At 45.1% G+C, this 144,179-nt stretch overlaps 2 protein-coding genes across 2 annotated transcripts; both read right to left on the reverse strand.

Moving 5' to 3' along the window:
* Positions 1-21,439: 21,439 nt before the first annotated feature.
* Positions 21,440-23,417, reverse strand: smim32 (small integral membrane protein 32). Its single transcript, XM_029771255.1, has 2 exons — positions 22,432-23,417; positions 21,440-22,173 (listed from the first exon to the last, which is right to left on the reverse strand). The coding sequence occupies exon 2, from the start codon at positions 22,145-22,147 to the stop codon at positions 21,803-21,805; it is 345 nt and encodes a 114-aa protein (XP_029627115.1). The 5' UTR covers positions 22,148-22,173; positions 22,432-23,417; the 3' UTR covers positions 21,440-21,802.
* Positions 23,418-38,573: 15,156 nt separating this feature from the next.
* trpc7b (transient receptor potential cation channel, subfamily C, member 7b) lies at positions 38,574-87,674 on the reverse strand. Its single transcript, XM_029771256.1, has 11 exons — positions 86,922-87,674; positions 78,715-78,897; positions 73,862-74,026; positions 71,361-71,577; positions 66,738-66,971; positions 65,267-65,531; positions 54,798-54,993; positions 53,188-53,409; positions 47,390-47,470; positions 43,709-43,784; positions 38,574-38,716 (listed from the first exon to the last, which is right to left on the reverse strand). The coding sequence occupies exons 1-11, from the start codon at positions 87,672-87,674 to the stop codon at positions 38,574-38,576; spliced, it is 2,535 nt and encodes an 844-aa protein (XP_029627116.1).
* Between the last annotated feature and the right edge of the window lie 56,505 nt (positions 87,675-144,179).

A 144,179-nucleotide genomic window follows, 5' to 3' on the forward strand; every position in this document is an offset into this window, starting at 1 on the left:
AGACCAGACAAGACCAGACAAGACCAGACAAGACCAGACAAGACCAGACAAGACCAGACAAGACCAGACCAGACCAGACCAGACCAGACCAGACCAGACAGACAGACAGACAGACAGACAGACAGACAGACAGAAACTCAAAGAAAGGTGTGAGAAAAACAGAGACAAGCATAAAACTAACACATCACACACACTAGACCAGCAACACACACACACACACACACACACACACACACACACACTAGACCAGCAACACACACACACACACACACACACACACACTAGACCAGCAACACACACACACACACTAGACCAGCAACACACACACACACGACCAGCAACACACACACACACTAGACCAGCAACACACACACACTAGACCAGCAACACACACACACACTAGACCAGCAACACACACACACACTAGACCAGCAGCACACACACACACACACACACACACACACACACACACACACACACACACTAGACCAGCAGCACACACACACACTAGACCAGCAACACACACACACACACTAGACCAGCAACACACACACACACACACACACACACACACACACACTAGACCAGCAACACACACACACACACTAGACCAGCAACACACACACACACGACCAGCAACACACACACACACACAACCAGCAACACACACACACACACTAGACCAGCAACACACACACACACTAGACCAGCAACACACACACACACTAGACCAGCAGCACACACACACACTAGACCAGCAGCACACACACACACACACACACACACACACACACACACACACACAAGACCAGCAGCACACACACACACTAGACCAGCAGCACACACACACACTAGACCAGCAGCACACACACACTAGACCAGCAGCACACACACACACACACACACTAGACCAGCAGCACACACACACACACACACACTAGACCAGCAGCACACACACACACACTAGACCAGCAGCACACACACACACACACACACACACACACACACTAGACCAGCAGCACACACACACACACACACACACAAACACACTAGACCAGCAGCACACACACACACACACTAGACCAGCAGCACATACACACACACACAACACACACACACTAGACCAGCAGCCCACACACACACACACACTAGACCAGCCGCACACACACACACACACTAGACCAGCCGCACACACACACACACACTAGACCAGCCGCACACACACACACTAGACCAGCAACACACACACACTAGACCAGCAACACACACACACTAGACCAGCAACACACACACACTAGACCAGCAACACACACACACTAGACCAGCAACACACACACACTAGACCAGCAACACACACACACTAGACCAGCAACACACACACACACACTAGACCAGCCATGCACCAGCAGCAGCGCACACACACACACACACACACACACACACACACACACACACACACACACACACACACACACAACCAGCACACACCCACTAGACCAGCCATGTACCAGCAGCACACCCACTAGACCAGCCATGCACCAGCAGCACACCCACTAGACCAGCCATGCACCAGCAGCACACCCACTAGACCAGCCATGCACCAGCAGCACACCCACTAGACCAGCCATGCACCAGCAGCACACCCACTAGACCAGCCATGCACCAGCAGCACACCCACTAGACCAGCCATGCACCAGCAGCACACCCACTAGAACAGCCATGCACCAGCAGCACCACCAGCTGTTCCATGGGTTAGGCCTGTGATTGACAGCTCAGACATAAAAAGCTGTGACAGCCTCATCATACCCCTTGCCCCCCCCCACGCCCTCCGGTGTGTGTCTGTGTGTGTGTGTGTGTGTGTGTGTGTGTGTGTGTGTGTGTGTGTGTGTGTGTGTGTGTCCTCCCCCAAAGTCCCCATAAGGATAGTAAAATAAGGAAAATTCAAAAGGCTATTTTAAGATTAGGGATCCCCATGAGGACAACTGCTATTTTAGGTTTAGGGTTAGGGGTTAGTTTAAAGAGTCAGGTTAAGGAGTCAGGGGTTAAGGTTAGGGTTATGGTTAGGTTAAGCAAAATAGGATTTTGAAAGGGAATCACAATTTTTTGGTCCCCACAAGGACAGTAAAATGTGAGCAAAGTTCTTAATGCTATATTGGGCTCTTTATTTCACATCAAACTTCCTGGTTTACAGTGGCTGGGCCTGCTCCTTTATGCCTGACTGACCCCCGCTCTGTGTGTGTGTGTGTGTGTGTGTGTGTTCAGTGAGAGTGGTGCGTAGCCTACATGTCTGAGTGTCCAAGTGAGCCGTTTTTCCGCATGACTGCTCCATCCTTGGAGGGACGTCCCTAACGGTAAAAACACTAGCCCAGAACTACAAGAGAGGCCAACGTGACCCAGACATGTCAGTACTGCAGAATGAGGCCCTGTGTCTGCTGGCAGATGAGGGACACAGTCTTCAGGAAACCTAGAAGTATACTTAACATACAGCTAGTTATAAGCAGTGGCGTAGTTCACTCCCCTGCAGCCCCCGGTATTGAAAATGATTTTAGCCCGGTATAAACTGTATATTTCCCAAGCCTAGTAGAGAGCACTCCCCCTGAACCACGTCTGTCTGGTGGCCATCTTTGCATATTATGTGAATAGTCAACTGCCTGCTTAAAGTGGCATATGGAATACTGCTTATGTATTAACTGTGTGATTTGGATGTACTACATGAACTCAACTACCTCACCAAATATGAGCTGAGTTCTGTACATTCTCTCTCGTCTCAACCTTCTGTGTCCATCAATCCACCACACAGCCAGGGTCTCTTGATTTAACAACTGTCTATTCATGACTGGGGACTCCGTGGACCCAGTGTTGAGGTGTCTTTCTACCCACTTGGTGAGAGCCCTCTCTGGGGTAGGAGGCTGGGACGAAGGCCCCACAGCCTGGAGCGAATTATGGAGCCGAGTCCTGAGAAGCAGCATCTCCTGACACAAACACAGCGTTGATTACACACAGAGAGAGAGTCTGTGGATTAAATGTTACAACGTGACCAATCTATCACTCACTGTCAGTCACTCACAGCACCTCAGACAGAAGACTGGACACCTACACTCACACGGACAGACAATGGCCAATACATTGTCTTACACACACACCCTAATGTATTCTGTCACACACACACACACACACACACACACGGCTAGATGTAGACATGGGGAGTTTAGAACTGTGTACGAGGATAACGGGGGGGGGGGGGTTATTAGAATCCTTTCTGTAACACTGCCAAAGAATACCCAACCCCCCTACCCTCCCAAAAACACCCAACCCACCCACCCTCCCAAAACACACCCAACCCCCCCACTGACCCCCTCCCAAAAAAACACCCAACCCCGCCACTGATCCCCTGCCAAAAAACACCCAACTCCCCCACTGATCCCCTGCCAAAAAACACCCAACTCCCCCACTGATCCCCTGCCAAAAAACACCCAACTCCCCCACTGATCCCCTGCCAAAAAACACCCAACTCCCCCACTGATCCCCTGCCAAAAAACACCCAACTCCCCCACTGATCCCCTGCCAAAAAACACCCAACTCCCCCACTGATCCCCTGCCAAAAAACACCCAACTCCCCCACTGATCCCCTGCCAAAAAACACCCAACTCCCCCACTGATCCCCTGCCAAAAAACACCCAACTCCCCCACTGATCCCCTGCCAAAAACACCCAACTCCCCCACTGATCCCCTGCCAAAAAACACCCAACTCCCCCACTGATCCCCTGCCAAAAAACACCCAACTCCCCCACTGATCCCCTGCCAAAAAACACCCAACTCCCCCACTGATCCCCTGCCAAAAAACACCCAACTCCCCCACTGATCCCCTGCCAAAAAACACCCCTCCCCCACTGATCCCCTGCCAAAAAACACCCAACTCCCCCACTGATCCCCTGCCAAAAAACACCCAACTCCCCCACTGATCCCCTGCCAAAAACACCAAATCCATAAGAGGGGGACACTGACCACCTTCTACACAGGAAGAGGACGTTGACTCCCTCTCCCTGAGGGCTTATAGTTTAATGATGCAGGCAGATCGGTCAGATACTGTGTGTTTGTGAGAGAGTAGAGAGAGAGAAAATATCAACACATATTTAGTTTCAGAAGTTGTTTACCCTCTAAGTTGAACAAAAATATTACCTTGTGCCTTGTAATTCTTTACCAAAACAGACATTTCTTTGATACAAAAAAATGACAGAACGAACAAGTAATCAATCGTAGACCTACCAATTAGTTACTGACGTCACTGATATCAATTTTGTTTATGAATTAAAGTGATTCAATTTATTTTATTTTTTTAAATCTGTAACAGAATTACTGCAATTGAACTGGCTACAATGGGAAATCCTAGTAGTCACAAAACAGTTGGGTCATCTGCTAGTATTACCTTCCACTGGAATACTGTTATGTTCAGCTTATAACTGTTTCATTTGTCTTTGTTGTTGTTTGGTCAAGTGTTAAAACAGTCCGAGTTTGGACAATCCCTCCCTCGCCAGTTAATGTCACTTCTCCCAGCTCTTACTGAGAACTACCCATGAGCCCTCTCTTTCCATTTACTGTAACCAGCATCCTCACCTCAGTCCACCCTGGCCTAGACAGACTGGACCAAATCTGAATCTACACACAAATGTATGTGGACACCCCTTCAAATTTGTGGATTCGGCAATTTCAGCCACACCCGTTGCTGAAAGGTGTATAAAATCGAGCACACCGCCATGCAATCTCCATAGACAAACATTGGCAGTAGAATGGCCTTACTGAAGAGCTCAGTGACTTACGATGCCACCTTACCAACAAGTCAGTTTATCAAATTTCTGCCCTGCTAGAGTTGCCCCAATCAACTGCAAGTGCTGTTATTGTGAAGTGGAAGTGTCTAGGAGCAACAATGGCTCAGCCGTGAAGTGGTAGGCCACAAGCTCGCAGAACAGGACCACTGAGTGCTGAAGTGTGTGAAAATCGTCTGTCCTCGTTTGGAACACTCACAACCCAGTTCAAAACTGCCTCTGGAAGCAACATCAGCACAATAACTGTTCGTCGAGAGCTTCATGAAATGGGTTTCCATGGACGAGCAGCCGCACACAAGCCTAAGAACACCATGTGCAATGCCAAGCGTCAGCTGGAGTGGTGTGAAGCTCGCCTCCATTGGAAACGCGTTCTCTGGAGTGATGAATCACGCTTCACTATCTGGCGGTCTGACGGACAAATCTGGGTTTGGCCGATGCCAGGAGAACGCCGCCTACACTAATGCATAGTGCCAACTGTAAAGTTTGGTGGTGGAGGAGGAATAATGGTTTGGGGGTGTTTTTCATAGTTCTGGCTAGGCCCCTTAGTTACAGTGAAGGGAAATCTTAATGCTACAGCATACAATGACATTTTTATTTGGTGTACATATTAAAGTGAAAAAAACTAGTCAAAGCATAATTCTGTTAACATGGAATTGCCCCTATGCAGTTCCAGAACCCATAGCCTGGTTCTCAGCAGCTTGATCTGACTGTCTGAAAACCCTGCTCCACACATCCCTGTCCAGTATTGACCCTCCAGGACATGTACAACTTTCCTCCCACTAATTGGCATGGCTCCAGAGTGAGTAGGTTGACAGCTGGGTACTTGCACTCGGACTGGGAGACAAGGCTCACAGCTTATCACAGCTGTTCCAGGAGAATGGGGAGACGCCTGCAGTGAGGAAGTGTCCATTTCGATAATGCTCCAAACCCAAAGCCTGAGTCTCCGTAATGAGGAAGCTGCATAGAGCAGTTTCACCGTGTACCTGTACACCCACCCAGAGTATCAGCAGAATCTCTCACACACACACACACAGCTAATATTCATGCCCAGTGTTTGATAAGGCCCTCTCTATAGAAACAGTGTGTTCCTAGAAGCCCACATACCAAAACCAACTTTTTATCTTAGTTTTTTCTCCCATGATCCCTCTTATCTATCGATCCCTCTTGTCTCTCTCCTTGTCCTTTGCCCCTCTAAACCCATCTCTCTATTGATTGTTAGTTTCTGTACAGGGCATTCGGAAAGGATTCAGACCCCTTGCCTTTTTCCACATTTTGTCCCCCCCCATCAAAAATGCACACAATAGCCCATAATGACAAAACTAATTATTTTTTTTTTTGTAATGTTTGCAAATGCATTAAAAATACAAAACTGAAATCTCACATTTAGTATCTCCCATTCTTCTCTGCAGATCCTCTCAAGCTTTCTCAGGTTGGATGGGGAGCATCACTGCACAGCTATTAGGTCTCTCCAGAGATGTTCCATCGGGTTCAAGTCCGGGCTCTGGCGGGGCCACTCAAGGACATTCAGAGACTTGTCCCGAAGCCACTCCTGTGTTGTCTTGGCTGTGTGCTTAGGGTCGTTGGAATGTAAACCTTCACCCCAGTCTGAGGTCCTGAGCAGGTTTTCATCAAGGATCTCTGTACTTTGCTCTGTTCATCTTTCCCTCGATCCTGACTAGTCTCCCAGTCCCTGCCACTGAAAAACACCTGCCACCACCATGCTTCACTGTAATGATGGTGCCAGGTTTCCTCCAGACGTGATGCTTGGCATTCAGGCCAAAGAGTTCAATATTGGTTTCATCAGACCAGAGAATCGTGTTTCTCATGATGTGAGAGTACTTTAGAAGCCTTTTGGCAAACTCCAAGCGGGCTGTCATGTGCCTTCTACTGAGGAGTGGCTTCTGTCTGGCCACTCTACCATAAAGGCCTGGTTGGTGGAGTGCTGCAGAGATGGTTGTCCTTCTGGAAGATTATCCCATCTCCACAGAGGAACTCTGGAGCTCTATCAGAGTGACCATCGGGTTCTTGGTCACCTCCCTGATCAAGGCCCTTCTCCCCTAATTGCTCAGTTTGGCTGGGCGGCCAGCTCTAGGAAGAGTCTTGGTGGTTCCAAACTTCTTCCATTTAAGAATGATGGAGGCCAGTGTGTTCTTGGGGACCTTCAATGCTGCAGAAATGTTTTGGTACTCTTCCCCAGATCTGTGCCTTGACACAATCCTGTCTCGGAGATCTACCGACAACTCCTTCGACCTCCTGGACTGGTTTTGGAAACAGGATGCACCGGAGCTTTTTTTCTTTAACAAATTTGCAAAAGTTTGTAAAAAGAAAAAGCTGTTTTTGCTTTGTCATTATGTGGTATGTGTAGATTGATGAGCAAATGTTTTTAACTTATTATAAAATTGATTTAAGGCTGTAAGATAACAAAATGTTGAAAAACTCAAGAGGTCTGAATACTTTCTGAATGCACCGTATCTACAGTTATGGTGAAAACTCAGTACACCCCCTGAACATTTTTATTGTTTTGTACATTTGGAAAGATGTCATCTTCACTTCAACACTATTGACAAATAAAGGGGACCTAATTTAACAAATCACACTGACAGATTATACTTTGCAATAATTTATTAATCAAATGCAAATCCATAGTGCAGAAAAAACTAAGTACACCCCTAACTTCAATAGCTGGTGTTGCCCCCTTTGGCTGAAATAACTTTGTTTAGCCGTTTCTTGTAGCCCCCCGTATCCCCAACAATTTAAACCCATTTTAAAGGGATACTTCAGGATTTTGGCAATTAAGCCCCATATCTACCTCCCCAGATTCAGATCAACTCGTGGATGCCATTTTAATGTCTCTGTGTCCACTATGAAGGAAGTTAGAAATACTTTTGCGAGCCAATGCTAACTAGCATTAGTGCAATGACTGGAAGTTGATGGGTATCTGCTAGCATGCTAGAAAATATGGGGGGGGGCTGAGAATGCGAGAGTCAAACACTTTAATACTGACTCTTCCCTCAGAACACAAACAGCATAACGTCCTCATCATACACACCGTGTCTGACTGTTCATCTACCTGGCCATCCGTCTGTCCGACTGCCCGTCTGTCCGACTGCCCGTCTGTCCTCAGAAGACTCAGAAGAGAGTGAGAGGTTATGACCCCTGATTGACCTCTCTCTGTATCCCAAAGACAGAGCTCTAGCTACCTGAATTGTAACTAAGGGAGAAACGGAGCTTACTGAATCTGTTGCTTGGCTCAGGCCACTTCATGCAATGTTCCGGTTAAGTGTCATGACTAGAAGGTTCTCAGGTTCTCATAACAAATAGGTATTTTGACACCGATTATGGCCGATTACGTTGCACTCCACGAGGAGACTGCGTGGCATGCTGACTACCTGTTACGCGAGTGCAGCAAGAAGCCACGGTATGTTGCTAGCAAGCATTAAACTTATCTTATAAAAAGCAATCAATATTAACATAATCACTAGTTAACTACACATGGTTGATGATATTACTAGGTTAACTAGCTTGTTCTGCGTTGCATATAATTGATGCGGTGCCTGTTAATTTATCACTGAAATCACAGCCTACTTCACCAAACGGGTGATGATTTAACAAACGCATTCACAAAAAAAGCACTGTCGTTGCACCAATGTACCTAACCATAAACATCAATGCCTTTCTTAAAATCAATACACAAGTATATATTTTTAAACCTGCATATTTAGTTAATACTGCCTGCTAACATGAATTTCTTATAACTAGGGAAATTGTGTCACTTCTCTTGCGTTCAGTGCAAGCAGAGTCAGGGTATATGCAGCAGTTTGGGCTGCCTGGCTCGTTCCGAACTGTGTGAAGACCATTTCTTCCTAACAAAGACCGTAATTAATTTTCCAGAACACTGAAGGTTGTAAAAGCAATATTTAGACTTAGGGATGCCACCCATTAGATAAAATACGGAACGGTTCCGTATTTCACTGAAAGAATAAACGTTTTGTTTTCGAATTGATAGTTTCCAGATTAGACCATATTAATGACCTAAGGCTCGTGTTATTATAATTAAGTCTATGATTTGATAGAGCAGTCTGACTGAGCGATGGTAGGCACCAGCAGGCTCGTAAGCATTCATTCAAACAGCACTTTCCTGCATTTGCCAGCAGCTCTTCGCTGTGCTTTAAGCATTGTGCTGTTTATGACTTGAAGCCTATCAACTCCCGAGATTAGGCTCGCAATACTATAGTGCCTACAAGAACATACAATAGTCAAAGGTATATGAAATACAAATGGTATAGAGATAAATAGTGCTATAATTCCTATAGCTACAACCTAAAACTTCTTACCTGGGAATATTGAAGACTCATGTTAAAAGGAACCACCAGCTTTCATATGTTCTCATGTTCTGAGCAAGGAACTTAAACGTTAGCTTTTTTACATGGCACATATTGCACTTTTATTTTCTTCTCCAACACTTTATTTTTGCATTATTTAAACCAAATTGAACATGTTTCATTATTTATTTATTTGAGATTTTATTGATGTATTATAATAAGTTAAAATAAGTGTTCATTCAGTATTGTTGTAATTGTGATTATTACAAATATAAATATATATATAAACATTTTTTTTTTTATATATTTTTCTATTTTTAATATTTTTTCAATTAAAATATTTTGTGTTATATCGGCCGATTAATCGGTATCGGCTTTTTTGGGTCCTCCAATAATCGGTATCAGTGTTGAAAAATCATATTTGGTCAACCTCGTCATGACGCTAACTTAGATTTGCACGGCTGATTTTAGGCATAAGGATGCTAACTTCAAGTCAGTGCTAAAATAATACATTAAACGGATAATCGACCCCAGAAATAAAAAGCATGAAACTCCTGTCAATTTAATGAAAGCCTATGTTCAATAACAATTTTCCGCATGATTTAACTTAAGTGGTACGTCTGTGAAATCAGGAAATCGTATAGGAACACGTCCTAGCTACACGCGATGTTTCCTCTAATCTGCAAGCAGGTGTGAAGCTCCCTGGGACTGCCGTGCAGTAGAAATATCAGCCCACACAGACAAGCACTATGTTGAACTTCACTCAACTTTCTAGAGTTTTCCCTGTCAGTTAACACTATCAATGTTTCCCTTTACTGTGGGAACTGTGATCGAATCAATGCAATATTAACCAACGCAACATACAGAAACAAAACCAACTATACAATACATTTTGTTGTAGGCAGAACGCATGGGAGTAGGATGCTATTGCATTGACACACTACTCAGCCCGTACTCTTCACAGACCGGTGCAACATAAACCAATCAGAACTGCCGTAGGCCTATATACAAATATACCATTGCCATATAGGAGTGTGGATCTGTGCTGTTCACTTTCAACTGGACTATGTTTACAGCATGAGTGGTCGTGAGTAGATGCGCTTGTTTTGATGTGCGCACATTTTTTAAATATCCTTTGCTAGTTAGTGAGTTATTAGTCCAGTTATAGATCATTTGTAGTCAGCAATAGGAGAGTGGTTGCTTCCTACAAGAGCACAAAACGTTCAAAAACTAGCCAGGTAAAGAGCTTTTGTCTTAAAGGGGCAGTGTTGTATTTTGAGTAAGGCTTGAATAAGCTAAGTGGCCAAAAGGCATAGGGTAGCATAATTCGTTTGATTCTCTGTAATAATGGTATGTAAATAATAATGTATTTTATATAGTGGTTTCTTGCATCAAACACCACAACATTTTCAGTCACCTCCTTGTCTGAAGGACAAGCGGATAAACAGGTTATTGTCAAGCGCTGCATGTTTTTTCTAAAAGTCTCATGTAATGTAAGCCTACATTGAATACCACACATTGGCTGCTGCTGTAGGCTGAATGATATAGCAGCTATTTCCATGTTAAAATGTTAGGGGATGCATTTCCTCCATTCTGTTTGATTGTAGGCCTACATTATGATCACATAACCACAGTAGTCTACTTGACCACTGTCTAAAACTAACTTAAAGCGAGTACAGCCTCAGTGTTCACAGTAAACGCATGCTGGACGTTTGCGCTCTGCAGACCTGAACTTTGCGCAGTGCCCCAAAAAATGAGAGGGAACATTGGCTACATGGTTCTCGTCACTGGAGAGAGCACACAATCACATTTCAAAACTAATATTTCGCAATAAAGCATCCTTCACTCATGCTGCCAAACATACCCTTGTAAAACTGACCATCCTACCGATCCTCGACTTCGGCGATGTAATTCACAAAATAGCCTCCAACACCCTACTCAATAAATTGGATGCAGTCTATCACAGTGGCAACTGTTTTGTCACCAAAGCCCCATATACTACCCACCACTGCGACCTGTACGCTCTCGTTGGCTGGCCCTCGCTTCATACTCGTCGCCAAACCCACTGGCTCCAGGTCATCTACAAGACCCTGCTAGGTAAAGTCCCCCTTATCTCAGCTCGCTGGTCACCATAGCAGCACCCACCTGTAGCACGCGCTCCAGCAGGTATATCTCTCTGGTCACCCCCAAAGCCAATTCCTCCTTCGGCTACCTCTCCTTCCAGTTCTCTGCTGCCAATGACTGGAACGAACTACAAAAATCTCTGAAACTGGAAACACTTATCTCCCTCACTAGCTTTAAGCACCAGCTGTCAGAGCAGCTCACAGATTACTGCACCTGTACATAGCCCATCTATAATTTAGCCCAAACAACTACCTCTTCCCCTACTGTATATATTTATTTTGCTCCTTTGCACACTATTATTTCTACTTTGCACTTTCTTCCACTGCAAATCTCCCATTCCAGTGTTTTACTTGCTATATTGTATTTACTTTGCCACCATGGCCTTTTTTTTTTACCTTTACCTCCCTTATCTCACCTCATTTGCTCACATTGTATATAGACTTATTTTACTACTGTATTATTGACTGTGTTGTTTTACTCCATGTGTAACTCTGTGTTGTTGTATGTTGTCGAACTGCTTTGCTTTATCTTGGCCAGGTCGCAATTGTAAATGAGAACTTGTTCTCAACTTGCCTACCTGGTTAAATAAAGGTGAAATAAATAAAAAATTAAATAAATAACGCTTTTAAAACAATTACCTGCATTCCAGATCACCTAATCAGCCAATAGATGGATGTGTTCTAGACAAGTATGGCCATACCATCTGTTTATATCGTCATGACAAAGTAGATATTTCGCTTAGATGTGCCCAACCTAAATAATGTACCAAATTATTCAACTCGGTTTCTCCTTCAAGTACCATCTTGCAATGCGCCCTGTGTGTCTGTGGGAAAGGGCCGCTGTTGCCATAGCAACCGACTACTCGCTCAGAGAGACTCCTAAATTGATTGTTCAGTTTGTTTAGACAATTTTCCAGCTAGCTAGCTAGCTACTTCACATGCTGATATTGACTTTAGTATTATTGTGTGTAGCTATGTAGCTAGCTATCCAGCCCAGAGAGAGAGCATTGCATTGTGTTTTGTTTTTTTTGTCAACTTGAGCTGGCAACAGATTTCCACAATTTCTATATATTTTTTTACATGTGTTATTTAACACTGTTAATCATAGAAATGAGTGGTTTGGGGTGGATTAGACAAGAAGCCCTCGAACAAAGCCCCCTCTTAGTGGGTGTCTATGTCTGCACGTCCATAAGAGTATCTGAGTAAGCACTTAGACGCAGGTAGGTAAGTGGCTGCTGATCCTCATAGTTCAACCTCCCTGACCATCAGTACATAGCTACACACACAAACCAATCCCCACTCTAGGGCGAGACAGTGGCAACCATTTCCAATAACACCATTCAAGAATTTCACCATGACTTAAAGATACCAGTTTGGTGTCTCACTAAATTGATACTCTTGGGATAAAATCCAAAATTACAATGGGCAATTTCAAATTAATTTGACCCTAAGATATACTCATGTTAAGTCTGGGTGAGGTGAGACATCTTAGTAAGTTGTGCAGCACTCTCCTATTGAACAGCAACAAAAACAAACCAAAAAATAAATTTAAAAAAAATCAGGAAGTGTGCATTACTATGGTGATGTAACCTGCTGCAGAACCTACAGGTGGCAAAGCCACAGCAGCAAATATGCGACTCCGAAAGGAAATAAAGTCTACCAGCTGGAATGGATAAGTGCTGTCAGGGATCAGTCACACAGAGGATCTAGACGTGGTTGATTGGGCGTGCGTGTACATGACCATCTTGGCAGATCCAAGCACTATGCACTTCTGATGGCTGCACACAGCTCATACACCCTGTGCTAGCCTTCAGCCTGGGAATTACCATGTACATCACCATACTTAGGTGCCGATATGATATGCACTGTGATTCTCTCAATTCTACATGTATTGCAATTCGATACTGCGATTTCATTGTGACTTGATGTTCCACACATATTGCTCACTATATGTCTGCTGCAGAGAGATAAGAGAAGGCCATGAGAACAAAGTTTTAATCAGTCAAGGAAATAAGTGCTAAAAACATGTTGGCTCCCTATTTAAAAAGTAGATTGAGCTATAGGATGACAAATACCTGAATTTTGGTGCAAGTATAGCCGACTAGTGCTAGCTAATGCTAAGTACAGTAGCAAACAAAAAAATAAAAATCAATACTTAGTCAAATATGGATATAATTGTCCCAAAATAATATTGCGATATGCAACTATCAATTTCCCCCCCATCACTAACTAGCATGCTGGCCAGCCAGGGTTCAGTGAATAATCCCTTGAACAAACAGGCGAGTAGCTCTGAGTAGGCCAACCACGACCATGAGGATCAGAGGTCAGGTTCTCACCTGAGACATGGGTCAGACTCACTGACAGAGAAACATCATGGCAATTTAACAAGGTGCCTGGGATGACCAGTGGTTAGCTGAGGAATGCCATCCCCTGATACTAGAAGTGTGTGTGTGTGTGTGTGTCTGGGAGGCTAAACATGGCAGGTTAACAGGGCTACAGTTGAGTTACGCCATCCCCTCGTTCATCTCTCTCTGTGTAGGTGTAAGGCCCTGCATGTTTACGCCACGAAGCAGCCCAGTGCTCCTTCTCAGACACGAAGCAGCCCAGTGCTCCTTCTCAGACACGAAGCAGCCCAGTGCTCCTTCTCAGACACGAAGCAGCCCAGTGCTCCTTCTCAGACACGAAGCAGCCCAGTGCTCCTTCTCAGACACGAAGCAGCCCAGTGCTCCTTCTCAGACACGAAGCAGCCCAGTGCTCCTTCTCAGACACGACGCAGCCCAGTGCTCCTTCTCAGACACGACGCAGCCCAGTACTCCTTCTCAGACACGAAGCAGCCCAGTGCTCCTTCTCAGACACGAAGCAGCCCAGTGCTCCTTCTCAGACACGACGCAGCCCAGTGCTCCTTCTCAGACACGACGCAGCCCAGTACTCCTTCTCAGACACGAAGCAGCCCAGTACTCCTTCTCAGACACGAAGCAGCCCAGTGCTCCTTCTCAGACACGACGCAGCCCAGTGCTCCTTCTCAGTTTAAGAGTATGGTCCAAAATATCAACAGTGAGTTGAGTTGCGTAAACGTATTTACTACCCACACTGGTGCCTCTGGGCCCTGCCACAATAGATGGAGAGGAGGAGGGGTTGTGTAGTGACAGAATGGGTAATGGGGAAGAAAAATAAATTTCCTGCTTCTAATTTTTGCACAACTTCCTGCAACAATATAGACCAAAGAGTCAGAAGGCTTGTGTCTTTGTTTAGCGAATAACAAGCAGATATGTACACGCAGTTACTAACTCAAACTGGCTTCTAATGTCTTGAAACGTAGTAAAGAAACATTGAAATAGTAAAATGAGGTAATAGCTGGATTTGTACTGTAGCCTGATTGTTTTCCTAAATGAAGAGAAAAATGTAAACGAGAAAACGCCCGGGATTCTGTCCAAGAAAAAGGATGTTTGAGAAAGAAAAGCAGAAATGACTCCCATTCTTTCAATACAACTGAAGAGTTTAAAAGGTGAGCCCATGTCACAGAACAGCCCAGCAACACACACCAGATACAGTTTAACGTTCAAACATCTGCAGACCATACACAATAATCCAATATTTACATGAAACATCTCTTTGCCCTTACTAATGGGACTGTGAGCCCTGCGGCTTTGGCGAGGAAGGAACGTGCCATGAGTTCAAAGAACATGCCAAAAGCAAGCGTTTATCAGTGATAAAATGGAGAGGTGAGATGGACAGAACAAAACATATGTAATGGGTGTTCATTCACTCAACCCAACTGACTGCAACAGAGTAAGCATTCACCATCAAAGACAGGTGGAACCAACATCAGTGCAGTTAAAAGTGTGGAACATTCAGTAAACCAAGGCAGTGGGGTACATGCACACAGACAGGAAGTTGCTTAACGCCCTAAAAGGGAAGACAGGGGATTTACTAAAGTTAACTAAGTAGCACAGAATGGCGTGTTCTCTGGTCTTCGCCATCCTCACACACACACGTATAATGCAGAATGCACACCAACACACAGAGACGGTTCTTGACACAGCTCTTCAGCCAGCATGTTTGAAGATCAGAGGCTGTCTCATGTTTTATCACCTCTGTCACTTTCTCCTCAGTGAGTTGACAAGCTGTGTCCAGCCTGACTGACACTGGGACAAACACCACAGAACACTAACCCAATCCAAGGACTCAACACATTGTCCGACCATAGCGATCATCACCTAGTGGGCTACGTCAGTAGCATAGAGCAATGGATCGATGATCTCCTGATCCATGCCTAACAAAGCTCCATCCTCCACATGCTCATCAGACTCAACAACATGAGCTAAAACAGAGACCGAAGACAACAGAAAGCATGTGATGAAATTAAAGAAAACAAAAAATGAACAGTCAAAGAGAGGAAAAGGCACAAGTACGGAGAGGATGAGATTCCTGCAGTGCTCTGGCATAGCAGACTTTTATTACACAAGTCACTTATCCAGTTAGGACAGACAGAGCGCACTCGCTTTAGGCTACATACTCTGCAGCTGTATGCATATATCTGACTCAGCCTCATAGCCATGTCATCTCTAACAACACTGCTCTTTTTAATCCACTGTGGAATGTCTACTAATAATATCCATCCCCCTGCAACCCCCCAAATCTGAACCACTCAACAGGTAGAGGTCAAGGGTTATGTTACAGTGTCCTAAAACTAACTGGGTGTGTTCACCATCAGCCAATCAGTGGCCTCCGTCTGGTGGGATGAGCATCAGGTGGGGGCAGTGGTGCATGCTGGGAAGGGTTATTTCTGCTTGAGGTGTGTCCAGGTAGGGTCGATCTAATGACCTCTGTTAGAGCTGAGATGATCAACCGAAAATGACACAGACCACTTATCTTGGACATTTTGCTGACATCGTTCATCACATTGAATTACCCATTCTTGCCATGGGTACTCACTGGCTATGTTACTACATCACCTCGATGTACCACGTCAGTGTTTAACTCTACGATACAAAGTAGCATATTCTTTATGTTGATGATTTAAATCCATTTCCCATTCAAAATCGTTTCTGTCATTGTGACGTGTAGAAGAAAATGTATTCCATATCTGTAATGTACTTTAAACTATACCCTGGTTCAATCCGGAGACAGTAACCTGTTGAAAACCCAAACCGAATTATCTCCAAATCAAACATAACTTGCTACCGGGTAACAGTTTCCAAACCGCGAGTCATGCAGTTGGTTACAATGTCACTCAGTGCAACACTTCAGAGTTTCAGCAGGTGGCTAACTAACTACTTCCTCATGTGTTCACAAACCAAGGTTTGACATTAGCCTTGCAGATTTCAGAGGTGTCGGAAAACACGCTGAATAATGTTATAACTGGTCGCAAATTAAATCTAATCACAAGCAGGTCTGACAGAGTTACAAGTGATATGATGACAAGACACTTGTTCTACCAAAAAGTAGCTGTTGATGAGTCCACACTTGTCCAGCATGTTGCCATCAGAGCCCATAAGTGACATTGAACAGGAGTGCATAAACTATCTAACTCACAATCAGTTAAATATTAATACGTACAAATTTCTTTTTCCCGTCTCCATCTTCATAATTTTTCTTTTCTTTTTTGTCCTTCTTGCTTTTTGGAGCAGCAGCGGAGGCAGAATTCCCCGCATTCGGATCCATTGTGATTTAGACAATTTCCTCAAAGGGAGAACAAAAATAAACTCAAACACACCCGGTGATAACCCTATTTTTACACAAAAACAAAGTGACGCCTCGCTACCAACTTGTGAAAAGTTGTCCTTTCCGGCAGAACAAAAGGTCTGGGTAGCCCCTGATGCCCGTCTGTCCTCGCCCAACGTTACTGCTGTTGGACTAGTTACTACTAGCTAGCTGCTAGCCAACAACCCGAACCCCCCGCCTGTGATGGAAAAAGGAGGGAAATTTAAAGTACCCCCGAACAGCGGAAGGAAAACGTATAAGAGCCACTCTTGACGACTCTTTGTTGTTGCACCAAACACAACTTTACCAGTACTTTTAGTTAGTTAATGTCGCACAGTTGTCGTCCCAAAGACAGCGGTTGCCCGTAATCCTTGCAAATGTTGAGTGCTTCCCTGTCGATGTAGTGGCTAACGTTAGATATCTTAAAACTCGGTGAACATACACGGTTCTTCCTACTACCACAAGTTGTTTCTATACAACACGGTAGTCGTGTAGTTCCCCCCTATTCGTGTTCATTACTGCAACAAGTGAACTTTCTCGAGTGACAACGTTGAAACACATCCACAGTAGTAGTAGTCTTCTTCCTGTCCTGAAAACTAGAACGGGTGGGTGGGGGGAGCCATGCGCACTACTACTACCCCAGAGAGACTGGACAGATACAGTACATTAGGTTTTCCCAAACTGGGGTACGAGATATAAAAATGTGATTCACTTTTTTTTATTATTAAAAAAAATGAATAATCAAACAGAACATTTATATTTTCCAACGGAGGTTTTTTTCTCGTCTGAGTAGCTTCATTTCCCTGACAAAATGTTTTAATGAAACCATCTAGTGTTCAGCAAAATAACAGCACAATGTCAAATACAGGTAGCCTAGTCAAGTAATTAACACCCAATCACATTAACCGTTACTCTCTAGCAGGAAACCTTCACTCTTGTGCAGACATTTAGAAACGAAACGTGACAATTTGAAAATAAACCACAGGAGTTTTTTGAGCGAGAATAAAGACGACTTTCGAGTAGTAAGACGTATAAAAGCGACAGACACCATTAATAAGAAGGGGCTAGTGGAAGACTTAATTATAGTGGAGGACTTAATTATTCCTGCTGCTGCGGATATGGCTGGGACAATGCTGGGGGAAAAGGCCCCAAAAAACTATACAGACAATTTCTTCATCAAACAACATTGTTTCACAACGCATCAGTGACATGGCATGAGATGTTTTGAAACAATTACTGCTTTGCATACAAGCCATTGAATTCTATGCGTTACAGCTGGATGAGTCAACAGACGTGGCACACTGGAAACCAGGAGGATATTTTTAAAGTTCTGGACAGCTTTGTGACTTCAAATGGACTTTCGTGGTCAAGATGTGTTGATATCTGCACTGATGGCGCAAAAGCCACGACAAAGTGCAAGCAGTTGCTCCCAAAGCCACTTGGGTACACTACAGCATCCACCGAGAGGCTCTTACTGCCAAGGGAATGCCTGGCAGCTTGAAAGACGTTTTGGACACTACAGTGAAAACGGTTAACTTTATTAAAGCAAGGACTCGTGTATTTTCTGCACTATGCAATGATATGGGCAGCGACCATGTAACGCTTTTACAACATACAGAAGTGCGCTTAAAGTTTTCTTTACTGACCATAATATTCACTTGTCTGACCGTTTGCATGATGACGAGTTTATCACACACAGTCTATCTGGGTGATGTTTTTTCTCACCTGAATGATCTGAATCTAGGATTACAGGGACTCTCCGCAACTATATTCAATGTGCGGGACAAAATTGAGGCTAGGATTAAGAAGTTGGAGCTCTTTTCTGTCTGCATTAACAAGGACAACACACAGGTCTTTCCATCATTGTATGATTTTTTTGTGTGCAAATGAACTCAAGCTTATGGACAATGTCAAATGTGATATAGCGAAGCACCTGAGTGAGCTGGGTGCACAATTACACAGGTACTTTCTCGAAACGGACGAAACAAACAACTGGATTCGTTATCCCTTTCATGCCCTGCTTCCAATCCACTTACCGATGTCTGAACAAGAGAGCCTCATCGAAATTGCAACAAGCAGTTCTGTGAAAATTGAATTTAATCAGAAGCCACTGCCAGAGTTTCTTGCCCTGGCAAATCGTACCTACGTGAGAGTGGATTCTCGTCCCTCATTAGCATGAAAACCTAATACAGGCACAGACTGTGTGTGGAAAATGATTTAAGACTCTCTCCAATAAAACCCAACATTGCAGTTATGTGCATCCTTTCAAGCACACCCTTCTCATTAACCTGTGGTGAGTTATTCAACATTTTTGATGAACAAATAAGGTTTTATATGTAAGATGGTTAAATAAAGAACAAAATGATCGATTATTATTATTTGTGACCTGGTCCTATAAGAGCTCTTTGTCACTTCCCATGAGCCGGGTTGTGACAAAAACTCATTGTTATGTTTAATAAATGTATCGTATAGTGTGTGTGTGGCAGGCTTACAATTATGGCAAAAAACAACATTTCAGAGTGGCTGACCCTGGTGCTAGAGGGGGTAGGCAGCTGGGACTATAAAATGTTTGGGAATCACTGCAGTAGATGGACAGGTAGAAGGGCCCTCAAGTCATTCTTGTAAATTTGATGAATGTGAACAAAAATCACATGTGAAGTATAAGGATGCAAAACAAATGAATCAAATCATACTTAATATAAATAGAAAAGTTGAAGGCTACATTTAAATTGGTTGAAATGTAGCTTTGAATAAAGTAGCCTATAATTTCCGAATCCCCCTCCAGCTATATTTTTGGTGTCACATTTTAGTCGTTCCAGCTCAGCTCCAGATTCACTATGACAAAATCCCGTTAGAATGTGTTTGGGGTGTGGTGCATAGTCGATCATTTTAATGATCCCAACATATGGAGTTGAAAAAGGTATTTTACTCAGCCTATGTCTTAAAAACACAAACAGACACAACAATAGAACGAATCCACCTCTGCAGTTCACTGTGATATGGAAATACTATGTTTCCTCATTAGCTTAAATTTGATTTACGATTTCATAATTGTTTCAAATTTTCCTTGGAGTTCAAGGTAAGACTAATGACCGTCTTAGGCTCCCGCCTAGTGGTTAAAACACGAACAGCAGGCTCGTTTTATGTCAACGGTTGGCCTCATTCAAGTGTCAAGAAAGTTTCACCCCTGTCTAAAACAAATCAAATGATCATGATTCTGAGCACAACAAGTCTCAATGACTCAGCAGTAAACTCGACTAGAAGTATTGGAAGTGGTGGAAAAAGTACCCAACTGTTTTTTACTTGAGTAAAAGTAAAGATACCTTATTAGAAAATGACTCAAGTAAAAGTGAAAGTCACCAAGTAAAATACTACTTGAGTAGAAGTTTTAAAGTATTTGGTTTTAAAAATACTTAAGTATCAAAAGTAAATGTCATTGCAAAAATGTACTTTAGCATCAAAAGTAAAGGTATAAATAATTTCAAATTCCTTATATGGTTAAGCAAACCAGTTGGCACAATTGTTCGTGTTTTTTTATTTGCGGATAGCCAGGGGCACATTCCAACCCTCAGACATCATTCAGAAACAAAGCATTTGTGTTTAGTGAGTCCGCCAGATCAGAGGTAGTAGAGATGACCAGGGATGTTCTCTTGATAAGTGCTTGAATTGGACCATTTTCTGTCCTCCTAAGCATTCATACTTTAGGAATGTAGTGAAGTAAAAGTTGTCAAAAATATAAATACTAAAATAAAGTACAGATACCACAAAACACCACTTAAGTAGTACTTTAAAGTATTTTTACTTAAGTACTTTACACCACTGAGTATGGTGCTACGTTAGAGTATAGGCAGTATTAGCTGTGGTCTATCTTTCCACAGTATGTCTTTATCTTTCCTTCAGAATGTGCCGACTCCGTAGATCCAAATCCAGGAAGGGCAGGCCTCCAATTGATGCGTAGTCGACTGTTATTTTCACTTCAAAACTCACAGCAATTTCCATCAAATAATAATCCCACCCATGTGCTCAAATCCATGAAAATGTCTTTATCTAGGCTGGCTGAGGAATTCGTAAACCTGCCCCCCCCCCCCCCCCCAAACACACAGGCTACTCCTCTGTGGTGACAAAACTGTCTTAGCATCTAGTGGATATGGAGATATGTATCTCATTCTCCATCAAAGGTATTTTGGAACAACATATTTGAGTGGAGTCGGCGTAGACAGCGAGGCCTCTGGATAAAAGGATAGATATAAATCGCCAAATTGACTATCAGCGTAAACCATTTGTTCTGCGAGCAATTACACTAGTAAATTGTGAGTGTCGGCTTAATTCAAAAATAAATGAAAGCGCGTAATAAACAGGGATTGCATTCATGGAACCTCTTGTCTTGGATATTCATATATCAATCCGTGTCATCCCATCATCATCATCATCATCATCACCCTACGATTTTCATATACCCATATTGAACTAGATGGACAAATATAATATATTTAATCATAGTTTTACACAATACAAAGAATGAAACTTTAAGCTCAGAATTACACAATAGATCTAGATAAGAGCGCATTACAGTGCTATAATATAAAATGTTTTATATACAAAAACAAACAAAAAACATACACCATTATATAGACCTACACGTAATGACATTTAGTCCAGTTTGGAACAGGGAGCGTAATAGGTCTCTATCTCATTGTGCCAAATGAACACGTAACGGTTACGCACAGCGTCTGGACTATGCATAGTCAATATAACACATCCCTCCATGAACACATTCATAACACACGTTACCTAATCCTACAGACGTTACCAGCTGAGTTGGTATCGGGTTCTACTTGTAGGAGGTCCGGGCCTCTCTGAGAGACCGATCGTAGGGCATGGAGGCGAAGAAAGAGTTCCTCAGCTGACAGTTGATGAAGAAAACGATGAGCAGCACGAGCAGAAACAGCAACAGACAGATTATCAAGTAGGTGGCCAGGTCCGGTTTGTTCAGCTCCCCGTCCTCCCGCATCCCGCCCCTGCTGCCCGTGGGCCTGAGCAGCGCCGCCATGTTCACCGATCCGTGAGATGCGTTAACGGACACGGTCTCGTGCGTTTGGAGGGCCATCCCTAGGTCGAAGTCTAGTGCCTTGGTTGAATTCAGCAGGATTTGTCTCAACATGACCGCTCGCGTCATCGGCCGTCCACCCGGTCAACGTTCAACTGGGAAGGGAGTAAAACAGCACTTTCTAATCCCAGATCAATGTATTGATAGGCTATATAACGATCAATCATGCACATGTATTTAAACAGTTCACAAACGACCATAAGAACACAATTGGGCTACATACCCCTGTGTAAAATAATGACGCACATGGAAAGACGTGGTGTGTCAACACTGCAAAGGAACTGAGTGTCTCTATCCATAATAGCCTACCTCATACGAATCCGTTACTTACTCAAATCAAATCAAATACTTACTTTGGTGTGTTCCGCGTAGTCCCCGCAGGTGAGATGGAGATCCAGGGAAACAGAGCCCGCATTCCTCAGGCTTTGTTTACTCTGTCCACTCTCTCCCAAGGAGGACGCGCTCTGGAGAGGCGGTGTTGTTTTGGCACTAAATCCGCCGCGCTAACAGACCATATGCCGCCTGTTCTTAAGCCGCAGAACTGAATTTCGCATATCCATGTATGTCTAAGTCACTCAAAATCACCATAGGTTGTCTAGTCTCGTTACCGGTGATGTAGGCCTAAACCGCCATGCAGGTGCTTCTCCCGCCGTAGCGATGAGATTATGAGGACGGAATTCTTCTGATATCATTAACAATTTGAATCCTCTGATTTCTTCATTGAGAGTTATTACCGTAAACACCAGAGTAGCCTATCTGGACTGTAAGTGACAATGTCGCCCACTATGCAAATTGAATGGCTACTTGGTATAATTGGTAAAGTTTCTAAGGTTGGTCCAAGTGGCTCCGTAGCGCGCTGTAATGTCTTGGTTGGAACGCGGGCAGAGAAAGGGTAGGCAAGGGGCACACCGGTTCACTCCCGGTTCCTTCTCGCGCTCCACTCACGTTCTTATATCCAGGAAAGGTCGATACATCTCGGTTTTGAGTGCCTTCAACTCAAAACGATCCCCTGACGGGAATATCGACCCAGACCCGAAGAGAATGATAGGAGAGAGAAAATATATAGAAGACATAAATATTCTTCACCAGCTCCCGATAGAGCTCTTTCTCTCTCTCTCTCAATGTCGTATACAGCTTCCTCCCTGCTTCGGTTTGTGTGTTGTGGGGAGAGGATAGATAGATTACCGAGAGGGGAGAGAGGGAGCGCGCCTGATGGGCTTCCTATGCGCGCGGGGTTGGTGAGGAGATGTCATCGGACAGGGATGTGTTAAAGTCAAGCGTGTCATGTGACGCCTTGTCTCCCTCACCCTCACCTTCTCTCGTTTTTCTCCCAACAGGTCTTTCTTCATTTGAGAGAAAGTGAGTGAAACAATTGTTAGGGCAGGGCGGAATCTCTCAGGCTAATTAAAACAGAGAGAGAGAGAGAGAGAGAGAGAGAGCTGAGCTGAGCTTGGGGAGGTGGGGAGGGGGGCAATTAAAGGAACAGCCCCCAACCAGACATGCAAGGAGGCTGAAATCTGAATGCATTTATCTTAAGCCTCATGTGTAAACTTGCACATCCAACCCCTCTCCTGAAAATACATATGATGCAAGTACATTCTTCTGGTAGAGCAGGAAAGTTTGTTTTTGTCAGAGAGAGTGGATGAGTACTATGACAGTGAGACTGATGACGAAGTAAGGCCATGTCCTTGGTAGCCATATAGAGAGTGGGGCTGTGGAGATGCGAGGGTTATTCTATTCCTGGGATGGAATGGACAGTTGGAGATGGTGAGGCTTTATGGATCATAATAGATGGAGGTATGTACAGGCACCCAGATATATTAACCCACAGATCTTAAAGCTTCTTGCCAAAAGTCAGTGGGTTTATACATGGTATATGAATTCCCAAAGTGCAAATGGAATGCAGTATGTAAAAACATTTGCTACATTATCATAATAGCCTTGCGTGCCAAGCTCAGTGTCACGCAGCTGCTAAATGATACCAATATTATATTATTGTGTTTGGCTGCAGAGATCAACCATTCTCTCTGATAAGTGACAGCCTCCAGCACCAACCCTGTAAATGAATGCTTCTGTCTCTCTCTCTCTCTCTCTCTCTCTCTCTCTCTCTCTCTCTCTCTCTCTCTCTCTCTCTCCCCTCTGCTTGACTGTCACTATGGAAATCCCACTCACCTGCTGTCAGATTGAAGGATATCACAGAATAGGCATGAATACAGCACAGCCCCTGTATAGAAACCACAACGATGACATTTGTCAGAGATATTCAAGTGAAGGTGACCATTTGAATCCAGCATTATTGCAGTGGGTATTTGGGTTGGATATTATTAAAACAGCACAACCTTAAAAGGTTGGCTGGCTGGTTCATTTTCATGAGAACCTGTCGTGGTCGCAACAGAGCAACAGACTGACATGGTCCACTGAGACACACACACACACACACACACACACACACACACACACACACACACACACACACACACACACACACACACACACACACACACACACACACACACACACACACACACACACACACCTGCCAAGCGAGGAAAGATTAAAGAACATTCACCATTGCAGAACAGGAGTGTGATTTCATGTGCAATATAGAGTATGTCTTATTATTATTTTATCATTTAATATCATAACAACGTAATACATCTGAATCTATACAAGATCACAACACTTTACTCTCCATAGGGACTTCAATAGCTTCCTTTCCTTCTCTGCTGTCCCTGATACAGTCATCTTCAGCTACATGGAAGGTAGACGTGGAATGGCATCCTAGATCCGCCTCCTACTGATCAGTGAGAAGACAAAGACGTGGTAGAGTATGATGTAATAATGTAACATTGTAGTATATAAAGACCATTGCATCTTAAATGACCTCTAGACGACTATGTGAAACGTCATCACCTTGTTATGTAACCACACACTAACTTATATAAAATGTTAAAAGAGACTTCAGAACCCAGTGCTTGGCTAAATCTCCTTGTGACAGATGAACACAAGTATAGCCTCAAGCCATGTTTACATATGGAAGGGAAAACATCTCAGTAATTGTGACGGGTAAGGAGATAGTAATAGCTTTATGCCCTGGGCCTACTTTTCTCCCTACACTCCCCCCCCCCCCCTCTTCCTCCAACTCAGCACCCAATAAGAATGGCCCACTTTTCCAGTGCTCCGCTGTCCAACTCGATCTCTTTACATTCCGCTTGGTGACAATCTCACCCGTGTTTGCCAAATTCCAGTCCAGTCTCCTGACACGAGGTTAACAAGCAGCTTGCCTACAGAGCGGGGCAACCTATTCTGACAGAGAGGGTCAACCAGGAGACAAATATATATAGTACATACTGACACAGGTGTTCAAAGATGCCTTTCTCCATAGCTAATTGTGTTTGTTACCCAGTTCTGCTCATCACCATGAAAATTAAATTTGGATGATGAACACTTGTCTTCCAGCTGTACTGTAGTAGGCTTTATTAGGGACGCTCTCTCTCTCTCTCTCTCTCGCTCTCTCTCTCTCTCTCCGACACACACACATTTTATTTATCTCTGTCTTCGCCTCTCTCATTCTCTCTCTCTCTTTGTTTGTCTCTTTCTTATTAACACATACATTCAAGAATGACAGAAAGCGAGAAAGACTAACAACAATTTATGGAGCAGCAAGGGATCATGTCTTGGGTCTTTGTCTTGTAAAATAATTTACAAGGGAACAGAGAAGTTCCTTAGACATTCCTAAGAGAGAGAGAGGGAGGGAGGGAGGGAGAAAGGGAAGGAGAGAGAAAGAGAGAACACAGAAAGAGAGAGATGAAAGAAAAAGAGAGAGGGAGCGAGAGAAAGAGAAAGAGGATAGAGAAAGACTGAAGGGGATAGAGGGAGAGAGAGACAGAGAGACTGAGGGGGACAGAGGGAGAGAGAGAGAGACAGAGAGACTGAGGGGGACAGAGGGAGAGAGAGAGAGACAGAGAGACTGAGGAGGATAGAGGGAGAGAGAGAGACAGAGACTGAGGGGGACAGAGGGAGAGAGAGAGACAGAGAGACTGAGGGGGACAGAGGGAGAGAGACAGAGAGACTGAGGGGGACAGAGAGAGAGAGAGAGAGAGAGCGAGAGAGAGAGAGAGAGAGAAAAGAGACATAACCTGCCCAGCGGGTTGCCTGAGAGAGAGGCGACAGGGATTACGTACACAGCACACACAAGCACCCACCCCTCCCCCCGCCGGGCGCCGCTCACTGGGGCGCTGGGCCCGTGCCATGCAGTGTTTTGGAGGAAGGGAGACTTTGTGGCTCTTTGTGATATCTTCCCTTATATGCCTCATCCAATGTTTTCACAAGTTTTACTTGCCTCACATACTGTAACATACTCCCACACAAACAGGATTTAGTGTTTTAGAGTTAGCTACACTTCTCCTAAATGTAAACTGTGTGATCTCAACCTAAATATCAAAATGTTTTTAATTCAAAATAAATCTAAAATAAATAAGGTCACTGGAGCCAGAGGATATGTCTGAAAGATTTGTCTGTGTTTGTGTCTGTTTCTGTATGGTTCTATAATAGGATGGGTATTACATCATGGGAGGGCGCAATGCAGGATTTCTCCCAGATTCACTTCAGCCATGTAATATAGGTGAGAGGAAGGTGTTTTCATAGCCCCATTCCTCTCCCACTGGCCAGGGACAGGAGAAATAGGCCAGGGACAGGAGAAATAGGCCAGGGACAGGGCAGACAGGCCATGGACAGGGCAGACAGGCTAGGGACAGGAGAAATAGGCCAGGGACAGGGCAGACAGGCCATGGACAGGGCAGACAGGCTAGGGACAGGGCAGACAGGCCATGGACAGGGCAGACAGGCTAGGGACAGGGCAGACAGGCCATGGACAGGGCAGACAGGCCATGGACAGGGCAGACAGGCTAGGGACAGGAGAAATAGGCCAGGGACAGGGCAGACAGGCCATGGACAGGGCAGACAGGCTAGGGACAGGGCAGACAGGCCATGGACAGGGCAGACAGGCCAGGGACAGGGCAGACAGGCCATGGACAGGGCAGAGAGGCTAGTAACAGAGCAGACAGGCTAGGAACAGAGCAGACAGGCTAGGAACAGAGCAGACAGGCTAGTAACAGAGCAGACAGGCTAGGAACAGAGCAGACAGGCTAGGAACAGAGCAGACAGGCTAGTAACAGAGCAGACAGGCTAGGAACAGAGCAGACAGGCTAGGAACAGAGCAGACAGGCTAGGAACAGAGCAGACAGGCTAGGAACAGAGCAGACAGGCTGGGGACAGAGCAGACAGGCTGGGGACAGAGCAGACAGGCTAGTGACAGAGCAGACAGGCTAGGAACAGAGCAGACAGGCTGGGGACAGAGCAGACAGGCTAGGAACAGAGCAGACAGGCTAGGAACAGAGCAGACAGGCTAGGAACAGAACAGCCAGGCTAGGAACAGAGCAGACAGGCTAGGAACAGAGCAGACATCCTAGGAACAGAACAGCCAGGCTAGGAACAGAGCAGACAGGCTAGGAACAGAGCAGACAGGCTAGGAACAGAGCAGACAGGCTAGGGACAGAGCAGACAGGCTAGGGACAGAGCAGACAGGCTAGGAACAGAGCAGACAGGCTAGGAACAGAGCAGACAGGCTAGGAACAGAGCAGACAGGCTAGGAACAGAGCAGACAGGCTAGGGACAGAGCAGACAGGCTAGGGACAGAGCAGACAGGCTAGGGACAGAGCAGATAGGCTAGTAACAGAGCAGACAGGCTAGGAACAGAGCAGACAGGCTAGGAACAGAGCAGACAGGCTAGGGACAGAGCAGACAGGCTAGGAACAGAGCAGACAGGCTAGGGACAGAGCAGACAGGCTAGGAACAGAGCAGAGAGGCTAGGGACAGAGCAGACAGGCTAGGGACAGAGCAGACAGGCTAGGAATAGAGCAGACAGGCAAGGAACAGAGAAAACAGGCTAGGGACAGAGTAGACAGGCTAGGAACAGAGCAGACAGGCTAGGAACAGAGCAGACAGGCTAGGAACAGAGCAGACAGGCTAGGGACAGAGCAGACAGGCTAGGAACAGAGCAGAGAGGCTAGGAACAGAGCAGACAGGCTAGGGACAGAGCAGACAGGCTAGGAACAGAGCAGACAGGCTAGGAACAGAGCAGACAGGCAAGGAACAGAGAAAACAGGCTGGGGACAGAGCAGACAGGCTAGGAACAGAGCAGACAGGCTAGGAACAGAGCAGACAGGCTAGGAACAGAACAGCCAGGCTAGGAACAGAGCAGACAGGCTAGGAACAGAGCAGACAGGCTAGGGACAGAGCAGACAGGCTAGGAACAGAGCAGACAGGCTAGGAACAGAGCAGACAGGCTAGGAACAGAGCAGACAGGCTAGGGACAGAGCAGACAGGCTAGGAACAGAGCAGACAGGCTAGGAACAGAGCAGACAGGCTAGGAACAGAACAGCCAGGCTAGGAACAGAGCAGACAGGCTAGGAACAGAGCAGACAGGCTAGGGACAGAGCAGACAGGCTAGGAACAGAGCAGACAGGCTAGGAACAGAACAGACAGGCTAGGAACAGAGCAGACAGGCTAGGGACAGAGCAGACAGGCTAGGGACAGAGCAGACAGGCTAGGAACAGAGCAGACAGGCTAGGAACAGAGCAGAGAGGCTAGGGACAGAGCAGACAGGCTAGGGACAGAGCAGACAGGCTAGGAACAGAGCAGAGAGGCTAGGAATAGAGCAGACAGGTTAGGAACAGAGCAGACAGGTTAGGAACAGAGCAGACAGGCTAGGGACAGAGCAGACAGGCTAGGAACAGAGCAGACAGGCTAGGAACAGAGCAGACAGGCTAGGAACAGAGCAGACAGGTTAGGAACAGAGCAGACAGGCTAGGAACAGAGCAGACAGGCTAGGAACAGAGCAGACAGGCTAGGGACAGAGCAGACAGGCTAGGAACAGAGTAGACAGGCTAGGAACAGAGCAGACAGGCTAGGAACAGAGCAGACAGGCTAGGGACAGAGCAGACAGGCTAGGAACAGAGCAGACAGGCTAGGAACAGAGCAGACAGGCTAGGGACAGAGCAGAGAGGCTAGGAACAGAGCAGAGAGGCTAGGGACAGAGCAGACAGGCTAGGAATAGAGCAGACAGGCTAGGAACAGAGCAGACAGGTTAGGAACAGAGCAGACAGGTTAGGAACAGAACAAACAGGCTAGGAACAGAGCAGACAGGCTAGGAACAGAGCAGACAGGTTAGGAACAGAGCAGACAGGTTAGGAACAGAACAAACAGGCTAGGAACAGAGCAGACAGGCTAGGAACAGAGCAGACAGGCTAGGAACAGAGCAGACAGGCTGGGGACAGAACAGACAGACTAGAGACAGAACCGACAGGCTAGGAACAGAGCAGACAGGCTAGGAACAGAGCAGACAGGCTAGGGACAGAGCAGACAGACTAGGAACAGAGCAGACAGGCTAGGAACAGAGCAGACATCCTAGGAACAGAGCAGACAGGCTAGGAACAGAACAGACATCCTAGGAACAGAACAGCCAGGCTAGGAACAGAACAACCAGGCTAGGAACAGAGCAGACAGGCTAGGAACAGAGCAGACAGGCTAGGAACAGAGCAGACAGGCTAGGAACAGAGCAGACAGGCTAGGAACAGAGCAGACAGGCTAGGAACAGAGCAGACAGGCTAGGAACAGAGCAGACAGGCTAGGAACAGAGCAGACAGGCTAGGAACAGAGCAGACAGGCTAGGAACAGAGCAGACAGGCTAGGAACAGCAGACAGCAGACAGGCTAGGAACAGAGCAGACAGGCTAGGAACAGAGCAGACAGGCTAGGAACAGAGCAGACAGGCTAGGAACAGAGCAGACAGGCTAGGAACAGAGCAGACAGGCTAGGAACAGAGCAGACAGGCTAGGAACAGAGCAGACAGGCTAGGAACAGAGCAGACAGGCTAGGAACAGAGCAGACAGGCTAGGAACAGAGCAGACAGGCTAGGAACAGAGCAGACAGGCTAGGAACAGAGCGACAGGCTAGGACAGAGCAGACAGGCTAGTAACAGAGCAGACAGGCTAGGAACAGAGCAGACAGGCTAGGAACAGAGCAGACAGGCTAGGAACAGAGCAGACAGGCTAGGAACAGAGCAGACAGGCTAGGAACAGAGCAGACAGGCTAGGAACAGAGCAGACAGGCTAGGAACAGAGCAGACAGGCTAGGAACAGAGCAGACAGGCTAGGAACAGAGCAGACAGGCTAGGAACAGAGCAGACAGGCTAGGAACAGAGCAGACAGGCTAGGAACAGAGCAGACAGGCTAGGACAGAGCAGACAGGCTAGGAAACAGAGCAGACAGGCTAGGAACAGAGCAGACAGGCTAGGAACAGAGCAGACAGGCTAGGAACAGAGCAGACAGGCTAGGAACAGAGCAGACAGGCTAGGAACAGAGCAGACAGGCTAGGAACAGAGCAGACAGGCTAGGAACAGAGCAGACAGGCTAGGAACAGAGCAGACAGGCTAGGAACAGAGCAGACAGGCTAGGAACAGAGCAGACAGGCTAGGAACAGAGCAGACAGGCTAGGAACAGAGCAGACAGGCTAGGAACAGAGCAGACAGGCTAGGAACAGAGCAGACAGGCTAGGGAACAGAGCAGACAGGCTAGGAACAGAGCAGACAGGCTAGGAACAGAGCAGACAGGCTAGGAACAGAGCAGACAGGCTAGGAACAGAGCAGACAGGCTAGGAACAGCGCAGACAGGCTAGGACAGAGCAGGAACAGAGCAGACAGGCTAGGAACAGAGCAGACAGGCTAGGGAACAGAGCAGACAGGCTAGGAACAGAGCAGACAGGCTAGGAACAGAGCAGACAGGCTAGGAACAGAGCAGACAGGCTAGGAACAGAGCAGACAGGCTAGGGACAGAGCAGACAGGCTAGGGACAGAGCAGACAGGCTAGGGACAGAGCAGATAGGCTAGTAACAGAGCAGACAGGCTAGGAACAGAGCAGACAGGCTAGGAACAGAGCAGACAGGCTAGGGACAGAGCAGACAGGCTAGGAACAGAGCAGACAGGCTAGGAACAGAGCAGACAGGCTAGGAACAGAGCAGACAGGCTAGGAACAGAGCAGACAGGCTAGGAACAGAGCAGACAGGCTAGGAACAGAACAGACAGGCTAGGAACAGAGCAGACAGGCTAGGAACAGAGCAGACAGGCTAGGAACAGAGCAGACAGGCTAGGAACAGAGCAGACAGGCTAGGGACAGAGCAGACAGGCTAGTAACAGAGCAGACAGGCTAGGAACAGAGCAGACAGGCTAGGAACAGAGCAGACAGGCTAGGAACAGAGCAGACAGGCTAGGAACAGAACAGACAGGCTAGGAACAGAACAGACAGGCTAGGGACAGAGCAGACAGGCTAGGAACAGAGCAGACAGGCTAGGAACAGAGCAGACAGGCTAGGAACAGAACAGACAGGCTAGGAACAGAGCAGACAGGCTAGGAACAGAGCAGACAGGCTAGGAACAGAGCAGACAGGCTAGGAACAGAGCAGACAGGCTAGTAACAGAGCAGACAGGCTAGTAACAGAGCAGACAGGCTAGGGACAGAACAGACAGACCAGGGACAGAGCAGACAGGCTAGGGACAGAACAGACAGACCAGGGACAGAGCTGCCTGTCTGGGGGACTCAATGTGTGCATGATCAGGTGTCTCTCTGTGTTGTGTACACAAAGCCCTCAGTCCCTCCAACCCTAATGCAGATAACAGCCATCAGCACTGAGTGTCCCTGTTACCAGTCTAGAGCACACAGACCAGACCCAAAACGAAGAACAGCCGGATACAGACACAGACAGAACAGCTGCTCTGATAACAGGGACACACATTTAGCCCTGATAAAATGCTGACTCACAGATTACCCTATTCAGTTCAGTTATCAAGGTAACACAAGAAAGCCTTCGTCATTTCTTTCATTTGAATTGATTAGCACACTGAACATTGTTTAATTGATTGCTTAAGTCCATTGAAAGATGGATGCTCTTGTTGTCTTGCTCTGTCCGGAATATCCGGAAACTGATTTTGATTGACTAGTCTGATAGCAGGGAGAACATAGACCTGTAGCCTTCAACCACGTTACAATGCCTCATTTTCTTCTCTGATGATTCTCGCTTGACTGCAGCCAAGTTACATACAAACAACGGTTTCAGTATGCAAATGACTCCTCCTCTCCATGTTTATCTTTAACCTCCTTTCTTCCTTCCACCTCCTCTTTAACCTGGCTGGAACTTACTCTGGATATTTGGATATTCCCTCAATGTACATCACCGGCCTTGGCTGGCTGGGGCTCTGTACAGTTAGTCACTTGATTATCCTCCCAGAAACATGAGATACTGTGGGATGTTTGTCTGTGGTAGAGCCAGATCCATTCACTTCCACAGCAATCTACTAACACATCTCAAAATGAACACACTCTGTGACTTCACTAACTTGAAACAACTAGACCTTTCTGTTTCTTTGAAATACTTTTAAAATAATTTATTTATTTATTTTATTGCCAATTATGAATTGATTGATTTTTTTCCCACAGTGCTCGTATGGTAATCCCATCCACTCCAGACTATTTGGTTCTAAAAGTTGATTTATTCTTGAACGCATAGGAATGTTTCTGTTCCACAGCATTTAACCACATTGGTTCATATATACAGTATACAGCATGTCATAAGCAGAGTGGATTGTACACTGGATTCACCCAGATGTCTTTTTATTTTTGGTTCCTTCATGCCATAAGAGATGGAAGCCATCTCCCATAAGAGCTGATCTCGGATCAGCTCTCCTTGCCCTAACCTTTTCAATTAACTTGCTAACATCAACACTAGCCAGGGACACGTTTGTTTACAGCGTGAAATCATCACAACAAGGATCCACTTGCTTGTAAGATGTTTTGCTCAGCTGCCATTTTGGCTTCCTAAAACTGCTGCGTAATATCAGAAGCCGGTGTCAGGGACGGAGATGGGGGATGGGGGGAGGTTTAGGTGATCGCTCCAGTGAGCCGTGAGAGGCGCCCCGGACCAGAGCTACCTCGTTAGCATGCACCTCACCACACCGCAAGGCCGGTCTTTAATGAACACAGCCAAACCAGTAGCAGATGAAAAACAGAGCTGAGTGTCTGCTCTGTCCCTGTTGTTGATTACAGGGTGGTTTAGGCTGGATCACTGGTTGGTTAAGAAGAGAAGAGATAAGCACACAGCTAATTACATGCTGCTGAACTGCTTCCAGGGTCGCCACACACACACATTTATGCACGCACGCACACACACCAGACAGAGACAATGAAACAAAGACCTGAGAGAAGAGGAGGGAAAGAGAAGGAGGGAGGTAGAGAGGAGGAGGGAGGGATATAATTAGAGAGGAAGAGGGAGGGAGAGAGGAGGAGGGAGGGATATAAGTAGAGAGGAGGAGGGAGGGAGAGAGGAGGAGGGAGGGATATAAGTAGAGAGGAGGAGGGAGGGAGAGAGGAGGAGGGAGGGATATAAGTAGAGAGGAGGAGGGAGGGAGAGAGGAGGTGGGAGGGATAGATGAGGATGAGGGAGAGATAGAGGAAGGAGAGAAGGAGGGAGGGGAGAGAGGAGAGAGAGGATGAGGGAGAGAGGGCGGGATCGAGATTGGAGAGTGAGGTAGAGGGAGAGAGAGAGAGAAAGCAGGAAGAAGAGAGGAGGAGGGATGGAGAGAGGAGAGAGAGAGAAGGGAGGGAGAGAGACGAGAGAGAGGTGGAGGGAAGGAGAGAGGATAGAGAGGAGGAGGGAGGGATAGGGAGGGAGGGAGAGAGGAGAGAGAGGAGGAGGGAGGGAGAGAGGAGAGAGAGAGGAGGAGGGAGGGAGAGAGGAGAGAGGGAGAGAGGAGAGAGAGAGAGAAGGAGCAAGGGAGAGAGGAGGAGAGAGGGAGAGAGAGGAGGAAGGAGGGAGATAGGAGAGAGATGAAGATGAGGGAGAGAGGAGGGAGGGAGAGAGGAGTGAGAGGTGGAAGGAGAGAGGGAGGGAAAGAGGGAAGGAGAGAGGAGGAGGGTGGGAGAGAGAAGAGAGAGAGTAGAGGGAGAGAGGAGGTGGGAGGGAGAGAGAGAGAAGAGTGAGAGATGGAGGGAGAGAGAGATGGAAAGAGGGAGAGAGAAAGGAGGGAGGGAGTGAGGAGATAAAGAGAGGTGGAGAGAGGAAAGAGAGAGGAGGAGGGAGAGAGGAAAGAGAGGAGGAGGGAGGGGTAGGGAGGGAGAGAGTAGAGTGAGAGATGGAGGGAGGGAGAGAGGGAAAGAGAGAGGGAGAGAGGAGAGAGAGGAGGGAGAGAGGGAGGGAGAGAGGAGAGAGAGAGGAGGGAGGGAGAGAGAGGAGGAAGGAGGGAGATAGGAGAGAGATGAAGATGGAGGGAGAGAGGAGGGAGGGAGAGATGAGGAGGGAGGGAGAAAGGAGTGAGAGATGGAAGGAGAGAGCGAGGGAAAGAGGGAAGGAGAGAGGAGGAGGGAGGAGGGAGGAGGTGGGAGGGAGGAAAGAGAGGAGGAGGGAGCAAGAGTGAGGGAGAGAGGTGAGAGAGAGGAGGAGGGAGGGAGGGAGGGAGGGAGGGATGGATGGATGGAAAGAGAGAAGAGGGAGGGAGAGAGGAGATAGAGGTGGAGAGAGGAAAGAGAGAGGAGGAGGGAGAGAGAGGAGGAAGGAGGGAGATAGGAGAGAGATGAAGATGGAGGGAGAGAGGAGGGAGGGAGAGATGAGGAGGGAGGGAGAAAGGAGTGAGAGATGGAAGGAGAGAGAGAGGGAAAGAGGGAAGGAGAGAGGAGGAGGGAGGGAGAGAGAAGAGAGAGAAGAGAGAAGGGAGGAGGGAGGGAGGAGGTGGGAGGGAGGAAAGAGAGGAGGAGGGAGCAAGAGTGAGGGAGAGAGGTGAGGGAGGGAGGGAGGGAGGGAGGGAGGGATGGATGGATGGAAAGAGAGAAGAGGGAGGGAGAGAGGAGATAGAGGTGGAGAGAGGAAAGAGAGAGGAGGAGGGAGAAAGGAAAGAAAGGAGGGAGCGAGAGCGCGGGAGGGAGGGAGGGAGGGATAGAAGAAAAGGGTGGGAGGGAGAGAGAGAAGGGAGGCAGAGAGGGAGGGAGACAGGAGAAAGAGATGGATGGAGGGAGGGAGGGATGGAGGAGGAGGAAGGAAGGAAGGAAGGACGGACAGAAGGAAGGAAGGAAGGAAGGGGGGAGGGAGGGAGGGAGGGAGAGAGAGGAGGGAGGGAGGAGAGAGAGGAGGGAGGGAGGAGAGAGAGAGAGGAAAAGAGAACACTAATGAGGTTGGAAACCATGGGCCAGCATCCCTGTGGAACGCTTTCCACACCTTGTAGAGTCCATCCCCCGATGAATTGAGGCTGTTCTGAGGGCAAAAGGGTGCAAATCAATATTAGGAAGGTGTTCTTAATGTATTGTCAGTGTATAGGTGATCACTCTTATTGGTCCCCCCCATTCCTACTGGACGACACTCTATCAACAAAGACTTCTCTAGAAATTGGATATTGGCAATTTATAAGTTGGTCACAATAGAGGGTAATAACCTTAGAATGTCGATACTTTATTAAATGTGAAAATAGGCAGGCTACATTTTCTGAAACTACAACAGAATTGTATTTCCTAGTTCTTCAATCCCAAGTGGTGTGTTTTCTCATCCACACATCATTTGTGTGAGATGTACGTGAAGTGAGTGTTCTTGATAGCAGTCAAGGGGTGACGTGTGTGTGTGTGTGTGTGTGTCTGTTGAGTTGTCTAAATCCCTAGATGGTTTGCAGAAGCAGTGTTACAGGGGTATAATCTCTCCTCCAAATCCAATGAGTCCCGTCTTCTGTGCCAGGGGGTGTTGTTGCTCTGTGAAAAGAGATAGAGGGGGAAGGAGGAGAGTTAGAGAGGAATCACATCCTTCCCTTGGGCCTCTGGGATTTTCCAAACTACACCAAAGAGAGGGTGGCAGGTTTACTGTCTCACACACACACACACACACACACACACACACACACACACACACACAACACAAGGTATAATTGGGTAAGACCCCAGTGGCTCAGACAGATATCAGAGGGAAGTTGAATAAGAGAACTGAAGATATAAAATAAATGTTATTTATTTGTGCTGGGAAGACACAGCTCTCCCAGACCACCTTAGTTGCAATGGAGAATGAACTGGTCAGCTTTGGCCAAGAGATATGTGTGTGTGTGTGTGTGTGTGTGTGTGTGTGTGTGTGTGTGTGTGTGTGTGTGTGTGTGTGTGTGTGTGTGTGTGTGTGTGTGTGTGCATGTGCATGTGTGTTTGTGTAGCTGTGTGTCTTCCTGTCTAGTAAAATACCATACAAGGCCAGGTATATGTTAACGTTTTATGGATTAACTTTAAAGGCTGACTTTTACAGGAGTTCATGACCCCAGCCCTGTTTAACTCCAGACTATTCAGACATCATTACAGATTGAAAGAATACAGAGTGAAGATGGGACATCCTGGGTAAACACGTGGATCCATAACATTGTGAATACAGAGTGAAGATGGGACATCCTCGGTAAACACGTGGATCCATAACATTGTGAATACAGAGTGAAGATGGGACATCCTCGGTAAACACGTGGATCCATAACATTGTGACACACTGTTCCCACAAGGTCATGTGGGGAGTCTTTGTGAGTTCTCACGCAAATAAACAATTACACACACACACTGAACAAAAAGGTCTTTATGCACAGATAGTTGTTGTGGGATGTTTGATTTGCATATGTAGAGTTGCTAGATGACATGTTTAATTGAGTGGAATGGACCAATTATTAATAGATTTTAATTGAGTGTGTGTGTGTGTGTGTGTGTGTGTGCATTTGTGTACTGTGTTGTGGTTGTGTGTGTCATCAGTAGATGACTGTATACAGTGTGTGTGTAGGTTTACACAATATCTATCGGGCCACATTTGCCCAGGTTGGGTGTGTGTGCCCACAGTCTGTTTTCACAATGCACGAACAGACTGTTTGCGCAGTGTGTGTGCGTATCTGTGTTTGGTTGTGTGTGTGCGCGCATTTGTGTGTGTGTGGCGGTGCCCTTGCCAGTGCGTACAGACATAATGACGTGGTCGCCAGAGGTTCGGTCTTGCTTGCCTCCGTGTAATTGAGCTGACAACAGAACAATCATCACATTTCTCAGCTCAATAAAATCACAGGTTGTCCAGACTGATTAATAAACAGAATTAAATCAGACAAAACAATATCCAGTTTATTCCTTTTAATATACAATATTTTTTTCCCTTTTTTCCGCTACTAGTGAAAAATACAATATATTGAGTCTCTATTCTGTTTGGTTTCTATAAGTGAAAATGTTGTGTTTTTATTAACAAACAATTACAATTTTCGTTGAACTCTTCAAAGTGACTCACACACATAGTTAGATAGTCTCTCTGTCTCTCTCTCTCTCTCGCTTACGCACGCACGCACGCACGCACGCACGCACGCACGCACGCACGCACACACACACACACACAGACACACACACACACACAGACACACACACAGACACACAGAGTTTAAAGTTCCAAATGTTATTTCATTAACCATTTACAGTGTGCAGTCTACACTGTCCGATCAGGTGTGTGAATTTATTCTGAGCATGGTAGGGTAGATAGACTGAGTACAGACAGTGTACTGAAGCCAACATGCCCTCAACAGCTGGAGTTCAGAACCAATATATTCTAGGTGCCCATGAGAGAACCAATCAAAGTCCTGCAGGTAAGCAGATGATGGTCTGAGCGTGTTCAGACCATCAGCATTTTATTAGGAGTTATACAGTAATTGGCTTACCCAGTGTGTGTGTGTGTGTGTGTGTGTGTGTGTGTGTGTGTGTGTGTGTGTGTGTGTGTGTGTGTGTGTGTGTGTGTGTGTGTGTGTGTGTGTGTGTGTGTTTGAGCTCCTCCAGTGTTTGTGAACCTATGGACATTGGACAATGTGTTAATTAGATTGCCAACTCTATAAAAATGTTCATTATATTTATCTTCCTGAAACAGTGGACTGCTATATGGCACAATACCTCAGGTACAGACACCCTAACAATACCTCTGGTAGAAATACCATCACAGTGATTTTTCAACTTATGTTCTCTCCCTCTCTCCCGCTCACTCTCTCTGTCCCCATGGTAGGGTGAGCTGATGTATTTTGCCAATGTGTTTTGGAGGGGTGACCTCTCTCTTTGCTGCGTCAGAATTCTACTCTTAACCATCCCCTATGTACCCCTCATACTGCTCAGAGCCTCCTTCCTCTCTTTCAGTCCTCTCTCCCGCCTCTCTCACTCTCTATTCCATCCCACCTCTCTCCCCCTTCATCTCTTCTTCATCTCTTCTTCTCACCTCCCTCTGTCCCACTTTCTCTCTTTGTCTCTTTCTCTGTCCACCAGCTCTCCCCCTCTTCTCTCCTCTCTATCCCTTTCTTCCCACTTCTCTCCCTCTGTCTATTTTCAGGTCTCCCCCTTCCCTCTCTCCCCCTCCCCCTCTCCCCGTTCCCCTTCTCTCTTAGGGTATTTTGGTGGTGTTCTTGACAAACTTGTCACTGAGTTGTGTGATGAGGTCAGCCAGTTCTCCAGTGGCCTGAGACTTTTCCTCCAGGAGCTCATAGCGCAGGCTGGAGATGTCCTGCTTGATCTCCTTCAGCTCACCTATAAGACACAAACACACACAGCCAGACAGTCACACACACACCAAAACATATGAATGAAATACATAAAACAAACGCAAAGAAACACACACATCAGTCTGGAGATGTCCAGTATTACCTCATTACAAATCTTCACTTAAAAAAACGAATTGTAATATTTTGCTAATAATAGTCTTCTGTTAGCCCACACTGATAATTTAAGCTACTGTAGGATACAATACACACTGACAACATTAACCCAGTCACACTCACAACATTAACCCAGTCACACTCACACTGACCACATTAACCCAGTCACACTCACACTGACCACATTAACCCAGTCACACTCACACTGACCACATTAACCCAGTCACACTCACACTGACCACATTAACCCAGTCACACTCACACTGACAACATTAACCCAGTCACACTCACAATGACCACATTAACCCAGTCACACTCACAACATTAACCCAGTCACACTCACACTGACAACATTAACCCAGTCACACTCACAACATTAACCCAGTCACACTCACACTGACAACATTAACCCAGTCACACTCACAACATTAACCCAGTCACACTCACACTGACCACATTAACCCAGTCACACTCACACTGACCTCATTAACCCAGTCACACTCACACTGACAGCATTAACCCACTCACACTGACCACATTAACCCAGTCACACTCACACTGACAACATTAACCCAGTCACACTCACACTGACCACATTAACCCAGTCACACTCACACTGACCACATTAACCCAGTCACACTCACACTGACCACATCAACCCAGTCACACTCACACTGACAACATTAACCCAGTCACACTCACAACATTAACCCAGTCACACTCACACTGACAACATTAACCCAGTCACACTCACAACATTAACCCAGTCACACTCACACTGACAACATTAACCCAGTCACACTCACAACATTAACCCAGTCACACTCACACTGACCACATTAACCCAGTCACACTCACACTGACCTCATTAACCCAGTCACACTCACACTGACAGCATTAACCCACTCACACTGACCACATTAACCCAGTCACACTCACACTGACAACATTAACCCAGTCACACTCACACTGACCACATTAACCCAGTCACACTCACACTGACCACATTAACCCAGTCACACTCACACTGACAACATTAACCCAGTCACACTCACACTGACCACATCAACCCAGTCACACTCACACTGTCAACATTAACCCAGTCACACTCACAACATTAACCCAGTCACACTCACACTGACAACATTAACCCAGTCACACTCACAACATTAACCCAGTCACACTCACACTGACAACATTAACCCAGTCACACTCACAACATTAACCCAGTCACACTCACACTGACCACATTAACCCAGTCACACTCACACTGACCTCATTAACCCAGTCACACTCACACTGACAGCATTAACCCACTCACACTGACCACATTAACCCAGTCACACTCACACTGACAACATTAACCCAGTCACACTCACACTGACAACATTAACCCAGTCACACTCACACTGACCACATCAACCCAGTCACACTCACACTGACCACATTAACCCAGTCACACTCACACTGACCACATTAACCCAGTCACACTCACACTGACAACATTAACCCAGTCACACTCACAATGACCACATCAACCCAGTCACACTCACACTGACAACATTAACCCAGTCACACTCACAACATTAACCCAGTCACACTCACACTGACAACATTAACCCAGTCACACTCACAACATTAACCCAGTCACACTCACACTGACCACATTAACCCAGTCACACTCACACTGACCTCATTAACCCAGTCACACTCACACTGACAGCATTAACCCACTCACACTGACCACATTAACCCAGTCACACTCACACTGACAACATTAACCCAGTCACACTCACACTGACAACATTAACCCAGTCACACTCACACTGACAACATTAACCCAGTCACACTCACACTGACCACATCAACCCAGTCACACTCACACTGACCACATTAACCCAGTCACACTCACACTGACAACATTAACCCAGTCACACTCACACTGACCACATTAACCCAGTCACACTCACACTGACAGCATTAACCCAGTCACACTCACACTGACAGCATTAACCCAGTCACACTCACACTCACAACATTAACCCAGTCACACTCACACTGACAACATTAACCCAGTCACACTCACACTGACAACATTAACCCAGTCACACTCACACTGACCACATCAACCCAGTCACACTCACACTGACAGCATTAACCCAGTCACACTCACACTGACCACATTAACCCAGTCACACTCACACTGACCACATTAACCCAGTCACACTCACAACATTAACCCAGTCACACTCACAACATTAACCCAGTCACACTCACACTGACCACATTAACCCAGTCACACTCACACTGACAACATTAACCCAGTCACACTCACACTGACAACATTAACCCAGTCACACTCACAACATTAACCCAGTCACACTCACACTGACCACATTAACCCAGTCACACTCACAATGACAACACAAACCCAGTCACACTCACAATGACAACACAAACCCAGTCACACTCACACTGACAGCATTAACCCAATCACACTCACACTGACAACATTAACCCAGTCACACTCACACTGACAGCATTAACCCAGTCACACTCACAACATTAACCCAGTCACACTCACACTGACAACATTAACCCAGTCACACTCACACTGACAGCATTAACCCAGTCACACTCACACTGACAGCATTAACCCAGTCACACTCACACTGACAGCATTAACCCAATCACACTCACACTGACCACATTAACCCAGTCACACTCACACTGACCACATCAACCCAGTCACACTCACACTGACAACATTAACCCAGTCACACTCACACTGGCCATATTAACCCAGTCACACTCACACTGACAGCATTAACCCAGTCACACTCACAGCATTAACCCAGTCACACTCACAACATTAACCCAGTCACACTCACAGCATTAACCCAGTCACACTGACAGCATTAACCCAGTCACACTCACAGCATTAACCCAGTCACACTCACAACATTAACCCAGTCACACTCACACTGACCACATCAACCCAGTCACACTCACACTGACCACATTAACCCAGTCACACTCACACTGACAACATTAACCCAGTCACACTCACACTGACAACATTAACCCACTCACACTGACAACATTAACCCAGTCACACTCACACTGACAACATTAACCCACTCACACTGACCACATTAACCCAGTCACACTCACATTGACCACATTAACCCAGTCACACTCACAACATTAACCCAGTCACACTCACACTGACAGCATTAACCCAGTCACACTCACACTGACATTAACCCAGTCACACTCACACTGACAACATTAACCCACTCACACTGACCACATTAACCCAGTCACACTCACATTGACCACATTAACCCAGTCACACTCACACTGACCACATTAACCCAGTCACACTCACAACATTAACCCAGTCACACTCACAGCATTAACCCAGTCACACTCACACTGACCTCATTAACCCAGTCACACTCACACTGACCACATTAACCCAGTCACACTCACACTGACCACATTAACCCAGTCACACTCACAACATTAACCCAGTCACACTCACAGCATTAACCCAGTCACACTCACACTGACCTCATTAACCCAGTCACACTCACACTGACCACATTAACCCAGTCACACTCACACTGACCACATTAACCCAGTCACACTCACAACATTAACCCAGTCACACTGACAACATTAACCCAGTCACACTCACACTGACAACATCAACCCAGTCACACTCACACTGACAACATTAACCCAGTCACACTCACACTGACAACATTAACCCAGTCACACTGACAACATTAACCCAGTCACACTCACACTGACAACATCAACCCAGTCACACTCACACTGACAACATTAACCCAGTCACACTCACACTGACCACATCAACCCAGTCACACTCACACTGACAACATTAACCCAGTCACACTCACACTGACAACATTAACCCAGTCACACTCACACTGACAACATTAACCCAGTCACACTCACAACATTAACCCAGTCACACTCACACTGACAACATTAACCCAGTCACACTCACACTGACAACATTAACCCAGTCACACTCACACTGACAACATTAACCCAGTCACACTCACACTGACCACATTAACCCAATCACACTCACAATGACAACACAAACCCAGTCACACTCACACTGACAACACAAACCCAGTCACACTCACAATGACAACACAAACCCAGTCACACTCACACTGACAACATTAACCCAGTCACACTCACACTGACCACATTAACCCAGTCACACTCACACTGACAACATTAACCCAGTCACACTCACAATGACAACACAAACCCAGTCACACTCACACTGACAACATTAACCCAGTCACACTCACACTGACCACATTAACCCAGTCACACTCACACTGACAACATTAACCCAGTCACACTCACAATGACAACACAAACCCAGTCACACTCACAATGACAACACAAACCCAGTCACACTCACACTGACCACACAAACCCAGTCACACTCACACTGACAACATTAACCCAGTCACACTCACAATGACAACACAAACCCAGTCACACTCACACTGACAACATTAACCCAGTCACACTCACACTGACAACATTAACCCAGTCACACTCACAATGACAACACAAACCCAGTCACACTCACACTGACAACATTAAACCCAGTCACACTCACACTGACCACACAAACCCAGTCACACTCACACTGACCACATCAACCCAGTCACACTCACACTGACAACATTAACCCAATCACACTCACAATGACAACACACACCCAGTTACAATCACAACAGCAACCCAGTCAGGAAGAATCTGGTGAGGTACATAAAGTCGACGTTAAAGGAGATTAGATCCTTACCTTCATTGACGTCATCATTCTCTCTGTCAATCTGAGCCTTCAGAACATACCGCTTAATGAGACGCTTCATGATCTTCTGCAGGAGGAGAGAGTGGAGAGAGGGATGAGGGGAGAGGAGGATGGGAGGAGAGTGCAGAGAGGTGAGAAAATATGAAAGGGAGAGTAGAGGTGGACAGGAGAGAGTTGGAGTTATGAAAGCTGAAAATATTATACTAGGTTATTAAACTAAACTAAAACTAATCATGACAAAACTATTTAGAGAACTGAAATAAAATAATTAACAAACCCATAAGAAAAACTAAAACTTTACTGAAACTATTATCTCTAACCCCAAAACGAATAAAACCCATCATGAATTATGTGAATGTTTATTTTTTTTACTTTGGGCAGTACTCTAATGGGGTTTAAGATATTGAATGTGGTGGGTAAATGTGGACATGTTTCAAAAATGCCTTGCTTGTTCATCACTATTTAACCTTTATTTAACTAGGCAAGTCAGTTAATAAGAACTAATTTTTATTTACAATGACAGCCTACCGGGAACAGTGCCCCTTGTTCAGGGGCAAAACAACAGATTATTACCTTGTCAACTCGGGGATTCGATCCAGCAACATTTCGGTTACTGGCCCAACGCTCTAACCACTAGGCTACCTGCTGCCCTGAACTTGCACTAGCTATCATTAGCTAACAGGGGAAAAAACTGCTAGGTGGCTAACTAATGCTAAAAAGTATTAGATTGGTGTAAACATGGGCGAGAGAGAGTTACCTTCCAACATATTTTTTGCACGTCTCTGCACTATTCCTTTAAATCCAAGTCACATCGAGATTGATTTCATAATTTAAACATAACCTAACCTTAGCCCCTGAGAACCCATACAGCCATAGGGTTCTCATTTGAACAATTGACCCCAGTGGGGCAACTGTACCAACACTTTATCTACACGTTGATAATTACTACAGGCAATACATACGCTTTTGGAAACCTCAGAAATTCTACTTTCATATGTACCTTGAACACTCGGTTTAATTATCAACCAAAAATAACTTTACGAATACAAAAGATACACTTATTATGCGTGTTTACCTCAACGATTCCCACTGAGGTTTTGCAAGGCACTTCCTGAGCTAATGGAAACTCGGGTGGGAACAAAAAAAAAACATCAGCTCGAAGCTGTGTTAAATTAAACATGAACTGTTTTACCACAGATTTCCACAGAGGTTGTCTTTTGTAAAGTTATTTTGTGATGATAATTAAGTTGAGTGTTCAAGGTTTCCAAAACCATATTGCAATAACGGGTCAATTGTTTCTAGACAGATCAATTGTTTTCTTGACCAAATTACCAGCCAATCAAAAGGGACGTGGAATGACTCCAACGTAGCATTGGTGTCATGAGAAGGCCTAACCTAACCTATGACCTGACCTATCACCTTATGTATTACTGCTCCCAGTTGGAAGAAGTGACCTAAAAAAACGCTCACCACACAATTTGCTCCTAGCCTCTCACACTTTCTGTCGCTAACACTAAAATTGAAATTAAATAATATAAAAATGAAATAGAAACATTTGTATACAACTATAACTAAATACAACTAATATAAAAACACAAAACTATAATAACATTGAAGCAGTGTTGGAAAAAGTACCCAATTGTCATACTTGAGTAAAGGTAAAGATACCTTTATAGAAAATAACTGCCTAGTTAAATAAAGGTTAAATAAAAATGTAAAATTAAAACGGAAAAGTGAAAGTCATCCAGTAAAATACTACTTCAGTAAAAGTATAAAAGTATTTGGTTTCAAATATACTGAAGTATCAAAAGTAAAAGTAAAAGTAGAAATAATTTCACATTCCTTATATTAACCAAACAAGGCAGCACAATTTAATTTGTAATTTTTTTATTTACGGATAGCGAGGGGCACACTCCAAGTATTTGTGTTTAGTGATTCCGCCAGGTCAGAGGCTGTAAGGATAACCAGGGATGTTCTCTTGATAAGTGTGTGAATTTGAAAATTTTCCTGTTCTGCTAAGCATTTGAAATGTTTAACACTTTTGGGTGTAAAATGTATGGAGTAAACATCATTTTCTTTAGGAATGTAGTGAAGTCAAAAGTAAAAGTTGTAGAAAAATATAAATAGTAAAGTAAAGTACAGATACCCCTCAAAAACTACTTACAGTTGAAGTCGGAAGTCCCACGGGGGGCCAGTACATTTTTTTAAATGCATGAAATGAAAATGAAATGTATGTATTCACTACTGTAAGTCGCTCTAAGTCACTGTATCACAATTCCAAAGGGTCAGAAGTTTACATACACTACGTTGACTGTGCCTTTAAACAGCTTTGAAAATTCCAGAAAATGATTTCATGGCTTTAGAAGTTTCTGATAGGCTAATTGACAATTTGAGACAATTGGAGGTGTACCCGTGGATGTATTTCAAGGCCTACCTTCAAACTCAGTGCCTCTTTGCTTGACATCATGGGAAAATCAAAAGAAATCAGAAATCAAATGCCTGAAGGTACCACGTTCATCTGTACAAACAATAGTACACAAGTATAAACACCATGGGACCACACAGCCATCATACCGCTCAGGAAGGAGACGCATTCTGTCTCCTAGAGATGAAAGTACTTTGGTGCGAAAAGTGCAAATCAATCCCAGAACAACAGCAAAGGACCTTGTGAAGATGCTGGAGGAGACAGGTACAATATCCACAGTAAAACAAGTCCTATATCGACATAACCTGAAAGGCCGCTCAGCAAGGAAGAAGTCATTGATCCAAAACCGCCATAAAAAGCCAGACTACGATTTTCAACTGCACATGGCGACAAAGTTCGTACTTCTTGGAGAAATGTCCTCTGGTCTGATGGAAGAAAAATAGAACTGTTTGGCCATAATGACCATCGTTATGTTTGGAGGAAAAAGGGGGAGGCTTGCAAGCCGAAGAACACCATCCCAACCGTGAAGCACGGGGGTGGCAGCATCATGTTGTGGGGGTGCTTTGCTGCAGGAGGGACTGGTGCACAAGTGCCATATATAAAAATAAAGCTTAACTTCTTGTTAATCCAACCGCTGTGTCAGATTTCAAAAAGGCTTTACGGCGAAAGCACACCATGTGATTATCTGAGGACAGCGCCCCGCATACAAAAGCATGAAAAACATTTTTCAACCAGGCAGGTGCGCCACGAAAGTCAGAAATAGACATATAATAAATGCCTTACCTTTGAAGATCTTCTTCTGTTGGCACTCCAAAAGGCCCCAGCTACATCACAAATGTTCCTTTTTTTCGATAAAGTCCTTCTTTATAACCCCAAAAACTCAGTTTAGCTTGTGCACTTCATTCAATAATCCAGTGGTTTCCCTCCTTCAAAATGCATACAAAATGAATCCAAAACGTTACCAATAAATAAATGACCTGCTTCCACACACACCATTTCTCGGTACAGCGTTAAACCGATATGCAGTCGGTCTCAACATCTATCTGACTCGATAATTGTCTATTTCTCCCTAGCTCTATCATTCTCTTTCTTTCTGTGCCCCCATTCCCCTCTGACTTTTTCTCACCTATTACCCTCCTACACCCCTCTTTCTTTCTTTCTTTCTTTCTTTCTTTCTTTCTTTCTTTCTTTCTTTCTTTCTTTCTTTCTTTCTTTCTTTCTTTCTTTCTTTCTTTCTTTCTTCTTACCTGGTATCTGGTAGGGTGTTTGATAGGTTTTCTGAGAGTGGACTCCTCTCGTAGTCGACCATGTGCCATGTAGCGTTCACCCTGCAAAAAGACAACATGAGTTATACATATATAAACAGAGGAAACCCTGTGCACAGCAGTGCATCTAGATCAGGGATCTCCAACCCTGTTCCTACACAGCTACCATCCTGTAGGTTCACTCCAACCCTAATCTAGAAAACCTGATTGTAATAAATAGCTTGTTTATAAGCTGAATCAGGTTACTTACAAATGGGGTTGGAGTGAAAACCTACAGGAGGGTAGCTCACCAGGAACAGGGTTGGAGTGAAAACCTACAGCGGGGTAACTCTAAATCCAGGTGATGGTATTGGCAGGAACAACAAGTATTCCGGAATTCAGTATGCAGGAACAAACAGTATTCAATATTCAGTATGTAGGAACAACTAGTATTCTGAAATTCAGTATGCAGTAACAAACAGTATTCAATATTCAGTATGTAGGAACAACTAGTATTCAATATTCAGCATGCAGGAACAACTAGTATTCAGTATGCAGGAACAACTAGTATTCAATATTCATTATGCAGAAACAACTAGTAGTCAATATTCAGTATGCAGGAAAAACTAGTATTCAGTAATCAGATTGCAGAAACAACTAGTATTCAATATTCAGTATGCAGGAACAACTAGTATTCAATATTCAGTATGCAGGAACAACTAGTATTCAATATTCAGTAGGCAGGAATGACAAGTATTCAATATGCAGGAACAACTAGTAGTCAATATTCAGTATACAGGAAAAACTAGTATTCAGTAATCAGATTGCAGGAACAACTAGTATTCAATATTCAGTATGCAGGAACAACTAGTATTCAGTATGCAGGAACAACTAGTATTCAATATTCAGTATGCAGGAACAACTAGTATTCAATATTCAGTATGCAGAAACAACTAGTAGTCAATATTCAGTATGCAGGAAAAACTAGTATTCAGTAATCAGATTGCAGGAACAACTAGTATTCAATATTCAGTATGCAGGAACAACTAGTATTCAATATTCAGTATGCAGGAACAACTAGTATTCAATATTCAGTATGCAGGAACAACTAGTATTCAATATTCAGTAGGCAGGAATGACAAGTATTCAGTATTCAGTATGTAGGAACAACTACAGAAGACAGGCGATCAACCTTGACTTTAGTTGTATTTATTCATATTTTTCATGAGGAGATGTTAGCCACAACAACACAACATAAGCTATACTGTATATGAGGAGAAGTCAGCCACAACAACATGAGCTATATTTAAGGACAAGTTAGCCACAACAACATGAGCTATACATGAGGAGGAGTTATCCACAACAACACAGCATAAGCTGTAAATGAGGAGAAGTTATCCACAACAACACAACATGAGCTAACCGGTGTCTGTATATAGCCTCGCTAATTTTATAGCCTCACTACAGTATATAGCCTCGCTACTGTTCTTTTTCACTGTCTTTTTACTGTTGTTTTATTTGTTTACTTACCTATTGTTCACCTAATACCTTTTTTGCACCATTGGTTAGAGCCTGTAAATAAGCATTTCACTGCAAGGTCTGCACCCGTTGTATTTGGCGCACGTGACAAAACAAACTTTGATTTGATTTGATATGCGGAGAAGTTAGCCAAAAGAAAACAACAGGAGCAATATATGAGGAGAAGTTAGCCACAACAACACAGCATGAGCTATATATGAGGAGAAGTTAGCCACAACAACACAATATGAGCTATATACGAGGAGAAGTTAGCCACAACAACACAACATGAGCTATATATGAGGAGAAGTTAGCCACAACAACACAATATGAGCTATATATGAGGAGAAGTTAGCCACAACATAAGCTGTAAATGAGGAGAAGCTATCCATAACAACACAACATAAGCTGTAAATGAGGAGAAGTTAGCAACAACAACACAACATGAACTATATATGAGGACAAGTTAGCAACAACAACACAACATGAACTATGTATGAGAAGTTAGCAACAACAACACAACATGAACTATATATGAGGAGAAGTTAGCCACAACAACACAACATGAGCTATATACGAGGAGAAGTTAGCCATTACAACACAACATGATATATATGAGGAGAAATTAGCCACAACAACACAACATGAGCTATATATGAGGAGGAGTTATCCACAACAAAACAACATGAGCTATATATGAAGAGAAGTTAGCCACAACAACACAACATGAGCTATATATGAGGAGAAGTTAGCCACAACAACACAACATGAGCTATATATGAGGAGAAGTTAGCCACAACAACACAACATGAGCTATATATGAGGAGAAGTTAGCCACAACAACACAACATGAGCTATAAATGAGGAGGAGTTAGCCACAACACAACATTATATATATATGAGGAGAAGTTAGACACAACAACACAACATGAGCTATATAAACTCCCCTTTTTCAGGACCCTGTCTCTCAAAGATATTTCGTAAAAATCCAAATAACCTCACAGATCTTCATGGTAAAGGGTTTAAACACTGTTTCCCATGCTTGTTCAATGAACCATAAACAATTAATGGACATGCACCTTTGGAACAGTCGTTAAGACACTAACAGCTTACAGACGGTAGACAATTAAGGTCACAGTTATGAAAACTTATGACACTAAAGAGGCCTTTCTACTGACTGAAAAACATCAAAAGAAAGATGCCCAGGGTCTCTGCTCATCTGCGTGAACGTGCCTAAGGCATGCTGCAAGGAGGCATGAGGACTGCAGATGTGGCCAGGGCAATACATTGCAATGTCCGTACTGTGAGACGCCTAAGACAGCGCTACAGGGAGACAGGACGGACAACTGATCGTTCTCGTAGTGGCAGACCACGTGTCACAACACCTGCACAGGATCGGTACATCCGAACATCACACCTGCAGGACAGGTACAGGATGGCAACAACAACTGCCTGAGTTACACCAGGAACGCACAATCCCTCCATCAGTGCTCAGACTGTCCGCAATAGGCTGAGAGAGGCTGAACTGAGGGCTGGTAGGCCTGTTGTAAGGCAGGTCCTCACCACACATCACCGGCAACAACGTCACCTATGGGCACAAACCCACCGTCGCTGGACCAGACAGGACTGGCAAAAAGTGCTCTTCACTGATGAGTTGCGGTTTTGTCTACCCAGGGGTGATGGTCGGATTTGCGTTTATCGTCGAAGGAATGAGCGTTACACCGAGGCCTGTACTCTGGAGCGGGATCGATTTGGAGGTGGAGGGTCCATCATGGTCTGGGGCGGTGTGTCACAGCATCATCGGACTGAGCTTGTTGTCAATGCCGGCAATCTCAACTCTGTGTGTTACAGGGAAGACATCCTTCTCCCTCATGTGGTACCCTTCCTGCAGGCTCATCCTGACATGACCCTTCAGCATGACCCTCTAGCATGACAACAAGCCATACTACTCGTTCTGTGCGTGATTTCCTGCAAGACAGGAATGTCAGTATTCTTCCATGGCCAGCGAAGAGTGCGGATCTCAATCCCATTGAGCACGTCTGGGACCTGTTAGATCGGAGGGTGAGGGCTAGGGCCATTCCCCCCAGAAATGTCCGGGAACTTGCAGGACCCTTGGTAGAAGAGTGGGGTAACATCTCACAGCGAGATCTGGCAAATGTGGTGCAGTCCATGAGAAGGAGATGCACTGCAGTACTTAATGCAGCTGGTGGCCACACCAGATACTGACTGTTACTTTTGATTTTGACCCCCCTTTGTTCAGGGACACATTATTCCATTTCTGTTAGTCACATGTCTGTGGAACTTGTTCAGTTTATGTCTCAGTTGTTGAATCTTATGTTCATACAAATATTTCCACATGTTAAGTTTGCTGAAAATAAACACAGTTGACAGTGAGAGGACGTTTATTTTTTTGCTGAGTTCATGAGTAGATGTCAGCCACAGCAACACAAGCTATAGATGAGGAGGAGTTAGCCACAACAACACAACATGTGCTGTATATGAGGAGAAGTCAGCCACAACAACACAACACGAGAAGCTAGAGAGGAGGTTAGAGAGCATGAAAGCCAGATGAGTCAGATATAGATATGTAAACCATAGAAAATAACAATCAAGGCTGATCTAGCCGGTACCCCCACGGTCTGCGTTACCCTCAGTGAGGGCATGAATGCCGACCCCACTTCTAGTGTGAATTTCCCTCCATCTTTGTCTCCCTCTCCTTTCAATTTCTGTCAAATTAGATGGAAATTCTCCCCAAAATATTTGACATGTTAAATGTATTTATATGTTATATTTAATTCTGTGGTGCAAACTTGATTCCTGTGATCTTGGAATAATGTGTATCGGGTTAGGGGAGGGTTTGGCCGAGGGTCTTTACAAGTAGGCCGTCATTGTAAATAAGAATTTGCTTTTAACTGACTTGCCTGGTTAAATAAAGGTAAAAAAAAACAAAACAAGTACTCTCTGCTGTTCTAACTAACACTGACCTGCTTTTATTGTCCTCTTTTAGCTTTATTTAGTGTCCTTATTTTCATTTTGGCAGGAGATGCACTCAGACAGACAGACAGACAGACAGACAGACAGACAGACAGACAGACAGACAGACAGACAGACAGACAGACAGACAGACAGACAGACAGACAGACAGACAGACAGACAGACAGACAGACAGACAGACAGACAGACAGACAGACAGACAGACAGACAGACAGACAGACAGACAGACAGACAGACAGACAGACAGACAGACAGACAGACAGACCGACCGACCGACCGACCGACCGACCGACCGACCGACAGACCGACCGACAGACCGACCGACCACTGGGGCTTGTAAGGCTGCCAAGCTTGGTATTGTCAGTGGCATGGCAAGACAAGACATGGCACCAAACTGCAATGGCTCCTGAAACCCCAGACAGACACACACACTAACTCATGCACGCACGCAATCCCACAGACACACACGACTGCACGCACGCACGTACAGACACACACACACTCTCACTTGACATTTTTCTAATTTTCCAGAGGTGTAGTGTGAGTCTATGTATCGATTGCTCACGTCCTGCTCAGTTCTGTTCCATAGTCAAGCCATTAGGTCTCTGCGTACCCATAGAGGCAGATCTATGATACATCCTGAAGCATTTGAAAAACAGGTAACTGTAAAGGAAACACCAACATAAAGTGTCTTAATAGGGCGTTAGGCCACCATGAGCCACCAGAACAGCTTCAATGCACCCTGGGATAGATTCTACAAGTGTCTGGAACTCTATTGGAGGGAAGCGACACCATTTTTGCATGAGAAATTCCATCATTTGTTGTTTTGTTGATGGTGGTGGAAAACGCTGTTTCAGGCGTCGCTCCAGAATCTCCCATAAGTGTTCAATTGGATTGAGACCTGGTGACAGAGACACACACACATAAAAACACACGCACAAACACACACATAAAAACACATGCACAAACACACACATAAAAACACACACACAAACACACACACCCTTTAAACCCCCTATGCTCTTTGAGACCCGTCTTTCAAAGTCATTGAGATCTCTTCTTCTAGCCTCCCACCCTGGACGTTCAGCTGTCTTGGCAAGACAGATTTACCGAGGATCAAATTCTCACCTGGTATTCCAATAAGCTAAACAAACAAAACACATTTTTTATATGTCTTATCATCTTATTATGAAAATCGCTTCGTATCAGATCAAACACCTACTAGCATCTACAATATCTATTGACACAATTAGGGTTTGACTTTTGACCTTTGTCCTCTTCCCTCTGGCCTTGAATCGTGAGTTGAGCATGCCCATCTCCAGCTCGTTGTCGTGGCGAAGGTCCTTGGCCTTACAGAGGTGAACAAGGCCGGCCTTGGTGCGGAGGACCAGGTAGTACCAGGACTTGGGAGACGGCACCATGTTGAAGGGAGCGGGCAGAGTACGACCCTCGTCAAAGTAGGACATCCACAGCTTGGCACGGGCAAACTTCCACTCTACATCTGCATCTGTCTGGAGGGGACAAACACGCGTGTAGAAACGGACACAAACAAACAAATGGATGGACAAATGTAAAAAAATGCATATTGGTTGTATCATTGCACAGGCACATGTGAGTAACAATATTTCACATTAAGTATATTGTACATTGCTTTGGCTAAACATGTATTAATAAATTAAAAGGACCCTACTAGGATTATACATCAACATGCAAAATGTAATAATTCCTGATGAATGGGTTATTATTAGGACTGACTTCTATATGAATGGGTTATTAATAGGACTAACCTCAATATGAATGGGTTATTAATAGGACTTACCTCTATATGAATGGGTTATTAATAGGACTAACCTCAATATGAATGGGTTATTAATAAGACTGACCTCAACATGAATGGGTTATTAATAGGACTGACCTCTATATGAATGGGTCATTAATAGGACTGACCTCTATATGAATGGGTTATTAATAGGACTGACCTCTATATGAATGGGTTATTAATAGGACTGACCTCTATATGAATGGGTTATTAATACGACTGACCTCTATATGAATGGGTTATTAATAGGACTGACCTCTATATGAATGGGTTATTAATAGGACTGACCTCTATATGAATGGGTTATTAATAGGACTGGCCTCTAATTCAATGGATTATTAATAGGACTGACCTCTATATGAATGAGTTACTAATAGGACTGACCTCTATATGAATGAGTTATTAATAGGACTGACCTCTATATGAATGGGTTATTAATAGGACTGACCTCTATATGAATGTGTTATTAATAGGACTGACCTCTATATGAATGGGTTATTAATAGGACTGAACTCTATATGAATGAGTCATTAATAGGACTGACCTCTGTAGGAATTACTTATTAATAGGACTGACCTCTGTAGGAATGAGTTATTAATAGGACTGACGTCTAAATGAATGGGTTATTAATAGGACGGACCTCTATATGAATGAGTTATTAATAAGACGGACCTCTATTAATAAGACTGACCTCTATATGAATGGGTTATTAATAGGACTGGCCTCTATTTCAATGGATTATTAATAGGACTGACCTCTATATGAATGAGTTATGAATAGGACTGACCTCTGTATGAATGGGTTATTTATAGGACTGACCTCTATATGAATGGGTGATTAATAGGATGGACCTCTATTTGAATGGGTGATTAATAGGACGGACCTCTATATGAATGAGTTATTAATAAGACTGTCCTCTATATGAATGAATTATTAATAGGACTGACCTCTATTTGAAAGAGTTATTAATAAGATTGTCCTCTATATGAATGGGTTATTAATAGGATAGGACTGATCTCTATATGAATGGGTTATTAAAAGGACCGACCTCTATATGAATGAGTTATTAATAGGACTGACCTCTATCTCCTGGTAGGAGCTGTTGATCATAGCGATGAGCATGTTGAGTAGAACCACCACCATGGTGACATTATAGACCCCGTACAGCACATAACCAATGTTCTCTATGAACTTATGGTCATACTTCAGGACCACAGAGATCACCTCCGACAGACCGAAGATGGACCAGAACAGGGTCTTAAAGCTCTCCTCCACCCTGGGGAAGGAAGCGCACAGACAGACAGACAGACAGACAGACAGACAGACAGACAGACAGACAGACAGACAGACAGACAGACAGACAGACAGACAGACAGACAGACAGACAGACAGACAGACAGACAGACAGACAGACAGACACTCCAGGTGAGTCTTTAAACCACAGTATGGTATAATTTATAGAGTTTATGAGCTGGCACTGATGAAATAGCTGATGAGTCATGTCCAGTTCCAACACATCATCCCCCCACCAGGACATTATTCCCCCCACCAGGACATGATCCCCCCACCAGGACATTATTCCCCCACCAGGACATTATTCCCCCACCAGGACATTATTCCCCCGACCAGGACATTATCCCCCCGACCAGGACATTATCCCCCCGACCAGGACATTATCCCCCCACCAGGACATTTTTCCCCCCCCACCAGGACATGATCCCCCCCACCAGGACATTATCCCACCCACAGGACATGATCCCCCCACCAGGACATTATTCCCCCCACAGGACATGATCCCCCCACCAGGACATTATTCCCCCGACCAGGACATTATCCCCCGACCAGGACATTATCCCCCCACCACCAGGACATTATCCCCCCACCAGAACATTATCCCCCCAGGACATGATCCCCCCCACCAGGACATTATCCCCCCCACAGGACATGATCCCCCCACAGGACATGATCCCCCCCACCAGGACATTATCCCCCCACCAGGACATTTTCCCCCCCGACCAGGACATTATCCCCCACCAGGACATTACCCCCTCCATCAGGACATGATCCCCCCACCAGGACATTATCCCCCCACCAGGACATTATCCCCCACCAGGACATTATTCCCCCCACAGGACATGATCCCCCCACCAGGACATTATTCCCCCGACCAGGACATTATCCCCCGACCAGGACATTATCCCCCCACCACCAGGACATTATCCCCCCACCAGAACATTATCCCCCCCAGGACATGATCCCCCCCACCAGGACATTATCCCCCCCACAGGACATGATCCCCCCACAGGACATGATCCCCCCCACCAGGACATTATCCCCCCACCAGGACATTTTCCCCCCCGACCAGGACATTATCCCCCACCAGGACATTACCCCCCCCATCAGGACATGATCCCCCCACCAGGACATTATCCCCCCACCAGGACATTATCCCCCACCAGGACAGCTCAATGAAGGCCAATTCTACTGTCACATTTTGGAACAGATCACTAAGAGGATTTTGCTGCAATGTATAAGCTCAGAATTGAAGCTGAGTCCAGTCCAGCCCAGTCCAGTATAATCCAGTCCTGCTTTTAGCCACAGTGCTTTAGCTAACTTTCTGGCTGAGGGGCTTTTGAATAAGCAAAACAAACACTGAGCCTAAAGAACACAGACATTTGGCCTCAGTTCTGTAAATACATATTCAATCAGTGGCAGAGCTGGAGGAAGGGGGGAAGGGAGGAGAAAGGATGACAGAAAGCCTGTGTGTGTCCTTTCCACTTCCAGAGCTGAGAGCACACACAAAACCACACACCCTCGGCAGTGAAGTTTAATGGTATCTCCTCAGAGTGAACTTCTCATCTTTCCGAGAAGACAGGAAAACACTTCTTAACTTCAAAGACCTCTCTCTCTCTCTCTCTCGCTCTTGCTGTTTGTGTGTTCTCTAGTCCCATGATATGCAATAACTCTGTAGTTATAAAACTAAACGTCAAGCCAAACATCTCTCATCAGATAGCAATATGTCCCGTATCATCTCAGTATACTGCAGGACCCAGTACGTACAGGACATTATCTCTCTAGAAGGACAGTGTTCTCATGTGGAACAGAATTCATATCACCGTATGACAGTCCATGCATTGATCCCTGTCCTCTGACCCAGGGGTCACATGACTGTCATGCCCTGACCTGAGAGAGAGGGTTTGTTTCTCTATGTGGTTAGGTCAGGGTGTGGGGTGGGCATTCTATGTTTTTGTTTCTATGTTTTGGCCGAGTATGGTTTCCAATCAGATGCAGGTGTCTATCATTGTCTCTGATTGGAAGCCATACTTAGGCAGCCTTTTCCCACCTGTGTTTGTGGGATCATGATTTTGTACTGCTGGTATTTAGCCTGCAAGACGTGACGGTCATTTGTATTTGTTTATTATTTTGTTTAAGTGTTCCGATTTAAAATAAAGATGAACACTCACCACGCTGCACCTTGGTCTAATCCTTTGGACGATCGTTACAATGACAAACGTCCTTACGAAGGCGTGATACTCAACCCATCACTAATGTCCTTGTCAATACACACAACACTATGTAAAATGGACTGACATATTATTAGGCAGGGAAATGGATAGAAATGGACTGACATATTATTAGGCAGGGAAATGGATAGAAATGGACTGACATATTATTAGGCGGGGAAATGGATAGAAATGGACTGACATATTATTAGGCAGGGAAATGGATAGAAATGGACTGACATATTATTTGGCAGGGAAATGGATAGAATGGATTGACATATTATTTGGCAGGGAAATGGATAGAAATGGACTGACATATTATTTGGCAGGGAAAGGGATAGAAATGGACTGACATATTATTAGGCAGGGAAATGGATAGAAATGGACTGACATATTATTAGGCAGGGAAATGGATAGAAATGGACTGACATATTATTAGGCAGGGAAATGGATAGAAATGGACTGACATATTATTAGGCAGGGAATGGATAGAAATGGACTGACATATTATTAGGCAGGGAAATGGATAGAAATGGACTGACATATTATTAGGCAGGGAAATGGATAGAAATGGACTGACATATTATTAGGCGGGGAAATGGATAGAAATGGACTGACATATTATTAGGCAGGGAAATGGATAGAAATGGACTGACATATTATTTGGCAGGGAAATGGATAGAAATGGATTGACATATTATTTGGCAGGGAAATGGATAGAAATGGACTGACATATTATTTGGCAGGGAAAGGGATAGAAATGGACTGACATATTATTAGGCAGGGAAATGGATAGAAATGGACTGACATATTATTTGGCAGGGAAATGGATAGAAATGGACTGACATATTATTAGGCAGGGAAATGGATAGAAATGGACTGACATATTATTAGGCAGGGAAATGGATAGAAATGGACTGACATATTATTAGGCAGGGAAATGGATAGAAATGGACTGACATATTATTAGGCAGGGAAATGGATAGAAATGGACTGACATATTATTAGGCAGGGAAATGGATAGAAATGGACTGACATATTATTTGGCAGGGAAAGGGATAGAAATGGACTGACATATTATTTGGCAGGGAAATATATAGAAATGGATTGACATATTATTTGGCAGGGAAATGGATAGAAATGGACTGATATATTATTTGGCAGGGAAATGGATAGAAATGGATTGACATATTATTTGGCAGGGAAATGGATAGAAATGGACTGACATATTATTTGGCAGGGAAATGGATAGAAATGGATTGACATATTATTTGGCAGGGAAATGGATAGAAATGGACTGATATATTATTTGGCAGGGAAATGGATAGAAATGGATTGACATATTATTTGGCAGGGAAATGGATAGAAATGGACTGACATATTATTTGGCAGGGAAATGGATAGAAATGGATTGACATATTATTTGGCAGGGAAAGGGATAGAAATGGATTGACATATTATTTGGCAGGGAAAGGGATAGAAATGGACTGACATTATTTGGCAGGGAAATATATAGAAATGGACTGACATATTACTTGGCAGGGAAATATATAGAAATTGACTGAAATATTATTAGGCAGGGAAATGGATAGAAATGGATTGACAATAGAAGTTTATGACACATACACTGACATCCCAACTCGTCTGCAGATATATACAGTAATCGTCTCTCTTGATGATTTCACAGTCTAACCTCTCCTCACCCACTGTGAACAATTCGGTCAGTCTCCGCCTCCCGCTACGCTTCCTATTCACACAGAGAGCAGTTCAGTAGATGTGGGCACCGGGTGGGCATCCATCATTAAACACTTCTGTCTAGTTCCCTATCGGCTGGTCACAGCAGGTGCCTTCAGAGACACAGCAGTCCTTAACCCTCAGGAGAACACCTCACTGACAGAAGGGAGGAGAGAGGGAGGGAGGAATACAAGACACCAATAACTGGCTTGTAGTGTCTTCTCTCCCTGTTCTCCAACCACCCTAGGACAGGCTATCAGGCTGCGAGCGGTCACACACATACACACACACATACACACACTGGTGTGGTGACTCACCTCTACCGTGTGTGCAGTCTAAACCCTGCTCCTCTGCTCCATCAGGAGACTCACCTGAACACACAGTAGGTCTCTGTTTCTCTTTATCTACCTTTCTTTTCCATCTTTACTTTTCTCTTTCTCGTTACCTTTCTTCCGTGCCACGCTCTCTCTCTTTCCCTCTCCTCCCCCCTCTCTCCCCAACCCCCTCTCTTCCCCTCTCTCTCCCAACCCCCCCTCTCTCTTCCCCTCTCTCTCCCACCCCCCTTTCTTCCCCTCTCTCTCCCACCCCCTCTCTTCCCCTCTCTCCCAACCCCCTCTCTTCCCCTCTCTCTCCCAACCCCCTCTCTCTTCCCCTCTCTCTCCCACCCCCCCTTTCTTCCCCCTCTCTCTCCCACCCCCTCTCTTCCCCTCTCTCTCCCACCCCCCCTTCTCTCTCTCCCACCCCCTCTCTTCCCCTCTCTCTCCCACCCCCCTTCTCTCTCTCCAACCCCCTCTCTTCCCCTCTCTCTCCTACCCCCTCTCTTCCCCTCTCTCTCCCACCCCCCCTTTCTTCCCCTCTCTCTCCCACCCCCCTCTCTTCCCCTCTCTCCCAACCCCCTCTCTTCCCCTCTCTCTCCCAACCCCCTCTCTCTTCCCCTCTCTCTCCCACCCCCCTTTCTTCCCCTCTCTCTCCCACCCCCTCTCTTCCCCTCTCTCTCCCACCCCCCTTCTCTCTCTCCCACCCCCTCTCTTCCCCTCTCTCTCCCACCCCCCTTCTCTCTCTCCCAACCCCCTCTCTTCCCCTCTCTCTCCTACCCCCTCTCTTCCCCTCTCTCTCCCACCCCCTTTCTCTTTCTCCCAACCCCCCTCTCTCCCAACCCCCCTCTCTCCCAACCCCCTTTCTCTTTCTCCCAACCCCCTATCTCAACCCCCTATCTCTTCCCCTCTCTCTCCCAACCCCCTATCTCTTCCCCTCTTTCTCCCACCCCCTTTCTCTCTCTCCCAACCCCCCTCTCTCCCAACCCCCCTCTCTCCCAACCCCCTTCTCTCCCAACCCCCTATCTCTTCCCCTCTCTCCCACCCCCCTTTCTCTTTCTCCCAACCCCCTATCTCAACCCCCTATCTCTTCCCCTCTCTCCCTCAACCCCCCCCTCTCTTCCCCTCTCTCTCCCAACCCCCTATCTCTTCCCCTCTTTCTCCCAACCCCTTTCTCTCTCTCCCAACCCCTTCTCTCCCAACCCCCTATCTCTTCCCCTCTCTCTCCTACCCCCTTTCTCTTTCTCCCAACCCCCTATCTCTTCCCCTCTCTCCCTCAACCCCCCTATCTCTTCCCCTCTCTCCCAACCCCCTATCTCTTCCCCTCTTTCTCCCACCCCCTTCTCTCTCTCCCAACCCCCCATCTCTTCCCCTCTCTCTCCCACCCCCCCTTTCTCTCTCTCCCCAACTTACCCCTCTCTCCCATCCCCCTCCCTCTCCCCCAAACCCCCTCTCTCCCAACCCCCCCCTCTCTCTCCCAACCCCCCCCTCTCTCCCCAACCCCCCTCTCTCTCTCCCCCCCTCTCTCTCTTCCCCCCCCTCCCCCCCTCTCTCACCCCTGCCCCTGTGTTTCTCAACATCACATTGAAATTATGATGTGTTTGACTGGCATGAATGATCATGACACGTCCCCAATCACATATCCATAGGAGTTAATGACCACTCTCCTTCACTCTGATCCCTCTCGCTCAACCTCTATATCACTCTCAAACTCTCCCTGCCATCTCTCAATCTCTATATCACTCTCAAACTCTCCCTGCCATCTCTCAATCTGTATATCACTCTCAAACTCTCCCTGCCATCTCTCAATCTCTATATCACTCTCAAACTCTCCCTGCCATCTCTCAACCTCTATATCACTCTCAAACTCTCCCTGCCATCTCTCAACCTCTATATCACTCTCAAACTCTCCCTGCCATCTCTCAACCTCTATATCACTCTCAAACTCTCCCTGCCATCTCTCAACCTCTATATCACTCTCAAACTCTCCCTGCCATCTCTCAACCTCTATATCACTCTCAAACTCTCCCTGCCATCTCTCAACCTCTATATCACTCTCAAACTCTCCCTGCCATCTCTCAACCTCTATATCACGCTCAAACTCTCCCTGCCATCTCTCAACCTCTATATCACTCTCAAACTCTCCCTGCCATCTCTCAATCTGTATATCACTCTCAAACTCTCCCTGCCATCTCTCAATCTCTATATCACTCTCAAACTCTCCCTGCCATCTCTCAACCTCTATATCACTCTCAAACTCTCCCTGCCATCTCTCAATCTCTATATCACTCTCAAACTCTCCCTGCCATCTCTCAACCTCTATATCCCTCTCAAACTCTCCCTGCCATCTCTCAACCTCTATATCACTCTCAAACTCTCCCTGCCATCTCTCAACCTCTATATCACTCTCAAACTCTCCCTGCCATCTCTCAACCTCTATATCACTCTCAAACTCTCCCTGCCATCTCTCAACCTCTATATCACTCTCAAACTCTCCCTGCCATCTCTCAACCTCTATATCACTCTCAAACTCTCCCTGCCATCTCTCAACCTCTATATCACTCTCAAACTCTCCCTGCCATCTCTCAACCTCTATATCACTCTCAAACTCTCCCTGACATCTCTCAACCTCTATATCACTCTCAAACTCTCCCTGCCATCTCTCAACCTCTATATCACGCTCAAACTCTCCCTGCCATCTCTCAACCTCTATATCACTCTCAAACTCTCCCTGCCATCTCTCAACCTCTATATCACTCTCAAACTCTCCCTGCCATCTCTCAACCTCTATATCACTCTCAAACTCTCCCTGCCATCTCTCAACCTCTATATCACTCTCAAACTCTCCCTGACATCTCTCAATCTCTATATCACTCTCAAACTCTCCCTGCCATCTCTCAACCTCTATATCACTCTCAAACTCTCCCTGCCATCTCTCAACCTCTATATCACTCTCAAACTCTCCCTGCCATCTCTCAACCTCTATATCACTCTCAAACTCTCCCTGACATCTCTCAACCTCTATATCACTCTCAAACTCTCCCTGCCATCTCTTAACATCTCAGTCCCTCTCTCCTTTTTTTCCTTCTCTCTCTCATTTTATGTGCAAATAGCCTTAGCTTGACGTATTTCTTTTATTTTTTAGATTTGTCTGTATTGTTGTAACTTGTTAGATATTACTGCACTGTTGGAGCTAGGAACACAAGCATTTCGCTACACCCACAATAACATCTGCTAAATATGTGTATGTGACCAATATAATGTGATCTGATTTGATTTTATTTCTGGCCTGCACTAAACTGGATTCCATACCACCAGCCCTATTTACGGCTCCCTCTAACTCCCTCTCTCTATATCATTCTCATCTCTTTATCTCGCCACACTGCCTCTCTCACTCCATCACAAAACATGATAATATCTCACTGTTTCTTGGTTTTGCCCTCTCATTCATATTTTTCTCCATGTCTGTGCACAGATGCGTATCTTAATTTGATCATCCTGTTCTTGCATGACATGCAAACTTGTAGTGTATTCAAGGTTTAAAAAAGCTTCTAAAGTTTGTAATTTTCACTTAAAAAATGTATTTGTCCCACAGATGTTGATTAATTCTAATCAACAAATTATTCACATTTCTTATTGCTGCAGGATTATTTTCCTGCTTCGAGAAACTCAGTCAAGTTAGGATACAGCATCTGTATGTCTCTCTCTTTCTTCCTCTCCCTCTTTAATTTCCTCTCTCTCACCTCTCCTCCAGTGTCGGTGGCTCTGGCCAGTTTCCCTCATTGAGCCAGCCAAAAATCCACCTCTGCTGCTCTTCTTCTCCCTCTAGTCTTTCTATCCCTACTCTCCACTCCATACTCATTCCTACTTTCCTCCTCTAGCCTTCATCGGTCTGTGGAGCATTTGGCATGCATGGCTGACTAGAACACAGAGACAGGCCTACTGCTTCTCCAGAGGTGCCTAGTGAACAATTCTGATAACCTACCGTGTGTGTTTGCGAGAGTGAGACTGAAAAAGTGTGTGTGCTTGTGTGAGTGAATCAGTGAGTCAGTTTGCTTCTGAAGGCAAGACATAATAGCCATAAGGGCCTTTTGATTAAACTTTCTCCAGCTGCACCTTAGCAGTCTGAACCCTCAAGCCATCCTCCAGACACCCTCATTCACCCTCTCCCTGGCACCCACTCAGCGTGCCTCCATCTGAGGTATCATTATCACTGACACCTGCCTCCATCACCACCAGAGACATCAGCCCAGCCCTCTCTACCATCCTCCATCAAAACCTGCCCTGTCAACTATACTTAATCACACAGAGCAATAACAGACACACGCACGTATGCACACACACACACACACACACACACACACACACACACACACACACACACACACACACACACACACACACACACACACACACACACACACACACACACACATACATTAGTCATACAGCAACATAGAAAGGAGTGATGGAATGTATGTTGACACCTTCAAATATAGACAAACTCAACAGTTACTGTGATTTTCTGATGCAAGCCGAGTCAGAACTGCAGTCATACTGACCCCTTGTGGCATGAGTAACAACTTTTCAATGGAAGAGTTGACTCATAACAGCTCACACTAGCAATTCAAAACTGACATCAGAAACAAGTCCCAACTATGTTTCAAGGCAAAGTCTTTCTTATTGCAGACTGATCTAACTCGTGTTCAGGTAGAAACACATCAACAACACTTAGACGATACTAATCGGGCCTTAGAGTCCAAAATACAGCCCTGACGCTGCGTATCCGCTGCGTATCCGCTGCGAGGGAGTAGAAGTGATGAGTCGGCCTTAGAAAATTATACCAGTACCACCTCAGCAGACTGGCAGTTCTTTGTGATCAGCCAAGCAGAACCCATCCTACATGCCACGGTTCTCTAACTCACAACTTAAAACAGACTGACCGACCGACAGACTGACAGACTGACTGACTGACTGACAGGCAGGCTGGACTCAAAACCCATTAGCAAAGTGACTAAAAGATGATTGCGTGGAAACTTTCAGTCTGAGTCATATGACACAGGAGAGGAGATAGGAGAGGAGGAGAGTTAATACAGAGATAGGAGAGGAGGAGAGGAGAGGAGATAGGAGAGGAGATAGGAGAGGAGATAGGAGAGGAGAGGAGATAGGAGAGGAGATAGGAGAGGAGAGGAGGAGAGGAGAGGAGATAGGAGAGGAGATAGGAGGAGAGGAGAGGAGATAGGAGAGGAGATAGGAGAGGAGGAGAGGAGAGGAGGGAAGAAGACTGACAGTGTCTGAATGCGTGTGCCTTCTCTCTCTAAGATAAACCATGACAAATGGTTCCTAAATGAGCCTGCCTCAGGATAAAGGTTATTGATATCCCAAAGCAACGTTGCTAAAAACAACAGACGGATATTGAATGAGTCCCAATTTTGCCTGTCATCCCTGATGTGAAAGGACCGGCAAGATTCCAGAAAACATCATGGCGGATGTCTACTAATAAACTGGTCAGAGATGTGGCCAGACGCGTCTTACACCTGTCGTTTCAGAAGAGAGCTTTGATAAAAACTCAGCCTTACTTTCTTTCTATCTCTCTACACAGTATGTGAGTGTGAAGTGGAGAAGCTAGGCTTGTACTTCTCCCAGGTAGTGGGAGTAGAGGTTGAAGATGCGCGTGTGTGTGTGTGTGTGTGTGTGGTCCCACTCACGTGGTGAAGGCAGGGTTGTACTTCTCCCAGGTAGTGGGAGTAGAGGTTGAAGATGCGCGTGTGTGTGTGTGTGTGTGTGTGTGTGTGTGTGTGTGGTCCCACTCACGTGGTGAAGGCAGGGTTGTACTTGGCTCCCAGGTAGTGGGAGTAGAGGTTGAAGATGCGCGTGTGTGTGTGTGTGTGTGTGGTCCCACTCACGTGGTGAAGGCAGGGTTGTACTTGGCTCCCAGGTAGTGGGAGTAGAGGTTGAAGATGCGTGTGTGTGTGTGTGTGTGTGTGGTCCCACTCACGTGGTGAAGGCAGGGTTGTACTTGGCTCCCAGGTAGTGGGAGTAAAGGTTGAACATGCCGATCATGAAGGCCACGAACACCATGATGAAGATGACCATGAACTTGAAGATGTCCTTCACCGTCCGGCCCAGGGAGATCTGGAGCGGGCCGAAGCTCTCGTTGGCCGGCAGGATGTAGGCGATGCGGGAGAAACTCAACACCACAGCGATGGCATACAGACCCTCTGAGATGATCTGGGGGTCCGACGGACGCCACTTATTCCTGGCTGAAAGAGGGAGGGGAGGGGAAGGAAGAGAGGAGCCTGATCACTAGAAACAGACTGATTTTGGACGTGCGAACTCGTGATCCTCGGAGCTGAAGAGTGCTGCTCAGACCACGGCGCTACGGCAGTTCACAGAGCTCTGGCACACGGAGAGAATACTGAGAATACTGATGATACCTGATGGTGATAGCGAGTCATTTTTATGACTTTGTTTTAAGCCATCCCCAAACCATAGCCCTAACCGTAATCCCTCGGAAGTAATCCTTAAACTGTTCAACTTTGAGCTGTTTCTGTTTTAACCCTGTTACCATGCAGAATTAACCCTGTAAACACGTGGAATTAATGCGTCAAACATAAACCTTTATTCATAATACATCACGTCAAAGCAAAACTATGAGATGTTGTTGGGAGAGTGAGAGTTGAAAGTGAATGTAATTTCAAGGTAGGTGAAAGGAGAAGGGGTAAGGGAGAGAGAAACATGGATGGAGATGCAGGGATTAGAGGGACAGGGAGAGAGAGATATACATTAGAGAGAGAGAAAGGGGAGGGAGAGAGAAAATGAGAGTGAGAGAAGAGAGAGAGCAAAATAGAGAAACAGAGAGATGAACAGGAGGGAGGAAACATGAGAGAGAGGGATGGGGAAGAAGTAGAGAGAAAGTGAGAGGGGGTGACAGAAGATAGAAACACAGGGTAGAAGAGAAAAGGACAAATGAAAGGACATGAATGAAGCACCGCTGAGCTACATCCTCCCATTAGGAGTTGTTTGAAGATATGGGAGAGTGAAGTCTTAAGGGAATATTGGACAACTTACAGCGCCGGTTCAATACGAACACTTTGTTTACTCATAATCATTTTGTTTTTATTCTTTGAAAAAGACTTCCTAATTTCAAAACCACCAGGAGAGATAAACACATACGCACACAGACAGCTACCAGAGATCGGGGCGTGTGACTGAGTGCGTCATTGTCTGTTGGCTGTTTCAAAGTGTTTGTGTGTAAACAGTGGGGAGGCTGGCATATGCGTGTGTATGCAGACTGCGTAGCAGCTTACCTTAAACAGTCGTTGTCATAACAACCCCACACCACAAGATGACGGCAATGATTAGGGGGCTTGAGCAGCGTACTGTAATGGGTACTAGTCCACAGTGGCTAATGTAGACACTCGTAGAAGGGTAGAAAATGAGAATGCCAACTGTATATTTCCACGCACCATAGGTGTAGTAGGCAACCTCAGTAGGTAGAGACGCGTTGCGGATGTCTTCGTTGGTCACAAACTGGTCTACGTACAGCTGGGCCTTGGAGGCCTTGAGGAAGGCCATGAGCCGAGCGGTGAACGATGCTACGAAGATAGACAACATGCCAAAGTCTAACACGTTCCATAGGTGATTCACATACTCTCTAGGACCGTCCACCCAGATCTCCTTGACCTCCGACCAGATCATACCTGAGAGACAGAGAGAAAGACAGACAGAGAGATCAAACTTTATTTGTCACATGCGCCGAATACAACAAGTGTAGACCTTACCGTGAAATGCTTACTTACTTAGAGAGAGAAACCGATAAGAAACTTGGTATAGATGAGACGGACCCACTGGTTACCCTCTAGGTTACAGAGAGCTGGTAGTCCCACCCACCAAACTACCAGGTGTGAAACAGGGAAGAGACTCAGGAGGTATGCTAATTTGGTATAGAGCAGACCTAACTCACTCTATTAAATTAGTCAAAACAGGAACATTTTACATGCGTCTAGAAATTAATAAGGACATGTTCTTAACAGAGAAAAATGTCCCCATGTCTGCTACCTTTATCCCCCCAATAGAATCCCCATACTTTAACGATGACAGCTTCTCCATCCTAGAGGGGGAGATCAACCATTTCCAGGCCCACTAGTCTGTGGTGACCTAAATGCCAGAACTGGACAAGAACCCGACACCCTCAGCACACAGGGGGACAAACATCTACCTGGAGGTGACAGCATTCCCTCCCCCATATGCCCCCCTAGACACAACAGCGACAACATAACCAACAAAAACGGGTCACAACTCCTGCAGCTCTGTCGAACGCTGGGTATGTACATAGTCAATGGTAGGCTTCGAGGAGACTCCTATGGCAGTAGTACTGTAGACTACTTTATCACTGACCTCAACCCAGAGACTCTTAGAGCGTTCACAGTCAGCCCACTGACACCCCAATCAGATCACAGCAAAACCACAGTCTACTTGAACAGAGCAATACTCAATCATGAGTCACAAAAGGAACTAAATAATATTAAGAAATGCTATAGATGGAAGGAAAGTAGTGTAGAAATCAACCAAAAAACAATTAGGCAACAACACATTCAAGTGAAGGTGTAAACTTGGCAGTAGAAAACCTAAACAGTATATTTGACCTCTCAGCTTCCCTATCAAATCTAAAAATGTCAAGGAGACAACCTATGAAAATTAACTACAATGACAAATGGTTTGATGAAGAATGCAAAAACCTAAGAAAGAAATTGAAAAACCTATCCAACCAAAGACATAGAGACCCAGAAAACCTGAGCCTACACCTTCACTATGGTGAGTAAGTCGCTCTGGATAAGAGCGTCTGCTAAATGACTTAAATGTAAATGTAAATGTGAATCACTAAAACAATACAGACATACACTACGGAAAAAAGAAGGTACAGCACGTCAGAAATCAGCTCATATAATTGAAGAATCCATAGAATCTAACCACTTCTGGTAAAATTGGAAAACTCGAAACAAACAAAAAGAAGAGTTATATATACAAAACAGAGATGTGTGGATAAACCACTTCTCCAATCTTTTTGGCTCTATTACAAAGAACAAACAGCAAAAACACATACATGATCACACACAAATCTTAGAATCAACACAAGTGTGCAATTACAATCGGCCAAAAACACACATTCTTTCCACAGGGCCGTGGGCTGAGACAGGGATGCATCTTAAGCCCCACAGTCTTCAACATCTATATCAACAAATTGACGAGGGCACTAGAACAGTCTGCAGCACCCAGCCTCACCCTACTAGAATCTGAAGTCAAATGTCTACTGTTGATGATCTGGTGCTTCTGTCAGCAACCAAGGAGGGCCTACAGCAGCACCTAGATCTTCTGCACAGATTCTGTCAGACCTGAGCCCTGACAGTAAATCTCAGTAAGACCAAAATAATGGTGTTCCAAAAAAGGTCTAGTTGCCAGGACCACAAATACAAATTCCATCTAGACACCATTGCCCTGGAGCACACAAAAAACTATACATACCTTGGCCTAAACATCAGCTTTATTTTCTTTCGTCTGTTTACCTAATTGCAGATTCCCGGTCGGAATATTATCGCTTTTTTACGAGAAAAATGGCATAAAAATTGATTTTAAACAGCGGTTGACATGCTTCGAAGTACGGTAATGAAATATTTAGAAATATTTTGTCACGAAATGTGCCGTGCGCGTGACCCTTATTTACCATTCGGATAGTGTCTTGAACGCACGAACAAAACGCCGCTGTTGGAACATAACTATGGATTATTTGGGACCAAACCAACATTTGTTATTGAAGTAGAAGTCCTGGGAGTGCATTCTGACGAAGAACACCAAAGGTAATCAAACTTTTCTAATAGTAAATCGGAGTTTGGTGAAGGCTAAACTTGCTGGGTGTCTAAATAGCTAGCCCTGTGATGCCGGGCTATCTACTTAGAATATTGCAAAATGTACTTTCACCGAAAATATATTTTAAAATCGGACATATCGAGTGCATAGAGGAGTTCTGTATCTACAATTCTTAAAATAATTGTTATGCTTTTTGTGAACGTTTATCGTGAGTAATGTAGTAAATTGTTAGTAAATTCGCCGGAAGTTTGCGGGGGGTATGCTAGTTCTGAACGTCACATGCTAATGTAAAAAGCAGTTTTTTGATATAAATATGAACTTGATTGAACAAAACATGCATGTATTGTATAACATAATGTCCTAGGGTTGTCATCTGATGAAGATCATCAAAGGTTAGTGCTGCATTTAGCTGTCTTCTGGGTTTTTGTGACATTATATGCTAGCTTGAAAAATGGGTGTCTGATTATTTCTGGCTGGGTACTCTGCTGACATAATCTAATGTTTTGCTTTCGTTGTTAAAGCCTTTTTGAAATCGGACAGTGTGGTTAGATTAACGAGAGTCTTGTCTTTAAAATGCTGTAAAATAGTCATATGTTTGAGAAATTGAAGTAATAGCATTTCTAAGGTATTTGAATATCGCGCCACAGGATTCAACTGGCTGTTACGTAGGTGGGACGATTTGGTGCCACCTACCCTAGAGAGGATAACAAAGCCATCACCTACAGAGAAATGAACCTGGAGAAGAGTCCCCTAAGCAAGCTGGTCCTGGGCCTCTGTTTACAAACACAAACAGACCCCACAAAGCCCCAGGACAGCAGCACAATAAGACCCAACCAAATCATGAGAAAACAAAAAAAAGAATTACTTGACACATTGGAATGAATTTACAAAAAAACAGAGCAAACTAGAATGCTATTTGGTCCTAAACAGAGAGTACACAGTGGCAGAATACCTGACCACTGTGACTGACCCAAAATTAAGGAAATCATTGAATATGTACAGACTCAGTGAGCATAGCCTTGCTATTGAGAAAGGCCACCGAAGGCAGACCTGGCTCTCAAGAGAAGTATAAGGGCACAAGGTGAAACCCAGATGCAGACACGGGAGGCAGATGGTTTGAGTCTTTGATATTTATTAATAATCCAAAAGGGGTAGGCAAGAGAATGGTCGTGGACAGGCAAAAGGTTAAAACCAGTTCAGAGTCCAGGAGGTACAGTGTGGCAGGCAGGCTCGAGGTCAGAGCAGGCAGGATGGTCAGGCAGGCGGGTACAGAGTCCAGAAAGGAGGCAAGGGTCAAAACCGGGAGGACTAGCATGAGAGAATAGAAAAGGCAGGAGCACGGGAAAAACCACACTGATTGACTTGGAACATACAAGACAAACTGGCACAGACAGACAGAAAACCCAGATTTAAATACCCAGGGGATATTGGAGAAGATGGGTGACACCTGGAGGGGGTGGGGACAAGCACAAGGACAGGTGAAACAGAACAGGGTGTGACAAGAAGACAGGCTATGTGCACACTGCCCACAAAATGAGGTGGAAACTGAGCTGCACTTCCTAACCTCCTGCCAAATGTATGACCATATTAGAGACACATATTTCCCTCAGATTACACAAACCCACAAATAATTTGAAAACAGTTTCCATTTTGATAAACTCCCATATCTACTGGGTGAAATACCGCAGTGTGCCATCACAGCATCAAGATTTGTGACCTCTTGCCACAAGAAAAGGGCAACCAGTGAAGAACCTATATTTATGTTTATTTATTTTCCCTTTTGTACATTAACTTTTTGCAAATCATTACAACACTGTATATAGACATAATATGACATTTGAAATGGCTTTATTCTTTTGGAACTTTGTGAGTGTAACATTTACTGTTTCACTTTTTTTTCATTTCGCATTTGTGTATTATCTATTTCACTTGCTTTGGCAATGTAAACACATGTTTTCCATGCCAATAAAAGCCATTAAATTGAAATGGAATAAATATACATTTAATTGAGAGAGAGCGAGGGGGGGAGAGAGAAAGAAAAGACGGAGAAAACAGCTGAGTGTTTTGTAATGATTGATCTTATGTTTGTGGGTACCTGTCTCTCTCTCTCTCTCTTTCTCTTTCATTTCCTATTTCTTTCTCTCCATCCTTTCCTTCTTTCTTTCTCTCTCTTAATCCATCCCCTCCCCTCTTACCTCTATCCCCTCTCCCTCTCCCCTACTCACCCAGCACCCACTTCATGATCAGCATTTCAGTCCAGGAGAACTGAGTGGTCTTGACCCGGAACACCTGACGAGGGTGGTCAGTGATGGTCTCGTTGGGCAGGTTCTTGACCCCCTCAAAGCGGTCTGAGGCGTTGATGACCAGCAGGCCCAGGAAGACGGTGAATGACACAGCGTGGGCCACAAACTTCATGAAAGGACTTCTCAGGATCTGACCCAACTAAAACAAACAGGGTCAAAAAATACAACAGTTGTATTAGCCTTTCTTTACACTTAGCTCATAGCTGCTTTATCTAGGAAAATGTCTGCTTACTATGACTGTGAAGTGGATGTCTTGCCTAGCTATCTTAAGATGAATGCACTAGTCCCTCTGGATAAAAGTGTTTACTAAATGATTCAAATGTAATTATAAGCACTGAATGCTGATTAGCTGACAGCCGTGGTATATCAGAACATATACCACAGGTATGACAAAACATGTATTTTTATTGCTGTCATTATGTTTGTAACAAGTTTAAACAGCAATAAGGCACCTCAGGGGATTGTGGTATATGGCCAATATACCACGGCTAAGGTCTGTATCCAGGCACTCCGCGTTCCGTCGTGCTAAGAACATCCCTTAGCCGTGGTATTGGCCATATACCACAAACCACCGAGGTGCCTTATTGCTTAAATGTAATAGTACCATGTTAAACGTGTACATGATATTGCAAAGAAACAGTATCACTGTCCGGAGGTGTCATAATAAACTGACTTAGTGGAACTAGTGTGGACTATGGTCTGAAACCTGAGGCTGAAAAACAAGACATATTCAGTTAAGTCAGACTTAGGGATCAGCTAAGTCAGACTTTGAGTCAGACTCAATACTCCTGTCAATTGAATAGAACATTTCTCCATTGGAGTGTAGCTAACAGACCTTCTATTTTATTGACCCTCCAGTGGCCCATGTCCAGACATGAAAATGTGAAGAGAAAACACTAAATAAGACAGTGTGTGTGAAATATGAATCTGGTTGTGTGTTCTACTATTCAGTAATAGAGAATCAGACAGGTACAGAGTGGTACACCAACACAAACACAACTATGCTTCAGAGGGATGCAGATCGACACACTGAACATTCAAAACTATGCACTCAAAATCACATGTATTTGTAAATATTAACACTCACTCACATAAGTACAACCATACACATATTGGCCAGCTTGTTCATTTAACACACAGCCATTGTGCTGTGTGCGTGTCCCACATCACCAACAGATACATCAAGGGTGTTGGTCACCACATTTACATCAGTCATTTAGCAGACACTCTTATCCAGAGCGACTTACAGACACAATTAGATGTAAGTGTCTTGCTCAAGGGCACATCGGCAGATTTTGGGGATTCGAACAAGCGACCCTTTGGTAACTGACCCAACGCTCTAAATGCTAGACTACCTGCCGCCACAAACACTGCCATCTTAACCTAATCAATCAGGTGTGTGTCTTTCCCATCTGTTTACTCTGGACAGGAACTAGCTACGTCCCAAACTGCACCATATTCCTATAATGTAATGGACTACTTTTGACCAGGGAACACATGTCTCTGGTCAAACATAGTGCACTATATAGGGAAAAAATATAGGGTTCCATTTGGATTCTCAGCAGAATGAGGTGGGGAGAGATCCTGCTGTACTTCTCAGTGTGGAGGGGTCTTGGCTGCCTGTGTCTCTCTCAGTAGGTGTTAGCAGCAGTAAAAGGGGTGACTGGACCCTGATATGGTCCTATTAGATGTAATGATTACAGACATCATCAGCAGAGACCATCTCTGATCACCCCCTCAATCCATACTCCCTCCATCCATCTTTCTCTCTCTCTCTGTCTGTCTTTCTATCGGACTCCATCAGTCTCCCTGTACATCTCTCCCTCCTTTTCCCTTAGTCTCTGTCCATTTCCTCTCCTCTCTCTCGCTCACTCTTATGCATCCTTCTCCACTCTCCTGTCACCAATCCTCTCCCTACCCACTTAATTCCCCTTCTCTCGTCCTCTTGGCTTGTTCTCTTTATCTCTCTCTTCTCTTTCTATGTCCTTTCCTTTCTCTTTCTGTCTCTTCAGAGGCTGTGCCAGTGTCAGAGAGGATGCTGGGAGGGACCTGCCAGTGGAGGTTAAGGTTAGTGTGATACTTACAGTGTCTTCCTCCTGCTATAGGAGGATTAGCCTCTCTGTTTGTCTTCGATTGGTTAGAAATCATCTTACTGACAACAGCCCCTAGAACCCCCACAAGGGTATTACTGCTCCGACACTCTAGATCTCAAACACACACACACACACACACACACACACACACACACACACACACACACACACACACACACACACACACACACACACACACACACACACACACACACACACACTCAACCACTCACACATGACAACCCCCCCCTCCCTTGTCTGTGTGTGTACTTGAGCACGCAGGTGTGTGTGAGTGTGTATACTGTAGGTGTGTCTGCCTACATTCGTTACCTTGCTGCAGGGCATGATCCAGTAGGCGAGAGCCAGGAAGGGCAGACCCAAGCTGACCCCCAGAACGGTCCAACACTTGACCCCGATGGACTGCTGCCTCAGACCTGACAGGTTCTCATACCAGATAGTCAGCAGCTGCTGCTGGCAGTTAGGATGGGCCACAAACTACAGACAGAGAGAGAGAGAGAGATGGAAACACATTAAATATAATTTAAAAACAGAGAGAGAGAGAAAGAGAGAAAGAGAAAGCAAGAGAGAAAGAGAAAGCAAGAGAGAAAGAGAGAGAGAGAGCGAGATGAAAACACACTGTCCCACACTTACATAAAGATGGCTACTGTATATTAACAAAGCACAAAGTTCTGCTCCTGCTGACAGGAAGTGTGAACAGTTCTTACTCCTGCTGACAGGAAGTGTGGGCCATGAACTGTATAAAATAATTAAAACTACCGTCATATAGCTACAGCAGAAGCCATGGATTACAGGCAACATCCGCACTGAGCTAAAGGCTAGAGCTGCCTCTTTCAAGGAGCGGGAATCTAACATGGAAGCTAATAAGAAATCTCGCCCTCCGACAAACCATCAAACAGGAAAAGTGTCAATACAGGACTAAGATCGAATCGTACTACACCGGCTCTGAAGCTCGTCGGATGTGACAGGGCTTGCAAACCATTACAGATTACAAAGGGAAGCACAGACGAGAGCTGCCCAGTGACACGAGCCTACCAGACGAGCTAAACTACTTATATTCTTGCCTCGAGGCAAATAACACTGAAACACGCATGAGAGCACCAGCTGTTCCGGGAAGACTGTGTGATCACGCTCTCCACAGCCAATGTGAGAAGACCTTTAAACAGGTCAACATTCACAAGGCCGCAGGGCCAGACGGATTAACAGGACGTGCACTGCGAGTATGCGCTGACCAACTGGCATTTTCAACCTTCACTGACATTTTCAACCTCTCCCTGTCCGAGTCTGTAATACCAACATGTTTTAAGCAGACCACCATAGTCCCTGTGCCCAAGAACACTAAGGTAACCTGCCTAAATGACTAGCAACCCGTACCACTCAACATCTGTAGCCATGAAGTGCTTTGAAAAGCTGGTCATAGCTCACATCAACACCATTATCCCAGAAACCCTAGACCCACTCCAATTTGCATACCGCCATAACAGATCCACAGATGATGAATCTCTATTGCACTCCACACTGCCCTTTCCCACCTGGACAAAAAGGAACAGTTATGTGAGAACGCTATTCATTGACTACAGCTCAGCATTCAACACCATAGTGCCCTCAAAGCTCATCAATAAGTTAAGGACCCTGGGACTAAACTCCCTCTGCAACTGGATCCTGGACTTCCTGATGGGCCGCCCCCAGGTGGTAAGGTTAGAAACAACACATCCGCCATGCTGATCCTCAACACAGGGGCTCCTCAGGGGTGCGTGCTCAGTCCCTTCTGTACTCCTTGTTCACTCATGACGATACGGCCAGGCACACCATCATTAAGTTTGCCGATGACCAACAACGACGAGACAGCCTATAGGGAGGATGTCAGAGACCTGGCCGTGTGGTGCCAGGACAACAACCTATCCCTCAACGTAACTAAGATTAAGGAGATGCTTGTGGACTACAGGAAAAAGAGGGCCGAGCACGCCCCCATTCTCATCGACGGGGCTCTAGTGGAGCAGGTTGAGAGCTTCAAGTTCCTTGGTGTCCACATCACCAACAACTAACATGGTCCAAGCACACCAAGACAGTCGGGAAGAGGGCACAACAAAACCTATTCCCCCTCAGGAGACTGAAAAGATTTGGCATGGGTCCTCAGATCCTCAAAAGGTTCTACAGCTGCACCATCGAGAGCATCCTGACTGGTTGCATCACTGCCTGGTATGGCAACTGCTCGGCCTCCAACCGCAAGGCACTACAGAGGTTAGTGCGTACAGCCCAGTACATCACTTGGGCCAAGTTTCCTGCCATCCAGGACCTCTATATCAGGCAGTGTCAGAGGAAGGCCTTAAAAATTGTCAAAGACTCCAGCCACCCTAGTCATAGACTGTTCTCTCTGCTACCGCACGGCAAGCGGTACCGTAGCGCCAAGTCTAGGTCCAAGAGGCTTCTAAACAGCTTCTACCCCCAAGCCATAAGAATCCTGAACATCTAGTCAAATGGCCACCCAGACTATTTGCATTGCCCCCCCCCTTTTACACAGCTGCTACTCTCTGTTGTTATCATCTATACATAGTCACTTTAACAACTCTACCTACATGTACATATTACCTCAACTAACCGGTGCCCCCGCACATTGACTCTGTACCGGTACCCCCTTGTATATAGTCTCACTATTGTTATTTTACTGCTGCTCTTTAACTACTTGTTACTTTTATTTCTTAGTCTTATTGGTATATTTTGTAAACTCCATTGTTGGTTAGGGACTTGTAAGTAAGCATTCCACTGTTGTATTCGGCGCATGTGGCTAATACAATTAGATTTGATTTGAGCAATAAAATAAGCCAAGTATAAAGGTTCAGTCAGTTCCCTGCAGTGCATTCAAGTTGGATACAAATCACAAATATTTGCTGGCAAATTCCAACTTTTAAAATAATTTAAACTCTTCAAAAAGCGCACCACAGGAAAAGTTTGCACTTTAAATGAATCTGTTCTTCCTGTCAGCTATTCTCCGTCTGTAATGACTAATAATAATTCATCATTTAGTGGGTGCTTATATTTGTCCTGTTTAACACATACACAATTGTGCATAATATAATAATATTTGTGATTTGGAAATGTGTTTTTTTGCATATCCCAACGCTCCCTGAGACACCCTCTAAGTTCGTGTGTGTATACATGTGTGTGTGTGTGTATATCTGTGTCCCTCAGTTTACACACTAGTATCCGGGGCCAGTCTGGCAGGTTGATTAACACACTGCTGTGGTCACGCTCCCCATACACTACACTTTACTGTGTCCCTGGATGCTTACAGACAGGCTGGAGTCTACATTATTATGGCTTAGATGATATGAGACCTGATGGTACTAATGTCTCATGATGTTTCAATACAGGATCATCAACCATAAGGTCAGATAAACATGTATACGTTTATTGTTGAACTGTGTGTGTATGAGTGTGTGTGTGTTTGTGTGTGTCAGTCTCTGTGAGTCCCGGGTAATGTAGGGAGAGGTGATGTGGTTTGACATTTAGCTGAAACACTTCTGGTATGAGAGGGATCAGCACTCTGAGACAGGCTCGATAGTCTGATATTTACAAACGCTACCAGGACTTGGGACACACACACACACACGCACACACACGCACACACACGCACACACACGCACACACACGCACACACACACACACACACACGCATGCACACACATGCATGCACACACACACAGAAATGTGTGTGCTGCATCACTACTGCAATACTACATCACCGATCCAATGCTCTCCCTGAATTTTCTAGACTGAACCTAAATCCACATTTTCACATACACCAGTAAACAATAAGGTCAAACAGACAAATGCGGTCAAATGCTTCATGTAAAATCAATGCTATCTAGTGGTGTAAAGTACTTAAGTAAAACTATTTTAAAGTACTACTTAAGTAGTTTTTTGGGTTATCTGTACTTTACTATTTAAATTTTTGACAACTTTTACTTTTACTTCACTACATTCCAAAAGAAAATGATGTACATTTCCCCTGACACCCAAAAGTGTCACACCCTGATCTGTTTCACCTGTCTTTGTGCTTGTCTCCACCCCCCTCCAGGTGTTGCCCATCTTCCCTATTATCCCCAGTGTATTTAGCCCTGTGTTCTCTGTTTGTCTGTTGCCAGTTTGTTTTGTTCGTCAAGCCTACCAGCGGTTTTCCCCTTGCTCCTGTCTTGTTCTTGTTCTAGTTCCTGTTTTCTAGTTTTCCTGGTTTTGACCATTCTGCCTGCCCTGACCCTGCCTGCCGTTCTGTACCTTGTCACATCACACTGGATTATTGACCTCTGCTGCCCCGACCCTGAGCCTGCCTGCCGTTCTGTACCTTGTCACACCACCCTGGATTATTGACCTCTGCCTGCCCCGACCCTGAGCCTGCCTGCCGTTCTGTACCTTGTCACATCACACTGGATTATTGACCTCTGCCTGTCCTGACCCTGAGCCTGCCTGCCGTTCTGTACCTTGTCACATCACACTGGATTATTGACCTCTGCCTGCCCCGACCCTGAGCCTGCCTGCCGTTCTGTACCTTGTCACACCACCCTGGATTATTGACCTCTGCCTGCCCTGACCCCGAGACTGCCTGCCGTTCTGTACTCTGTATGGACTCTGATCTGGATTACTGACCTCTGCCTGCCCTTGAACTGTCATTTTGCCTGCCATTTTGCTTGCCTGTTCTAGTAATACACTTTCGTTACTTCGACACTGTCTGCATCTGGGTCTTCTCCTGAAAAGTGATACAAAAGTACTCGTTACATTTTGAATGCTTAGCAGGACAGGAAAATGGTCCAATTCAAGCATTTATCAAAAGAACATCCCTGGTCATCCCTACTACCTCTGATTTGATGGACTCACTAACATGTGCTTCGCTTGTAAATTATATCTGAGTGTTGGAGTGTGGACGTGGCCATCTGGTTTGCTTAATGTAAGGAATTTGAAATGATTTATACTTGTACTTTTACTTTTGATACTTAAGTATATTTTTAGATATCTGTACTTTTACTCAAGTATGAAAATTGGGTACTTTTTCCACCACTGATGCTATCAGATAAATACTGCCATGTAAACTAAAACAAAATGTAACGTTAGTCATTTACAACAGTGTCAAGCAACGCGATCAGGTTGCAGTCCTGGTTAGGGTTTGTCACCTTTTTGACCTCATATTTAATGGCCAGTTTGACGCGTTCGAGGCAGGGCCGGTTGTTTTCGCTGGGCGGGGCATTGTCCACGTCACCGTTCAAGATGGCCTCCACCTCCTCTGTGTCTCTGCACTGGTCCAACACCCCCACGACAAAGTCCTTACACTGCATGGACAACTTCCTGTAGTCATTCTATGGAGAGAGAGAAAGGGAGTGAGGGGGAGGTTGAATGGTGGGAGGATAGAGATTGAGGCCGAGAAAGGGACACATGAAAATAGCAAGGATGGAAAGAGAGGAGAGAAAAGGGGAGAGAGAAGGAAAGACATATTAAAGAGCAACGGAAGTATATGAACAACTTCTCTGATAGAAAACAGTCTATGTGGAATCAATATTAAGCCATAAGTCTCTTGGGGGGGGGGGGTTCTGCTAAGTTATATGGAATTGTTTTAAGAAGGTCAAACTAATGATCATTTAGCTATTTGATTTGAAGTGTTAAAAAAAATAGAGAAAAAATATTTGATTAAACATTTTTCGCCTTGCTATTAGCCCATACAAACACATTGACTAACAGATTTACTACATGGAACAACAGATAGTCCCCCAAAAATCCAAAGGAAGTTTGTTTTGAAGTGTCTGTCCTTTATCTGTGTTATTTTTTTGGACATGTATTTAACCCCTTATTTTTGGAACTAACCAGTGTCCATATATACTCCAGTTATTTGTTCAACTGGTACCGGGGGACCATCAGATCAGTCTTCTGAGGCCTGTGGGCGTCCTAGAGTAAAACCGACGTGTACGTGTTCGTGAGTGTCTCACCTTTACACAGATGGGTCATAGTAGTGTGTAGCCCAAACTGTTCAGACGCTACAGACAGAAGTTGGCAGATCAGCTGTACCAACTTCAGACGAGTCCCAAGATGCTTCAGGGGTCATAGAGAACAAACACCATAGTGTTAGTGAGAGTCTCATCTTTCCATAGAGAGGTCATAATAGTTTGTAGGCCAAACCGTTCGGACGCTACGGTAGAGTAGACCACTCTGGCTCGGTCACCTTTCACCGCAGATGGTGTTACATACGGATGTTGGCGATACAATGCAAAACAACAGATATCTCTAGTTTCAACTGACAGATTTTTATAGGTCATTTTTATTATGTTTATTAGATTTCCGCGGGGTGCGGACATCGACCTTAGAGTTAATAGGATAATTTTGGTCATAAAGTCAGACTTCTCCAAAACTGAGATCTGCAAGATCATTTGGAAAAGCTTGTATGCCACATAATGAAAGATACTGAGTTTTCCTTGGCTTGGGTTAATTTCAATCCTTCCCACAGCTGGCAGCACCCAAGTAAACATTAATTTGGAGTGCAGCTGCACATGACCCAATCATATTACCCACGGTCAATTTGGTTTGACATCTGATATCCATATGTGGGGATAGTAAGGGACCATCAGTAAATGACACAATGTACATGCAACAATATTTTAAAATGTCAATAGCTTCAAATTGAAATTTAAATTACTTAAAAACCTCTAACCAACTATAAATTGTAAAAATGTATCTACAATTATTGAAAGCATTTAATAAGATAACTAAAAGATGTGCAACATGAAAATATTGTTCCATTTACACTGTGCAATTTATTGATGATCCCTGACTAGCCCCATAGATACTCTATCCAAAGTATTACCAACTTTGCCACGGTCACTCGTGGCTGGCTGAAACTAATTGGGGAAAAAAGTTGACTAGCTTCCTAGCTAGCCTAGGCTACTTCCAGAAACTAGACCTGGTTAGACTGTTTCTAAATGGGGGAGTGACTATTTGGGTTTCCGTTTTGGCATAGTGAAAGTACAAACACTTTCTATATTACAACACACACACACAAGAGACACGCACGTCAAAGCACACCTCCAAGACTCAAATATTTTTCTCAGTCGCATTTCCTAATGAGGAAAATTGAAACCCAGGCTAAATCAGGAAGTTCAGCCCCCCCTTAAAGGAGCAGAAGATAAGGAGAAGCGAGAAATGAGTGGCAGAATGTTCCTGTAGAGGGAGTGAAGAGAGAGATGAGTGGTAGAATGTTCCTGTAGAGGGAGAGATGAGAGAGATGAGTGGTAGAATGTTCCTGTAGAGGGAGAGATGAGAGAGATGAGTGGTAGAATGTTCCTGTAGAGGGAGAGAAGAGAGAGATGAGTGGTAGAATGTTCCTGTAGAGGGAGAGAAGAGAGAGATGAGTGGTAGAATGTTCCTGTGGAGAGATGAGTGGTAGAATGTTCCTGTAGAGAGATGAGTGGTAGAATGTTCCTGTAGAGGGAGAGAAGAGAGAGATGAGTGGTAGAATGTTCCTGTAGAGGGAGAGAAGAGAGAGATGAGTGGTAGAATGTTCCTGTAGAGAGATGAGTGGTAGAATGTTCCTGTGCAGCTAGTGTTTGTATAATGACTTGATTAGCCGTTCGAAAACCAGGTGCAGCTCTGGAGCCAATTTCACAGCTTTCAGCTCTGACACCACACTCCCCCTCTCCTTCTCTCCCATCCCTTCATATTTTGCCATCTCTCTTTTACACACACATTTTATTCGTTTTCCAAACACTCCCTCTCCCTCTCTAAAACCTACATTTCTCTTCATGTATCTCTTCCTATCTCATTCTTATATTTCTCTGCCTCGTTCATCCATTCACCCATTGCTCCTTCTTTCATCCTTCCATACTCCCGCCTCCTTATGTGCTCCCTTGAACCCCACAGAGCTCTGCAGGCCAGTGCTTGAGGTCCCTCAGATATGCTAACACACACATAAACACTCATAAACAAACAACCACACACACACAAATTCAAGCTTGACACATGCACTCACTCTTATCAAATAGGTTAGTATTGTGGAGTAACTACTATGTTGGTGATCCATCCTCAGTGTTCTCCTATCACAGCCGTTAAACACTGTAGGTGTTTTAAAGTGACCATTGGCGTCATGGTGAAATCCCTGAGCAGTTTCCTTCCTCTCTGGCAACTGAGTTACGAAGGATGCCTGTATCTTTGTAGTGACTGGGTGTATTGTATTGATGTAATTAATAACTTCACCATGCTCAAAAGGATATTCAACATCTGTATTTTTACTTTTACCCTTCTACCAATAGGTGCCCTTCTTTGTGAGGCATTGGAAAACCTCCCTGGTCTTTGTGGTTGAATCTGTGTCTAAAATTCACTGCTCAACTGAGGGACCTTACAGATCATTGTATGTGGGGGGTACATAGATGAGGTAGTCATTAAAAAATCATGTTATACACTATTACTGCTCACAGAGTGAGTCCATGTGTCACGTTCTGACCAGTAAAGGGGTTATTTGTTATTGTAGTGTGGTCAGGATGTGGCAGGGGGGTATTTGTTTTATGTGGTTCGGGGTGTGTGTTTATGTAGAGGGGTGTTTGGTTAGTGTTTTCCGGGGTTTTTGGGCTATGTTCTATGTTAGTATATTTCTATGTTCTAGTCTAGTCTTTGTAGTTCTATGTTTAGTTTATTGATTTGGCCTTCAATTGGAGGCAGCTGCTCCACGTTGTCTCTGATTGAAGGTCCTATATAGAGGGGTGTGTTTTGTTTGGGGTTTGTGGGAAGTTGTGATTGCATATCTGTGTTTAGCCTGTAATCATGTTCGTTCATATGTTTTCGTTTTCTTAAGTGTTGAAAATAAATATATAATGAGCGCTCAACCCGCTGCGCTTTGGTCCACTTACTACGACGACCGTTACACCATGCAACTCATTATGTGACTTGTTAAGCACATTTTTACTCCTGAGCGTATTTAGGCTTGTCATTACAAAGGGGTTGAATACTTCTTAACCCAATACATTTTCAGCTTCTCATTTTGTATTAATTTGCAAACTTTTCGAAAAACATAACTCCATTTTGACATTATGGGGTATTGTGTGTAGGCCAGTGACAAATCATTTCAGTTTAATCCATTTTAAATTCAAACTGTAACACAACAAAATGTGGAAAAAGTGAAGGGGTGTTAATATTTTCTGAAAGTATGTATCTATGAACTCTGTGCTGCACACCACATCAAGCCATCTATGAACTGTACTTTAAATAACTGCACTATACTGCATTGGCACTCTGTCCATCGCTCTGCATTTAGATATATATACACTGATACTGTTCATTTGTACATTCACTTTCTATCAACTGTATAATCCACTGTATATCAACTGTATAATCCCCTGTATATCAACTGTATTGTCAACTGTATGTCAACTGTATAATTCACTGTATTTCAATTGTATAATCCACGTCATATCAACTGTATTATCCACTGTATATTTGTATATCACTCTACCTAATTGCATATAATGTATGCATAGCCGCGGGAAGTACTTTGGGGGTGGGGGTGCAGCACCCTCAGCACCCTTACATCCCTACCGATATGAATGTATGTACATTTTTTGTAAACTCCTCTGTCTGTATTGTGTCTCTAAATGGTGTCTATCACTAGCAGCACCATATCACCAAGTAAAACTCTCAGTATGTTGTCTGTCACTAGCAGCACCATATCACCAAGTAAAACTCTCAGTATGTTGTCTGTCACTAGCAGCACCATATCACCAAGTAAAACTCTCAGTATGTTGTCTGTCACTAGCAGCACCATATCACCAAGTAAAACTCTCAGTATGTGGAAATATAATTGTTGAATAAAGGTGATTCGGATTCTAATGAAGGGGAGGAGCCAGGTTAAAGAGGATTTTTAAGCCTTGAAACAATTGAAACATTGATCATGTCTGTGTGAATAAAGGTGATTCTGATTCATTGACACTGAGTGTGTGTATGCATGTGTGTGTGTCTGTCTGTCCTGTCCAGGGGCACTACAGGAGAGCGATGGACCTGTCTAGCCGGTCAGGAAACAGACAGCGCCAAACTAATGTAAGATGAATGTGGGATTTGTTACAAATTAACTGCATCAAATTCACAGCATCAAAATGAACACACATCTAACATTATGACCCTAGTCTTATCTCTACCATAGACACAATGTCTGCTACAATCCCTATCCCGAACATTAGGACCACATTGTGTGTTGTCCCTATCACTTTAACCCACTTGGACAATACATGACACCGTGTCAACATCACCCGGGAAAACAGGGCTGATACTGCACATAACCACACAAACATTACAGAGGGCATCACTGGTGGCAACAACAGCAATGATAAAGCCCACTGGGACCTGTTAGATTAGTCATGTCCTTCCTTTCGTTGAGATAGAGGGTAGAGAGAGTTAGAGAAAGTTAGATTTAGATGGAGGATGAGAGGGAAGTTAGAGTGAGAGAGAAAGAGAGGGAGAGAGGAGGAGGAGGAGAGAGAGACGGGTTATAATGAATGTGTAATGAGAGCGATGGAGGGTAATAGAACTAAGTCCCCCAGGAGACTATTTCTCATTTACAGTTCTGGGAAGCAGACAGACAGACAGACAGACAGACAGCTCCAGTCACGACAAATGCCGACCCAAGCACCTGTCAGCGCTGCACCCTTCTCCTCACTTTACCTCCCCCCCCAATGCCAAAATGTTCCCCTCTGCCTCCTCTCCCTCCCATAGCTTCCGGGCTTAAATCTTGTTCCTGTCCTTGTGGCTGTATATCCCACACTGCAGCATGAAACTCAAGAACCAATTGTGTGCTGTTAACACGGTAACGTGTGTACAGTATGAGTGTATACAGTGCATTTGGAAAGTATTCAGACCCCTTGACTTTATCCACATTTTGTTATGTGACAGCCTTATTCTAAAATGGAGTAAAAATAACATTTCTTCATCGATCTACACATAATACCCCATAATGACAAAGTAAAAACAGGTCTTTAGAAAAAAAATTATGATGAAATATTACATTTGCATAAGTATTCAGACCCTTTGGCAGCGAATACAGCCTCGAGTCTTCTTGGGTATGACACTACGAGCTTAGTACACCTGTATTTGGGGAGTTTCTCCCATTCTTCTATGCAGATCCTCTCAAGCTCTGTCAGGTTGGATGGGGAGCGTTGCTGCACAGCTATTTTCAGGTCTCTCCAGAGATGTTAGATTGGGTTCAAGTCCGGGATCTGGCTGGGTCATTCAAGAACATTCAGAGTCCCAAAGCCACTCCTGCATTGTCTTGGCTGTGTGCTTAGGGTCGTTGTCCTGTTGGAAGGTGAACCTTCACCCCAGTCTAAGGCCAAGAGCGCTCTGGAGCAGGTTTTCATCAAGGATCTCTCTATACTTTGCTCCGTTCATCTTTCTCTTGATCCTGACTAGTCTCCCAGTCCCTGCCGCTGAAAAACATCCCCACAGGATGATGCTGCCACCACCATGCTTCACCGTAGGGATGGTGCCTGGTTTCCTCCAGACGTGACGCTTGGTATTGAGGCCAAAGAATTCCATCTTGGTTTCACCAGACCAGAGAATCTTGTTTCTCATAGTCTGAGAGTCCTTTAGGTGCCTTTTAGCAAACTCAAAGCAAGCTGTCATGTGCCTTTTACTGAGGAGTGGCTTCCGTCTTGCCACTCTACCATAGAGGCCTGGTTGGTGGAGTGCTGCAGAGATGGTTGTCCTTCTGGATGGTTCTCCCATCTCCACAGAGGAACTCTGGAGCTCTGTCAGAGCGACCATCGGGTTCTTGGTCACCCCCCTGAACAAGGTCCTTCTCCGTGGATTGCTCAGTTTGGCCGGGCGGCCAGCTCTAGGAAGAGTCTTGGTGGTTCTAAACTTCTTCCATTTAAGAATGATGGAGGTCACTGTGTTCTTGGGAACCTTCAATGCTGCAGAAATGTTTGGGTACCCTTCCCCAGATCTGTACCTCGACACAATCATGTCTCAGAGCTCCACAGACAATTCCTTTAACCTCATGGCTTGGTTTTTGCTCTGACATGCACTGTCAACTGTGGGACCTTATATAAACAGGTGTGTGCCTTTCCAAATCATGTCCAATCAATTTAATTTACCCCTGGGGGACTCCAATCAAGCTGTAGAAACATCTCAAGGATGATCAATGGAAACAGGATGCACCTGAGCTAAATTTTGAGTTTCACAGCAAAGGGTCTGAATACTTAAGTAAAGAAGATATTTCATTTTTTATTTTTTATAATTTTGCAAACATTTCTAAAAACCTGTTTTCTCTTTGTCATTGTGGGGTATTGTGTGTAGATTGATGGGGATTCTTTTTTTATTTAATCCATTTTAGAATAAGGCTATAACGTAACAAAATGTGGGAAAGTCAAGCGGCCTGAATACTTTCTGAATGGTTGCATGTATGTGTAGAAGTAGTGAGTCAGAAAAGCAAACCAGCCTCAGTCCTGAGCCAAAGCTGCTAAGAATCCTAGCAGAGAATATCAATCATTACAGCAGAAAATCCCACTGGCAATATATGGATTTCTCTCTCACACACACACACACACACACACACACACACGCTAACCGGGCTATCTGCATTGTGTCCCATCACCCGCCAACCCCCTCTTTTATGCTACTCTGTTCATCATATATGCATAGTCACTTTAACCATATCTACATGTACATACTACCTCAATCAGCCTGACTAACCGGTGTCTGTATGTAGCCTCGCTACTTTTATAACCTCGTTACTGTATATAGCCTCTCTTTTAACTGTTATTTTATTTATTTACTTACCTATTGTTCACCTAATACCTTTTTTGCACTATTGGTTAGAGCCTGTAAGTAAGCATTTCACTGTAAGGTCTACACCTGTTGTATTCGGCGCACGTGACAAATACACTTTGATTTGATGTGTTCTGATCTCTCTCCTGAAACTCGGTCTCTATTGTGTGTGTTTTCTGTTCAGTGTGTGTGTGTGTGTGTGTGTGTGTGTGTGTGTGTGTGTGTGTGTGTGTGTGTGTGTGTGTGTGTGTGTGTGTGTGTGTGTTTCCGTGTGTGTGTTGTCTTTGTTTTGTGTTCCATTATCTCTCACCTTAAACTCAGTCTCTATGTTAGCCAGTCTGGCCTGTTAAACTCACCTTAAACTCAGTCTCTATGGTAGCCAGTCTGGCCTGTTAAACTCACCTTAAACTCAGTCTCTATGTTAGCCAGTCTGGCCTGTTAAACTCACCTTAAATTCAGTCTCTATGTTAGCCAGTCTGGCCTGTTAAACTCACCTTAAATTCAGTCTCTATGTTAGCCAGTCTGGCCTGTTAAACTCACCTTAAATTCAGTCTCTATGTTAGCCAGTCTGGCCTGTTAAACTCACCTTAAATTCAGTCTCTATGTTAGCCAGTCTGGCCAGTTCGTTGCTGAGCTCCAGCGAGGTGAATACAGGGTCCTCACTAGACAGGGACAGATAGGCAGCACTGGCCAGCCCTTTATAAGCGTTCATCCTGGAGCGCGAGTGGCTGAACGAGTCCCTCCTCTGCTTCTCTGTACACTCATTGCACTTACAGAAGTAGTCATGAGGCCTCTCAATGCGGGCCCCCTTGGTGAGCAGGATATGTACAATTTCATACTCCTGACAGTGTGCTGCTAGGATGATAGGGGTGACGTCGTGAGAAAACCGAGTCCCGTCTTCGTCGTAAGCGTAAAAATCATCATCCCGTAGCTCCTGTTCGAGGGGACTCTGGGTGAGCCGCAGCCCTTGGCTAAACGCCGGGTTCCCCAATATGGCTTCCACGATACGCACATACCCTTTAGATATAGCCAATAGGAGCCCGTCACCCACTCTGGCTAGCCCCTCCTTCTTTAACAGCAGCTCAGTCACTTCCAAGTGTTCATTTCCCACCGCCAGCTGCAATGCATTCTGGCCCATGTAGTCCACACAGTTGAAGTTAAGGGTCTTGGACTCCTCTAGCATCTTGCGGACCACTGGGATGTTGCCGTACTCGGCAGCGTCAAGGAAACCCTCTTCCTCGGGCGTCAGGGCCGAGCCACGCTCGTTAAACATGTAGGCGGGTCCTCGCACGGCTTGGCGACGCCCCTTCTCCCGCACTGTGGTGTGTCTCCGATGCATGGCTTCCACTCTAGAGAAGGGGGAGGAGGGAGGGAGGGCGAGAGAGAGAGAGAGAGAGAGAGAGAGAGAGAGAGATAGAAAAGGTTAAGCAAGGGGTATCCCTTTCCTGCAGTCAATGACCAAAAGCCTCATGGGTGGAATGTTATTCAGATTTTTCACAATTTCATCATTATTAAAGTAGAGAGAGAGAGAGAGAGAGAGAGAGAGAGAGAGAGAGAGAGAGAGAGAGAGAGAGAAAGAGAGAGAGAGAGAGAGAGACTGCTGTCACCCACAGCACATGGCCGACAAGCACAAGCACAAAGCAAAATGCATTGCAATCTGGCCCTAAATCGACAGTACACCGTAGCTAACTATTTGGCCATGGTTACTGATTAAAACCTTAGAAAAACCTTGACTAAGTACAGGCTCAGTGAGCACAGCCTTGCTATAAAATATTATTTGTCACATGCGCTGTAATGCTTACTTACAAGCCATTAACCAACAATACAGTTTAAGAAAATATTTACTAAATTAACTAAAGTGAAAAAAATACAAAAAAAATAAAAAAGTAACACAAGAAAATAACAATAATGAGAATATATACAGGGGGTACCGGTACCGAGTCAATGTGCGAGGGTACAGGTTAGTTGAGGCCATTTATAAAGTGACTAGGCATAGATAATAAACAACGACTAGCAGCAGTGTAAAAACAAAGGGGGGGTTGGGGGTAGAAGCTGTTAAGGAGCCTATTGGTCCTAGACGTGGCGCTCCGGTACTGCTTGCTGTGCGGTAGAAGAGAGAACTATGACTTATAGGTCTTGGATGTCAGGAAGCTTGGCCCCAGTGATGTACTGGCCCATACACACTACTCTCTGTACCGCCTTACGGTCAGATGCTGAGCAGTTCCCATACCAGGCGGTGATGCAACCGGTCAGGATGCTCTCGATGGTGCAGCTGTTGAGCTTTTTGAGGATCTGGGGCCCATGCCAAATCTTTTCAGTCTCCAGAGGGGGAAATCATGTTGTCATGACCTCTTCACAACTGTCTTGGTGTGTTTGGACCATGATAGTTTGTTGGTGATGTGGACACCAAGGAACTTGAAACTCTCGACCCGCTCCACTTCAGCCCCGTCGATGTTAGTGGGTCCTGTTTGGCCCTCCTTTTCCTATAGTCCACGATCATCTCCCTTGTCTTGCTCACATTGAGGGAGAGGTTGTTGTCCTGGCACCACACTGCCAGGTCTCTGACCTCCTCCCTATAGGCTGTCTCATCGTTGTTGGTGATCAAGCCTACCACTGTTGTGTCGTCAGCAAATGTAATGATGGTGTTGGAGTCGTGCTTGGCCATGCAGTCATGGGTGAACAGGGAGTACAGGAGGGGACTAAGTGTGCACCCCTGAGGGGCCCCAGTGTTGAGGACAGTGTGGCAGATGTGTTGTTGCCTAAGTTGCAGAGGGATGTGTTTAGTCCCAGGGTCCTTAGCTTAGTCATGAGCTTTGTTGGCACTGTGGTGTTGAACACTGACTTTTAGTCAATTAACAGAATTCTCACTTAGGTGTTCCTTTTGTCCAGGTGGGAAAGGGCAGTGTGGAGTTTAATTGAGATTGCGACATCTGTAGATCTGTTGGGGCGGTATGCGAATTGGAGTGGGTCTAGGGGTTCCTGCATGAGAAGGGTAGACACAGGGAAACCATTGCACCACTGCAGAACTAGACATTTCCTGACAAATTGAAAAAAATATAAACAATTAGAGAGTGTAATTTCCCCAAATTTGAAACCCTTATTCAAGGTTTTAAAGACCTCTCTGATGAGGATAGGCTACCAGTCCTGTTGGGGGAGGATGCAGAGAGCTGTGGGTTGGCAGACACCTACATTACAGCCTTCCATAAGATGAGTGACAGTGTCTGACAGACCAACCAACCTGCACATGTCCTCTATGCCATTGTTATTGTTATTGTTATTGTTCAATGTATGGTTATTTTGACTCTTGATTATTGTTGTTACTATTGTCCCGTTGAAAATATTGATGATTATTTTTTAAATTATGTTCTAATTGTAAATGAAAGTAAAACGATGCATACTGCTGCTCATGCTCCCAGGTGGGGGTCGTATATCCCTCCCCTGGGATATGGATGCCTGATGAAGACCTGAGGGTTGAAACGTTGTAAATAAATATCACCTGGGAGCATCAGCAGCAGTATGCAGCGTTTTCCTTTCTGTTTTCCATGAGTTTGTCTACAACTCCAGCACTTGAGGAAGTACCTGGATGTACGTATGTTCTTCAGCTTTTATAATTGTAAATCAATCACTTCATCTCCAAGGTACGCTTTGGCAATATGTACCTTGCTACGTCATGCCAATAAAGCAATTTGAATTTAATTGAGAGAGAGAGAGAGAGAGAGAGAAAGAGAGAGAGAGAGAGAGAGAGAGAGAGAGAGTTGTCCTACTAGGAAAATACATCAGAATGCTGAGTGCTGAGTAGAACTCCTTAGACCGTAAGAAAGCGCGCGTGTGTGTGTGTCTGTGCTCGTGTGATTGCATGAGTGAGTGTGAAGAGAGTCAAATTCCCCATCTAAAAGCCAACAGGATCTTACAGCTGCACATCAGCCTCTGCCTCTCTGAGCTTCAGTGACCAGAGCTCGGTGAGGACCAGTGGTCACCACATCAATCAACCACCCATCTCAGGTGGCAGGGGTTAAAGATCAGCACTTCTGATTGGTTGAATAGGCAATAGAATCCCAAAGACTACCTACATGAATTACAAATACTATTAGCAAATACTATGTCTGCCACAAATACTACGTAGGCCACTCTGGTAGGCCTACATAATGATCAAATAGCCACAGTAGCCCACTTGGCCACTGTTAAAACTGTTAAAACTGTAACTTATAAATCAAATCAAATTTCTATTTGTCACATGCGCCGAATACAACAAGTGTAGACCTTACAGTGAAATGCTTACTTTCAAGCCCTTAACCAGTTTTAAGAAAAAAAAAGAAAAAAAAGAAATAAAAGTAACTAATAATTAAAGAGCAGCAGTAAATAACAATGTGGAGGCTGTATACAGGGGGTATCAGTACAGAGTCAATGTGGAGGCTGTATACAGGGGGTATCAGTACAGAGTCAATGTGGAGGCTATATACAGGGGGTAACAGTACAGAGTCAATGTGGAACCTATATACAGGGGGTATCAGTACAGAGTCAATGTGGAGGCTATATACAGGGGGTAACAGTACAGAGTCAATGTGGAGGCTATATACAGGGGGTATCAGTACAGAGTCAATGTGGAGGCTATATACAGGGGGTATCAGTACAGAGTCAATGTGGAGGCTATATACAGGGGGTAACAGTACAGAGTCAATGTGGAGGCTATATACAGGGGGTATCAGTACAGAGTCAATGTGGAGGCTATATACAGGGGGTATCAGTACAGAGTCAATGTGGAGGCTATATACAGGGGGTAACAGTACAGAGTCAATGTGGAACCTATATACAGGGGGTACCGGTACAGAGTCAATGTGGAGGCTGTATACAGGGGGTAACAGTACAGAGTCAATGTGGAGGCTATATACAGGGGGTATCAGTACAGAGTCAATGTGGAGGCTATATACAGGGGGTATCAGTACAGAGTCAATGTGGAGGCTGTATACAGGGGGTAACAGTACAGAGTCAATGTGGAGGCTATATACAGGGGGTACCAGTACAGAGTCAATGTGGAGGCTATATACAGGGGGTATCACTACAGAGTCAATGTGGAGGCTATATACAGGGGGTATCAGTACAGAGTCAATGTGGAGGCTATATACAGGGGGTATCAGTACAGAGTCAATGTGGAGGCTGTATACAGGGGGTAACAGTACAGAGTCAATGTGGAGGCTATATACAGGGGGTAACAGTACAGAGTCAATGTGGAGGCTATATACAGGGGGTATCAGTACAGAGTCAATGTGGAGGCTATATACAGGGGGTATCAGTACAGAGTCAATGTGGAGGCTATATACAGGGGGTAACAGTACAGAGTCAATGTGGAGGCTATATACAGGGGGTATCAGTACAGAGTCAATGTGGAGGCTATATACAGGGGGTACCGGTACAGAGTCAATGTGGAGGCTATATACAGGGGGTAACAGTACAGAGTCAATGTGGAGGCTATATACAGAGGGTACCGGTACAGAGTCAATGTGGAGGCTATATACAGGGGGTACCGGTACAGAGTCAATGTGGAGGCTATATACAGAGGGTACCGGTACAGAGTCAATGTGGAGGCTGTATACAGGAGTACCGGTACAGAGTCAATGTGGAGGCTATATACAGGGGTCCTGGTACAGAGTCAATGTGGAGGCTATATACAGGGAGTACCGGTACAGAGTCAATGTGGAGGCTATATACAGGGGGTAACAGTACAGAGTCAATGTGGAGGCTATATACAGAGGGTACCGGTACATAGTCAATGTGGAGGCTATATACAGGGGGTACCGGTACAGAGTCAATGTGGAGGCTATATACAGAGGGTACCGGTACAGAGTCAATGTGGAGGCTGTATACAGGAGTACCGGTACAGAGTCAATGTGGAGGCTATATACAGGGGTACCGGTACAGAGTCAATGTGGAGGCTATATACAGGGGTACCGGTACAGAGTCAATGTGGAGTGTGTTCATCGTAAACACGTGCTCAGTGTTCATCGTAAACACGTGCTGGTAGTTGCATAGAATTTTCAAAAAGTTCAAGTTTGCGCTCAGCAGACCTGAAATTTGCTCAGTGCCCAAAAACATTTGAGGGAACATTGGCCAGCATTCCTGTGGAACACTTTCGACAGCTTGTAGAATCCATTCCCTGATGAATTGAGGCAGTACTGAGGTCAAACGAGGGTGTAACTCAATATTAGGAAAGTGTTCTTAACATTTTGTACAATCGGTGTATATTTCTCTCAAATATTTCTCTGCTTCGATTTCTCTACTGTCTCCATCTGCTCTCATTCCATGTCTGATTCCAATGTGAAATATAATTATCTTCCATCATTATAGACATCAGACCAATAGAATTGCAATCAGAGGGAAAGTGGGCAAGAGAGAATGAGAGAGAGAGAGAGAGAGGGAGAGTGTGCGAGAGAGAGAGAGAGAGGAGAGAGAATGAGAGAGAGAGCGAGGGAGAGAGAGAGAGAGTGAGGGAGAGTGTGCGAGAGAGAGAGAGAGAGAGAGAGAGAGAGAGAGAGAGTGAGGGAGAGAGAGAGAGTGAGGGAGAGTGTGCGAGAGAGAGAGAGAGAGAGAGAGAGAGAGAGTGAGGGAGAGTGTGCGAGAGAGGAGAGAGAATGAGAGAGAGAGCGAGGGAGAGAGAGAGAGAGTGAGGGAGAGTGTGCGAGAGAGAGAGAGAGAGAGAGAGAGTGAGGGAGAGTGTGCGAGAGAGGAGAGAGAATGAGAGAGAGAGCGAGGGAGAGAGAGAGAGAGTGAGGGAGAGTGTGCGAGAGAGAGAGAGAGAGAGAGTGAGGGAGAGTGTGCGAGAGAGAGAGAGAGAGAGAGAGAGAGAGAGAGAGTGAGGGAGAGAGAGAGAGTGAGGGATAGTGTGCGAGAGAGAGAGAGAGAGAGAGAGAGAGAGTGAGGGAGAGAGAGAGAGTGAGGGGAGAGTGTGCGAGAGAGAGAGAGAGAGAGAGAGAGAGAGTGAGGGAGAGTGTGCGAGAGAGGAGAGAGAATGAGAGAGAGAGCGAGGGAGAGAGAGAGAGAGTGAGGGAGAGTGTGCGAGAGAGAGAGAGAGAGAGAGAGTGTGAGTGAGTGAGTGAGTGAGTGTGTGAGTGAGTGAGTGAGTGAGTGAGTGAGTGAGTGAGTGAGTGAGTGAGTGAGTGAGTGAGGGAGAGGGAGAGAATGAGAGAGAGCGAGGGAGAGAGGGAAAACAGAGGGAAAAAGAGAGAGAAGGTGCAGAAATCGGTGAATGAGAAAGCTGTGAAGACAGGTTGGTGGGAGAAGTTTAGGTTTGTATTCCTGGTCCTCTCTCTGTTGCTTCTCTCAGTCTATGATGGCTCTCACACACATACACACACACACGCACACATACACATACATACACACACACAGCTTTGCATCAGTGAGCTCTCTTCATGTTGTCAGTCCCACATCGTTTGATGCCACTGGGCTGTGAGCAGGCTGACAGAGCAGTAAACACTATGTAGTGGCTGTTATCTACGCTGGCTCAGAGGAATAGAGAAACCATCCATTAACCATTAACTCCACAACCAGTAGCCCCACTGAGACTTTGTAGTCACGCACGCACGCATGCACACACACACAGGTCAGGTCATAGGTTATGTTGAAATTATAAAGTCAATCTCAATGTGACTTGGAATTTAAAGGAACAGCGACGAGACTAGTGCAAAACATATGGTGAAGGAAACTCTGTCTTCTCCATGTTTCCACCAACGCGATGCTTTTTAACTATAGTAGTACATGAAAGAAGAATAAAGTTAGCTGCCTAGACAATTGTTTCCCTGTTAGAGAGTGATAGCTAGTGATGGTGATGAACAAGGTGTTTATGAAACATCACCATCTCCTGGCTCATTTTACCCACCACATTCACTAGCTTAAAATAAAGTATAATTTGAAAACCCAATTCTTCTATTGCCCAAAGTTTAAATATATATTTTTTTAAATAACATAATTCATGTTGGTTTTTAATTTATTTTAGTTAGTTTTGGAGTTGAAGATAATAGTTTCTGTATAGTTTTAGTTGTTCAAAAGGGTTTGCTAATTATTTTGTTTCAGTTTAGTAAATAGATTTTTCATAATTAGTTTCAGTTTTTGTTTCAGTTTTAGTTTACTATAATAACATGCACACACACAAACTCACACACAACAAAATGTTCAGTTTAAGATCAAAGACCAGTAGCTACATTAAAGAGAGAATAAGAACTAGCAATGTTCTGTCTCAGCCTGGGCTTTGGTCAGACCTAACTGAGAGCATGCATGCTTCCTCTATTCAAAGACATTGCTTTCAAGGTTAATGATACGGTATCAAAGAGCAGACATGGTCCTGAGAGATCAAACACACTGCAGGCCTACATTGGGAATATCCCCTACTACATTTCCAATAGGCCATCTTGTCAAACTGGCTCATTTGCATACGGGCTCATTTAAATTTTGGACTCAGCACAGCCATCGGCCCTGATTCGGTTCCTCTCGCGGCCAGCCGTTAACATATCGGTCTCTGGTATCAATCAAGTCTCTCTCAACTCAAGGACAGACAGGTACCACGAACACGCTGTTATGGTAGAATCCGTTACTCTCCCCGTGGTGTCAAGGGCCCGAGTTAAGGCTTACATGGTTCGCTGGGGTAGCACTTAACTTGGATAGTCCATTTGTAGATTCTCTACAGACTATGAGTAACATTTCAACTAACTATCAAATAACCCTTACCCTAGCCTAAACCTTAACCCTTATTCTAAACCGAACCTTAGCCCTAACCGTAACCTTAGCAAGCAGTTGCTTATCAACAGATAGTTTGTTGATAGTATAACCATCTGTAGAGCATCTACAGACGGACTATCCAGACTATCCACATAAAGTGTTACCCCTGGATCTGACTGTGGGGTTAGATTTATTTAGATATTGATTTAATTTTAGGGGATGGAATCACCCTACTCAGTCTTCAAAAAGGGGACATAGTCCTACTCAACTATTTTAACTGACAATACAACATTACATTGTATGAAATAATAACAACAAGTAATAGTGACAGAAATAGTGACAGAAAAAATCTGTTAAAAATATTGAGTTCCTGGTGCCAGGGAACTACAGTAGAAGGCTGTCACTGAACAACACACCAACAAGGAACTACAGTAGAACACTGTCACTGGACAACACACCAACAAGGAACTACAGTAGAACACTGTCACTGGACAACACACCAACAAGGAACTACAGTAGAACACTGTCACTGAACAACACACCAACAAGGAACTACAGTAGAATGCTGTCACTGAACAACACACCAACAAGGAACTACAGTAGAACGCTGTCACTGGACAACACACCAACAAGGAACTACAGTAGAAGGCTGTCACTGGACAACACACCAACAAGGAACTACAGTAGAACACTGTCACTGAACAACACACCAACAAGGAACTACAGTAGAACACTGTCACTGAACAACACACCAACAAGGAACTACAGTAGAAGGCTGTCACTGGACAACACACCAACAAGGAACTACAGTAGAACACTGTCACTGAACAACACACCAACAAGGAACTACAGTAGAACACTGTCACTGGACAACACACCAACAAGGAACTACAGTAGAATGCTGTCACTGGACAACACACCAACAAGGAACTACAGTAGAACACTGTCACTGGACAACACACCAACAAGGAACTACAGTAGAACACTGTCACTGGACAACACACCAACAAGGAACTACAGTAGAACACTGTCACTGGACAACACACCAACAAGGAACTACAGTAGAACACTGTCACTGGACAACACACCAACCACCGCTGTGTGCTCTCTGTAGCCTATGTTGAGGTCCAGGGTGAAAACACTAAAGCCCCATACATGACCAATGGGAGGAGTATATCTGGGTAGAATATGTCTGCACAATCCCAATATTTAAACAATCAAAAAATGTGGCATTACTGTATTCCCTCATCGTGAATAACATTTTGAGTATCCTATACATACACTACCCCACATGATTCAGTTTACTGAATCCTTCTGTAACAACGAATTGTGTTTCCACAAATTTGAATATGGTATAAACTTGTCTCAATGAATAAAAGGGTGGACTCACGGTGGCTGGGTCTCGCTGCTGTCTCGCGGCGGCTCTAGTAGCTTATCTGGATCTGTGCAGTGGTTCGCGTAATCATCTTGGTCCTGTCCGCGGGGGAGTCGCTGTCCGCGGTCCTGAAACGAGGGGACAGCGGCGGCTGCTAGGCGTGAATTCTGACTTTGGCAGAACTGAGCGCGTGTCTTCGTCAGGCGCTGGGTGAACTTTGGCGGGGTGAAGCGCGGGGAGTACCCAGGTTTGCAGCCCTCCTGAGGAGCCGGGGCTGGGTCTCGAAGCACCGGGGGACTGGAGAAGAGGTCCGGCGGCCGTGGAGGAGAGGGGGTTCCGGGGAGACCAGGTGGAGAGGGACAGGGAGAGCACTGGAGCTGCGCTAGCTCGGTGCTGTCGTTTTCCTCTCCTTTGACAGACATCGGGAGAAATCGTGATCAGCATAGGTTAGAGTTGTTATTTAAATATAGCGACAAAATATTACATCTGAGATGCAGAACATATATATATATATATATGTATATATATATGCACGTCAGGCTCAACAAGTTGAAGGCACAAGTTTATATTTTTCTCCAGCACGGGTTGGGACCGATGGCACCACTGTTTCGCGCAGCAACTCTCACGCACACACAACAGGGAAGTCTACCCTAATTAACACAGACACACACCACACACACACAGACACACACACAGACACACAAACACACTGCACACGCAACTATCATATTTAAAATGCTAAAGTGGGAGAGAAAAAATTAGGCCCTCAGATGGTTGAAGTCCTGAGTGCTTAGGCTGAAATAATACAACTGATATAGGCTGAAATAATACAACTGATATAGGCTGAAATAATACAACTGATATAGGCTGAAATAATACAACTGATATAGGCTGAAATAATACAACTGATATAGGCTGAAATAATACAACTGATATAGGCTGAAATAATACAACTGATATAGGCTGAAATAATACAACTGATATAGGCTGAAATAATACAACTGATATAGGCTGAAATAATACAACTGATATAGGCTGAAATAATACAACTGATATAGGCTGAAATAATACAACTGATATAGGCTGAAATAATACAACTGATATTGGCTGAAATAATACAACTGATATTGGCTGAAATAATACAACTGATATAGGCTGAAATAATACAACTCTTATAGGCTGAAATAATACAACTGATATAGGCATACAACTAGGAATACTTCATTGTAGATTAATTAGAGCGTAGTGCAGCATGAGGTCCTTATAGGAGTTTTAAAGGTGATGCTTGCAGAATGCAATTCTAATTGGTCAACTGGCTGGCTTTAGGTTTCTTAAATATAGGCCAAGCAAAGCCCTAACTGACATGGTTAAATCCTTGGTGGTTTACAAATAAGAGCTTGTTCAGTTGAGAGCTACAGGCCTAACGGATTGGCGACACCCAACTGCCGGCCTAATAAAGAATGAAACGCTCGCCTTGTCTTTCATCGTCTGCTTGCTATGGAAAGAGATTCCCTTCTTTCAATTTGGGACGCCCATGTGAACGGGGTCGGGGTCACCCCTTTTGTGAAGACCTACTTGAAATGTATTTTGGTGGGAGGGTTTCTGTCACGTGTTTTAATTATTATCATTGAATAAACGCACCTGCTGTTGTGCCGTGTATCTACCAGTAGACTTTACTCAGCTGTGCTAGAAGTATCCAGAGCTCCATAACAGAAAGTCAATCACCCGCTATAGGTTCCACTTGAAATAGTGACATGTCCCCAATATGCCCCATAACCTAACTACACAATAAATTAAGTTGTAGCCTACACTTAGGCTTTATTATGGTTTTCCAGTTTAGGCTACTATGGGTAACTTAAACCTGTTAAACTCTGACGCCCTCTGGTGGCATTTTCTAAACAATGCATAATATTGTATACTACCCACATAAAGTACATTTCGGTTTCAAAACTATAAGTCCTACAAACACATGCATAGTGCTATTAGAAAGGTAAGAACTGTGGAATTCTGATAAAGGTGGCAGAAACAATGTGACTACTACTGAACCCCAGATGCATCAGACCAAACAAAAGAAAACAACATGTACATATTTTTTTTCTTCAGGGGTGGGGCTCCCCCAATTGTCCCCATGTTGGGGAGTAATAGGTTTGAAAGTCTAGGTTTTGAGATAAAATAATTACTGTTCCAAAAGGAATTTACCTAATGGTGATGCTCTAAACATGTGTACATTCCTTTTGGAACATGGCCATTTTCCTCCTTAAATTAATGATATATGTGTGAGGAGAAAGCTGACATCTCTACCTATCCATCACTGAAAATATATCCTCTGTCGGATTCCCATCCACTAGATAGCAGTATGAGATCACATGACGTCTCTTGGCCACTTAAAACCCTGTCACGTCCTGACCCTTGTAAGATGTAATTTTCTATAGTAGAGTTGGTTAGGGTGTGACAGGGGGTGTTTTTGGGTGGTTTTCTATGTTATCTATTTCTATGTTGTTATTCTAGGTTTCTATTTCTATGTTGGGGTTTTTGGGATCTCCAATTAGAGGCAGCCGGTCCTCGTTGTCTCTAATTGGAGATCATATTTAAGTTGTTTTTTTTCCCACTTGTGTTTGTGGGTTGTTATCTTTTGAGTAGTGTTTATTTCTCTCTGCGTCACGGTTTGTTGTTTTTGTTATTCAAGTTATTTGTGTATTGCAACGTTTCACGCAATAAATAAATATGTGGAACTACAACCATGCTGCACTTTGGTCCGATCCTTTAGACAACCGTGACAAACCCGTTGAGTCTGGCTTCAGTAGTGAGTCACTGTGCCTGTCACGTCCTGACCATAGTAAGTGGTTATTTTCTATGGTAGAGTAGGTCAGGGCGTGACAGGGGGTGTTTGTCAATGTTTTGTATTTCTATGTTCAGTTTCTAGTTTTGTATTTCTATGTTGGTTTTGTTTGGTATGATCTCCAATTAGAGGCAGCTGGTCGTCGTTGTCTCTAATTGGAGGTCATATTTAAGTTGATGTTTGTCCCACCTGTTTTTGTGGGTGATTATTTGTGAGTAGTGTTTGTTTCTCCTCTGTGTCACGGTTTGTTATTTTGTAGATTTCAGTTATTTGATGTATTGCATAGTTTTCACGGATTAAATACATATGTGGAACGAAACACACGCTGCACTTTGGTCCAATCCTTTCGACAGCCGTGACAGTGTCAAAATGTCTGAATGGATTTTCAAGCGTCGCATCTAAAAATGACCTTCATAATCAGGTCTTTCAAGTTATGGAGTTTATTTAAAAAAAATAAGACACATACAGGTGAAGAAGCTTCAAACTTCTTTATCAATTAACCTTTCCTATTGTAAACAATGAGCTAGCTAAACGGAGCATGTGGAGGATGCATACAACGTAATGTGGATGAGAAGGAAATTAATTGATTTACAATGACCATGACCATACCCTTTCCATGCATACTAAATGTTTGCTCTTTTGGTGATTTGACCTACATCGCAAAATTAAGGCAGTTCATACAATTTTAAAAACATAACAATACATTCACAGATTTCACAACACACTGTGTGCCCTCAGGCCCCTACTCCACCACTACCACATATCTACAGTACTAAATCCATGTGTACGTGTGTATAGTGCGCATGTTATCGTGTGTATGTATATGCATGTGTCTGTGCCTATGCCTGTGTTGCTTCACAGTTCCTGCTGTTCCATAAGGTGTATTTTTATCTGTTTTTTAAATCTAATTTTTCTGCTTGCATCAGTTACTTGATGTGGAATAGAATTTCATGTAGTCATGGCTTTTTATATTACTGTGCGCCTCCCATAGTCTGTTCTGGACTTGGGGACTGTGAAGAGAGCTTTTGTGTCATGTCTTGTGGGGTATGCATGATTGTCCGAGCTGTGCGCCAGCATTTCAAACAGACAGCTCGGTGCATTCAACATGTCAATACCTCTCATAAAAACAAGTAGTGATGAAGTCAATCTCTCCTCCACTTTGAGCCAGGAGAGATTGACATGCATATTATTAATATTAGCTCTCTGTGTACATCCAAGGCCCAGCCGTGCTGCCCTGTTCTGACCCAAATGCAATTTTCCTAAGTCCTTTTTGTGTCACCTGACCACACGACTGAACAGTATTCCAGGTCTGACAAAACCATGGCCTGTAGGACCTGCCTTGTTGATAGTGCTGTTAAGAAGGTAGAGCAGCCCTTTATTATGGACAGACTTCTCCCCATCTTAGCTACTGTTGTATCAATATGTTTTGACCATGACAGTTTACAATCCAGGGTTACTCCATGCAGTGTAGTCACTTCAATTTGCTCAATTTCCACATGATCTATTACAAAATTTAGTTGAGGTTGAGGGTTTAGTGAATGATTTGTCCCAAATACAATGCTTTTAGTTTTAGAAATGTTTAGGACTAACTTATTCCTTGCCACCCACTCTGAAACTAACTGCAACTCTTTGTTAAGTGTTGCAGTCATTTCAGTCACTGTAGTAGCTGACATGTATAGAGTTCAGTCATTTGCATACACAGACACTCTGGCTTTACTCAAAGCCAGTGGCATGTCATTAGTAAAGATTGAAAAAAGTAATGGGCCAAGACAGCTGCCCTGGGGAATTCCTGATTCTACCTGGATTATGTTGGAAAGGCTTCCATTAAAGAACACCCTCTGTGTTCTGTTAGACAAGTAACTCTTTATCCACAATATAGCAGGGGGTGTAAAGCCATAACACATATATTTTTCCAGCAGCAGACTTTGATCAATAATGTCAAAGCTGCACTGAAGTCTAACAAAACAGCCCCCACAATCTTTTTATCATCAATTTCTCTAAGCCAATCATCAGTCATTTGTGTAAGTGCTGTGCTTGTTGAATGTCCTTCCCTATAAGCATGCTGAAAGTTTGTTGTCAATTTGTTTACTGTAAAATAGCATTGTATTTGGTCAAATACAATTTTTTCCAAAGGTTTACTAAGGGTTGGTAACACGCTGATTGGTTGGCTATTTTAGCCAGTAAAGTGGGCTTCACTATTCTTGGGTAGCGGAATGACTTGCTTCCCTTCAAGCCTGGGGGCACACACATTCTAGTAGACTTAAATTGAAAATATGGCAAATGGGAGTGGCAATATCATCCGCTGTTATCCTCAGTAATTTTCCATCCAAGTTGTCAGACACCGGTGGCTTGTCATTGTTGATAGACACCAATCATTTTTTCACCTCTTCCAGATTCACTTTACGGAATGCAGAAGTACAAGGCTTGTCGTTCATTATTTGGTCAGATACACTTGGATGTGTAGTGTCAGCGTTTGCTGCTGGCATGGTGTCACGCTGGCATAAATGATTCAGTGGACAGGTGCAGGAAAGCATAATAGGGTTTTTTATTAAGACCATATTACAGTGTGCTGTGTAAACTCAACGACACCGGCCTCGAGGACGATCACAGTAACGCAGTGCGGGTCGATCAGGACCCGATGCAGCTGCCGAAGTTTCGTCGCCGTAGCGGTGGACCAGTAGCGGTGGCGTCGGACAGACCGGTTGTGGCGGCGTCGGACGGGCCAGTTGTAGCTGCTGAAGTGGCGTCGTCAGACGGACCCGTTGTGGCGACGTTGGACGACCCAGTTGCAGCTGCCGAAGTTGCGGCGGCACCGGATGGACCAGTTGCAGCGTCGTCGGATGGGCCATTCCCGCTGTCTCCCTTAATGGTCCATTATTCTAAAACGTTGGCATAAATGATTCGCGAGACAGGGGCAGGAATGCATAATGTTTTTTTTATTAAGCCCAAATTATGGCTTGCCGTGTAAAGGCACGGGGACGAAGACCAAACAAACACGTAACAAAACACAGGGTAGAAACCCAAAACAAAAGAGACAGGAGTACCTAGAATAAAACACGCGCACAATGATTAATACACAGGACGAGACCCATAATCATCTGCACAATCCACAATGGTACGAAAGCCAAAACACACAACACAGGTACTCACACGCACCAACGGACATTGGAACAATAATGGACCACCCAATGGGGAAACAAAGTGCACATTTATACAAATACAATCATTGGGAATAGGGGACAGGTGTGTGTGATGAAGTTCCGGATGGATCCGTGATACATGGCATGCCTAAGTTTGCTAATCTTGCCAATTAAAAATTAATTAGAGTAGTTGGCAATATCAGTTGGTTTTGTGATGAATGAGCCATCTGATTCAATGAATGATGGAGCTGTTTGCCTTTTTCCCCAAAAATGTCATTTAAGGTGCTCCAAAGCTTTTTACTGTCATTCTTTATGTCATTTATCTTTGTTTCATAGTGTAGTTTCTTCTTCTTTTTATTCAGTTTAGTCACATGATTTCTCAATTTGTAATACGTTTGCCAATCAGTTGTGCAGCCAGACTTATTTGCCATTCCTTTTGCCTCATCCCTCTCAACCATACAATTTTTAAAATTCCTTTTCAATCCATTGGGATTTAACAGTTCAATCATGTTCTTAATGGGTGCATGCTTATTAATAATTGGAATAAGCAATGTCATAAATGTGTCAAGTGCAGTTTCTGTTTGCTCCTCTTTATACACCATGAACCAACAAATATTCTTTACATCAACAACATAGGAATCACTACTGTCACAACATGGCCCTTTTGGGTGTATATTGTGGCTCCCCCTCTCACTCTTTCTCCCACATCAGGTTTTACAAATGTCATAAATTCCTGGTAGAAATTCTCAGTATGGAGGGAGAGAGCCTAAGGAGAATGAAGTCATTCTCCTTGCCAAAACTCCTAATCCCCAAAATGGGAGAATTAAACAATATTTCTATTTATGAGAATGTGGGAATGGTCCGTGGACACTTAAGGGACAGTCATGTCGAGTATGTTTCATTTGGTGATTTCATGAAGGACAGGAAACACACAATATGTCTTTGGTCATGTACACTTCTCAATTATAGGGTTTACATCTAAATGTTGTGAAACGTATATGATTACATATGAAACTATTTGTGAAAAGATTAAATGTGATGTTAGCCTTCTAAATGAGAGTATGGGTTTTCATATAAAGTTGAACTAGTCAGTGGCCACGCCCCCGTGAGTACAGACATGACACGGCGTCATGGAACGCCCCATTTTCTACTAAGTATAAAACCCACTTCCGACAAACGTTACATTAGATCAGAAAACATGAAGCGGTAGCTAGATGTTGAAATGATTAGCAACTGTGCCAAAGAGACCCACGGTAAGCCGGACGTCTCAAATGGTTAAGAACTACAACTGTACCAAAGGACAAGACCAGAGAACGTGGAGATCATTCCCACATTGAAATGGCAACAAAATCTACAAACTGAAGAACAATTATTCATACCACAGCTGTTTAAATACTTTAGCCTGGTAAACGCTTCCGATCCTAAGAGCATTTCCGAATGGTACTCTGAAGTATCCATTCTAACAATCTATTACTTTTATCTCTGGTGGACAAACATTTACATTTTACATTTACGTCATTTAGTAGACGCTCTTATCCAGAGCGACTTACAAATTGGTGCATTCACCTTATGATATCCAGTGGAACAACCACTTTACAATAGTACATCTATATATTTTTTGGGGGGGAGGGTAGGGGGGGTTAGAAGGATTACTTAATCCTATCCCAGGTATTCCTTAAAGAGGTGGGGTTTCAGGAGTCTCCGGAAGGTGGTGATTGACTCCGCTGTCCTGGTGTCGTGAGAGAGCTTGTTCCACCATTGGGGTGCCAGAGCAGCGAACAGTTTTGACTGGGCTGAGCGGGAACTGTGCTTCCGCAGAGGTAGGGAGGCAAGCAGGCCAGAGGTGGATGAATGCAGTGCCCTTCTTTGGGTGTAGGGACTGATCAGAGCCTGAAGGTACGGAGGTGCCGTTCCCCTCACAGCTCCGTAGGCAAGCACCATGGTCTTGTAACAGATGCGAGCTTCAACTGGAAGCCAGTGGAGTGTGCGGAGGAGCGGGGTGATGTGAGTGAACTTGGGAAGGTTGAACACCAGACGGGCTGCGGCGTTCTGGATGAGTTGTAGGGGTTTGATGGCACAGGAGGGAGCCCCGCCAACAGCGAGTTGCAGTAATCCAGACGGGAGATGACAAGTGCCTGGATTAGGACCTGCGCCGCTTCCTGTGTGAGGCAGGGTCGTACTCTAAGAATGTTGTAGAGCATGAACCTACAGGATCGGGTCACCGCCTTGATGTTAGTGGAGAATGACAGGGTGTTGTCCAGGGTCAAATCAAGGCTCTTAGCACTCTGGGAGGAGGACACAATGAAGTTGTCAACCGTGATGGCGAGATCATGGAACGGGCAGTCCTTCCCCGGGAGGAAGAGCAGCTCCGTCTTGCCGAGGTTCAGCTTGAGGTGGTGATCCATCCTCCACACTGATATGTCTGCCAGACATGCAGAGATGCGATTCGCCACCTGGTTATCAGAAGGGGGAAAGGAGAAGATTAATTGTGTGTCGTCTGCGTAGCAATGATAGGAGAGACCATGTGAGGATATGACAGAGCCAAGTGACTTGGTGTATAGCGAGAATAGGAGAGGGCCTAGAACTGAGCCCTGGGGGACACCAGTGGTGAGAGCACGTGGTGCGGAGACGGATTCTCGCCATGCCACCTGGTAGGAGCGACCTTTTAGGTAGGATGCAATCCAAGAGTGAGCCACGCCGGAGATGCCCAACTCGGAGAGGGTGGAGAGGAGGATCTGATGTTTCACAGTATCAAAGGCAGCAGATAGGTCTAGAAGGATGAGAGCAGAGGAGAGAGAGTTGGCTTTAGCAATGCGGAGAGCCTCCGTGACACAGAGAAGAGCAGTCTCAGTTGAATGACCAGTCTTGAAACCTGACTGATTTGGATCAAGAAGGTCATTCTGAGAGAGATAGCAAGAGAGCTGGCCAAGGACTGCACGCTCAAGAGTTTTGGAGAGGAAAGAAAGAAGGGATACTGGTCTGTAGTTGTTGACATCGGAGGAATCGAGTGTAGGTTTTTTGAGAAGGGGTGCAACTCTCGCTCTCTTGAAGACGGAAGGGACGTAGCCAGCGGTCAAGGATGAGTTGAGCGAGGTGAGGTAAGGGAGAAGGTCTCCAGAAATGGTCTGGAGAAGAGAGGAGGGGATAGGGTCAAGCGGGCAGGTTGTTGGGCGGCCGGCCGTCACAAGTCGCAAGATTTCATCTGGAGAGAGAGGGGAGAAAGAGGTCAAAGCATAGGGTAGGGCAATGTGAGCAGGACCAGCGGTGTCGTTTGACTTAACAAACGAGGATCGGATGTCGTCAACCTTCTTTTCAAAATGGTTGACAAAGTCGTCCGCAGAGAGGGAGGAGGGGGTTGGGGGAGGAGGATTCAGGAGGGAGGAGAAGGTGGCAAAGAGCTTCCTAGGGTTAGAGGCAGATGCTTGGAATTTACAGTGGTAGAAAGTGGCTTTAGCAGCAGAAACAGCGGAAGAAAATGTGGAGAGGAGGGAGTGAAAAGATGCCTGGTCCGCACGGAGGCTAGTTTTCCTCCATTTCCACTCGGCTGCCCGTAGCCCTGTTCTGTGAGCTCGCAATGAGTCGTCAAGCCACGGAGCAGGAGGGGAGGACCGAGCCGGCCGGGAGGATAGGGGACATAGAGAGTCAAAGGATGCAGAAAGGGAGGAGAGGAGGGTTGAGGAGGCAGAATCAGGAGATTGGTTGGAGAAGGGATGAGCAGAGGGAAGCGATGATAGGATGGAAGAGCAGAGAGTAGCAGGATAGAGATAGCGAAGCTTGCGACGGCGCAATACCATCTGAGTAGGGGCAGAGTGAGTAGTGTTGGAGGAGAGCGAGAGGGAAAAGGATACAAGGTAGTGGTCGGAGACTTGGAGGGGAGTTGCAGTGAGATTGGTAGAAGAACAGCATCTAGTAAAGATGAGGTCAAGCGTATTGCCTGCCTTGTGAGTAGGGGGGGACGGTGAGAGGGTGAGGCCAAAAGAGGCGAAGAGTGGAAAGAAGGAGGCAGAGAGAAATGAGTCAAAGGTAGACGTAGGGAGGTTAAAGTCACCCAGAATTGTGAGGGGTGAGCCATCCTCAGGAAAGGAACTTATCAAGGCGTCAAGCTCATTGATGAACTCTCCAAGGGAACCTGGAGGGCGATAAATGATAAGGATGTTAAGCTTGAATGTGTTAGTGATTGTGACAGCATGGAATTCAAAGGAGGAGATAGACAGATGGGTCAGGGGAGAAAGAGAGAATGTCCACTTGGGAGAGATGAGGATTCCAGTCCCGCCACTCCGCTGACCAGATGCTCTCGGGGTATGCGAGAACACGTGGTCAGACGAGGAGAGAGCAGTAGGAGTAGCAGTGTTTTCTGTGGTAATCCATGTTTCCGTCAGCGCCAAGAAGTCGAGGGACTGGAGGGTAGCATAGGCTGAGATGAACTCTGCCTTGTTGGCCGCAGACCGGCAGTTCCAGAGGCTGCCGGAGACCTGGAACCCCACGTGGGTCGTGCGCGCTGAGACCACCAGGTTAGAGTGGCAGCGGCCATGCGGTGTGAAGCGTTTGTGTGGCCTGTGCAGAGAGGAGAGAACAGGGATAGACAAACACATAGTTGACAGGCTACAGGAGAGGCTACGCTAATGCAAAGGAGATTGGAATGAAAATTAACTAAACTGGGGAAGTGAGAGAGCAGTGCCTCCCTCACTAACCATTTGCTGAAACACTTAAATTTCACTATTCCAACTTCCACTTAGAAATTATAATTGATGTAAACTACAGTGGTTCAATGTTTCCAGGAATAGGCTCAAACTTAGTTTATTCAGCTAGATAACTTGGTACAGTATTCTTCCGTGAAACCCACCCAGTGCACCATGTCCTATGACGCCGTAGCTAACTAGCATGCTAGCATCCAATAACACACGGTTAGCACCAATACTTGGTTACAACAAACTACCAATGGATCATTTGTGTCCGTGTCTAGTTCCTTTCATAACGCAGAAGTAATTAAACGTTGGCTAGCTAACACAAAGTCAGTCCTGCTAGCTATACAAGTGGACTACACAACTCGAAAGCTTACGTTGCAAAAATCTTATTGACTAAAAATAATACAGTACTGCTAGCTGGTAGCTGGTAGAGTTGGCTAGCTGGCAGTGCCTGCGTTTACCTTTATCATTGATACAAAGACAACTATGTAGCTAGCTAACGTTACACTAATCAAATCGTTCCGTTGTAATGTATTCAGTTTCTACAGTACCGCTAGTTGGTAAAGTTGGCTAGCTAGCAGTGGCTGTGGTGTTGTGATGTTGACGCCGTTTGGAAAACGGCGCGAACGAACGAATACAGCTGGCTAGCTGGCTAGCTAACCTTGTTAATTTCTCAAAGTTAGTTTCTCAAAGCTACACTTACACCTTTAGCTACACCTTTATCCTTGATGCAAAGACAACTATGTAGCTAACTAGCTAACATTACACTAATAAAATCGTTCCGTTGTAATGTAAGGAATGTAAGGAAATGTAATATTACCCGCGGGGCGAAGAACAGCACAACTACTCACTCCAGCATCCAGTGGTCAAAGAGGCTCTCTGCCGACTGACTATCCAGCAGACGGATCGGCAATCGCAGAGAGGGACAACAAAGGCAGACACTCGTAAATATGTAAATGTATATTTATTTTCGAATGAGCGGTTGTTCATGTTCAAAGTATTAGCAATTTCAATGAGTGTAGTAATCCTCAATGAGTTTCCCGCTCTGGAGCAGTCCCTACCCCCTTTCCTTTGTCTACCAAGCCATCATATCGGTTTCATCCACTAGGGACTTTTTCTTTGTATCTTGTAGTAACCAATTGTATGAACTATTTCCGTGTGTGTTTATGTAATTATGTGATTGATTAAGTTAGTTAGTAAATAAATAATTAAGCCAATTTGTATATCGCTGATTCATGATTCTATGCTAGGGTTCGTGCAGATATCCAAGGGTTTGCGATGTTCAGTAATTAGACTGATAAAGTAAAATTCATTAATAAGTGACTGTTTTGATAAGATATGAAAATATCTGAAGAGTTATATTCGGGAAATTGAAACTCTATAAACAACATGTTCTCGTGGTGCTCCGAATTCCTAGTTAATTAAAATTACAAGATTAGTTTAATTGCATAATTAAATTACACAGAGAATTGATTTGATAATATACAGTCTTCACATTTAATGATGGTCAACGACACAACACTATAAAACTTCTTGTATGACCTCTCATACAAAATATTAGGCCCAGCCTTTGGAACTTTGGTTTTCCTAGATATGGCTATTAAATTGGGATCACTACATCCGATGGATTTGGATACTGCTTTTAAACAAATCTCTGCAGCATTAGTAAAGATATTATCAATACATGTTGATGATTTCATTCGTGTACTGTTTGTAACTACCCTGGTAGGTTGATTGATAACCTGAACCAAGTTGCAGGCACTGGTTACAGTTTGAAGCTTTCCCTTGAGTGGGCAGCCTGATCAAATCAAATCAAATTTATTTATATAGCCCTTCGTACATCAGCTGAAATCTCAAAGTGCTGTACAGAAACCCAGCCTAAAACCCCAAACAGCAAGCAATGCATGTGAAAGAAGCACGGTGGCTAGGAAAAACTCCCTAGAAAGGCCAAAAACCTAGGAAGAAACCTAGAGAGGAACCAGGCTATGAGGGGTGGCCAGTCCTCTTCTGGCTGTGCCGGGTGGATATTATAACAGAACATGGTCAAGATGTTAAAATGTTCATAAATGACCAGCATGGTCAAATAATAATAATCATAGTAGTTGTCGAGGGTGCAACAAGCACGTCCGGTGAACAGGTCAGGGTTCCATAGCCACAGGCAGAACAGTTGAAACTGGAGCAGCAGCATGGCCAGGTGGACTGGGGACAGCAAGGAGTCATCATGCCAGGTAGTCCTGAGGCATGGTCCTAGGGCTCAGGTCCTCCGAGAGAAAGAAAGAAAGAGAGAAAGAGAGAATTAGAGAGAGCATATATAAATTCACACAGGACACCGGATAAGACAAGAGAAATACTCCAGATGTAACAGACTGACCCTAGCCCCCCGACACATAAACTACTGCAGCATAAATACTGGAGGCTGAGACAGGAGGGATCAGAAGACACTGTGGCCCCATCCGATGATACCCCCGGACAGGGCCAAACAGGCAGGATATAACCCCACCCACTTTGCCAAAGCACAGCCCCCACACCACTAGAGGGATGTCTACAACCACCAACTTACCGTCCTAAGACAAGGCCGAGTATAGCCCACAAAGATCTCCGCCATGGCACAACCCAAGGGGGGGCGCCAACCCAGACAGGAAGACCACGTCAGTAACTCAACCCACTCAAGTGACGCACCCCTCCCATGGACGGCATGGAAGAACACCAGTAAGCCAGTGACTCAGCCCCTGTAATAGGGTTAGAGGCAGAAAATCCCAGTGGAAAGAGGGGAACCGGCAAGGCAGAGACAGCAAGGGCGGTTCGTTGCTCCAGCCTTTCCGTTCACCTTCACACTCCTGGGCCAGACTATACTTAATCATAGGACCTACTGAAGAGATAAGTCTTCAGTAAAGACTTAAAGGTTGATGAAAGCCAGTCAATATTTAAATAACACAGAACGTAAACCTCTCTATTGACATCACATACATTATAAAGCATTTCACACATGCTATCTAGATACTGACTGTTTGTAACGGCTGTCGTCTGAAGAAGTGGACCAAGGTGCAGTGGAGTTAGTGTTCATTATTAGACTTTAATATAAACAACGTGAACACTATACAAAACAAGAAAAGAGCAAACCGACAGCAAACAGTCCTGTCTGGTACAAAACACTGACAGAAACAATTACCCACAAACCCAAAGGAAAAACATGCTCCTTATGTGTGACTCCCAATCAGCGGCAACGAGCTTCAGCTGTGCCTGATTGGGAGCCACACACACGGCCCAAAACAAAGAAATACCAAAACCTAGAAAAAGGAACATAGAACGCCCACCCAATGTAACACCCTGGCCTAACCAAAATAAAGAACAAAAACCCCTCTCTATGGCCAGGGCGTTACAGTACCCCCCCCCAAAGGTGCGGACTCCGGCCGCAAAACCTGACTCTGAAGGGGAGGGTCCGGGTGGGCCTTCTTACGGCGGCGGCTCAGGTGCGGGACGTGGCCTCTGCTCCACCCTTGACGTCGCCCTCTTCGGTGGCGCACCTGGCCGCGCCGAAGGTCTGGTGGGCGACACTGACTGCGCCCGGCTGGCGGGCGACACTGACTGCGCCCGGCTGGCGGCCGGCGATGGTTGCGCCCGGCTGGCGGGCGGCGATGGTTGCGCCCGGCTGGCGGGCGGCGATGGTTGCGCCTGGCTGGCGGGCGGCCCTTGTTGCGCCCGGCTGGCGGGCGACCCTGGCTGCGCCCGGCTGGCGGGCGGCGATGGTTGCGCCTGGCTGGCGGGCGACCCTGGCTGCTCTGACGGCACTGACCCAGGATTCACCAGGCTGGGGAGACATGACAGAGGCCTGGCCCTAGGCGTAGGCACAGGACTCACCGGGCTGGCGGGCGTCCCTGGCCACTCTGGCAGTTCGGGGCAGTCTGGCCACTCCGGCAGTTCGGGGCAGTCTGGCCACTCCGGCAGTTCGGGGCAGTCTGGCCACTCCGGCAGTTCGGGGCAGTCTGGCCACTCCGGCAGTTCGGGGCAGTCTGGCCACTCCGGCAGTTCGGGGCCGTCTGGCCACTCCGGCAGTTCAGCGCCGTCTGGCCACTCCGGCAGTTCAGCGCCGTCTGGCCACTCCGGCAGTTCAGCGCCGTCTGGCCACTCCGGCAGTTCAGCGCCGTCTGGCCACTCCGGCAGTTCAGCGCCGTCTGGCCACTCCGGCAGTTCAGCGCCGTCTGGCCACTCCGGCAGTTCAGCGCCGTCTGGCCACTCCGGCAGTTCAGCGCCGTCTGGCCACTCCGGCAGTTCAGCGCAGTCTGGCCACTCCGGCAGTTCAGCGCAGTCTGACCTCTCTGGCGACTGTTGACTGGCGGGCAGCTCTGACGACTGTTGACTGGCGGGCAGCTCTGACGACTGTTGACTGGCGGGCAGCTCTGACGACTGTTGACTGGCGGGCAGCTCTGACGACTGTTGACTGGTGGGCAGCTCTGACGACTGTTGACTGGCGGGCAGCTCTGACGACTGTTGACTGGCGGGCAGCTCTGACGACTGCTGACTGGCAGGGCTGGGGACACGCACCTTGGGCTTGTTGCGGGGAGCAGGGACGGGCCGGACAGGACTGTGGACACGCACCTTGGGCCTGGTGCGGGGAGCAGGGACGGACCGGACAGGACTGGGGACATGCACTGTGGACTTGGTGCGGGGAGCAGGGACGGGCCAGACAGGACTGTGAACACGCACTGGTGAACTGAAGCGTGGAGCCGGTTTTGCCACTCGTCCTGGCTGGATGCCCTTCCTAGCACGGCATGTGCTGGGCATGTCCACCGGACGCACCGGGCTGTGCGGACGCACTGGCGACACAGCGCGCAACTCCGCATACCAAGGCTCCTCCAGATCATCCCTCTGCAGGTCCTCAATCAACTGCCTCATCATCTTCCTCTCTTCCTCCGCCGTCATCCCCCACGAGAGCAGTGGTCTGGGCTCCTCCTCTGCCCTTCCGGACCACCCCATTAGCCCCCCCCCAAAATTTTCTTGGGGGTGTCTTCCGGGCTTCCTCGACCGACGCCAGCGACCCCGTCTGCTGGCCGGCGTCTCCTCCATTGACCGGACCTCCCTCTTCCGCTGCTTGGTCCCTTGGTGGTGGGTAATTCTGTAACGGCTGTCGTCTGAAGAAGTGGACCAAGGTGCAGCGGAGTTAGTGTTCATTATTAGACTTTAATATAAACAACGTGAACACTATACAAAACAAGAAAAGAGCAAACCGACAGCAAACAGTCCTGTCTGGTACAAAACACTGACAGAAACAATTACCCACAAACCCAAAGGAAAAACATGCTCCTTATGTGTGACTCCCAATCAGCGGCAACGAGCTTCAGCTGTGCCTGATTGGGAGCCACACACACGGCCCAAAACAAAGAAATACCAAAACCTAGAAAAAGGAACATAGAACGCCCACCCAATGTAACACCCTGGCCTAACCAAAATAAAGAACAAAAACCCCTCTCTATGGCCAGGGCGTTACACTGTTAGCACTTGGTGGTCTACAGCAGATTCCCACCAGAATGGGCTTTAGGTGAGGCAGATGAACCTGTAGCCATATTACATTTGACATGAGATCCTCTCTAATCTTTACAGGAATGTGGATCTGAATATATACAGCAACACCTCCTCCATTGGCATTTTTATATCTTCTGTAAATGTTATAACCTTGTATCTGCGTCACAATGGTAGGGATTAACTGAGCTGGGCTTGGGACATTGATAAGTCATTGTCTCAACGCAGCCTTATAATGCTGTGAAAGGATCCAGGAACCCAAATGATTTGGGTGGATCCCGTCCTCCTTTTAAAATGTGTTTTGTTTTCAAAAGGTATAGAAATTGTCAACAAAAGTTAGACCCATTGAGCTGCAATAATCCCGTAGCTAGTTGTGAAGAGAAAGAATCCTGCTAAAGCGTTCAATGCCACCATTCAGAGAGGGAACAGGGCCAGATATGATGGGACTTTTGTTAGTGTTCTAGCAGAGAGTCAATCAGCTCTTTAAATCCAGTTTCAACTGTTCAGAGCTGCCCTCCATAATGTCATTAAAACCCACACGGACTACGATAGAATCGATTTCCATGTCCTGACAAAGTGCATTCGGGAGAAGCTTAGTAATGTAATTTACTCTTGCTCCTGGATAGGACATTGTTTTTGCACCAGGAACGGTCACATTTCTTACCATGGAGCTGCCCAAAATCACGGCTGGCGAGAAGGATGAGGAAACCCGCCCACTCCCACACTTCACAGGATTCAGGCCTCCTACAGATGGAAAAGCCCCACTCAATCCAGAGCAGGGACAGAAGGTTGCCAACGTTGACTTCGAAATCGCAGTAGTAGGCACTGCAGCCGTAGACACAGACACCCCCAGCGACAAAGGTGCAGGAAGATCAGGGTCCAGGATGCGAAACTATTCGCTGTTTGTATCCCCTCCAGGCCTCTCATTGGGAGTGTAGACTGCTTTGCGTGAGGTTGCTGTCTTTGGCTTCCACGGTTTGTGACATGCGACCATCGTTGATTACCTTTTTCCTCATGCTGTGCTCCTTCAACTCCGCTATCAGATGGGAGATCTCCGGGCAAAACCGGCCAGTCGGATGAGGCGGAGATGCATCCAACAAGTGCGAATGCCGTCCAGCCACCGGTGTAGAAAATGTAAACATTCCATTCTGCGTTTTCCCCAGTTTCTTATGTAGGTTGGCAACCTGAATGATCAAGGAAGCCACCTCAAGCCTATAATCCTCAGCAAGATTCTAGTGACATTGCCAGCAGTAAGATTTGAGTTCCATTTCCAAAAAGATAAGACATTAAGCTTTCAAATGATATCTAACTTTCTATATCTGATGAATAATTTTTTGGGGTACCCCCCCAAACTCACCGGGCATCACAACAGGATAATTATTGTGATGTGGGAGTGGACAGTCAGTGTGTGTGTGTGTGCAAGTCTGTGTGTATGTGTGTATGCAAGGGTTTGTGCATGTGTGGGTGGTCTGGGGCAGGATATCTGGCATGGCTGGTACGTTCTGGGAATAGCTGCAGGAGGTGTCCTGACCCTAATTAGATATACAGACCAATTAGTCACGTTTACCAAGGTCTCCCTGATCCTGGCCGACACCACAAACACACAGACACTAACTCTGATACACAGCAAAAGACTACACTACACACACTACCTCTGATCCACAGCAGAACACCGCATAGACACCACAGACAGACACACACCTCTCTCTCTCTCTCTGATCCACGGCAGAACACCGCATAGACACCACAGACAGACACACACCTCTCTCTCTCTCTCTCTGATCCACGGCAGAACACCGCATAGACACCACAGACAGACGCACACCTCTCTCTCTCTCTGATCCACGGCAGAACACCGCATAGACACCACAGACAGACACACACCCCTCTCTCTCTCTCTGATCCACAGCAGAACACAACAAAAACACATCACACACTCATCCCCCTAGCGTGCTGCAGAACAACACAACACACTGAGAGAAAGAGAGAGGCAGAGATACAGAGAGACAGAGACAGAGAGAGAGACAGCTGGAGAGAGTAAACAGGCCTGAACTCTCCTGTCACTGAGAGTAAACAGGCCTGAACTCTCCTGTCACTGAGAGTAAACAGGCCTGAACTCTCCTGTGACTGAGAGTAAACAGGCCTGAACTCTCCTGTCACTGAGAGAAAACAGGCCTGAACTCTCCTGTGACTGAAAGTAAACAGGCCTGAACTCTCCTGTGACTGAGAGTAATCAGGCCTGAACTCTCCTGTCACTGAGAGTAAACAGGCCTGAACTCTCCTGTGACTGAGAGTAAACAGGCCTGAACTCTCCTGTCACTGAGAGTAAACAGGCCTGAACTCTCCTGTTGCTGAGAGTAAACAGGCCTGAACTCTCCTGTCACTGAGAGTAAACAGGCCTGAACTCTCCTGTCACTGAGAGTAAACAGGCCTGAACTCTCCTGTCACTGAGAGTAAACAGGCCTGGACTCTCCTGTCACTGAGAGTAAACAGGCCTGAACTCTCCTGTCACTGAGAGTAAACAGGCCTGAACTCTCCTGTCACTGAGATTAAACAGGCCTGAACTCTCCTGTCACTGAGAGTAAACAGGCCTGAACTCTCCTGTCACTGAGAGTAAACAGGCCTGAACTCTCCTGTCACTGAGAGTAAACAGGCCTGAACTCTCCTGTCACTGAGAGTAAACAGGCCTGAACTCTCCTGTCACTGAGAGTAAACAGGCCTGAACTGTCCTGTCACTGAGAGTAAACAGGCCTGAACTCTTCTGTCACTGAGAGTAAACAGGCCTGGACTCTCCTGTCACTGAGAGTAAACAGGCCTGAACTCTCCTGTGACTGAGAGTAAACAGGCCTGAACTCTCCTGTCACTGAGAGTAAACAGGCCTGAACTCTCCTGTCGCTGAGAGTAAACAGGCCTGAACTCTCCTGTCACTGAGAGTAAACAGGCCTGAACTCTCCTGTCACTGAGAGTAAACAGGCCTGAACTCTCCTGTCACTGAGAGTAAACAGGCCTGGACTCTCCTGTCACTGAGAGTAAACAGGCCTGAAACTCTTCCTGTCACTGAGAGTAAACAGGCCTGAACTCTCCTGTCACTGAGATTAAACAGGCCTGAACTCTCCTGTCACTGAGAGTAAACAGGCTGAACTCTCCTGTCACTGAGAGTGAAACAGGCCTGAACTCTCCTGTCACTGAGAGTAAACAGGCCTGAACTCTCCTGTCACTGAGAGTAAACAGGCCTGAACTCTCCTGTCACTGAGAGTAAACAGGCCTGAACTGTCCTGTCACTGAGAGTAAACAGGCCTGAACTCTCCTGTCACTGAGAGTAAACAGGCCTGGACTCTCCTGTCACTGAGAGTAAACAGGCCTGAACTCTCCTGTGACTGAGAGAAAACCTCATACCATCATGTTCCACACGGCAGCCCTCACACACGTTCTCTAATCTACTGCAGAGCACAACAGAACACACACACACACACAAATGCAAACTTTCATGCCTGCACACACACACACCTCAACTATCAGACAGAATTTCTGACCAACACATAAAACACACCAGGTGAAAATGCCCTCTCTTTGCTCTACCTCCAGTTCCTCCTCCCTTTGCTTTATTCATGTATTCATCCTCCCTTCTTCCTCACTTCAAAGCCCAGGTACATACTACAATCAGTATTCCATATACCAACTCAGAGACATACAGAGAAACTTCAGGGCTTATGACAGACTGGTCTTACGTCCAAGCCAAGTTCTAAAGGGACTGTTTCTTTACACAGTTCCCATTTTCACGGACTCTCAGCTCAAACCCTGTGCACACCTGTATGGACCAGTATTGGTCATGAACCAGTATTGGTTACTGACTTCTGTCAGCTGTAACAGCTCCACTAAACTCCTTTGAGTCGAAGCGCTAGAGTCAATCCGATCGCCCTTTTTTAGTCTATGCACCGTTTAAAAGGTCAACCGCGCTACCACATTGATCATAAACACCTCTGAGCGTTAGTCCGTTTTCAGATCCACCCAGACAGTCAGAGGAATGCATTACGCTGTTCTTTATGCAAAACACACTATCCCTCACTCAGAATAAAAACACACTGTCAAAACATGACTGCCATATTTAACCTTGGATAGAGTGGAGATAATTATGTCCTCAAGGAAATGTATCAAGCCTGCCCTTTCTTAAAGCCTCATGCACATTTTTTAAATGTAACCTTTATTTAACTTGGCAAGTCAGTGAAAAACGAATTCTTAATTACAATGACGACCTACACCGGCCAAACCCAGATGACACTAGGCCAATTGTGCTCCACCCTGTGGGACTCCCAATCACGGCCAGTTGTGATACAGCCTGGAATCAAACCAGGGTGTCTATAGTGATGCCTTAAGCCCCGCGATGCAGTGCCTTAAACCGCTGCGCCATCCGGGAGTCTACACATAATCCAGAGATGCAAGAATACAAAGCATGTTGCATTGGTATACAGTACATAGTAAATATCTTTCATCCTCTTTTTGTGTTAAGCCTATCTCAAACCTTAACACTTACCTTAACCATTTAGAGTTAATGCCTAACCTTAATCATTTGGAGTTAATGCCTAAACTTAACCCTAACCTTTAGATATCGGTGTTAATGCCTAAAACATTTAAACATGTTGAAATTTGACATTTGCAACAATTTCGACGTTTGAGAAATATGGATGAACATCTAATTCTGACGTGAGACTGTGAGAGCTAGTTGTTTGAAGTAGTCAACAGGGTGGGACTTCCTATGGGTTAAGGAAGGATCACATAACTCCATCCAGGTCATGAGGAGGGATCAGCCAATGAATTATACTCATGAGAAAACATTCCGTAACTGCAGGTAGCACCAAATCGCCAACTCTGGGTTTATAACTGTTCAAAAACACATACTCCGGGGGGTAGTGTGCACCCTTTCAGTTTGTGTGCCAATTTATAGAAGTAGTAGAAGAAGAAAATGGACTACTTCAAAATGGAGTAGGCCTCAATGCTCTCACAAACGCCATAATGTGACAGATACAATGGAGCTCTATGGTTAATAATTCCTTGCCTCCCTTACCTACTTATGATTACAGAACCCTTCTGTCTCTGGGTCTGTAATGGACTTTAATATGCAGAGTAATGATGACGCACAGATATTGCAGTAATAACTATCAAAACAATAAAGGAGAGCTGCACACTCTAGGAGCTCAGATACATTTTTTCTTATAATTTTTACAAAATATATTTTCCTTTATTATTTCCCCTAACCCTACCACCTCCCCCATAATTGGAGTAAACTAATGGACAACAATACTTAGGCTTCTACTTCCAGCTTATACATACTACAAACATTTTACAGACACAGTGTATTAGTTTGGTTTAAGTCAGTTTATCAGAGGCCAAGGGAAGCCAGGCTTCCCCAAATATTTGACCAATAAAAAAATGACACAAAAATTATAATTTATCTTTCGTCTTTGTGTTTTCATAATTTTCCATCAATTCGCAAGTGTCTGAAACTCACTGGAGAAATCATCTGAGCGAGGGAAATAGCGCCCCTCTGACTCAGTATGTGTAGTCCATGTATCTGATGCTGTCTGGACCAAAAGACTATGTGACATGTTGCCACTGTAGCATTTGATTGATTGATGCCTGCAAGCATTTGGCCTCCCTTGATAAAAAATATGATAAGAATTAGCCAATCAGCATTGAACTGTGGGTTGTCCTGGTGCAGCAAAACGCCCCCCAAGGGAGGCCAGTTTGGATTTGGCTTCACACCAATCAAATAATTCCTAAGCAAAACATAATTTTCTGAAAAACGTCTGGTTCTGTTTTGCTTGTGTTGATGTCCTGCAGTAGCTAGCTTGCTAAATCGGCTCTTTCCTAAGCCATGGATGGAAACAGGGATTTGGACTTGTGGTTTTCTCTGTACAGGCCAATGATTATGAAGGCAATTCTGATCTTACCATAAATATGTTTTGCCACTGGCCTGAGATGACTGAAGTTGAATATGTAGCTTAGATGGAGCCTTGTAGGCTCACATTAACTAGCTAGCTAACTTACCAGGTTCACTGTTGCCCATGCGAGGAAGTTAGGCTAGCAAGCATTTTAGCCAGGTAGCCTGGTGTACAGTATGACAGAACATTTGCCAACATGAAAGAGAGGAGGATGGCATTGGCATTAAACTAGTCTACAAGTAGGGTGAGTAAATAAATGTGTTTTACTTGCGCACACACACACACACACACGCACACACACACACTAAATTGTTTGTTTATAGTGTATTAAACTTTACAGTATATATAGCCTTATTGATTTGACGATGTTAAAATGTTTAAGTTAAATGGTGCTGGGATAGCAGAGGCAGTGCCCCTGTTGTCTTTGTGCTGACTTGCTGTAACTCTGTGGTTCTAAATGAGTGTTTAGTAAACTGTTGAAAACATGAAATTGCTTGACCAGGCTGCAGGTCATGGTAATATTTGCTTTGTGGACTTTACTGGACAGACATTGCTCTCCGGTTTTGTGATGAAACAAACGTATGTGTAGTTGAATTTCAACGGCCACTGTGTGACTGTTGTCTTTTTGTTGTCACAGCCTTTTTGTATGTCACGGTGAAGTATGAACAAATGGTTAAAGAGCAAACAACACAATTATCACAACATACTGTAGGTTGTAATATGGCTTTTTTACTGGCTTGGCTTCCTCAGTGATTTTACCCAGGCGCCGCTACTGTGATTTATTATACCTTATTTGTTTTTATGTCACTTCTTCCAACTGGGGCAATAATACATAAGATGATGGGTCAGGTCATAGGTTATGTTGAAATTATAAAGTCAATCTCAATGTGACTTGGAATTTAAAGGAACAGCGACGAGACTAGTGCAAAACATATGGTGAAGGAAACTCTGTCTTCTCCATGTTTCCACCAACGCGATGCTTTTTAACTATAGTAGTACATGAAAGAAGAATAAAGTTAGCTGCCTAGACAATTGTTTCCCTGTTAGAGAGTGATAGCTAGTGATGGTGATGAACAAGGTGTTTATGAAACATCACCATCTCCTGGCTCATTTTACCCACCACATTCACTAGCTTGAAAAAACCCCAAAAGATTGTGCACGTCATGCCTGAAATGCCATGCCACTCACACACATCCCATTATGAATAGGTCCCCATTGGGTGTCTTCCCACCTGCCTGTCAACCATGAATACAGGCTCAAATGGTTTCTGTAATGGCATTTAAATCCCACAGGGTCTGCCAAACACACACACACACACACACACACACACACACACACACACACACTCAAACACATACAAACATGGACAGGAACTGCTCACACACCCCAGCCCCCTTATCTCTCTACATTGTCATTCTCCTTGGGAGTATTCCTCTCTTCTCAGATTTCTCAAGTGGACATCAATGTTCTGTCTCCTCCCCCCTCTCTCCCCCATAACACTACTCTGTCTCCCTCCCCCTCTCTCCCCCATAACACAACTCTGTCTCCCTCCCGCTCTCTCCCCCTCTCTCCCTCTCTCCCCCTCAATCCCCAATAACACTACTCTGTCTCCCTCCCCCTCCCTCCCCCTCTCTCCCCCTCAATCCCCAATAACACTAATATGTCTCCCTCCCCCTCTCTCCCCCATAACACTACTCTGTCTCCCTCCCCCTCTCTCCCCCTCTCTCCCCCTCAATCCCCAATAACACTACTCTGTCTCCCTCCCCCTCTCTCCCCATAACACTACTCTGTCTCCCTCCCCCTCTCTCCCCCTCTCTCCCCCTCAATCCCCAATAACACTACTCTGTCTCCCTCCCCCTCCCTCCCCCTCTCTCCCCCTCAATCCCAATAACACTAATATGTCTCCCTCCCCCTCTCTCCCCCATAACACTACTCTGTCTCCCTCCCCCTCTCTCCCCCTCTCTCCCCCTCAATCCCCAATAACACTAAAATGTCTCCCTCCCCCCTTTCTTCCCCATAACACTACTCTGTCTCCCTCCCCCTCTCTCCCCCTCAATCCCCAAAAACACTAAAATGTCTCCCTCCCCCTCTCTCCCCATAACACTAATCTGTCTCCCTCCCGCTCTCTCCCCCTCTCTCCCCCTCAATCCCCAATAACACTACTCTGTCTCCCTCCCCCTCTCTCCCCCTCTCTCCCCCTCAATCCCCAATAACACTAAAATGTCTCCCTCCCCCCTTTCTTCCCCATAACACTACTCTGTCTCCATCCCCCTCTCTCCCCCTCAATCCCCAAAAACACTAAAATGTCTCCCTCCCCCTCTCTCCCCATAACACTAATCTGTCTCCCTCCCGCTCTCTCCCCCCTCTCTCCCCCTCAATCCCCAATAACACTAAAATGTCTCCCTCCCCCCTTTCTTCCCCATAACACTACTCTGTCTCCATCCCCCTCTCTCCCCCTCAATCCCCAAAACACTAAAATGTCTCCCTCCCCCTCTCTCCCCATAACACTAATCTGTCTCCCTCCCGCTCTCTCCCCCTCTCTCCCCCTCAATCCCCAATAACACTAAAATGTCTCCCTACCCCCTTTCTTCCCCATAACACAACTCTGTCTCCCTCCCCCTCTCTCCCCCTCTCTCCCCTCAATCCCCAATAACACTACTCTGTCTCCCCCTCAATCCCCAATAACACTACTCTGTCTCCCTCCCCCTTTCTCCCCCATAACACTTCTCCCTTTCCCCCCACCTCTCCACCCTAACATTGCTGTCTTTCTCCCCCTCTCTCTCTCCAGTAACACTACTGATTCCCCCCTCTCTCCCCATAACACTACTATGTCTCCCTCCCCCTCCCTCCCCCTCTCTCCCACAAAACACCTCTCTTTCTCCCTCCCCCTCTCTCCCCCATAACACTACTCTATCTCCCTCCCCCTCTCTCCCCTATATCTCTACTGTCTCCCTCTCCCCCTCTCCCTATAACAATACACTGTCTCCCTCCCCCTCTCTCCCCCATAACACTACTCTATCTCCCTCCCCCTCTCTCCCCTATATCTCTACTGTCTCCCTCTCCCCCTCTCCCTATAACAATACACTGTCTCCCTCCCCCTCTCTCTCCCATAACACTACTCTATCTCCCTCCCCCTCTCTCCCCATAACGCTACTCTATCTCCCTCCCCCTCTCTCCCCAAAACACTACTCTCTCCCTCCCCCTCTCTCCCCCAAAACACTACTCTCTCTCCCTCCCCCTCTCTCCCCAAAACACTACTCTCTCCCTCCCCCCTCTGCACCCTAACATTGCTGTCTCTCTCCCCCTCTCTCTCCAGTAACACTACTGTCTCCCTCCCCCCTCTCTCCCCATAACACTACTCTGTTTCCCTCCCCCTCTCTCCCCATAACACTACTCTGTCTCCATCCCCTCTCTCCCCATAACACTACTCTGTTTCCCTCCCCCTCTCTCCCCATAACACTACTCTGTCTCCCCCCCTCTCTCCCCATAACACTACTGTCTCCCTGCCCCTCTCTCCCCATAACACTACTCTGTCTCCCCCCCTCTCTCCCCACAACACTACTGTCACCCTCCCCCTCTCTCCCCATAACACTACTCTGTTTCCCTCCCCCTCTCTCCCCACAACACTATTCTGTTTCCCTCCCCCTTCTCTCCCCATAACACTACTGTCTCCCTCCCCTCTCTCCCCATAACACTACTGTGTCACCCTCCCCTCTCTCCCCATAACACTACTCTGTCTCCCCCCTCTCTCCCCACAACACTACTGTCTCCCTCCCCTCTCTCCCCATAACACATTGCGTTTCCCTCCCCCCTCTCTCCCCATAACACTACTCTGTCACCCTCCCCCTCTCTCCCCATAACACTACTCTGTTTCCCTCCCCCTCTCTCCCCATAACACTACTGTCACCCTCCCCTCTCTCCCCATAACACTACTGTCACCCTCCCCTCTCTCCCCATAACACTACTCTGTTTCCCTCCCCCTCTCTCCCCATAACACTACTGTCACTCTCCCCTCTCTCCCCATAACACTACTGTCACCCTCCCCCTCTCTCCCCATAACACTACTCTGTTTCCCTCCCCCTCTTTCCCCATAACACTACTGTCACCCTCCCCTCTCTCCCCATAACACTACTGTCACCCTCCCCTCTCTCCCCATAACACTACTGTCACCCTCCCCTCTCTCCCCATAACACTACTCTGTTTCCCTCCCCCTCTCTCCCCATAACACTACTGTCACTCTCCCCTCTCTCCCCATAACACTACTGTCACCCTCCCCTCTCTCCCCATAACACTACTCTGTTTCCCTCCCCCTCTCTCCCCATAACACTACTGTCACCCTCCCCCTCTCTCCCCATAACACTATTCTGTCTCCCTCCCCCTCTCTCCCCATAACACTACTCTGTTTCCCTCCCCCTCTCTCCCCATAACACTACTGTCACCCTCCCCCTCTCTCCCCATAACACTACTCTGTCACCCTCCCCCTCTCTCCCCATAACACTACTCTGTTTCCCTCCCCCTCTCTCCCCATAACACTACTGACTCCCTCCCCTCTCTCCCCATAACACTACTGTCACCCCCCCTCTCTCCCCATAACACTACTGGCACCCTCCCCTCTCTCTCCATAACACTACTGTCTCTCTCCCCCTCTCTCACCATAACACTACTCTATCTCCCTCCCCCTCTCTCCCCAAAACACTACTCTCCCTCCCTCCCCTCCCTCCCCCTCTCTCCCCTATAACACTACTGTCTCCCTCCCCCTCTCTCCCCATAACACTACTCTGTTTCCCTCCCCCTTCTCTCCCCATAACACTACTGTCACCCTCCCCCTTTCTCCCCATAACACTACTCTGTTTCCCTCCCCCTCTCTCCCCATAACACTACTCTGTTTCCCTCCCCCTTCTCTCCCCATAACCCTACTGCTCCACCCCTCTCAATCTTTTGGGAGAAACCTTTGATTAGTGTTTATCTTGTCAAGACTCATCCTCCAGTGACCATCATTTCCATTTCACACCGTTTTGTTCTAACAAATCATCTTCATTTACATATAACACACTTCCATTCTGTTAGGAGTTCTAAGAAAATGTCTATAATTACTGTTAAGGCTCCGTGGATTGATGAGGAATTGAAAAACTGTATAGTTGAAAGAGATGGGGCAAAAGGAGTGGCTAATAAGTCTGGCTGTACATCTGACTTGCTTACTTACTGTAAATTGAGAAATTATGTGACTAAACTCAACAAAAGAACAATACACTTTATTATGTATCCATGATCAACGATATAAAGAATGATGGAAAAAACTTGAGTACTTTAAAATAAATTAGGGGTTAGAAAGACAAATTCAATTCCATCTTTCATCGAATCAGATGGCTTATTCATCACAAAACCATTTGATGTTGCCAATTATTTTAATGATTATTTAATTGTCAAAGAGGGCAAACTTAGGCAGGAAATGTCCATGAGAAACAGTGAGCAATTATATTCATGCATAAACAAACAAATAATGAAAGAAAAGCAGTGCAAGTATGAATTTTTTAAATTAGTGTGGGAGAGTTGGAAAAATTATTGTTAACGATCAATAATGACAAACCTCCTGGCATTGACAACTTAGATGGAAAGCTAATGAGGATGGTAGCTGACTCTATAGCCACTCCTATCTGTCATATCTTTAATCTGAGCCTAGAGGAAAGTCTTTGTCCTCAGGCCTGGAGGGAAGCCAAAATAATTCCGCTACCCAAAAGTGGTAAAGCGGACTTTACTGGTTCTAACAGCAGACCTATAAACTTGCTGCCAGCTCTTAGCAAACTGTTGGAATGTGTTTGACCAAATACAATGCTATTTCTCTGTAAACAAATTCACAACAGACCTTCAACATGCTTATAGAGAAGAGCACTCAACATGTACTGCGCTGACACAAATGACTGATGATTGGTTGAAAGAAATTGATAATAAGAAGATTGTGGGAGCTGTACTGTTAGATTTCAGTGCAGCCTTTGATATAATTGATCATAACCTGTTGTTGAAAAAAACTTAAGTGCTATGGCTTTCAACCTCTGGCATATCGTGGATTCAGAGCTATCTATCTAATAGAACTCAAAGGGTTTTCTTTTATGAAAGCGTCTCTAATGTCAAACATGTAAAGTGTGGTGTACCACAAGGCAGCTCTCTAGGCCCTCTACTCTTTTCTATTTTTACCAATGACCTGCCACTGGCATTAAACAAAGCATGTGTGTCCATGTATGCTGATGATTCAACCATATACGCATTAGTAACCACAGCTAATCACTGAAACCCTTAACAAAGAGTTGCAGACTGTTTTGGAATGGGTGGCCAGTAATAAACTGGTCCTGAACATCTCTAAAACAAAGAGCATTGTATTTGGTACAATTCATTCCGTAAGTGCTAGACCTCAGCAGAATCTGGTAATGAATGGTGTGGCTGTTGCACAAGTTGAGGAGACTAAATTACTTGGCATTACCTTAGATTGTGAACTGTCATGGTCAAAACATATAGATTCTATGGTTGTAAAGATGGGGAGAGGTCTATCTGTAATAAAGAGATGCTCTGCTTTTTTGACTCCACACTCCAAAAAGAAAGTTCTGCAGGCTCTAGTTTTGTCTAGTCTTGATTATTGTCCAGTCGTGTGGTCCAGCACTGCAAGGAAAGACCTAGTTAAGCTGCAGCTGGCCCAGAACAGAGCAGCACATCTTGCTCTTCATTGTACTCAGAGGGCTGATATACATACTATGGCTAAGAGTTGAGGAGAGTCTGACTGCATCACTTCCTCTTTTTATAAGAAACATTAATGTGCTGAAAATCCCAAATTGTTTACATAGTCAACTTACACACAGCTCTGACACACACACTTATCCCACCAGACATGCCACCAGGGTTTTTTTCATAGTCCCCAAATGCAGAACAAATTCAAGAAAACGTACAGTATTATATAGAGCCCTTATTGCATGGAACTTCCTTCCATCTCATATTGCTCAAATAAACAGCAAACCTGGTTTCAAAAAACAGGTACAGCAACACCTCGTGGCACAACGCCTCTCCCCTATTTGACCCAGATAGTTTGTGTGTATACATTGATATGTAGGCTACGTGTGCCTTTTTAAAAATGTATGTAGTTCTGTCCTTGAGCAGTTCTTGTCTATTGATGTTCTGTATTATGTCATTCTGTATTATGTTTCATGTTTTGTGTGGAACCCCAGGAAGAGTAGCTGCTGAATGGGGATCCTAATAAAATACCAACAGGCATCAACACACACACACACACACACACACACACACACACACACACACACACACACACACACACACACACACACACACACACACACACACACACACACACACACACACACACACACACACACACTTTAAATACTTTATTTGAATACACCAATCAAATTGACAAAAAAAGGAACCAAACATTTCAAAGGTCCCTGTGGCACTCAAGGGTACAGGAAGCACCTCCTTCTCCAAACAGCTAGGCTGCCCACGACAGCTGAAACAGACCAGTACCTACCCAATTGCCTTGCCCTAGTTTTTGTCAGGCCCTCAATCTGGAAGCCACTCACAGCACGCCTGTGTACATGGCCGAGACTACCAAATATCAGCACCACCAGCTAGCACCCGAGGCTGTCCAAGCATGCTACGAGGGGCTGGTATTTAAGCAGCTCCTCTGCAAAGACCTGCTCCATGTAGCCGTCAAATGAGCAGCCCACTTCCACAATGAGCACCTCCCCCTGGCCTCCCCCCACAACAATAATATCTGGTACATCATCTACCTGCCCTCCAGGACACCTACACCACCCGATGTCACAGGAAGGCCAAAAACATGATCAAGGACAACAACCACCCGAGCCACTGCCTGTTCACCCCGCTAACATCCAGAAGGCGAGGTCAGTACTGGTGCATCAAAGCTGGGACCGAGAGACTGAAAAACAGCTTCTATCTCAAGGCCATCAGACTGTTAAAAAGTCACCACTAGCACAGAGAGGCCGCTGCCATACAGACTTGAAATCATTGGCCACTCTAACAAATGGATCACTAGTCACTTTATTAATGCCACTTTAATAATTATGTTTACATATCTTGCATTACTCATCCCAGATGTATGTACTGTATTTTATGTCATCTACTGCATCTCGCTTATGTAGTAGATAGACGGTCATGGCCCATCCATATATTTATATGTACATATTCTTATTCCATCCCTTTACTTAGATTTGTGTTTATTAGGTAGTTGTTGTGGAATTGTTAGATTACATGTTAGATGTTGCTGCACTGTCGGATCTAGAAGCACAAGCATTTTGCTACATTCTCAATAACAACTGCTAACCATGTGTATGTGACCAATACGATTTGATTTGACATACAACATAGCATGGGCCCTGACAGCACATCTCAGTAAGACAAAAATGTGGGTGTTCCAAAAAAGGTCCAGTTGCCAGGATCACAAATACAAATTCCATCTAGACACCGTTGCCCTGGAGCACACAAAAAACAACATGTACGTTGGCCTAAACATCAGAGCCACAGGTAACTTCCACAAAGCTGTGAATGAGCTGAGAGACAAGGCAAGAAGGGCCTTCTATGCCATGAAAAGGAACATAAAATTCATCATACCAATTAGGATCTGGCAAAAAATACTTGAATCAGTTATAGAACCCATTGCCCTTTATGGTTGTGAGGTGTGGGGTCCGCTCACCAACCAAGAATTCACTAAATGGGACAAACATCAAATTGAGACTCTGCACGCAGAATTCTGCAACAATATTCTCTGTGTACAACCTAAAACACCAAATAACGCACGCAGAGCATCATTATTTGTATTTATTTTATTTAACCTTTATTTAACTATGCAAGTCAGTTAAGAACATATTCTTATTTACAATGATGGCCTGCACTGGCCAAACCTTAAACAGGACGACGCTTGGCCAATTGTGCGCCGCCCTATGGGACTCCCGATCACAGACTGTTGTGATACAGCCCGGGATCGAACCAGGGTCTGTAGTAATGCCTCTAGCACTGTGATGCAGTGCCATAGACCACTGTGCCACTTGGGAGTTAGGCCCATACCCCCTAATTATCAAAATCCAGAAAAGAGCCCTTAAATTCTACAACCACCTAAAAGGAAGTGATTCCCAAACCTTCCATAACAAAGCCATCACCTACAGAGAGATGAACCTGGAAAATAGTCCCCTGAGAAAGCTGTTCCTGGGGCTCTGTTCATAAACACAAAGACCCACAGAGCCCCAGGACAACAACACAATTAGACCCAAACAAATCATGAGAAAACCAAAAGATAATTACATTAAAATAATTAACAAAAAACAGAGCAAACTAGAATGCTATTTCACCCTTAACAGAGAGTACATAGTGGCAGAATACAGTGGCTTGCGAAAGGATTCACCCCGCTTGGCATTTTTCATGTTTTCTTCCCATGCTTGTTCAACGAACCATAAAAAGGTATTAAACATGCACCTGTGGAACAGTCGTTAAGACACTAACAGCCTACAGATGGTAGGCAATTAAGGTCACAGTTATGAAAACACCAAAAGAAAGATGCCCAGGGTCCCTGCTCATCTGCGTGAACGTGCCTTAGGCATGCTGCAAGGAGGCATGAGGACTGCAGATGTGGCCAGGGCAATAAATTGCAATGTCCGTTATATGAGACGCTTAAGACAGTGCTACAGGGAGACAGGACGGACAGCTGATCGTCCTGGCAGTGGCAGATCACGTGTAACAACACCTGCACAGCATCGGTACATCTGAACATACAAATATTTCCACATGTTAAGTTTGCTGAAAAAAAGCACAGTTGACAGTGAGAGGACGTTTATTTTTTTGCTGAGTTTATATGTATATATCACAACAAACTTATTGGCTCAAATGCATTAAGAAGGAAAGAAATTCCACAAATAATGTTTTAACAAGGCACACCTGTTAATTGAAATGCATTCCAGGTGACTACCTCATGAAGCTGGTTGAGAGAATGCCAAGAGTGTGTAAAGCTGTCATCAAGGCAAAGGGTGGCTACTTTGACGAATCTTAAAATCTAAAATATATTTAGATTTGTTTGACACTTTTTTGGTTAGAACATAATTCCATATGTGTTATATCGTAGTTTTGATGTCTTCACTATTATTCAACAATGTAGAAAATAGTAAAAATAAAGAAAAACCCTTGAACGAGTAGATGGTACTGTATCTGTATAGTGTATTTTTACCTGGAGTTATTCCTTATTCTAGGCTGCTACTTCCAACACTTTCACTCTCACTCAGTTTAGCCAAGGCCATAGACAGACATGTGTCCCCATGTGAATCCTTAAAGAGATGGGTGGGGCTAAGGCTTAAGAGGGTGTGAATGTTCCTGAATGGACGTAAACAAAGAACAGCTCTCTAGCAAGTGTGAAAAGTTTGAAAGGCTTTTTCTCAAAACTGGGTGTACAAGATTATCAACTTTTATAGCAGCATAGCTTGACCATAGTGTTCTCCAACTAGTGTATGATATACCATTGTGAAGCTCTGAGTCTGTACTTTTATAAAATGTAAAAAATTCTCCATCGTCTGCTCTTCCTTTCCTCTCTCTGTCTATCACTATTGTTCTCCCAGCGCCCCTAAATCTGAGGCCGTGTCCCAAATCTGTCTTGCCTACTACCTACTCAAACTGCATACTGTGTACTACTCTTACTACATACTATTTAGAATGTGATGTTTAGTAAAAAAAAAACGAATGAATTTAGCAACAAATATCATCTAATGCGCAATGGCGCTGCTTCCCACCATTCGTTCATTTTGGTACAGCGCGCCATTGTCAAACACACACGGGTCTCGTAAGACGATTCTCTTCCTCAGTAGCGTGCAGCGATTTCAACTGGAATGAGCTAGAATGAGTATGACATCCTGGCATTTAAAGCATACACTTTTCTTTTTAAATTTCACGTACTATAAAAAACCTTGCTTCTTTTTTTGTATACCAAAAATGCCTAACATATAGAACGCAGGTACGGGTACTCAGACACAGCTTCTACCTTTTCTCTTCTCCACTCCTTTCTTCCCCAAATTGAAAGTACACATAAAAAAGTGGAACAGAAAGATTCAAAAGTGAAATAAAATAAGGCCCAGCAAGCTCTGAAAGGTGTAGATTACAGAGGGAAAAAAGGACAAGATTGGTAACTATTGTCCTCAACACCTGCAGCTTAAATCTGATTTTATTCAAGCAGAGTGTAGTGAAACAGTTCTTTCTGGAGTGAGGGAGGAGGAGAGATGCAATCCCAAATTGAATAACATGTCATTCACTTTCCCCTTTTTAGATTTTCATCCAACAATAACATTTTATTTGGGTAGCTGGGGAAGGGAGAACTGTGCTGACTATCAGATGGAAAAGATTGTTTGCCAATGAATAACAAAAACCTGTCTTATCATCTTCTCTGGTACAAACTTTAAAAAGTATCTTTCTCCCAAGATGGTTGTTTTTCGGTTTTGAGAGCAGTGTGTGCTGTTGGAGAGCTGTTAAATGGTATTGTGAAGTATTCTAACCCAGAAAAACATTGACATATTAATGTATTCTCAGAGAAAGAGACATACATACATACATACATACATACATACATACATACATACATACATACATACATACATACATACATACATACATACATACATACATACATACATACATACATACATACATACATACATACATACATACATAAAGAAAATGAAACATAACTCCATTTGCCTGCAACTGAACACATAGGAACTCATCAATGAGCAGAAAGCAGTGGAGAACCGGAGGGGAAAAAAGAGAAAATCAGCTAAAACAGTTGAAGCTATATTCCAAATCGGTTCTGTTCATAGAACTATGGTTCTGCCAGGCCAAATGGATTTCCAATCTAACATTATAGAGGGAGAGGCTTATCTCTCTCTGTCCAGCATCCACTGGCCAGGCAGCCTGAGACAGAGAGTACACGCACGTGCGCACGCACGCACACACACACACACACACACACACCACAGCCCCTTATCACTAGCTCTCAGTAACATCTCCCCTGTGAGAGGAGGAGAGAGGGACAAAAGAGAGAGAGAGAGAGACTACAGCACCCGGCCTCACCCTACTAGAATCTGAAGTCAAGTGTCTACTGTTTGCTGATGATCTGGTGCTTCTGTCACCAACCAAGGAGGGCCTACAGCAGCACCTAGATCTTCTGAACAGATTCTGTCAGACCTGGGCCTTGACAGTAAATCTCAGGAATACAAAAATAATGGTGTTCCAAAAAAGGTCTAGTTGCCAGGACCACGAATACAAATTCCATCTAGACACCGTTGCCCTAGAGCACACAAACTATACATACCTCGGCCTAAACATCAGGACCACAGGTAACTTCCACAGAGCTGTGAATGAGCTGAGAGACAAGGCAAGAAGGGCCTTCTATGCCATCAAAAGGAACAGAATTCCACATACCAATTAGGATCTGGCTAAAAATACTGGAATCAGTTATAGAACCCATTGCCCTTTATGGTTGTGAGGTCTGAGGTCTGCTCACCAACCAAGAATTCACAAAATGGGACAAACACCGAATTGAGACTCTGCATGCAGAATTCTACAAAAATATCTTCTGTGTACAAAGTAAAACACCAAATAATGCATGCAGAGCAGAATTAGGCCAATAGCCTGCTAATTATCAAAATCCAGAAAAAAGCTGTTAAATTCTACAAACCCCTAAAAGGAAGTGATTCCCAAACCTTTCATAACAAAGCCATCACCTACAGAGAGATGAACCTGGAGATAAGTCCCCTAAGCAAGCTAGTCGTGGGGCTCTGTTCACAAACACAAACAGACCCCACAAAGCCCCAGGACAACAACACAATTAGACCCAACCAAATCATGAGAAAACAAAAAGATAATTACTTGACATATTAAAATAATTAGCAAAAAACAGAGCATACTAGAATGCTATTTGGACATAAACAGAGAGTGCACAGTGGCAGAATACATGGCCACTGTGACTGACCTAAACTTAAGAAAAGCTTTGACTATAGACTCAGTGAGCATAGCCTTGCTATTGAGAAAGGCCGCCGTAGGCAGACCTGACTCTCAAGAGAAGACAGGATATGTGCACACTGCCCACAAAATGAGGTGGAAACTGAGCTGCACTTCCTAACCTCCTGCCCAATGTATGACCATATTAGAGACACATATTTCCCTCAGATTACACAGACCCAGAAAGAATTGGAAATCAAATTCAATTTTGAAAAACTCATATCTACTGGGTGAAATATCACAGCTGGAGGATTTGTGACCTGTTGCCACAAGAAAAGGGCAACCAGTGAAGAACAAACATTGTAAATACAACCTATATTTATGTTTATTTATTTTCCATTTTGTACTTTAACTATTTGCACATAATATGACATTTGTAATGTCTTTATTCTTTTGGAACTTTTGTGAGTGTAATGTTTACTGTTAATTTTTTTATTGTTTATTTCACTTTTGTTTATTATCTAGTTCACTTGCTTTGGCAATGTTAACATATGTTTCCCATGCCAATAAAGCCCTTAAATTGAAATTAAATTGAAATTGAGAGGGAGGGGGGACAGGGAAAGAAGGGAGGGATAGATCAATGAAGTCGCTCTTGCTGCTGGTGATTCTCTGATTCACCTCTACGCAGACGACACCATTCTCCATACATCTGGCCCTTCTTTGGACACTGTGTTAACAAACCTCCAGACGAGCTTCAATGCCATACAACACTCCTTCCGTGGCCTTCAATTGCTCTTAAATACAAGTAAAACTAAATGCATGCTCTTCAACCGATTGCTGCCCGATCGCTGCCCGCGTCTAGCATCACTACTCTGGACGGTTCTGACTTAGAATATGTGGACAACTACAAATACCTAGGTGTCTGGTTAGACTGTAAACTCTCCTTCCAGACTCACATTAAGCATCTCCAATCCAAAATTAAATCTAGAATCGGCTTCCTATTTCGCAACAAAGCATCCTTCACTCATGCTGCCAAACATACCCTCCTAAAGCTGACTATCCTACCGATCCTTGACTTCGGCGATGTAATTTATGAAACAGCCTCCAGCACTCTACTCAGCAAATTGGATGTAGTCTATCACAGTGCCATCCGTTTTGTCACCAAAGCCCCATATACTACCCACCACTGCGACCTGTATGCTCTCGTTGGCTGGCCCTCGCTTCATATTCATCGCCAAACCCATTGGTTCCAGGTCATCTATAAGTCTTTGCAAGGTAAAGCCCCGCCATGTCTCAGCTCACTGGTCACCATAGCAGCACCCACCCATAGCACGTGCTCCAGCAGGCTTATTTCACTGGTCATCCCCAAAGCCAACTCCTCCTTTGGCCGCCTTTCCTTCCAGTTCTCTGCTGCCAATGACTGGAATGAATTGCAAAAATCACTGAAGCTCGAGATTTATATCTCCCTCACTAACTTTAAGCATCAGCTGTCAGAGCAGCTTGCCGATCATTGCACCTATACATAGCCCATCTGTAAATAGCCCATCCAACTACCTCATCAGCATATTGTTATTTATTTTTTTGCTCCTTTGCACCCCAGTATCTCTACTTGCACATTCATCTTCTGCACATCTATCACTCCAGTGTTTAATTGCTAAATTATAATTATTTCGCCACTATGGCCTATTTATTGCCTTATCTCCCTAATGTTACTACATCTGCACACACTGTATATAGACTTTTCTATTGTGTTATTGACTACGTTTGTTTATCCCATGTGTAACTCTGTGTTGTTGTTTGTGTCGCACTGCTTTGCTTTATCTTGGCCAGGTCGCAGTTGTAAATGAGAACTTGTTCTCAACTGGCCTACCTGGTTAAATAAAGGTGAAATAAAAACATGTAAAAATAGGGGGAGCCACAGTTGAACAGAGAGAGAGGGGGGAGGGATGGAAAGAGAAAGTGAGAAAGGGTAGTGTTTAAGGCACAGGCAGAAGGAGAGGGAGAGAGAGAGAAAGGGAGAGGGAGAGAAAGAGTGAAAGGGCAATACTGAGAGAGAGAGAGAGAAGGTGAGACAGATAGAAGGGAGAGAGGGAGAGAGGAGAGACAGATTGAAGTGAGAGAGAGAGGGAGGGAAAGAGGGAGAGGCAGGGGGAGAGGCAGGGGGAGGGGGAGAGGGAGAGGGGGAGGGAGAGGGGGGAGGCAGAGGGAGAGAGAGAAAGACAGGGAGGGGGTAGGGGGATGGGAGGCAGAGAGAGTGGCACAGGGAGAGAGAGGGAGAGAGAGAGGGAGAAAGCGGGAGAGACAGAGGGAGAGGTAGAGGGAGAGACAGAGAGAGAGAGAGGGAGCGACAGAGAGAGAGATGAGAGGGAGAGAGAGAGAGGTACAGAGAGAGAGAGGGAGAAAAAAAGTTCTCGTCTGTCACTCAGATTCCTTCAAAGAAACCTAAAAACAGCCTGTCTCAGTGAATCGTCAAGGCGATTGACAAATTCAACAGGCAGACATACCCTCCGGCAGTCAGCCCATCCATCCAGACAGGAGACAACCAGTGGCCTGTATTCTTGGATGCCAAGGGAAACCAGGCTTCCCCAAAACATTTACCAATGAAAAAAGAAACAAACATATAATATAATTTATATTTTGTCTCTCTGTGTTTTATAATTTTCCTTCAATTCGCAAGAGGCTGAATGTATCTCACCAGAGAAAGCATCCGAGCGAGCGAAACAGCACCCCTCTGTCTCGGTATGTGTAGGCCATATATCTGATGCTGTCTGTTGCAAACGAGTATGACATTTTTGCCACCCTTAGCATTGAATGCAAGGGAAGTCAGCGAGCATTTGACCTCTCTTGATTAAAAAAAGTACTAAATAATAGCCAATCAGTTTTGAGCTAAACTGAGCGAGCTAAACTGTGAATGGTCCTGGCCTCTTTCCTAAATTAGCAATAGATGGAGATAGGGATTTGGACTTGTGTTTTTACTTAATCCTCTGTAATGGCCAATGATTATAACGGCAATTCTGATCCAACCATTAATTCATACATTGTTGTTTCCCTGGCCTGAGAGGATGGAAGATCATTATGTAGCTAGATATAGAAGGCTAATGTAAACTAGCTAACTTTGCTCATGCAAAGGAAGTTAGGCTAGCGAGCAAGCATTTTAGCAGCCTACAGTATGTCAACAAAAATAAAAGTGTGCACTGTATGACAGTCATAGACGTGAGGGTGAGTCAACATGTTTTTTCTACTTGCATGAACACACGTACACACACACACAGAAATCAGAACCCCCCCACACACACAGAGAAATCAGAACCCCCCCACACACACAGAAATCAGACCCCCCCCACACACACAGAAATCAGAACCCCCCCCACACACACAGAAATCAGACCCCCCCCACACACACAGAAATCAGACCCCCCCACACACACAGAGAAATCAGAACCCCCCCACACACACAGAAATCAGACCCCCCCCCCACACACACAGAAATCAGAACCCCCCCACACACACAGAAATCAGACCCCCCCACACACACAGAGAAATCAGAACCCCCCCACACACACAGAAATCAGACCCCCCCCACACACACAGAAATCAGAACCCCCCCACACACAGAGAAATCAGAACCCCCCCACACACACACAAATCAGAACCCCCCCCACACACAGAGAAATCAGAACCCCCCCACACACACACAGAAATCAGAACCCCCCCACACACACACACAGAGAAATCAGAACCCCCCCCCACACACACAGAGAAATCAGAACCCCCCCCACACACAGAGAAATCAGAACCCCCCCCACACACAGAAATCAGAACCCCCTCACACACACAGAGAAATCAGAACCCCCCCCACACACACAGAGAAACCCCACACACACACAGAACCCCCACACACACACACAGAAATCAGAACCCCCGCACACACACAGAGAAATCAGAACCCCCCCCACACACACACACAAATCAGACCCCCCCCACACACAGAGAAATCAGAACCCCCCCCACACACACACATAAATCAGACCCCCCCACACACACAGAGAAATCAGAACCCCCCCCCACACACACACAGAAATCAGAACCTCCCCCACACACAGAGAAATCAGAACCCCCCCCACGCACACAGAAATCAGAACCCCCTCACACACACAGAGAAATCAGAACCATGTACAGCCACATCATATTTAGTTTACGTTGATTGGACTAAATAGTTTTTGGTATCTTTTAGTTGTCACTGTATTAGACTAAGCAGAGGTGAGGCTGGAATAGTGGAGGCAGCTCCTGTTTTCTTCCTGACTTGCAGTAATTCTCCATGGTTCTAAATCAATAGTTATTTAGTGGTCGGAAAATGTTGGAAACATTTTCATTTTATTTAACGAGGCAAGTCATTACTTGCATGACCATGCTGTAGATCATGTAACGGTCTGCAACATGATTTTGTGGACTTCACCGGACAGATGTTGCTCTCTGGTTTTGTGATGAAACAAATGTGTTGTTGAATTTATGTCTGTGTCTTCTTATATATCATGGTCACAAGGCATATGAACTAACAGGTTAAAGAGCAAACACCAATTATCACAACACATAGGTTGTAATATGGCTTTTTGTTGTTGTCTTCCCCAATGACTTTACCCACTCACCATTACTGGAGACAACACCTCAACCCTGTCAGTACAACAGACTTACACATCATCACTGTGGTAAAACACCCAGAACGAGCAGAGGAAGGATCCACTATAATATAACAACAGAAACACCTTGAAAAGAGCACTACAGAACTAAATCATGTCAAGAAAAGGAAGAATGACTAGACATGTAATGGCAATGACCCAGCCTGTAGCCGCTTCTTCCATCAGCTTCAAATGAATCAAAAGGTTACAGAGACTGAGTAGGAAATGAAAAGGCTTCGCACAAACACACCTCACACAACAAGGTGAATGGCAGAGCCGTCGACAGAGGAGTGTGTGCTTACGTGTGTGTGTGCGTGCATGCGCGCAGGGCTAGACTAACAGCTGGCTAGGCTAGATGCTGCACAACTGTTCACCTTTGACCCCTGACCTTACCTTTCATTGGTTATTGAGTTCACAGATGCTGATGACACCCCTGTCCTTCTCCTGACCAATTGTCATCATTATCTGTATCACACAGGTACTCAGTGGACGGGTTAAACTATCCTGGACAGACCTGAGGGAGAGGAGGGAGAGAGAGAGCGAGAGAGAGAGAGAGGAAAAAGTGGACACACATGCCAATGCACACAGGGACCAGGGTTAAATTGATTGGTGCAGTATGCAGCGGTGGCTGTGGATAATAGCTGTGAAGGTTGACTCTGTTGGGGGTCTAAGTGGTGACATTTCTACAGACCAAAAGTTTCTACCTCTCTGGGTTCTAACAGCAGGACACATAGCTATAGCTTTTACTGATGAACTACTCTACACCAACTTAAGGCCTTCAATAAAACGGAGAAAGCTCTCCAAACATACTGCGAACTAGTATTCAAGCCCTGACAAACACACACAAAATGTACATAGATGTTATATGTCAATAGACACACCTCATTTAACGTCAAGTCAACAACACAATTTAACCCACACTATCTTACTTTTTTAAATGAAATAATTAGCAAAATACATCTCCCTTTTCCCAACAAAATAAACCTACAGTGGTAACCTTTCTTACTGAGCACTGGGGAGAACACAGAGGCAGGAAGAAGAGCACAGATGTTTCAAAGACGCAGCCATGAAAACAGATTCCATTTAACTTGATAAGCATATTCAAATACAGAATGGACCAACCATATGAACACATCAAATAGGGTTAGCTGTTATTTCTACAAGCTTTTCAATCATTCAAAATTAAAAATAAGTTGCTGCCCCCGTACCTGTTCATATCAACGGCTCGAGAAATCCTTCTCATTTTGTAAAGGCACGTTCTAGAAAAGTGGTTCCCAAACTCTGGGGTGCGCTTGGAAGGGGGATTGCCCCCCCCGCCAAGAAAAAGGAACTCAGTCCGGCTTTCAATTTACACTTGAAAGTTGCAATAGTAGAATGCTTAAGGTGCAATTTAGAAATTGGATAGTGCATCATCACTTTTCCTCTTTAGCTAGGCTTTTTAGCCCATGGATTTTGTTGTAATGGTTGAGTCACTCAAATATCACATGAATACACATTAGACACGGCAAAATGTATAGACTTGAAGGAAAATTAGCTTTAAACCTGCAAAACTTCTCTCCACCAACAAGAGGGGAGAGAACAGTTTGTGTCATGAACAGTGCTCTTCAGAAAGAAAAAGACATTGCGGGTGCGCGGGATGTTCCCCAATGCTGGAAGGGGGGGCCTGAGTAAAAGGTTTGTGAACCCCTGTTCTAGAGAATGAGCTCTAGACATTTCAGGGCTGTTGATGTCGCCTTGGGTAGCAAAGATGAAAAAAGGCTTTATAGATCGTTGTTAGACACACCGGAGTAAGAAAAAAACGCCAAATTGAATTCCCCTCTATTTAAAATGTAATTATTAATATTTAATCTGTGTCAAACAAGATGCAAAGTTTAATTAACTGCTGTTGCTTTTGACAAGACAAGAAATGTAACTTTTCGCCAACTTTGTTCCCCTTAGCATAGTTACAAGCTTAGATGTGTCCTGCTGGGCTAGAGGGCTGCCTGCACAGTTAGGAAAAGAACTACAGCTTTCTTCATGCCCCCCATCTCCCATAGTGCAATGTACCACAAGAAACCAGAGGTAATTCAAGGCCTTTAAAGAGACAATCTGCAATTTCTACATCAATTTTAGGACTTTTAGGACTTAATTAATGATATGAACCTATTGATTCTTGAAGAATATAACTTATAAATGCCTCATGAGCTTAGTTGAAGAGACTCACTAATTCGAGAATGTGCAATAGTGAAAAGTGAAATGTACAGTGCATTCGGGATGTACTCAGACCCCTTGACTTTTTCCACATTTTGTTACGTTATAGCCTTATTCTAAAATTGATTAAATAAACATTTTTCAATCTACACACAATAATCCCTTAATGACAAAGCAAAAACTGTTTTTTCTGCAAATTTTGCAAATGTATAAAATGTTTAAACAGAAATACCTTATTTACTTAAGTATTCAGACCCTTTGCTATGAGACTCGAAATTGATCTCAGGTGCATCCTGTTTCCATTGATCATCCTTGAGATGTTTCTACAACTTGATGGGAGTCCACCTGTGGTAATTCAATTGATTGGACCTGATTTGGAAAGGCACACACCTGTTTATATAAGGCCCCACAGTTGACAGTGCATGTCAGAGCAAAAACCAAGCCATGAGGTCGAAGGAATTGTCCATAGAGCACCGAGACAGGATTGTGCCAAGGCACAGATCTGGGTACCAAAAAAATGTCTGCAGCATTGAAGGTCCCCAAGAACACAGTGGCCTCCATCATTCTTAAATGGAAGAAGTTTGGAACCAACAAGACTCTTTCTAGAGCTGTCTGCCCGGCAAAACTGAGAAATCAGGGGAGAAGGTGCTTTGTCAGGGAAGTGACCAAGAACCCGATAGTCGCTCTGACGGAGCACCAGAGTTCCTCTGTGGAGATGGGAGAATCTTCCAGAAGGACAACCATCTCTGCAGCACTCCACCAATCAGGCCTGTATGGTAGAGTGGCCAGTCGGAACCCACTACTCAGTAAAAGGCACATGACAGCCCGCTTGGAATTTGCCAAAATGCTACCTAAAGACTCTCAGACCATGAGAAACAAGATTATCTAGTCTGATGAAACCAAGATTGAACTCTTTGGCCTGAATACCAAGCGTCACGTCTTGAGGAAACCTGGCACCATCCCTACGGTGAAGCATGGTGGTGGCAGCATCATGCCGTGGGGATGTTTATCAGCTGCAGGGACTTGGAGACTAGTCAGGATCAAGAGAAAGATTAATGGAGCAAAGTACAGAGAGATCCTTGATGAAAACCTGCTCCAAAGCGCTCAGGACCTCAGACTGGGGTGAAGGTTCACCTTCCAACAGGACAACGACCCTAAGCACACAGCCAAGACAAGGCATGAGTGGCTTCGGGACAAGTCTCTGAATGTCCTTGAGTGGCCCAGCCAGAGCCCAGACTTGAACTCGTTTGAACATCTCTGGAGAGACCTCAAAATAGCTGTGCAGTGACACTCCCCATCCAACTAAGGGGATCTGCAGAGAAGAATGGGAGAAACTCCCCAAATACAGGTGTGCCAAGCTTGTAGCGTCATACCCAAGAACTCGAGGCTGTAATCGCTGCCAAAGGTGCTTCAGCAAAGTACTGAGTAAAGGGTCTGAATGCTTACGTAAATGTGATATTTCCGTGTTTTATTTTTAATACATTTGCAAACATTTCCAAAAAACTGTTTTTGCTTTGTCGTTATGGGGTATTGTGTGTCTATTTATGAGGGGGGAAAAAACAATTTAATCAATTTTAGAATAAGGCTGTAACGTAACAAAATGTGGAAAAAGTCAAGGGGCCTGAATACATTCTGAATATCACTGTAACTATCTGTATAAAATAATCACGCAATCATGGACATTGAAATGATAGGGTTGTGCAATAACATTATATGCTCAGGGACCTTGGACAGTAAGGGGAAGTGTAACATTATGTGCTCAGGGACCTTGGACAGTAAGGGGAAGTGTAACATTATGTGCTCAGGGACCTTGGACAGTAAGGGGAAGTGTAACATTATGTGCTCAGGGACCTTGGACAGTAAGGGGAAGTGTAACATTATGTGCTCAGGGACCTTGGACAGTAAGGGGAAGTGTAACATTATGTGCTCAGGGACCTTGGACAGTAAGGGGAAGTGTAACATTATGTGCTCAGGGACCTTGGACAGTAAGGGGAAGTGTAACATTATGTGCTCAGGGACCTTGGACAGTAAGGGAAGTGTAACATTATGTGCTCAGGGACCTTGGACAGTAAGGGGAAGTGTAACATTATGTGCTCAGGGACCTTGGACAGTAAGGGGAAGTGTAACATTATGTGCTCAGGGACCTTGGACAGTAAGGGGAAGTGTAACATTATGTGCTCAGGGACCTTGGACAGTAAGGGGAAGTGTAACATTATGTGCTCAGGGACCTTGGACAGTAAGGGGAAGTGTAACATTATGTGCTCAGGGACCTTGGACAGTAAGGGGAAGTGTAACATTATGTGCTCAGGGACCTTGGACAGTAAGGGGAAGTGTAACATTATGTGCTCAGGGACCTTGGACAGTAAGGGGAAGTGTAACATTATGTGCTCAGGGACCTTGGACAGTAAGGGGAAGTGTAACATTATGTGCTCAGGGACCTTGGACAGTAAGGGGAAGTGTAACATTATGTGCTCAGGGACCTTGGACAGTAAGGGGAAGTGTAACATTATGTGCTCAGGGACCTTGGACAGTAAGGGGAAGTGTAACATATGTGCTCAGGGACCTTGGACAGTAAGGGGAAGTGTAACATTATGTGCTCAGGGACCTTGGACAGTAAGGGGAAGTGTAACATTATGTGCTCAGGGACCTTGGACAGTAAGGGGAAGTGTAACATTATGTGCTCAGGGACCTTGGACAGTAAGGGGAAGTGTAACATTATGTGCTCAGGGACCTTGGACAGTAAGGGGAAGTGTAACATTATGTGCTCAGGGACCTTGGACAGTAAGGGGAAGTGTAACATTATGTGCTCAGGGACCTTGGACAGTAAGGGGAAGTGTAACATTATGTGCTCAGGGACCTTGGACAGTAAGGGGAAGTGTAACATTATGTGCTCAGGGACCTTGGACAGTAAGGGGAAGTGTAACATTATGTGCTCAGGGACCTTGGACAGTAAGGGGAAGTGTAACATTATGTGCTCAGGGACCTTGGACAGTAAGGGGAAGTGTAACATTATGTGCTCAGGGACCTTGGACAGTAAGGGGAAGTGTAACATTATGTGCTCAGGGACCTTGGACAGTAAGGGGAAGTGTAACATTATGTGCTCAGGGACCTTGGACAGTAAGGGGAAGTGTAACATTATGTGCTCAGGGACCTTGGACAGTAAGGGGAAGTGTAACATTATGTGCTCAGGGACCTTGGACAGTAAGGGGAAGTGTAACATTGAGGATAGGAGGGACAGCTATGTAATGTGGAAGGGAGGGGTCAGAGTCCTTAAGCTGTCATTCTTGTTTAGTTTTACATTTAAAAAAAAAATATATATATTTCGCCTTTATTTAACCAGGTAGGCAAGTTGAGAACAAGTTCTCATTTACAATTGCGACCTGGCCAAGATAAAGCAAAGCAGTTCGACAACATACAACAACACAGAGTTACACATGGAGTAAAACAAACATACAGTCAATAATACAGTAGTAAAATAAGTCTATATACAATGTGAGCAAATGAGGTGAGATAAGGGAGGTAAAGGCAAAAAAGGCCATGGTGGCAAAGTAAATACAATATAGCAAGTAAACCACTGGAATGGTAGATTTGCAGTGGAAGAAAGGGCAAAGTAGAAATAAATAATGGGGTGCAAAGTAGCAAAACAAATAAAATAAATAAATACAGTAGGGGAAGAGGTAGTTGTTTGGGCTAAATTATAGATGGGCTATGTACAGGTGTAGTGATCTGTGAGCTGCTATGACAGCTGGTGCTTAAAGCTAGTGAGGGAGATAAGTGTTTCCAGTTTCAGAGATTTTTGTAGTTCGTTCCAGTCATTGGCAGCAGAGAACTGGAAGGAGAGACGGCCAAAGGAGGAATTGGCTTTGGGGGTGACCAGAGAGATATACCTGCTGGAGCGTGTGCTACAGGTGGGTGCTGCTATGGTGACCAGCGAGCGGAGATAAGGGGGGACTTTACCTAGCAGGGTCTTGTAGATGACCTGGAGCCAGTGGGTTTGGCGACGATTATGAAGCGAAGGCCAGCCAACGAGAGCGTACAGGTCGCAGTGGTGGGTAGTATATGGGGCTTTGGTGACAAAACGGATGGCACTGTGATAGACTGCATCCAGTTTGTTGAGTAGGGTATTGGAGGCTATTTTGTAAATGACATCGCCGAAGTCGAGGATCGGTAGGATGGTCAGTTTTACGAGGGTATGTTTGGCAGCATGAGTGAAGGATGTTTTGTTGCGAAATAGGAAGCCAATTCTAGATTTAACTTTGGATTGGAGATGTTTGATGTGAGTCTGGAAGGAGAGTTTACAGTCTAACCAGACGCCTAGGTATTTGTAGTTGTCCACATATTCTTAGTCCGAAGCGTCCAGAGTAGTGATGCAGGACAGGCGGGCAGGTGCAGACAGCGATCGGTTGAAGAGCATGCATTTAGTTTTACTTGTATTTAGGAGTAGTTGGAGGCTACGGATGGAGAGTTGTATGGCATTGAAGCTCGTCTGGAGGGTTGTTAACACAGTGTCCAAAGAAGGGCCAGAAGTATACAGAATGGTGTCGTCTGCGTAGACGTGGATCAGAGATGAATGTGACATGAATGTGTATGTGTGCTGGTATGTCTGCTCTATGACCTGTCTCTCATCTTATCACAGGGCATTTTCTTGTACGCAAAGTAAATATCTGTGAAATTCTGACAATAAAGAGATATCTAATCTATCAACTGTCATACCTCATCAGAACCCAAAGTTTAAGCTTGTTTTACTCCAATGTTTCTAAACACAGTAAATGTAAGCAAACTCTATATAGCCTCAATCATAATTAAACCTATAGTTGATATCATGGATGGTGAGTCCTTGCATCCATAGCTGTCTATGAATTTGAGAGTGGTTACATTTCTCCAGCCCCGTCCTTCAGCTAAAACATGCTTCTGGCAGTGACATAATTCATAATTCTAGAGGCACACACAAACTTGATCCTAATTCCCATCATTGAAATCCTTGATAAGAACATTTCAAGCTTAGACAGAAACAAGATAATCCATAAATCCAGATAGCCCACTCCCCTTTCTCACTCACTTATCCCACAATCTCACTTACTCTCCCCATCACATGGGTGAGCCATGATTTTCGCCATCTTCTTAATGTGCCCTTCTCTGAAGAAAACAAAACCATAATACCATTTTATCACCAAGTGAAGATATTTACATTTTACATTTTTAGTCATTTAGCAGACGCTCTTATCCAGAGCGACTTACAGTAGTGAATGCATACATTTCATACATTTTTTTTTTTTTTTTTTTTTTCTGTGCTGGCCCCCCGTGGGAATCGAACCCACAACCCTGGTGTTGCAAACACCATGCTCTACCAACTGAGCTACAGGGAAGGCTGAGCTTTGGGTGGGTTATGATCCAATCACAGTCTAATCCACCAGACCTTGCCCTGCATGTATCCTTTCAACCAAAACTCTGATCCCACACACTCAACCTCTCATTGCAATGCCAAGCACACACAACACACACATGCTATTATCTGAGGTTGTTTTGATGAGTATATTCTCATCTCTTGAGTCCTTAGTCAGCTGAGACACTATCTATTCATCCATTGCCTGGAATGACCCCTGCATTTACCCTCCTCCAAGATAAGCTATCTACTGATTGGTTTAAACTACAGCACTGGGCAAGGCTCCCTTGTCAAATAGATTTCTGCCTCGATGCCTGATCAGATAAAGGATGGATGGACATGAGGAGTCTGAGAAGTAGACGCAAGGACAGAGTGAAAAAGAGAGGAAAACACATCCAAGT

This window comes from Salmo trutta, chromosome 13 (genome assembly GCF_901001165.1).
Source record: "Salmo trutta chromosome 13, fSalTru1.1, whole genome shotgun sequence".
Taxonomy (NCBI): Eukaryota; Metazoa; Chordata; class Actinopteri; order Salmoniformes; family Salmonidae; genus Salmo; species Salmo trutta.

What these genes read in the sequence shown, in the direction of transcription:
- trpc7b (XM_029771256.1), bottom strand. Translation starts at nt 87,674, where the DNA reads ATGCATCGGAGACACACCACAGTGCGGGAGAAGGGGCGTCGCCAAGCC. An exon ending in AACACCCTACCAGATACCAG is followed by an intron (nt 43,785 to 47,389) that starts GTAAGAAGAAAG and finishes CTCCTCCTGCAG; the next exon opens with AAGATCATGAAGCGTCTCAT. An exon ending in GAATGATGACGTCAATGAAG is followed by an intron (nt 38,717 to 43,708) that starts GTAAGGATCTAA and finishes TGTGTCTTATAG; the next exon opens with GTGAGCTGAAGGAGATCAAG.
- smim32 (XM_029771255.1), bottom strand. Translation starts at nt 22,147, where the DNA reads ATGACGCGAGCGGTCATGTTGAGACAAATCCTGCTGAATTCAACCAAG.